Below are 144,179 nucleotides of genomic sequence, written 5' to 3'. Positions count from 1 at the left end.
GAATCAACTCAAAGAAGTTCCACTTAAAATGCAAATTGTTAGAGGAGTTTTGGACCAGAGGGTACAAGCTACTAGTGAAGATCAGACTTCTAGCAGCAAAGGATCGTGGACTCAAATGACAATAGGGGCACAGGCAATTGCTCTTCGAATACTTTTTGAGCTGGTTCGAGTCACCAAGAAGATGATGTAGTAGGAGAACCAGGCTATTCTCAACTTTCTAGAGTTTGTACCTGATTCCCCAGTTCTCCTGTATCCATTGCTTGCTACAGAGACTGAGCTGCCTAGGTTTTTTCTAGCTTTGTATCCTCAACATCCAGAACCAGTGGATCGGCTCACATACTATAACATCACTGATGATCTTCAGGATTGGTATGAGCGAGCCACTGTAGAATGGAAAACCTGGAAAACACTGATCAATGATTCTCTCCAACTAAATGATGTTTTGAAACTGCAAGGAGAAATGCAAAAGGTCAAGCTCTGTATGGGACAATGGAAGATCCTACTCAAAGGTCTCACCAAGATCACAAATCAGCTGCTTCAACTTACTGTGGAGTCCTCTAAGATCCCTGAAAAGGATATTACGTCTTGTTAAGAAATGAGACGTAGCTAAATAGATAATTGAGTAGATTCCTTAATGGAGAGAGACAGATTTACATACACGAGATTATAGAGTAGAGAGAGAGAGAGAGAGTACACATGATATACGTGGTTCACCCAATGTGGGCTACGTCCACGAGAAAGCAGCCACTCAATGGCTTTGGTACTTCAAAACAAGAAGTAGTTTACAAAGGGATTATACCCTTAATGGAGCTCCCGCCTTGCTTCACTCTCACCACCTCACACTCACCTTGTTGCATCAACTTCACACACTATGAAATGTGTGTAGAAATGGCCTCCTTTTATAGGCCAAAAGCGCCGCCCTCTCTTATGAGAGGCAGCCATATGTAGCCGTCCTTATGTGGGCTACGTCCACGAGAAAGCAGCCACTCAATGGCTTTGGTACTTCAAAACAAGAAGTAGTTTACAAAGGGATTATACCCTTAATGGAGCTCCCACCTTGCTTCACTCTCACCACCTCACACTCACCTTGTTGCATCAACTTCACACACTATGAAATGTGTGTAGAAATGGCCTCCTTTTATAGGCCAAAAGCGCCGCCCTCTCTTATGAGAGGCAGCCATATATAGCCGTCCTTATGTGAATAAGTCCAAATCGGACCCTCCAATCCACCCATGTGTGGCCGCTCTTGTGTAGACAAATCTGCTTTTGAATTCGGCCATCGGCCATTGACTTCCGACCACTGGCCACCGGCCAACCAACCGGTTGTTTTCCGACCACTTTTCGGCCGCCATCCGGTCGTAATATTCCGGCGAAAAAAGAATATTCCGACGAAGGAAAAAAAAAGTCGTGGGGGCTTCCTCCCCTGAGGCCCCTAAAGTTGCCCTTGATTCTTGGCCAGGCCGTGAAAATTTTGGTTTTTAGTGAGTGATTTTTCTTCACGCTATTAGCCTGCAAACAACAAGGAAAACAAGCGTCTCTATAGCTCTGCAGGAGTCACACCGTTGGAAAGAAACCCTGTATGACGGTAGAAAACACCAAAGTCGAACACCTGTGAAGGTGGGCGAGAAGTAGCTCTAACTCAAACCCTGGCTAAAATTTAAGAAAACCAAGACCATGAAGACGAAGCTTGTGTCGTGAGGATCTCCATAGAGCATCCATATGCTTGATTCTGATAACCGACAAGAAAGTTACAAGCTTTTGAAGATGGAAGGTCTCTGAAAAGCTTCAAAAAACAAGTCTCTGTAAGCAAAAAAGGATGTGCAGGAAAATACAGCTAAAATAATGGGGGCATTTTCCACTTTATTGAAGTGGAGTCTTCTTCCTTTTCTCCGCCGTCATCTTTCTCTCTCATTTCTCCTTTTAATTGGGCTATTTTTGGCCTTTTTTGGGAAAGGAAAGCTCCATGTCGGTGATTTTGACCAAGGGGGAGGTGGGGAAAGTGTCCAGGGGACCAAAAATTTTGTCCAGACGCCTCGCTAGGCTGGTGGGAACTCAAGATGGCGCCCCAAGCTCCCCAAAATGCCCACAAGCCCCCCTTGCAAGGCCTTGAGTGCATTCCTTTACCATTTGGTACACCATAGACTAGTCCTCCTCTAGTATATATACCCTCCACTTTCCCCTCAACCCCTCCACTTTCCTCTAGTATATATACCCTCCATTGCCATATGGCATGCTCTCCCCAACTTCCCCATCTTCCCCATGCCCAAACCTGAATTTTCTGTTTTGCCCCCAAACTGAGCCATTTTCTCGGAGGCGTAGCGGGTGACCCCGACCTCCAAATATAGCGCAGTAAAGCACGGCTTGGAACTTATTACCTCGACTAACTCCAGAACCTTTTAAACATGCCATTGCTAAAAAAAACCATCAAGTCGGCCCACTTGCTGTCTTTCCACGTGCATCCATCGCCACTTTTTAAGTGAAAAAACCTCCACTTCGAGTGCATGTAACTCACAATGTCGGAGTCCGATTTGCAAGCTATCAAGCACGACTAGAAATGCTCATTGAAAACTATTTTTTGAAAGCTTGACCAACCCAAAACTCAACCAACCGCTTGACCAAAACCATGCCTTTGTACAGGGTTTTTTTACACGGACACTCTCAAAGCTGAAAACACTATGCACATATATACATGAGGGTGGTTAGCAATTTTTTTTGGCATCATTTAAGGATTTTGTACTCATCCAAAAAATGCCTGACAACGCACGATGGCTTCTCCTCATAATGGGGTCCTTACAAATGTGCGCTTTTACCACAAAAAAATACAAGGGATAAATCAGGCTCCATACTTAACAATCTCCCACTTGGAGACTAATCTCCAAACCAAACCTGTGACTGTTTTCCATCCTGGATTCTTATCCTTGAATGCCGATTGAAGATGAGCAAAAGCTCAACTTCTCCTTGTTGACCACCTTTGTAAACATGTCTACAGGATTTTCACTTGTATGCACCTTTCCTAGCTTTAGCTGTCCCTCTTCCAAAAGAGTATGTATGAAGTTATATCTCACCTCAATGTGCTTTGTCCTTGAATGAAAGGCTGACTTCTTCACAAGATGGATAGCGCTTTATCTATCACTGTACAAGACACAATTGTCTTGTTTGAATCCAAGCTCTTCTAAGAATCTGTGAAGCCACATAATTTCTTTGCTTGCCTCCGTCATTGCTAAATACTCTGCTTCCATGGTAGAAAGTGAAACCACTTTCTGCAACTTTGAAGCCCAGCTTGTTGTTGTGCCTCCAACCGTGAACACATAGCCAGTAGTGCTCCTTCGAGTATCTTTGTCACTTGCCATATCTTCATCAGCATACCCTTCTAGAAAAATATCAGTTCCTCCAAAATACAAAGCATTTGTTGTTGTCCCTTTTAGATACCTAAGTATTCACTTCACAGCTTACCAATTCTCTTTACCTGGGTTTTCCGTGAACCTACTCACAACTCCCACTGCATGTGCAATGTCTGGCCTTGTCCAGACCATAGCATACATTAGAGAACCTACCGCTGCAGCATATGGAACTTTAGACATATAGGCTATCTCCTCTTGTGTCTTTGGACACATAACATTCGTTAGTTTAAAATGACCAGCCAAAGGTGTAGAAACTGGTTTTGCATTTTGCATTGCAAACCTTTCTAGTACCTTCTTGATGTAATCTTCTTGAGATAGCTTTATTGTCTTCTTCGTCCTGTCCCTTGATATTTTCATACCAAGTATCCTCTTTGCAACACCTAAATATTTCATTGAAAAAGATTTAGAAAGCTCCTCTTTTAGGTCTTTGATGTCCTGCGTGTTAGCACTTGAAATCAACATGTCATCAACATACAACATTAGGATGATGAATTTCGCATCTCCCAAATTCTTCGTGTAGACGCAGTGATCCGAGTTGCATCTTGTGAATCCATGATCCAACATCCATCGATCAAACTTCAAGTACCATTGTCTTGATTCTTGCTTTAAACCATACAAGCTCTTCTTTAATCTGCAAACCATTTTCTCCTTACCTTTTACTTCATACCCCTTTGGTTGAAGCATGTAGATTTCCTCCTCTAAGTCACCGTGAGGGAATGCCGTATTTACATCCATTTGCTCGAGATTTAGATCATGAGCAGCCACAAGGCTTAAGACAAGTCTAATTGAGTTCATTTTTACAACAGGAGAAAATATTTCATTGAATTCAATACCTTTCTTTTGAGAAAACCCTTCTACCACAAGCCTAGACTTGTACCTTTTCTTCCCACCTTCTTCTTCCTTCAACTTGTACACCCATTTGTTTTGAAGTGCCCGCTTACCTTTAGGCAACTCAACCAACTCCCATGTTTGGTTGTGATGTAGTGAGTCCATCTCCACTTGCATGCTCTTCGTCCATTCTTCTTTGGATTCATGTTGCATAGCTTCTTCGTATGATTCTGGCTCTCCAGAATATGAGATCAAGAGATGGTTAAAGGAAGCAACAAACCTTTCTGGAGGTCTACTTGCTCTTGTAGATCTTCGGGGAATAGGTTGAGGCTCCTCATTTGGTTGACGTTGTTGCACATTGTCACCGTTTGCAGTCCTTGAGTCTTCACCGTCCTCAAGCTCCATGTACTCATCACCTGTTTCTTTTATTTGTTTTCTTTCCAAGTAATCTTTGTACATATTTTTTTCGTTAAAAATTAAATCCCTACTCCTTAAGATTTACCATCTTCAGGATTCCATAGGCGATACCCAAAGTCACCTTCTCCATAGCCAATGAAGAAACACTTTTTGGACTTTGCATCTAGCTTTGATCTTAGGATTCTATCTATGTGCATGAAAGCCTCACACCCAAACACTTTGAGAAATGCATAATTCACCGGTTTAATTGTCCATGCCTCTTCTAGAACTCCCCCATCCAATGCCGTTGAGGGTGACCGATTGATTAAGTACACAGACGTACTTACAGCTTCCGCCCAAAGCTCAAGCGGTAGGCCTGCATGTAGCCGCATACTTCGTGCTCGCTCCATGATTGTCCTGTTCATCCTTTCCAAAATCCCATTTTGTTGAGGTGACCTTGGGGTTGTCCTTTGCCTCCGAATGCCATTGCTAGCACAAAAGCTTTCAAAAGATTGGCTGCAATATTCGCCTCCATTGTCGGATCTGAGGTATTTAACCTTGGTACCTGTTTCATTCTCCACAAAGGCTTTCCACCTTTGAAATATGGAAAATACATCGGATTTATTCTTCATGACATAAACCCATGTTTTTCTAGTCGCATCGTCTATGAATGTTACATAGTACAATGAGCCACCAAGTGATGGTGTACTTGCAGGACCCCAAACATCAGAATGAACCAACTCAAGTTTTTAATTTTTTCTTTCATTTCCTGATTTTTGAAATTTTACCCTCTTTTGTTTACCATAAACACAATCTTCACATAACTCTAAGTCCACTTCTTTCAAACCTGGTAGAAGCTTCTTTGTTTGAAGGATTTGCATTCCTTTGGCACTCATATGCCCAAGTCGGTAGTGCCACACCGCACTGTCAACTTCTGTAGTTGCTGCACAAGCTGAAGGTTGCGTGCTAACAGTACACAAGTAAAGTGTACCGACTTTTTCTCCCTTTGCAACCACCAAAGATCCCTTTGAGATCTTCCACCGTTTGTTTCCGAATGCAATGTTGTGACCTTCATCGTCCAATTGTCCTGTAGAGATCAAATTTTTGCGAAGAGAAGGAACATGCCTAACATCTTTAAGATTCCATTCATTTTCGTTAGCAGTTTTGACAAAAATTGTACCTTTGCCGACAATCTCACAAGCTTCATCATCTCCCAATTATACATACCCAAAATTACCTTTGGTGTAGTCTTGGAAATGTTGCTTGTGTGGTGTCCCATGGAATGAAGCCCCGGAATCTGCTATCCAAGAATTAAACACATTGTCTAATGAGAGAATTACAGCATCTTGCTCTACTTTACCTGCCACATTGGCCTCCGATGTTGGCTTGTTGTCTTGAGACTCAGTCTCATTCTTCTTCTTGGACCAGCAATCCTTCTTGACGTGGCCCTTCTTGCCACAGTTCCAACATTCAAGAACTGACTTTGTGCGTGACTTGCTCCGTCTTGAGCGATCACGACCCTTTTGGCTTTTGAACCTCTCCTGAGGCCTTCCTCTTGTTTCCATTGACAATGCAGCACTTGATGATTCTCCTGTGCTTCTCCTTCGTATATCCTCGCTTAGGAGAACACCCACAACATCATCAAACTTAAGAGTATTTGTACCAGAGATAGAATTACTTACAGCCATCACAAGGCTGTCCCAACTATCTGGTAGAGATGATAGTATAAGGAGATCTCGCACTTCGTCTCATCGAAATTGATTTTCATTGATCGAAGTTGACTTATGTTTGTGTTAAAGTCATTTAGGTGTTCTGCAACTGAACCATTCTTTGACATCTTTAGATTGAACAAGCGCTTCATAAGAAATACCTTATTGGATGCCGATGGTTTCTCCTAGAAGTCCTCAAGTGACTTCATCAAGTCCTCCGTGGTCTTCATCTCCAAAACATTGAAGGCCACCGTTGACGCCAAGCTTAACCGGATTGTTCCCAGTGCCTTTCGATCAAGTACAATCCATGCTTCATCTGCCATCGTTGCGGGATTCTTTGCAAGACCGCCTAGTGGAAAATAGAGGTCCTTCTGGTAGAGATAGTCTTCAATCTACATCTTCCAATGTTGGTAGTTTTTTTTTCTTCAATCTTGAGCTTCCCTTCCTCCGCCATAACTCCCACTCAATTCAAGGAATCCTTTCCTTGAGATAATTTATATACGAGCAAACCTTGCTTTGATACCAGTTGTTAAGAAATGAGATGTAGCTACATAGATAATTGAGTAGATTACTTAATGGAGAGAGACAGATTTACATACACGAGATTATAGAGTAGAGAGAGAGAGAGAGTACACATGATATACGTGGTTCACCCAATGTGGGCTACGTCCACGGGAAAGCAGCCACTCAATGGCTTTAGCACTTCAAAAGAAGAAGTAGTTTACAAAGGGGTTAAACCCTTGATAGAGCTCCCGCCTTGCTTCACTCTCACCACTTCACACTCACCTTGTTGCATCAACTTCACACACTATGAAATGAGTGTAGAAATGGCCTCCTTTTATAGGCCAAAAGGGCTGCCCTCTCTTATGAGAGGTAGCCATGTGTAGCCGCCCTTATGTGAATAAGTCCAAATCGGACCCTCCAATCCGCCCATGTGTGGACGCCCTTGTGTAGACAAATCTACTTTTGAATTCGGCCACCGGCCAAACCGGCCATTGACTTCCGACCACCGGCCAACCGACCGGTTGTTTTCCGACCACTTTTCGGCCGTCGTCTGGCCATAATATTCCGGCAAAAAAATAATATTCCGACGAAGGAAAAGAAAAAGTCTCAGGGACTTCTGCCCCCGAGACCGAGGCCCCTAAAGTTGCCCCTAATTCTTGGCCGGCGGGCCGTGAAAATTTTGGTTTCTAGTGAGTGATTTTCCTTCACGCACGATGGCTTCTCCTCATAATAGGGGCCTTAAAAATGTGCGCTTTTACCACAAAAATTACAATGGATAAATCAGGCTCCATACTTAACACGGCTAAACTAGGTTTGGGAACATAATATAGAGAAATGGTTGAGATCCTCTTTGAAGCTAAGATTAAAACAAATCAGCCTCTCCCAAAAGGATGGATCCACACAGCTTTGCATTGTCATAAATTGGCCAAATTCCATTTGACAAAGGGTAGACGCATGTTTTATGATCCTGACACCAAAACATATAATCCTCTCACGCCTTATGAATCGGAGATGTCTAGGGTATACAGAGTGCCCCAATCCACTAGAGTTCGGGAGGATCATAGGCCAGCTCATGAGAAACATTGGCCTACTCAAGAGGAACATAGGCCAACTCATGAGGAACATCGGCCTACTCAAGAGGAACATAGGCCAACTCATGAGGAACATCGGCCAACTCATGAGGAACATCGGCCAACTCAGCAAACAGACAAATGGGTTTAGGGTTTAGGGTTTGGGCCACAACCAAAAATCCAGATGGGTTCCTCAACACCAATTAGAATCAGGCGGGATTTTATTTTTTAGAAATTTTGGAGTTATACCAAAATTCAAGAAAGGAGGGAAGGATGTACAAGGCGAAGATAGCCCCAATAGGTGGGAACTGTCTCTAGGAAAGCCGAACAGTGGATCAGTCACACGTCAGTAATTACCATGGCAGTTACTACAATAACTTCTGGAAGGCTATAAATAGGACCCATTACACTGTAATCGAGCTTCTTACTTATTAGTTCTCTTGGATTTAGCTTTTAAGTGTTTTCAAGCTACAATCTCTTCACCTTTGACTTCACTTTGTAATCATTACTGTCTGCTGTAATCATTTGAGCTTCAATCCGTTACACCTTGTACTGGTTGTTCTTGAACTATGAATCTGAAATTGCAAACACTTTTCTAGTTGTCCAGTCTATCTCTCATTTCTGTATACTATTTCACTTCAAATAACTATTTCAGTCCAGTCTCCACTCTCTATTCCAGTTTCACTGACTGAACTGATGACTTACCAGCAGCTTTAAATTCTAACATTGGAATCAGCTATCTGAAGAGATCAAATCAACACCAACTTCTTTCGGCATAATCACCTCTCAAAACCGCTCCAAAAGTTGACTTTGCAATCTCTGTGATGATCCTTGATCACACTGTTTTTTAACCCATCAAACCAAATCTTGGCTCGTCCTCGCATCAACAACAACACCGTCTATAGATTTTTGTATCGGTCAACATATGCATCGATAGTAGCCATAACTCAAAACCTGCTAACCAATCCTCGAGATCTTCAACACCCGTAAATATAGGGCCAAAACCTGGCTCCACCATCTCTGTTAACTTCAAACTTGACCATCAAACACCTCAACCATCAGCCAACGTCTTTGTCGGCTAAAAAACACCGCCTATAACCGCAAATTGGATCATCAGATAGCTCCTCTGTTGGGGCACATGAAGATGGAGAGGGAGAAAGGTGAATAGACCCACCACGCAACACAATGCCTCACTATAGCCCAGGGTATACACAATGCCCCAATCCACTAGAGTTCACCTTCAAAACTCGACACTACCCGCAAGCAAACCACCGCTTGCACACAACCATACGCACACACGCCTTGCAATGCACTAGACAGACCCAATCAGTCTGCTTTGCTCAATTCACAGCCTTTTTTACTCACACAACCTCTCTCTATCTCTCTTTGCACGACAAAATTTGGGGGGGCACACACGCCAACACATGCCCGGAAACACACGCACACAAACGAAGAAGAGAAGGGGGAAGCGAGAATGATGCCAAGGAGACAGCAATGAATAGTCTTCTTGCATATACAACCATGTATAATCAACACACTGCCGGCACAATCCTCGGCAAAAAACAATGGCTCAAAAACCTACATAGACAAAAACTCCAATGGCCAAATGACTTACCAACAAAAGGCCCCAAAAAATTAACGTGTATCTTCTTTTATAGGGGTGTTTCTAGGAGACCTAATAAAAGAAAAACATGAGATCTCCTTTAGCTTGTGTAGTTCACTTTAGCTTCATTTAGCATCATTATCTTTGCATTGCTAGCACTTGGCATAGTCTACTTTTGGCAACCCTTGCATGGTGCACACCTCTTTGTCTGCCCAACTCGGCCCCCCGGCTTGGCCCTTGCATTATCCAGCCTCTTTCTCTCTCTCTCTCTCTCTCTCTCTCTCTCTCTCTCTCTCTCTCTCTCTCTCTCTCTCTCTCTCTTCCCTTGCTTTATTGGTGGGCTATGTCCCTTGGATGGCCCTTTAAACCTTTGAACTTGCCTTGGGACTGGCTCTCTCTCCCTTTTTTGCTTGCTCCACTGCTTACCACTGTGGGATCCTCCCCCTAGACGAGCAATAGCAACATCGCTATTGGGGGGGGGGGGGGGGCACCCTTGCCTTTAAAAGTTTTTGGCCCATATGGGCGCATGAACCGGATCCTGAGAGGCTTCCATGCCACATCACCACTAGTGCCACCAGCCACCCAAGCGGGTTCCACAACCTGTCACCCACCACCAATTCTGGCCAGCGCCACCGTCTCGTGCCAAAATGCCGCTGGGCCGCGTCCCCATCGCCACCAGCATAGCGCCCCAATGGGCTGCCATATCCATGCAACAAGAGAGCTCTCTCTCACGTTTCCACACCTCCAAATGGTCACGCTGTAGGTCATATACACTACCATCCCAGCTCTAATATGTGCTTGTGGGATTGTCCTAGGCCACGTGGCAGCCACCACTGGCTCCATGGCCTTCCCAAGCCTCATAAAATTCCCCCAAAGCTTCAAGAAAAACCATTTTTCTTCCCAACTTGCACTACTTGCCAAGGACTTCCCTCCAATCTGATTGCCAAGCCAAAAAACCTTGCCGCAATCTCACTATGCTGACTCCGATTTCATCTGACCTTGCCGCACTTCAAAATTCCCCGAGACCCCAAACCGAGACTGGAAAAATGAGAAAACCATCTGTGGCCAACTCCGAGCAAATGCACCCAATCTTTAGACTTCTATATCATTCCGCTTCGGGCACCGTTTGATGAGTAGTCACCTCTTGCTAAATCCATACACTACAATGAACCTTTGCAAACTCTGTCACAACCCAAAAAATGCCAGATGGTACGACTTCCCATGTGGTCAGGTGGGCACCAACCTAGCCCAAGGAAAAACTTCAACAGGCCATAAACTGCAATCCGTGGCTTCGATCTGCAATATGAAAAGACGGATAGGCTCCGTAAATTGAGCACTACGTACCTATACATTGACATCTACTTGGGCCACTTGTCCCCAATTGCCCTATACAGTAAGAATCCGCAACACACTGAACCTTCAACCTTCAATATCTTGGGCTCTCTAGCTCTGTTTCATAAGCCGCTGAGGCGGTCCGGGGCAGGCAACAAGAAGAGCAACCTCGAGACACCCTTCAAGGCTCCCGTGCTGCTCAATGGGGCTGGGGCACAACACAACACAAACCAAAACAACAAACCCACAGCCAAATCCCAACTACACAAGGGGCACCACCTAGTTTAAGAGCAAACTAGGACGCAAAAGAGGAGAATCGTTCGAGCAACCCACGAACAAGCAAGGAGGTTACACTAACCCTAACACCAATGGAACACTCTCGCACACTAAAACACGAGAGAGAGAGAGAGAGAGAGAGAGAGAGAGAGAGAGAGAGAGAGAGAGAGAGAGAGAGAGAGAGAGGGTGTACAACTTAGCTTCAACTTTATATTTTGCACAAAAAAGGAACTTAGAGCTTGCGAAATCAAGTGACGAGATTTGGTTATAGCATCACTATCACATTGTCTTAGGGTTATGGGAGCCCTCTCACCATCCACCCTCTTACAATGGTAGCCAAACAATAGCCAATGAATCACAAGCAACAAAACAACAACCTTCAATGAAACAAGTCACCTTATGAAGCTGAATGAGTTTGCCAAGCCAAATTGGAGGAGAAGCGTGAGCCTTTGGACATGAATTGCACCCAAAACTACCAATTCATTGATGTTGGGGTAGATACAACAATGGTAGTAAGAATATCTTCTATTCGCACTCACTCAAGCTAGCTCAAGCTTTTCTATGCACCAAGGTGATGGTGTATAGAAAGCTTACTCTCTCTTTACAACCAAGATAAAACTGGCGTGTGGTACGCTCAATCTAGTGTGCAATGGTATAGTGATCGTTTTTACAAGGAGGAATGGGTTATATTTATAGGTTTTAGAAGCCTTGATTAGGATTAAGCCTAATCAATTTTATTAGGAAAGATCAAGGATTATAAATTTTTATGAATTTCAAATGAGAATGGGGTCTCTCTTTTCTCTTGAGTCACATGGATGTGGGCTCAAGTAAGAGAATTATTGATGTGGTGAAAGGAGAGAAACCTCCATGGGAGTGAGTGAATTTGGTTTACTTGTGCGGTTGCCTACTCCATATGTTGATAGTGTGGGTGCATTTTTACAAGAGAAGTTAGTTGTTAGTGGTAATAATCACTAGAATTGTTAGTGATACATTTACAATGGATAGGATGAGTTGATTTGATGAAGGAAGAGGGGTGAATTAAAAGAGAATCATTGAGACGGTGAAGCTTTGAAGAAGCTTGAACTCACCCTTGTGTAGATTGTGGAAAAAATGACCGCTGGTCTTCTTCTTCTTCTTCGCTTCTTTACGCCGCCGCCACGGTTGACCACCACGATGAAAAGAGGATTTGTTGATGAAAAATCCTCAATTTGCAGAAGTTATCATGATTAAGATGCTGAATTTTAGATATTTTTAGGAGAGGTAAATGAAATTGTAACATAGAAGCAATAGAGAGAGACATGGAGAGGGTGTATGTATGTAGAGGTTCATAAAAGAACTATAGGGATGAGAGAGAAGGGTAATGGTGAAGAGGGTGGGAGAAGCCATGGAAATTGCAGGTTCAAGTGAGGGAAGGAGAGGGAGGGATGTGTAAGAGTGAGTAGGTGTGTGGAAGGGTGAGAGAAGACTAAGGGCTACTTGTGAGAAAAGTGGGCAGACTGGGGTCCACTCAAAAAATCATAGCTCACCGTTGGTAGCTCCAAAAATCATGAAACAATTTGAGGTGATTATTTAGAGCGTGAGCTACATTTTTTCTTTTGACCACCGCTCCAAATTCGGAGTGGAGATAGGTGCCAAAATTCTCACCAAAAAGCCTGTTTTTTATGCCTGCAAAAGTCTTTTAGTGGCCCCCTCTTTTGTTGAATTTGTACAATGCATCCAAGAGTGAGCCCCTCCTTTGTCATATTATAATACAAAGCATCCAAGTTGCCCTTGACCCATGCATGGAGGAGGATTATTGGTGAATAAAGAAATATATACATGGTGGGACTAGTGTATGGACTATTGATGGACTTTAGCTCAATGAGTACATGGTGTTAGAATAATAAGTAAAAATAATAATAAAAATATGGAGGAGTTATGGATATGGAAAAATATTGGAATCATATGATATGGTCCCTCCTTGAATTATTTTGGGTGAAAGAGGAAAAGGTATGCAAGTGAATAATGTAATAAAAGTAACCAATGAGTAGAAATCAATTTTTTGTTTTCACGAGGGTGAGGGTGAAAATGTGGGAGTGATTTGTATAAAGGAAAAATATGAGGTTAGAGTATGTACAATATTGACAAAAAATATAATTATGGTGTAAGAGAATGAAAGAAGGTGTACATAGGTTTAATAAAACACACACCTAAGTAGAATATTTAAATAAAATACCAAAATAATTATAAAAAATACCTATTTTTAGGCCATATATACAATGAAATATTTACACACAAAGAGGCCATAATATACTTTTATTTTTTTTATTTTTTTGGCTCAACTAGCGCAGTGACTAGCTAGCTGAGGGTTTTTAAGAAGATATGGGAAAAGCCCCCTAACTCACACACGCCTATGTACAGTGAAATGGTAGGGATAGCCATAGCGTTTGGGTGAATTTGGTAGGGTGGAGTAACTTACTATGGCAATTATGGAGAGCCGAAAAACGGCTATCATTAGCCCTCCCCCAAGATGATGGTATATTCATGTACCATCATAAAGCATCTTTTCCAAAGAGAGTACTTCAGAGTCCTTGACAAGATCTTCATTGTTTGGCCCCTCGGAATTTTGACTGGAGTTACATTGGTGCTTCATGTAACAATACTTACATGAGACAACGGCCTTTGGAGAGATCTTTGGTAGGTCCTTTGGTAGAAGGCGACTCAAATAGGGCTTCAAGGGATACCCGTTTACCTTCCTGGAGTGTTCTTTACCATTCAAGTCCATAAGCTGATAGTAACTTGAATTGAAAGCCTTCTTGACTATGTATGGCCCTTGCCATCTAGTTTCAAACTTGGCATCAAAACGATTGTCAAGTCGATTGTCATACCTTAGCACAAGCTCTCCTTCCTTGATGCCTTTGTCCTTCAGTTTCTTGTCGAGCTTTTCTTTCGCTTGTGTGGCTTTCCTCTTGTAGCACTCATATGCTGATTCTCTTTTCCACTCAAGCTCCACTAACGTAAGAAGTTGATCCATCCATACCTCTTGATCATCTTGTGCTGCTTTGCCATGAAGTCGCATTGTTGGAATGTTGAGCTCGATAGGCTGCAAAGCCTCTTGACCATAGACCAAGTGAAATGGTGTGAACTCCGTGGCTTCCCTATATGTGGTTCTATATGCCCACAAGGCACCATCCAAGAAGTCATCCCATAATTTTGTCTTGTTTTGCACCATCTTTCTAATGATTCCTGCAATGACACCATTAGCCCTCTCTACCAAACCATTTGATTGAGGATAGTAGGGTGTGCTATGCTGATGTAGAATGTGAAGCTCATTACAAACTTCTGTGAGCAAGCCCTTCCTAAATCTTGGACCATTATCAGAAACGATCTCCAAAGGTGTGCCAAATCTGCAACAAATGTGAGTGTACACAAACTTGCTAACTGTCCTCTCATTCACTTTTGCCACACTTTGAGCTTCCACCCACCTAGTCATATAGTCTATAGCCACTAGAATGTAGAGTTTACCTTTTTTTTTTCTAGGCAGAGGACCCATAACATCAATGCCCCACTTTTCAAAGGGTCCATTTGCAAGCACTATTTGCCTCGGGCCATGCACCAACCTTCTATTTCCATTTATCTGACAATTGTGACAGCTTTTACACCAATGTTGAACATCCACATGCAAGCTTGGCCAAACATACCCCGCAAGCAAAATCTTCTTCACAGTTGATTCTTGGGCAAAATGACCACCACATGCCTCTTCATGCAAACCTTTTAGAATGGATGGAATTTCCTCGATAGTTGGTACTCTTATGCACACTTGATCCTTCCCTCTTTGATAGAGGGAGCCTTCTAGGAAGAGATAGAAACTTGCCTTCTTCATGAGTCTCCTCTTCTGAGCCTTCGTGAAGTCTTGTGGAAACTCACCCTCCAAAATGTAGCCAATAATGGGAGCCAATGACTCCAATCCCTGGTATCTCGGTTGCTTGACAACTTCTGCCACCATGATGACCTGCACTTCTCTCTCAACACATGTAACTACTTGTTGTACAAGTAAATCGGCATCTTCATTTTGTTTCCTCGGAATATGATATAGTTGCACTTCTTCAAACTGATTAAACATCCTACGAATGGCATGAACTTTTGTCCTTAAGCTTTCATTCTTGCATGCCCAAATGCCTAAAATCTATTTAACAATGAGAAGTGCATCTCCCTTTACCATGAGACGTTTTATCCCTTGGCCAATGCACATCTTCAAACCATGAAGTAGTGTGTCGTATTCTACTTCATTGTTGCTAGTTGAACCTGGTAGATTGACCTTCTCTTTCATGACCACCTCTCCACTTGGGTTGAGAAACACTAGCCCTCCCCCTGCTTTCCTTGTGGCTCGTCGAAAAGCTCCATCAAAGAATAAGGTAAAAGCATTGGGAATACTTTTTGGTGGTGGCAATGGTAGGGTCTTTACTTGAGGCACCTTAATTTTCTTCTCATGTATCCTATAAGTGAGAATCCCTGCCAATTGTGCATGCACACTATCTTCTACCTTGAAAGAGTATTGGAACTCTTGAAACTCCATAATCCACTTTGAGATCCTAGTACTAAGATTCATTTGAGATGACACCCAAGGGAACAAATTTTCTGCAGTGAGAATTACAAAAGGTTTTGGTAGCAGGTAGGATCTAAACTTTCTCACCGCAAACATGAGAGAAAGCATCATGAGTTCTGCTTCTGTGTAGTCTCTCTCCAAAGCATTCATGACCCTACTAGCAAAGTAGATGGGTCGCATCCTTGTACTGTGGGGATCTTGTTGTAGCAACACAGCACCAATTGTTTCCCTTCCAACACTAGAGCTAACAAAGAATGTGTACTCCCAACAAGGAGGCATGAGTGTTGGTAGCTCTGACAAAATGACTTTAATGTTACAAAAATACTCTTCAAGCTCATCAGACCATGCAAATTCTACTTGTTGTGTCAACTTTTGCAAAGGATGAAGCAACTCCGAGGCTAAGTGAATGAAGCGTGACATATACTTCACCTTCTCAATGAAAGAGATGACCTCCTTAAGACTCTTCGGTGATGGGAGCTCAATAAGAGCCTTTGCCTTTGAAGGGTCCACCTCAATCCCTTTATAGGAAACCTTGTGACCGAGCAAGATCACTTCATCCTCATCTATGTGGCACTTGTCGGGGTTGAGTTGACCTCCCATGTCGTAGAGCTTCTTTAAACCTTCTTCTACCCTTTGTAGATGCAATGATTTTGAGCTATAAATGCAGAAATCATCAATGAACACCCTAATTGACTTTCCAAAGAATGCTTGAAACACCATGTTCATGAAACCTTGGAATGTTGCAGGAGCATTTGTCAGACCAAATGGCATGACTCTAAAAGCATAACAACCCCAAGGAGTGATAAAGGTTGTTTTCAATTGATCTTCCAATGCGATACCTATTTGAAAGTAGCCTGAGTAGCCATCACACATAGTGTACTTCTCATGACCAGCTACCTCATTTAGTATCTCATCCTGAAATGGGAGGGGAAAGTGATGTCTTTTTGTTGCCTCATTGAGTGGACTGTAATCCACACACACCCTCCACTTTCCGTTTTTCTTAGCAGTGACAACAACGGGAGAGACCCACTCTGAATTCTCCACTGGATAAATGAAACCTGCTTCTAGAAGCTTTCTTACCTCCTTGAGTAAAGCCTGCTCCTTGATGACTCCTAGCCTTCGTAGCTTCTGAGCCTTAGGTGTGGCCTCTGGCTTCAACTCAATTTTGTGTTGAACAGCATCTACTCCACGCACATCGGTGTATTCTTTAGCAAAAAGCCTAGGAAATTTCCTTAGCACACATTTGAACTCCTCTCTTTCATCCTTTGTAAGTGTTGTAGATAGCATACCTTCTAGCATTCTTTCATCTTCCACTTTTTGGTTCTCTTGGGAACCTACCTCCTCCAAACCTTGACAAGAGGTCTCTTGGTTGGTTGGTTTAAACCTTACCCCCATGACTTCGATGGAGGACTCCTCTTCAGTAATGCTGCCGCTACTTTCTTCTTCTGAAGTGTTATCGGTCCAACCTTCTTCCGTCTCACTTTGAGATGATTCTTCATGGAGCTCCTCTTGGCGTTGCTCCTTCATGTCAAAGACAACCTTCTTATGATTGTCGTTCCTGCAAATTAGCTTTCCACTCTCCCAATCCTGCAAAGCTCGCATTTTCATTAGCCATGGTCTCCCTAGGATAAATGGGTAACCATTTCCTTCGGTAGACATGACATAGAAATCCACTGCCTTCTTAATGCCAAAGGCCTCCACAAAAACATTTTTACAAATGCCTACGCACCTAGCCTTGCTATTGTTTGCCATCTTGACCTTAATTTCAGGTGTCTCATGGATGTGCATGCCTAGTTTTTGCATGAGTCCCTCTGTCATGATGCAAATTTGTGCACCCCCATCCACTAGACCTTTCCTAACCAATCTCCCTTTTATGTAACAATCTAGCACAGGTGTAATGTCCTCATTCATTTCAACTTGTGCAATTTTTACAACATGCACACTCTCTTTTACCTTTATCCTAGTGCTAACTGCCCTTGTTAAATCCCTCCTAACTTGTGGACATAATGCAAGAAATTGAGGCCATGAGATATCAGGACCCTTACCTCTCATGTCTTCCAACAGGTTGTATGGAGCCATTCCATGTCCAAGAGGAAAGTCTTGGAGGTTGATATGATGTCGAGTCCTCTCGGCTTCCTTGGTCTCCTTTGCCTTCTTTTCTCGTCCATGGTCACTTTGTGATGTAACTCCTTCTTTCTCCTTACCTTTCCCTCGGCCACGCTTAATGCCATTTTCTTCCATGTCAACCTCTCTTGAATTTGTCACCTCTACTACATGCATGTTTGGGTCTGGCAAAGGTGGAACTCCTTCCACTCCTTGTGGAGGTGGTCTTGATCCATTTGGACTTTGTATAAGCCGTGGTTGCTGACTAGTTCCTTCACCTGCATTCATCACTGGGTAATTCAAGTTAGGTCTCCCTGGCTCCCCACGGGGCCAAGGACAATTATACATCCCATGTCCAGACTCACCGCAATTCCAACATTGCAAGACTCTCCTAGGTCGTGGGTCTTGCTCTTCAGACTTCTTTGCTTGTCCCTTTGGACCTACGGCTTGTGCAAGGTGAATTGACAAGCTGCTTAAAGATTCATTTAACTTCTCAATCACTTCCTCCGTTACCTCAGGAAGCTCCTTAGATGTTGATGCTTGTGACTTACCTTTGGGGCTAAGACCTTCTATTGGAACCTCCCCCCTCAAGCACTTGAGTTTCCTATATTTCTCAGCAGCCCTAGTTTCAGCTGCATCAAAGGTAGCAGGTGCACCCGCCTCAACTTTTACCTTAAGGTCAGGAAAGAGTCCGGCTATGAACCTCTCCTTCTTTAGAAATTCTGCACCATCACCAGGGTTAGCAACATTTCATATCCATAGAGCCCAAAGACGTAGGAACTCTTGCTTGTACAAGTAGTAGTCATCTAAGTCTTTTTGCTTATGAGAAACAATGTCTTGCCATAATTTCTGAGTGTTTTGGGGATCAAAGAAGTATTTCTTGAAACGATTCAAAACTTCCGTGTAATTCCCTTTAACTTCCTCAGGCAAAGAGTCAAACCAAGTGCTAACATCTTTCCTAAGGACCACCTCAAACATTTCTACACGTTCTTGATCAGTTACTATCCTCTTGATACGGCAAGACATCTTGAAATTCGCTAGAAATAATTTTGCATCCTCTCCAGACTCTCCAAAGAAAAGAGGATATCCAGACATTTGGCGTTGGCTCTCCATTGAATTGATTTCAAAGTGACGCGTTTTTGTTTTTGCTTTCTTTAAAAGATTTACACAATAATATTTTCTAAATTGCAATCTATTCTACAACAAAATAAAGATATTCACATCAAATGACCTATGATAATCAATAAGAGGTAGAATGACAGGGTTTGGTGATGCGAGAATCTCTCCTACTCTTTGGGCACCAAACATGAATACCATACGTTGTTGAAAATGGATTTTTCTACTAATTGCAATGTTTACTCTAATGTGTGGAGTGAAATGAAAGGGAAAAACCTGTATTCCTGGGCCATTATCCATGGTCTATGCATGACCTAATTCTTAAAACAAAACAAAAATATAGACGTCCAAACTAAGGTTGTACCTAATGAGAGGCAAAATAAAAGGATTTACTGATGCATTTATCTCTACCAACCTAAGAGGACCTAAAATTCTACGAATTACTCGCTGAAATTGCAACTTAGTACTAACAATTATGTGTACCTTTTGCCTTGCAATGGGAATGAAGGGATCATACAAATTCTCGTGATTCATGCAAGCTACTTGATTATGCTAAAGGTTGAGCCTTCACAAAATATACACAAGCCTCTCCTCTGTGGGGGCACCAAAATTGAGGCGGTCCGGAGCGGGCAACAAGAAGAGGAACCTCTAGACACCCTTCAAGGCTCCCGTGCTGCTCAATGGGGCTGGGGCACAACACAACACAAACCAAAACAACAAACCCACAGCCAAATCCCAACTACACAAGGGGCACCACCTAGTTTAAGAGCGAACTAGGATGCAAAAGAGGAGAATCGTTAAGGCAACCCACAAACAAGCAAGGAATTTACACTAACCCTAACACCAATGGAACACTCTCACACACTAAAACACGAGAGAGAGAGAGAGAGAGAGAGAGCGAGATGGTGTACAACTTAGCTTCAACTTTATATTTTGCACAAAAAAGGAACTTAGAGCTTGCGGAATCAAGTGACGAGATTTGGTTATAGCATCACTAGCACATTGTCTTAGGGTTATGGGAGCCCTCTCACCATCCACCCTCTTACAATGGTAGCCAAACAATAGCCAATGAATCACAAGAAACAAAACAACAACCTTCAATGAAACAAGTCACCTTATGAAGCTGAATGAGTTTGCCAAGCCAAATTGGAGGAGAAGCGTGAGCCTTTGGACATGAATTGCACCCAAAACTACCAATTCATTGATGTTGGGGTAGATACAACAATGGTAGTAAGAATATCTTCTATTCGCACTCACTCAAGCTAGCTCAAGCTTTTCTATGCACCAAGGTGATGGTGTATAGAAAGCTTACTCTCTCTTTACAACCAAGATAGAACTGGCGTGTGGTACGCTCAATCTAGTGTGCAATGGTATAGTGATCGTTTTTACAAGGAGGAATGGGTTCTATTTATAGGTTTTAGAAGCCTTGATTAGGATTAAGCCTAATCAATTTTATTAGGAAAGATCAAGGATTATAAATTTTTATGAATTTCAAATGAGAATGGGGTCTCTCTTTTCTCTTGAGTCACATGGATGTGGGCTCAAGTAAGAGAATTATTGATGTGGTGAAAGGAGAGAAACTTCCATGGGAGTGAGTGAATTTGGTTTACTTGTGCGGTTGCCTACTCCATATGTTGATAGTGTGGGTGCATTTTTACAAGAGAAGTTAGTTGTTAGTGGTAATAATCACTAGAATTGTTAGTGATACATTTACAATGGGTAGGATGAGTTGATTTGATGAAGGAAGAGGGGTGAATTAAAAGAGAATCATTGAGATGGTGAAGCTTTAAAGAAGCTTGAACTCACCCTTGTGTAGATTGTGGAAAAAATGACCGCTGGTCTTCTTCTTCTTCTTCTCTTCTTTACGCCGCCGCCACGGTTGACCACCACGATGAAAAGAGGATTTGTTGATGAAAAATCCTCAATTTGCAGAAGTTATCATGGTTAAGATGCTGAATTTTAGATATTTTTAGGAGAGGTAAATGAAATTGTAACATAGAAGCAATAGAGAGAGACATGGAGAGGGTGTATGTATGTAGAGGTTCATAAAAGAACTATAGGGATGAGAGAGAAGGGTAATGGTGAAGAGGGTGGGAGAAGCCATGGAAATTGCAGGTTTGAGTGAGGGAAGGAGAGGGAGGGATGTGTAAGAGTGAGTAGGTGTGTGGAAGGGTGAGAGAAGACTAAGGGCTACTTGTGAGAAAAGTGGGCAGACTGGGGTCCACTCAAAAAATCATAGCTCACCGTTGGTAGCTCCAAAAATCATGAAAAAATTTGAGGTAATTATTTAGAGCGTGGGCTAAATTTTCACTTTTGATCACCGCTCCAAATTCGGAGTGGAGATAGGTGCCAAAATTCTCACCAAAAAGCCTATTTTTTATGCCTGCAAAAGTCTTTTAGTGGCCCCCTCCTTTGTTGAATTTGTACAATGCATCCAAGAGTGAGCCCCTCCTTTGTCATATTATAATAAAAAGCATCCAAGTTGCCCTTGACCCATGCATGGAGGAGGATTATTGGTGAATAAAGAAATATATACATGGTGGGACTAGTGTATGGACTATTCATGGACTTTAGCTCAATGAGCACATGGTGTTAGAATAATGAGTAAAAATAATAATAAAAATATGGAGGAGTTATGGATATGGAAAAATATTGGAATCATATGATATGGTCCCTCCTTGAATTATTTTGGGTGAAAGAGGAAAAGGTATGCAAGTGAATAATGTAATAAAAGTAACCAATGAGTAGAAATCAATTTTTTGTTTTCACGAGGGTGAGTGTGAAAATGTGGGAGTGATTTGTATAAAGGAAAAATATGAGGTTAGAGTATGTACAATATTGGCAAAAAATATAATTATGGTGTAAGAGAATGAAAGAAGGTGTACATAGGTTTAATAAAACACACACCTAAGTAGAATATTTAAATAAAATACCAAAATAATTATAAAAAATACCTATATTTAGGCCATATATACAATGAAATATTTACACACAAAGAGACCATAATATACTTTTATTTTTGCTATTTTTTTGGCTCAACTAGCCCAGTGACTAGCTAGCTGAGGGTTTTTAAGAAGATATGGGAAAAGCCCCCTAACTCACAACACGCCTATGTACAGGGAAATGGTAGGGATAGCCATAGCGTTTGGGTGAATTTGGTAGGGTGGAGTAACTTACTATGGCAATTATGGAGAGCCGAAAAACGGCTATCACCGTCTGGGCCTGCTCCTTCAGCACTGCAAGCTCTACGTTCTTGGATCCAAAGACTACACCTTGCACTTTCTTCATCTGGTCCCCAAATTAGCCCCTTTTGGAGACTTTCTTGGCTTATAAACCGTATCAGCTATACATTCCCGCTACTAACTGCCAACCCATGATCTTTCTAGCTGCTCCAACCCTTTGCCATGCTTGTGCTAGCCTGCACATATCTACCCATTCCATCTTCTATGGTCGACACACTTTGGCTGTACCATCATTGTCCACCCCCTAGTTGAGCATTCATGCTCAACGAAAAAAGAGCTTTATTCCATTTTTAACTACAAAACCTGGCACACACTATGAGAAAACCAAAACCATATTTACATAGTTTTATTGTCTCCTATTGCCAAACCTTCAAGTGGGTTACCCTACTCCCTGCATCACATAGCTTCGGCTTCGATCAAACACCTACCTTTGGTATCTTCCACCCATCTGTAATTGTTCACCATAGTGCCGTACCCTAGCACATAGACCATCATGTGTGTAGGCTGCCCATAGCCTACCTTTAGTACTCCACGCATCCCTCAGCAAACAAGCATCTACTCCATACCAAGCATCACCAAGTATATCACCATCCCAAAAAGTTGTACGTGACACCAAGCTTAAACACATGTCTGACCCTCCCTCCCAACCAAGTAAAGTGGAGGCCTCAACCATAGACTGTTGAATTGTCCACCGCATAGTTGTTTTTGCCATCATATTCATCATCCACCATAACTCACATACCAGCAATGGAATCAAAGTCACTGCCTGGTATTCTATGTTATCCACCATAGGACATGTATGCTGCATCAAAATCTCCACCATCTTTGGCGTCAAAACCTCCTCTTTGGCCACACACTCAATTCAAGCATCATCGAGCCTCTCCTCGTCAACCGGCCCTTCAAGGTCGATCATCACCACCTGCTCTTCAATCGCCTCTTCTACCGTTGCATCATGCTCCACCAAGGAAGGGAGAAACTTGTTCTTTCTTGCACCATCTTTGTCTTCCTCCATAGGCACGGCTGCTCTATCTCTCGTGACAAAGTTCTGTACCTATTGCACCACAATGGCATACTCCACCACCACTTTCATCAACATAGCCACTAGCATGGCACCACACACCACCTTTACCTACATACCATCATTTGTAGGCCTCGACTACTCCACTTGGTTTTCATCATGTACATCGGCTTGCTCTGTTCCCTGTTCTTCTTGCACATGGGCTACTAATATATCATCAAACACATAAGAGGGCAGCTTTACCTTTACCAGCTCAAGCTCGTCAGACTCCATCTCCTCGTCATAGGATGTGGACTCATCCGCTCTATTCTCCTCGCTTGTCTCAAAGCAACTCAAACTTGTATCTTCATCATCACCGGCACCATATACCGACTCCGTATCTGCATTTTTATATCCTTGCTGCTCCACAAAAGATTGACCATATTCATGACTTTGCTCTCTTTCTCCATCATCTTCTGAAACCTTGATATTTGCATCTCAATTGCAAGCTGCTACCTTTTCACAAGAATAGGCTTTAACTCTTTAATCCGCACTGGAAACTCCACCTTTGCTACCGTTTTTGCCTTCTAGTTCACTTTGACATGGAGCTTATCCTCGTTGACAAGCTTGTCAACCCTCGGCACATGTATATTAGGAACTAGAAACCTCCAAGGAACATAACCAACAGTAGGCCTTACCTCAACAAGCTCTGCACTTAGAACAATTGAAACCGTGTTTGGTGGTACCAAAGAACACTTTGCATGCTCCACAACAGGTACGTAATCTGCTGGCTTCAACACGCCCAACTCCAGTTTTTGCTTCACGTTTTTGCTATTCATCTTGGTCAGATAGACCATGTCTTCATAGCTATCCGCACCGTCTTCGACCTTTTCTCTAATCCTTGGATGCAAGCACTCTAACAGCTTCAACAACTTCAAATACTGGTTGATTTTTACCCCAGTAACACCTCTAAATGCTTCAAACTCCTTAAGGAAAATGGAGAAATCCTTACTTACATCTTGGAGTACCGCCTTTACCCTTGCACCAGCTTCTTTCTGTGTGATCACCACTTGAAAATGCTCCAGAAATTGACTTTGCAATCCCTGCCATGATCTTTGATCACTGTTTTTTAGCCCATCGAACCAAATCTTGGCTCGTCCTCGCATCAATAGTAGCATCGTCTGTAGCTTTTTTGTATCCGTCAACATATGCATCAACAACATCCATAACTCAAAATTTGCTAACCAATCCTTGGGATATTCAACGCCCGTAAATATGGGGCCAAAACCTGGCTCCACCATCTCTGTTAGCTTCAAACTAGACCATCAAACACCTCGACCATTAGACAACTGCTTTGTCGTCTAGAAAACACCACTTCCACCCGCAAATCGGAGAGCATCAGATAGTTCCTCCATGGGGGCACGAGAAGATGGAGAGGGGGAAAGGGGGACACACCCAGCACACAACACAATGCCTCACTATAGCCCAGGGTATACACAGCGCCCCAATCCACTAGAGCTCACCTTCAAAACTCGACACTACCCGCTAGAAAACCACCGCTTGCACACAATCCCAAGCACGCACCCCTTGCAATGCCCCAGACAGACCCAATCAATCTACTCTGCTCAATTCACAGCCTTCCGCACTCACACAAGTTCTCTCTCTCTATCTTTGGACAAAAAACTTTGGGGGGGCACACACGCCCGGAAACACACGCACACAAGCGGAGAAGAGAAGGGGGAATGACGCCAAGGAGACAACAATGAATGGTCTTTTTGCATATACAACCATGTCTATTCAACACACTGTCGGCACAAACCTCGGCAATAAAAAAAGCTCAAAAACCTACACAGGAAAAAAGCGCCAATGGCCAAAAGACTTACTAACAAAAGGCCCCAAAAAACTAACGTGTATCTTGTTTTATAAGGGTGTGTCTAAGAGACCTAAAAAAGAAAAAAATGAGATCTCCTTTGGCTCGTGCAGTTCACTTTAGCTTCATTTAGCATTATCTTTGCCTTGCTAGCACTTGGCATAGTCTACATTTGGCAACCTCTGCATGGTGCACACCTCTTTGTCCGCCCAACTCGATCGCCTGGCTTGGCCCTTGCATTATCCGGCCTTTTTCTCTCACTCTCTTCCCTTGCTTTAGTGGTGGGCTACGTCCCTTGGATGGCCCTTTAAACCTTTGAACTTGACTCGGAATGGCTCTCTCTCCCTTTTTTGCTTGCTCCACTGCTTACCGCCGTGGGATCCTCCCCTAGTCGAGCAATAGAGACATCGCTATTTGGGGTACCCTTGCCTTTAAATGATTTGGGCCCATGTGGGCGCGTTAATCGGTCCTTGACGAGCTTCCATGACACATCACCACCTGTGCCACCGGCCGCGCAGTGAGCGACACAACCTCTCGGCGCCACCTTGTCTGGCCAGCGCCACCGTCTCCTGCCAAAATGCCGTCGGCCTGCGCCCCCATCGCCACCAGCACAGCGCCTCAATGGGCTGCCATAACCACGCAACAAGAGATCTCTCTCTCACGTTTGCACACCTTTACATGGATACACTCTAGGTCATATACTCTGCCATCCCAGCTCTAATCCGTGCATATGGGATTGTCCTATGCCACATGGTAGCCACTTGCTCCATGGCCTTCCCAAGCCTCATAAAATCCCCCCCAAAGCTTCAAGAAAAACATTTTTTCTTCCCAACTTGCACTACTTGCGAGCCAAGGACTTCCTTCCCATCCGATTGTTTTTAAGCCGAAAAACTTGGTTGCAAGCTCATTGTGCTGACTCCAATTTCATCCGACCTTGTCGCACTTAAAAATTCCCCAAGACCCTGAACCGAGGCTACAAAAACCGAGAAAACCATCTGTGGCCAACTCCAAGCAAATGCACCCAATCTTAAGACTTCTATATCTTTTTGGTCCGGGCTCCGTTTGATGAGCAGTCAACTCTTGCTAACTGCATACAATACAAAGAACCTTGTTGAACTCTATCTCAACCCAAAAAATGCCAGATGCCATGACTTCTTATGTGGTCAGGTGGACACCAAGGTGGACACCAACCTAGCCCCCGACAAAACTTCAACGGGCCATAAACTGCAATCCGTGGCTCCGATTTGCAATATGAAAAGACGGGTAGGCTCCATAAATTGAGCACTATGTGCCTATAGACTAACATCTACTTGGGCCACCTGTCCCCAATTTCCCTATCCAGCAAAAATTTGCAACACACTAAACCCTCAACCTTAAATATCTTGGGCTCCATAGCTCTATTTGATGAGCCCTTAGGACCTGCTCCTTCAGCACTTCAAGCTGTACCCCAACACATAGACCATCATGTGTGTAGGATGCCCATAACCTACCTTTAGTGCTCCACGCATCCTTCAACAAACACACATCCACTCCATACCTAGTATTGTCAAGCATATGACAATCCAAAAAACATGTACTTGACAACAAGCTGGAACACATGTCTGACCCTCCCTCCCAGCCAGATAAAGTGGAGGCCTCAACCATAGACCACTGTATCTGCTGAATTGTCCACCACATAGCTGCTTCTGCCATCATATTCATCAACCATAACTCACATACCAGTAATGGAAGCAGAGCCACTACCTGGGATTCTCTATTATCCACCATAGGACATGTCTGTTGCATCGAAATCTCCGTCATCTTTGGCATCACAACCTCCTCTTTGGCCACACACTCAATTGCAGCATTATCAAGCCCCTCCTCGTCAACCGGCCCTTCAAGGTCGATCAGCACCACCCGCTCTTCAATCACCTCTTCTATCACTGCATCATGCTCCGCCAAGGAAGGGAGAAACTTGTTCTCTCTTGCACCATCTTCGTCTTCCTCCATAGGCATGGCTTCTCTATCTCTCCTGAAAAAGTTCCATATGTGTTGCACCACCATGGAATACTCCACTGCCACTTTCATAAGCATAGCCACTAGCATGTCACCACACACCACCTTTACTTACATACCATCATTTGTAGGCCTCGACAGCTCCACTTGATTTTCATCATGTGCATTGGCCTGATCTATTCCTTACTCTTCTTGCACATGGGCTACTATGATATCATCAAACACACAAGAGGGCAGTTTTATCTTTACCAGCTCAAACTCGTCAGACTCCGTCTCCTCGTCATACAATGTGGACTCATCCACTCTATTCTCCTTGCTTGTCTCAAAGCAACTCAAACTTGTATCTTCATCATCATTGGCACCATATACTGACTCCGTATATGCATCTTCATCTCCTTGCTGCTCCACAAAAGATTGACCATCTTCATGAATTTTCTCTCTTTCTCCATCAGCTTATGAACCCTCGATATCTATATCTTGATTGCATGCTGCTATTTTTTTATGCAAACTTTCCACAAGAACAGGCTTTACCTCTTTAATTCGCACTGGAAAATCCACCTCTGCTACCCTTTTTGCCTTTTGGTTCACTTCAACATGGAGCTTTTCCTCGTTGACAATCTCGTCCACCCTCGGCACATGTACATCAGCAACTAGAAACCTCCAAGGAACATAACCAACAGTAGGCCTTACCTCAAAAGGCTCTGCACTTCAAACAATTGAAACCACCTTTGGTCGTACCAAAGAACACTTCGCATGATCCACAACAGGTACGTAATCTGCCGGCTTCAACACGCCCAACTCCAGCTTTTGCTTCACTTTTTTTCTCTTCATCTTGGTCAGATAGACCATGTCTTCATAGCTATCCGCACCGTCTTCGACCTTGGATGCAAGCACTCTAACAGCTTAAACAACTTCAAATATTGGTTGATTTTTACCCGAGTAACAACCTCTAACTGCTTCCAACAAGCTTCAAACTGCTAAAAGAAAATGGACAAATCCTTACTTACATCTTGGCGTACCACCTTCAGCCTTCCACCGGCTTCTTCCGGTGTAATCACCTCTCGAAACCGCTCCAAAAATTGACTTTGCAATCTCTGCCACGATCCTCAACCACTTCTTTTTAACCCATCAAACCAAATCTTGGCGCATCCTTGCATCAACAACAGCGCTGTTTGTAGCTTTTTTGTATCCATCAACATATGCATCGATAGCAGCCATAACTCCAAATCTGCCAACCAATCCTCAGGATCTTCAATGCCTGTAAATATGGGGCCAAAACCTGGCTCCACCATCTGTGCTAGCTTCAAACTGGACCATCAAACACCTCAACCATCAGCCAACCGCAAATCTGCCAACCAATCCTCAGGATCTTCAATGCTCGTAAATATGGGGCCAAAACCTGGCTCCACCATCTCTGCTAGCTTCAAACTGGACCATCAAACACCTCGACCATCAGCCAACCGCTTTGTCGGCTTCCAACCGCAAATCGGAGCATAAGATAGCTCCTCCACGGGGGCACCAGAAGATCGAGAGGGAGAAAGGGGAAAACACCTTGCACACAACACTATGCCTAACTATAGCTCAGGGTATACACATCACCCCAATCCACTAGAGTTCACCTTCAAAACTTGACACTGCCTCCAAGCAAACTAGTGCTTGAACACAACCATACGCACACACGCCTTACAATGCACCAGACAAACCCAATCAATCGGCTATGCTCTGCTCAATTCACAGCCTTCTGCACTCACACACCCTCTCTCTATCTCCCTTTGCACAACAAACTTTGGAGGGGCACACACGCCAATGCATGCCCAAAAACGCACGCACACAAGCGGAGAAGAGAACGGGGAAGGGGGAATGATGCCAACGAGACAACAATGAATGGTCTTCTTGCATATACAACCATGTATAATCAACACACTGCTAGCACAAACCTCGACAAAAAAAATGGCTCAGAAACCTACACAGGCAAAAAAATCCAATGGCCAAAAGACTTACTAACAAAAGGCCCCAAAAAATTAACGTGCATCTCCTTTTATAGGGGTGTCTAGGTGACCTAAAAAAAGGAAAAAATGAGATCTCCTTTAGCTTGTGTAGTTCACTTTAGCTTCATTTAGCATTATCTTTGCATTGCTTACCACCGTGGGATCCTCCTCTAGACGAGCAATAGCGGCATCACTATTTGGGGGGGGGCACCCTTGCCTTCAAAATTTTTGGGCCCATTTGGGCGCGTGAATCAGCCCTTGGAGGGCTTCCATGCCATGTCACCACCTGTGCCACCGGCCACCCAGCAAGAGTCACAACCTGTCACCAGCGTCGTGTTTGGCCAGAATGCCACCGGGCCATGCCCTCATCGCCACCAGCGCAACGCCCCAATGGGCTGCCATATCCACGCAACAAGAGAGCTCTCTCTCATGTTTGCACACCTCCAAATGGTCATGCTGTAGGTCATATACTCTACTGTCGTAGCTCTAGTCCATGCATGTGGGATTGTCGTGTGCCACATGGCAGTTGGCTCCATGGCCTTCCCAAGTCTCATAAAATCCCCCCCAAAGCTTCAAGAAAAACCATTTTTCTTCCCAACTTGCACTACTTGCCAAGGACTTCCTGTCGATCCGATTGCTAAGCCGAAAACCCGACCGCAAGCTCACTATGCCGAATCCAATTTCATCTGACCTTGCCGCACTTCAAAATTCCCCGAGACCTTGAACCGAGGCTGCAAAAACCAAGAAAACCATCAATGGCCAACTCCGAGCAAATGCACCCAATCCTCAGGCTTCTAATCTTTTTGCCCCGAGCTCGGTTTGACGAGCAATCAACTCCTACTAACTCCATACACCGCAAAGCACTTTCTCAAACTCTGTCACAACAAAAAAAATGCCAGATGGCACGACTTCCCATGTGGTCAGGTGGACACCAACCTAGCCCTCGACAAAACTTGAATGGGCCATAAATTGCAATCCATGGCTCCGATTTGCAATATGAAAAGACAGGTAGGCTCCATAAATCAAGCGCTACGCGCCTATACACTAACATCCACTTGGGCCACTGTCCCCAACTGCCCTGTCCGGCAAGAATCTGCAACACATTGAACCTTCATCCTTCAGCAGCTCTGTTTGATGAGCCGTCTGGACCTGCTCCTTCAGCACTTAAGCTCTACATTCCTATATCCAAAGACTGCACCTCACACTTTCTTCATCTGCTCCCCAAATTAGCCCCTTATGGAGCTTTTTGGCATATAAACCGCATCAGCCATACATTCCCGCTTCTACCTTCTAGCCCATGATCTTTCTAGCTACTCCAACCTGTTGCAATTCTTTTGCTAGCCTGCACATACCTGCCCATGACATCTTCTATGGTCGACACAGTTTGGTTGTACCATTGATGTCACCAATGCATCAGAAAGGTACTCCTTGAGAACCAACACTTGATGTTTCCTGCATTACACATGTTCTCAAATGCATGATATTCTCTCTTTCCTGCTTCCAAATGATACATAGCACATTCATGCCACTTGTGATTGGACGGAACCTCAAGGACAATGTACTTAAAGCTCTCAAAAACTTCAAGTGTCTCATTGTTGTACAAAATACATGGCTTCTCCTTATGGGACTGGTTTTCACAAGCATAACCTTTGTTTTGGATTCATTTAGAATCATCCCACTCTGCAAGCACAACCTTAAGCTTTTGTGCATCTTTTAAAGTGTCTGCTATAAGCACTACATCATCCGCATACAACAAAAGCATGATTACTGTGTTGCAAATAGTGACCTCTTCAATGCCTTGAGTCTTGCATAAAGTCAAGTACCATTTGTTCCAATTGATCAATGTATAGACCAAAGAGATTTGGTGAAACCGAACATCCTTGTTTAACCCTAAGAGTGTTTACAAACTTTTTTGAAATTCCTCTTCCCATGCGCAATTGAAACATCACCTTCTCATAGATTTGGGAAACCGCAAGCAATAACTCACTTGGCACTTGGAGTTTTTCTATCCTTCTCCACAAATTGTTACATGAAATCATATCAAAGGCTTTCTTAAAGTCCACAAAACAACAATACAATCGCTTGCCTTTCAACTGACTTTCCTCCATGAGAACACGAAGAGTGACAAGATGATCAATGGTGCTATGTCATCGACGAAAACCCGCTTGTCCTTTTGCACACTTGTCATTCTCTTAATCCAAGAACTCAATTTCATCTTCATTATGCACCCAAACGACATTGACATAAGAGACACAATCATTATAGTCCAGTAGTTGTTTACATTCTTTACATCCCCTCCTTCATGCAAAGGCTTAACCCAATTAGTACTTCAAGCATAAGTGCAAGGTTGAACATATCACACATCCAATCATGGGGGTAAAATCTCCCGTCCATTTGATCATCTCCAGCGTGGTACCTTGAAGATCTCCCACTTTGCAAGTGGCCAACTTTTCAAGCCCACCACATACGTACTCAATAGTAAAAAAATAGGGCATACATGAGAGTGAACCATAAAATGCTATTTTTTTAGCATTTGGATGCTCATATAATTGCCTAAAATGTGTGTACATATCCACAAGACTCAAGTTAGCAAAATTATCAACCCACTTGCCCCTTAAGTTTCTCCAAAATCTTCCACATGCGCATGCCTTTTCTTTGACTTGAGAAAGTTGTTACTTTACTTACCATATTCTTCTCTTCTTTTGAATCAATGCCTTGTATGTGTGAAAATGAATTTGATAGTTGTATTTGTACATAGTTGTATCAAGATTTATGAAGGACTTTCAAGCATGTTGACATTCTTATCAAACCACCTTTTCCGTGATCTATCTTTGTTGATACCATGAAGATGCTTTATGGCAAATCATTCTTCAACACAAGAACAAATAATTTTCTTGAAAGCTTTCCAATTAGTTTCCAATGGTGTGTCATATTGAAGCTTTGTCATCCATAACTTTTGCTCAACCATTTCAATGTACATTGGTGCCTCTTTGAAATCCATACATAGTGATAACTTCTCTTCCCTTTGGCTGAAATGATCATGATTAGTGTCTTCTCCACATACAAAGTCAATACATAAGGTCCAATGGTTTGATTCTGGGGTCCATTGGCCAAACATAAAACTCTTTACGCGATACTTGATGGCTTCAGAGAGTAGCATATAGTGAATGACACTATCCTCATTATGTTTTCTACATGTAAATCCATTGGTTCCACTCCACCAAAATACACCATTGGCAATGAGCATACATGTGTTATTACACATGTGCAAAAGAAAATTTCCATAGTAATCCATCTCTTTCTCATCCATTTAAGAATGATCATACAAGTGAACTTCCTCCAACTCCCTTGAAATGTATGGCATATTAAATTGTTGAGTATTATGTTGTAATGTTTTTGTGCAAGCATTCATATCCCCAAATACAGTAACATCACCTTTGCCTTTGAAATAAGCAATGTCCTCTTCTAAATTAAAAAAACGGTTGATCTCTATCCATACAAGCATAAAAGGGGGATTCATGATGAGGAACATAGCATCGTGCTACAGAAATGGGTGCTTTTTTTGGTGTCATAATTTTCATCCATACATGCTTTCACAATTGATATAAAATCTTACAATCCTTTATTAACCATCATGCTAACCGTCCTTGCCCTCTTTGTTTCTTGAGATTCTTTGACCACATCAATGAATGTAAATTGTAATCCTCCAAGTCGTTAATCCTTTGTGTATCATGCTCCCAAGTGTCAACAAGAAGTACAACATTGGCTTTGCTTGTCAGTTCATCAATGCCAACCCCCACATTCCATGGGTACTCCCATTGCAGTTCCAAAAGCATATTTTCAATTGTGACTCGACCACATAGGTCGCACATCCTTATTTGCTCGAGGGACTTGCCTCATCCTTGGGTACATTTTCTTCATGAGATATCTCCTTGTTTTTCTTTTTTCTTTTTTTCCTTGTATGCCTTGCGATGCATATTTTGTTTCTTAATAGTGCAATCTTCACATACAAAACATTTTGTATCCCTCATATAGATCCAACTATATCAAGGATAATCTTTTGTTTGGTCTCATCCGATATAGTGCATACAATTGGCCGTCCTCCCGAGCGAGGATCTCCTTGCTTACCCACTCTATGTGCTCCATAGACCATAACTCCGGACATACCAAAGTGGGTTTTGAAGAAATATTCAATAGAAAAGAGAAGGAGGCATATCTAACTTCTCTTGGGGAATTCCATGAATACAATGTTCTTGGAACATCGCTCCCATTCCTTCAACTCCTTGTTTGTGCATACATTTTTCATGTCGCATACATCTTATCTCGTGGTGTCAGATTTCTCCTCTTTCAATACATGATCATGCTCTACTTTGCTCATGTGCTCCTTCAAAGCATTCAAGTCCACAAGAGAGCATCTACATTCCTTCACTTCCTCTTCAAGTTGCATCAAACGTATTGTTTGCATCTCAAGTGTCCTCTTGAGATGTCATTCTCAACCACAAGTACCCTTCGCATGCCGTTGTCTATTGCAAGTGCCCGTAAGTCCTTCCCTTATTTGTTTATGGTCTCTTGCAACGATACCAAGTATGCTATGATCATGGTTATGATGTCGTTGGTTCAGTGGTTGTGTTGCTATCTCCACACTTAAGAGATTTGGGATGATTTTACACAATGTTTGTGGACCTTGTTAAAGAATAAGAAGAACCCTTGCGAGTGCTAGAAGACATTGTATGTTAAATCAGGGAGATGAAAGTCAAATTTCTTGAACATATTCCCTAAAAAAATACTGCTATAGAAATGCCTTACATAAATCTGAATTTTTTTTGTCTTTACATCAATGTGTAGAGGGTGTTGTGCTCTTTGATTGAGGCTATAGATCACCCATATCGGAGTTCGGATGAAGAAGTTATGATCAAAACAGTAAAATGTTGTCTACTAGGTCAAAAAACAGCTGCAATATATATATATATATATATATATATATATATATATATATATATATATATATATATATATATATATATATATATATATAGATAGAGATAGAGATAGAGAGAGAGAGAGAGAGAGATACTTTTGTTGAGATGTAGAGAGAAAGAGAGAGAGAGAGACGAGACAAGAGACACACCATATACGCTCCCAAAGACTGATTCATATTGAGGACAAGATACAAATATATAGGTGAGACCAAGTTGAGTAGAGTGAGCCATATATAGCTCCAACACCCCCACTCAAACAAAGGTCTCTAGCTTTGGATGAAAAAACCCTTGGGGAGTTCAAGGGAAAAACCCAAGCCCCTATACAATGTGAAAATATGAACCAGCGATGATGATGTGAAAGTGAATTGTGCATCTATGTACAAATATTCAAGTGACTTTGTAATAGCAAAGAAGCTAATCTAGAAAGAGTGAGGTCGAAGCAACTCCAAGCTCCGAGCACAAGAGGATGAAACGTGACTCGTTGAGGCCTTTGGTCAAAATGTCTGCAATCATCTGGTCACTTCGACAGTGCTCAACCATAATGGTTCCTTTGCGTACTTCATACCTGACATAATGATAATGGACAGCAATGTGCTTTGACTTATTATGTTGAACATAGTCTTTTGCAAGACTAATAGCACTTTGGTTGTCACACCGCAAGGGTGTGCTAGAAAGAGGAGAGTGACCAATATCAACCAGCATTTGTCGAAGCCAAATCAACTCACGAGATGCAAGTGATGCCGCAACATATTCTGACTCAGTCATAGAAACTGCAAAACAACGTTGTTTCTTGCTAGTCCAAGAAACAAGACAACCATTTATAAAGAAGAAATTTCCACTAGTAGATCGCATAGATAAATGTGATCTTGCCCAGTCTGCATCTGTGTAACCCAAAAGAGAAAGAGATTGCATAGAATCCGATGTGAGTTGTCGTCGATAGACTAAACCAAAATCTATAGTGCCTTTCAAGTATTTCAACACACGCTTTGCAGCAGACCAATGCTTAAGAGAAGGACATGCAAGATGTTGTCCAAGATAATTAGCAGCAAACAAACTGAAGACATCCAATCAAGTTAGCATAAGGTTGATTTGTGACAAGTTGACCGCCATTGTCAGAAGTGTTCTTCGTAGAGCTCGCAAGACAAGGTGTGTTGGCTGAATGTACAGATTCCATACTAAATTTTTGAATAGTATCTGCAATAAACTTTGACTGTCGAAGGAATAAAATACCTTTTGTACGGTTCTGTTGGATTTGAATGCCAAGACACGAGTGAATCTCTCCAAGATCCACCATATCAAATGCAGAAGACAATAACTTTTTCACTTGTTGAAGAAATCCCAAATCATTGGAAACAAGGATGGTATCATCCACATAAAGAGCAAGAATCACAAAAATGCTACCTTAGTGTTTTATGTATAAGTTGGGGTCTGACGAGCAAGAGATGAATCCTTTAGAGGTGAGAAAAAGATCAAATTTTGTATACCAGGCTCGCGAAGCTTGTGTGAGACCATATAGTGCCTTATGGAGTTGAGCAACAAGGTCTTCTTTACCTGGAATAACAAACCCTTCTGGTTGTTCCATATAAATTTCCTCTTCCAAGTCACCATTAAGAAAAGAAGTTCGCACATCCATTTGATGAGCTTCTAAATCAAATTGAACAGCAAATGCCAATAAAACTCGAACACTTGTAATGCGAACAACTCGTGAAAAAGTCTCTTGATAATCAACAACAGCTACTTGGGAGTAACCTTTTGCAACTAAACGCGCCTTGAACTTGTCAAAAGATCCATCTGCTTTTACTTTTGTCTTATATACCCACTTACATTTAATAGCTGTACGACCAGGAGGTAATTCAGTTAGTATCCATGTACCTTTAGAGATAAGAGAATCGTACTCTGCTTCCCTAGCCTCTTTCCATTGATCATTTTGTGGTGAAGAGATAGCTTTATCATAAGTAATGGGATCTTCGGAAGTAGAAAAAGCATTATCAGCAATATCGTCATCATAAACATGACATGAGCCATGTTCAAAATCAATAGGCAGATCAACAAAAATATCAATATCATCATTGATAACATTCGGAATGGATGGTTGTGAAGAGGAAAGCTGCTCTATAGGAAGAGTTTCATCTTCTGAAAGAAATGGAAAAGCTTGAAGCAATGATTTAGTATCATCAGAATCATCCATGGACCATGAGCCTCCCATAAGCTGTTCGTTAAAAGTAGCATCACATTCACAATTACTTTCTTGGAGTAAGGGTCATAGAATTTGTAGCCTTTGGAAGTGTCAGAATATCCAATAAAAATAACTTTAAGACCAGGATCATCAAGCTTTGTTCGTGTTTCTTTGGGAACATGAATATAAGCAATACATCCAAAGGTTCGAAAATGAGATACAGAAGGAATGTCACCTGTCCATGCTGTGATGGGTATCTTACCAGAGGGTGCAGTAGTAGGAAGATGATTCTGAATAAATACTACTGTCAAAGTAGCTTCAACCCAAAAAACACGAGAAAAGCCAGAATGAATCAGCATACATCTTACAGCATTGAGAATAGTGCGATTCTTTCGTTCAGCAACACCGTTCTGTTGAGGCAAATATGGAATAGTGTGTTCATGATGAATTCCATTGTCAGCACAGTAACTCACAAACTCTCGAGAAACATATTCGCCTCCATTGTCACTACGAAGCTTCTTAAGGCGACGACCAGTTTGAAGTTCCGCAGCCTTGTGGAATTTTTTGAAAACAAATAAGGCTTTAGATTTTTGTCTAAGTAGAAATACAGTCGTATACCTTGAGAAATCATCAATAAAAGTAATGAAGTAGAGATATTGTGATCTCGAAGAAGGTAGATGTCTACATATATCAGTATGAATAAGATCCAATATGTCATGAGAATGAGTTGTATTTGAAAGAGGAAAGGGTTTGCGATTGTGTTTCCCAAGAGCACAAAATTCACAAATTCCCATATGAGGATGGGCTTTAAGATCCATTCCATGAACAAGATCACGACGTTGAAGATCAAGGAGTTTTGAGAAATCAGCATGAACAAAATGGTGATGCCATACTTTGCAATCATGATCACCTGGAGCAGTGACAACATTTGCTACAGCATCGTTGAGAGAGAGTTCAAACGAATTACCATTTCGAGGAGCAGTGGCTATAGTCTGTCCATCTTTCTCAATTCGGCATTTGGTATGATTAAATCCAGGAAACAGACCAAGATCAACAAGTCTAGCAACTGAAAGAAGATTACGTTGAAGATCTGGTACATGTAATACTCCTCGCAAAATTCGATTGGAAGAAGATAAGGTACCAAGATATAAGTCTCCAATACCCTTTACTTGACAAGTAGTATCATCAGCAAGATAAACAACACGTTGAACTGGCAGTGGATGATAGTTATGGAGCCACTTAGACTGATATGTCATATTTCCTGTAGCACCAAAATCGACAATAAAAAGTGATCCATCGCGTACATGAAGTATTCTGTCTGGAGCAACTGAACATAGGATGCAGCTTGTTTCTGGTACAATGTTGTTTCGATGTTCAATAGCATATGCTCTATTCCGATCTATGTCAAATCGACGCTTATAGCACATATGAGTGGGATGAACAGATCGTCCACAATATTCACAAGAAGAAGAAGAATAGTCTCTAGATAAACGTGGTTGTTTTGTGGTAATATTGTGTTCTTCATCATATTGACGTGCCCAACAACCATCTTCAGTATGGCCATTTCTGTTGCAGTAAGAACATTGCTTATTAGGAAATTTAGACGAGAGAAAATATTACCGCGACGGCCACCTCTGCGGTTTCCACGTTGAAATGGACGCCTTCGAGCATAAAAAGCCCGTTCCATCTGTTGTGACTCAGTCTCCTCGTGTGAAATCATAGCTGTATCATGACTAGCATTACGACGTTCTTGACGTTGAGAGTATTCAATTAAAGACATGCAGGCTTGGTCGAAATCAAGACCATCTTTATTAGAGAGAATAGTAACAATGTTATCATAAGAAGAGTCCTTCACCGTATCAAGGAGAAGTGTAATCAGTTGCTTTTGTGGAACAAGAGCACCGGCAGCAGCAAGTTGATTAATAATAGATTTGAAAGATTCAATATGTCCCGTCATGGCAGTACCAACTTCATATTGTAACTTGTTAAGCAACCCTCTCAAATAAAGTATTTCTGTGACAGATTTCTTCTGAAAGTTTGCAATAAGGTACTTCCATACGTCGTGGGAAGTAGGCAGTTCGTACATATCAAGCAAAAGGGAATCAATAAGAGCAGAAAGAATATACCGACGAGCTGATTTATCACGTCGTTGCCAATCCGTATAGGCAACACTCCAATCTTCAAATATAGGTCCTTCAGTGATAAGAACGTTATCATTATCCGTATCAACAGGCTGAGGCGGACAAACACGATTTCCAAGAACAACATCGGAGAGTTCATCGCCTTCAAGAATTAACAACATCTTTGCTTTCCAGCCTGGAAAACCTTGACCTTGGAAAGGAGGAACAGAACGTTGGCCAGAAGGAAAGCCGTTGACGAGAATATTCATAGCCATATCTTGTTGTTAGAAGACGTATAAGATAAGATCGCAGAATTTGCTCACCATATATGGTGAAGGCCGCAATTGAGAATGAGAGAGATATGAGAACTGCGTTCTGTCAACGATAAACGTAAGAAGGATGCTCAAGGAACTTCCAAAGATGTGATAGACGTCACCCAAAAAGGGCAGGGTAAAGGAGACGTTAATAATAAAAGAGTCCTCAAAATAGAGTGGTGTGAGACGCAAGATTGACGGCCACAATACGAATAGCAAAAAGCTAAATCTTCTCCAAAAAGTTAATGCCAAAATAAAAAAAACGATCGCGGATGCTTCACGAAGAAGTAGGACGAAGAAAGCTGCGTCAAGCTCAATTGCAGTAAAAACAGCATAACTTTCTGCTGCGAACTCCGATTGACGCAAACCTAGAACTCAAATCGAAGAGCTCGAGGAGACGAACAAGTTTTGGATAAAAAAAACCATTGCGCTTTTCTCGTTTCTCCAAATTTTGAGCAGAACAGCAAGAAAAATTGAGATGAAGTTCAGGGTGTCATCAACACGAAAACGTAATCAACGATTAGATTGATTAGCAATAAATGTCACACAAAACACTAATCATATTCTTCTTAACACAAAACAACCACAGTTAACAAGAATCAATGCTCAAAAATAAAATTTGTAGCAATTTTTGAATCTTACATGCAAATCGCATACACATACTGTTTTGTCACCATGAATTGAATCGGCGCATGATCGTTACTGCTCTGATACCATGTTGAGATGTAGAGAGAAAGAGAGAGAGAGACGAGACAAGAGACACACCATATACACTCCCAAAGACTGATTCATATTGAGGACAAGATACAAATATATAGGTGAGACCAAGTTGAGTAGAGTGAGACATATATAGCTCCAACAACTTTCACTGGCCTACAAAGCCCATCTTGGAACCTATAGCAAAAGCAAGAAATATTGCTCATATTTAGGTGCTCCCTACCAAAGCTAGAGCCATGGCAAACTATCGAGGTTGAGTGCCCTCTTTTCTCCTTGCAAGTGGTGTTTCATGTGCAAGGATAGGCCTCCATGGAAGCTCCTCATCTCCTGCTCACAAGGGTGTATGCATGCAAGTCCATGAAAAAAATTATCAACTCTCTCCTCTTCACAAGACTAAAACTTGATTTGATACTAGTGAGAGGCTAAGGGAAGACTAGGAACCAACTTTCTCCTCCAAGGCTACCTCTTCCTTGTGTCAAGCCCCTGTGCCATGTTCCCATTTGGCCATGCCTCCTCAAACATGAGAAGAGTGCCTTGTATATCAGCTTGTTATATGTATCTAAAGTTTTGGGAATTGCAAATTTTTATCTTTGGGCCACAAATGACACCTATAGATATGAACAAAAAGTGGATCAAAGATCCCATCATAAAAACAAAGCTAGAGCTTAAAAGCGACGGAGATGATGAGCGATATTGAGGATGACATGATTTATCTCTCTCTATCTCTGTATGGTTTTGTTTGGAATATAGGAAGGGTTTGAAGATCTCCCATCTTCTTGAACCTATGCATATATTAAAAAATGTAGGCCGCTCTTTGTGAAAACATCTTATTGGTTTAAAGGACACGGACACAATGCAAAATGACTTAAAAGAGAAAAATTACAAATGCAACTTGTGGCCCTATTTTGATGAAGAGACAAGTCAAAAAGAATATGCCCCTATACCATGGGTCCTTGCCTCTAAAGAGATCAACATGATTAATCATATAGTACAATCTATCCACACATCCATGGGATATGGTGCCTCATTGAAGACATACTCACTATGGAAAACACAAGCCATTTGAACCTAAAGACACATCATTGGAATAATTTAGCCAAGGTTACCCAGTCCTCTTTTATCATAATAAGTTGTTATTCCAGCCAAATGATTGCAATTTGATACATGTAGCATGTTTTCCTTCTTTTTACTGATAGTTTCTTAACCAATATCCAAGGAATGGATTCTTGGAGAGTGCATGTATTACCTTTTAGAGTATCTTCAACATATTGACAAAGCTGCTCTATGTAAATTGACAATAAATAAATATCTTCATTTCTAGATGAGGTGTTATGTGGCAAGGGCATTCCGCACAAGCTACATGATACTTGAATATTTTCACATTTGCTATTTACAAATCATAGTGTATGGTGAGATTTGTCCAAGAGTGCCAGAAAGTTTGCAACCCACAAAGAAGACAAAGAGGTGCAAAATCTACCAGAAGAAATGAACCTCCATCCATTCTTTCATGGCTATAACATATCAAAGAGAGAAGTTAAAATCTTTTAAAAATGTATATTTATGAAGTTTTTTGAATTTCTATATGAATGTATATTAAGAAGTTGTTTTAATTTCTAATATTATTGCTTAAATTTTATGTACTCAATTCTATACTTTTAGGTATCTATGTACAACAATATGTGGGTTGTGGACAACATCTTTGAGTCAGTAAAATTCTCGAGGGGGTCGCTATGTATAGATTGTGTATATCACGTGCGTTCAAGGACTATTTATAAAACTCCTTATTTGTGAATTTAATTTATAATTTTTTTCCCAACTCCATTTTAGGATACCCTTCTGTATGTGAAAATGTAGAAATAAATAAAATTTAAAAACACCTTTTGCTACACTCATGTGATAGTCACATAATTATTAAGTGATTACACCAAGACAAAATTGATCAAAGATGCATTACTCAAGATTCTTGCATCATCTTATCTTTTAGGTAGGAATCACGTGCATGTGTAAGAGGTATAACTTCCACCGATGGTGATGAGCTTGGCTATGTGGGCACCATAACTGGTATTTATGAATTGAACTTCTGTGTTTTCAAGTGGGTAATAAGAATTTATAGATATATAGAAATGTTTGACAATGTTAACTTTGAAGTTCCTTCTAAGATATTTTTGATACCGTATGATCAAATAGATTATATGGGAGATTGATTGGTTTTTTGCTGAGTATGAAGCGGCTAGATCCACAAAGAGACAAGAGACATCTATTTTATGGTTACTCAATTCCTCAAAATCATTGTATAGACAACACAAGACCCATATATTTTGTTGGCACATTGTGAGCAGCCTTTCTTCTACACCTCTCTAGATTCTCTTAGTCCATTGAGGCAAGTTGTGCATATCAATCCCCAAGGACGTCAGATATTTGACAGCACCAAATCAGCTTGGATATTAAAAGAGGTAAGACAAGATCACCTTCGCAAGAAAAACATGAATTCTATGAATTTCCATCCCCTTACAACACTAGCACATGATGATAGGGTTTTCATTAACATGATCATGAACACATGAGTATATTAATAACGTTAAGTGATCATATTTAAAATTACATGACCACGTTAAATATTCACATGGCTTCCCCTATAAAAATTGTCCAATTTGGTAAGCTCATTGGGGTTTTCTCATTTCTTGGAAGTCTCGGTTTAGGGTTCTTATAATTTCTTGGTTGACTCGTTGGGAAAAACACATATCCCACTAGTGAGGTTTTTATGGGCTATCAGGTCACCACCACTGATTGGTTTTTTTGTGATCATGTTAATTTTTATTATGTGAATATGATAATAAACATTGTGATCACAAGAAATTTCATGCGATCACATGAATATTAAATCCTTGCAATAATGAAGAATAGAGAGACATTGATACAATGGAAGATGAAGTGCAAAATCTTGCCTTAGATTTTGACATTGAGCAGAGCCTAAACCATCAATTGGTTTACCAAACACTTTCTCTCTCGATGCAGAGCTACCTATGAAAGAGCTTCAAGAAGTGATGGAGGACAATGAAGAGATCAAATTGATCATTGATCTCTTTCCAAGTTTGATTGAATCTTAAGAATAGAGTATCATAGAAGAGAATGAGAAATTTAATCCATTCATACAAATGAGAACTAGGATCCATTAGTAAAACAAAATTCCCTAATTCAAATGTTTTCATTGATCTATTTAAATGTTACTAACACCGGGTGGGCTAGGCCGGGACTTGTGTGGTGATAGCCTTGTATGGCTACTTTGGGTTTGAATCCTCATGGATTCAATTTTGTATTTTAGAATAGGTCTTCCCAATATCTTCATTAAGTATCAAGTAGCCAACCAAAATTATGCTTCTATAATGTTTCAAGCTCTTCAAGTGCTAAGTATCTATAGTTTTTATGATGTTATTAAAGAGTCTATAATTCTAATTGTCATATGGTTCTATGTTCCATTTTTTGTTCATGGGGTTGTAGATAATTATTTCTTGGGTATCTGTATTTTAACTTTCCATCATAGATCACATCATTTGACACATAGGGACCCCTCTTGTGCTTGATACCCACCTTTTATAGCTCTAGTAGTGTTTCTATCTACTTGGATTCTTTCTATCTTTTTATCCATACCTTGTATCAGATTCATCATGATGTGACCTTATGGTCTCATAAGTCAATATGGACTTTAAAATAGGTTAATATAACATTTAATTCCCTCCCTCTCTCTCTCTCTCTCTCTCTCTCTCTCTCTCTCTCTCTCTCTCTATATATATATATATATATATATATATATATATATATATAGAGAGAGAGAGAGAGAGAGAGAGAGAGAGAGAGAGAGAGGGGAGACATGGGAGATGCCTTGGGCGGACACTCACCATGGAGAGGACATCACCACACTCATACACCAATCAATGCAAGCCATCTTTGATGTTTGATAAACATATCCACCATTTTCTATCTGTTTTCTAAGATACATACCCACTTTTTGTATCTTTTTTATGAGATACATACCCACTTTTTGTATATGTACCTCTCACTCTCTTGATACCCACCTTTTATAGGTCTAGTAGTGTTTCTATTTAGTTGGTTTCTTTATTTGTTTTTTTACCATACCTTGTATCAAATTCACCCAGGACGTTCATAATGCCTTGTAGAAGACGTTATTATAGCATTTCATTTCATCTCTCTCTCTCTCTCTCTCTCTCTCTCTCTCTCTCTCTCTCTCTCTCTCTCTCTCTTTTTGCATGTATGTGTTGTGTGTGTGTGTGTGTGTGTGTGTGTGTATGTGTGTGTGTGTGTGTGTGTGTGTGTGTGTGTGTGTGTGTGTGGGTTGGGGGTGGGGGGTACCTTCTCTTGGATGATTTGTCAAAGAAGTCACAAGAGAAACATTTGGATCCCCACAACCCCTTTGCAATGTATTGTGAGCATACACACCCCAATCTAACTCATGTAAATGACACTAGCATGGAAGCCTTTGATGTAAGCTTCAACACCTATGGGAGTGACATGGAATCCCGTCCTCTTCACATTAAGATGAAGGCTCATATTGATGTGAGTTGGAAATACTCTTTGTAGATACAAAATGATCTTCTCCATGTGCCATTGCAAGAGCATGAACTCCATGGCTGTAATACAAAGTTAATAGTGTACGAGAGAAATTTGAATCTGTACAGCCAAAAAGAGATTAAACTTTATTTGAGTAAATTAGTGTAGAATTTTAATTGATATAAACTAACATATTAGGTCTCCCCAATTTTGAAAAAAAATAAATCCTTTCAAAACATCCTTTTTTTTTCAAAACTCATAATTGTGAGTGATTGTATTAAAAAGTCACCAAGAATTATACAGATTAGCCTCAAGCTCATGCCGAGCCTTGAGGGACAGTCAACTATATGAACCTAGTAATGCACTATTGTGAAAAGCCCAATCCTTAATACAACAGGGCTTGACTGGATGGCAAGGGTTTCCCTAAGACAATCCTTCGTGTTATGCCTTTTACCTATACATATATAAACTCCTTACTTTATTATACGAATTCTAGAGAGATGTTGCTATCAAATACCCGATAGTTCTTGGCCTTCCAGATATTCTTGAAGAAACAGTATCTGACAATTTGAGTACATATTAGAAGTGAAAAACTTTGAAACTATTTCCCACCAAGGCACAAATCCTTCTTAAAAAACCCTAACTTTCACGTTTTTTGAATCCATTTACACACCTTTCCTACCAAGCCACTAATAATTGGGCATTCCATGAAAAGGTGGGTGAGGTCTTTGCTAGCTAGTCTGCATCCTGAACACCTATTGAAAGTGATACCACATGACTGAATCTTTACTCCTATTGGCTGAGCCCCCCACAAGACCTTCCACAATTAACCATCATAAATTGAGGCCACTGTGGATTCCAAAAATTCTTCATGACCTCAATCCATCGAGCTTCCATCCATTGTTTCTTCCACTTCATGTTCAAAGCGGCAAACAAATCATCCTTGTGTATTAACACATGGTAAATACCCTTGGTACGAGGTTTTCAGAATTGGCTACTCATGGAACATTTCCAAACTTTCCACTCAAAAGAGGATTCACAGATCGACATCATAATGTTGTCCAAGCATTATACAACCCTGTTGACAAGAAGCTTGTACCATTAAGTTGAAAATGGGTAGCCACCTAGTCATAAGATTTCCAACACTTGCTATCTCCATCCCAGAAGTGGATCAATTAGTTGCTAGAGTCTTTATTATTCATCCTTCTAGAAATTTTACTCCACCAAGGGTTCACGGTAACACTAGAAACTTTAGACATCCAAGGGGACCAATGGGAGATGGAGTTCTCGAAGTATCTGGTTTATTCACCTTATTTCATTATTATTGTTGCCTTTCAAAAATCTTAAGGGCGTAAGTGAAGGGTGAGTTTAGGAAATGAAAAGACTTATGAATGTGGAGACTCAAAGGACTTTTTGTGTCCATATAAAGAGGTGGTCGACCTCACATTGGTGCATTTGTGTTTTCCTTCGGGCCTTTTTTCTATTTTGCATTTTCTTCTCTTTAAAGTGTCTTTGCACTATGTAGATAGGGAAAATTTTTTGAGAGCCATTAGGAATACCTTACATTAAGATAAAATAAATTTTAATTAATATAACACTAACACACTAAGTTTTTTCCTCTTGTTGTGAACACAAACAACAAGTATGATATGGTCCTAAAAAATAAGAGACATGTGGGATTCCATCAGGAGTTGTGGATCCACTTTTGATGTGAGATGCATGCTAGCTTCTTGGAGAAAGAGCATTAAAAGGGGTGCCACTCATTTTTTAAATCTAATTGCTTGTATATACCCCTTTGTATTACTGAGAAATTCCACAAAGTCCAAAGCCATTGTAATATTATTGATTTTCCAACGAGTCTAAAGGGGTTGAGGGCCTCCAAGTTTGTAATCATATGCAAATTTTAAGCTTTGTATTGAGCCTAAATAGCTAGGAATCCATTATTTGAACCTTGTCTAAGGTATAAAAGCCAAGTTTTGTAATTAAAAACATAAGTTTTTGGATAATTAAAGTAAGCGTTTGTTGCAGAAGCTCAATGTGAGTGTACTATTTTTTTTAATTCCTTGTGTTTCTATCGTACGGTGTTGCATTGCTATTCTGAGCATACCAATGCATTCGCAGGTGAAAGCTCTTCTATTTAACGTAAATTTCTTGTGAGATGAAAGTGTGTTTTTAGTTATGCTATCTATGATTTTTTTAACTTCGTACGCATAATACAAGCACCAAAACTAGTTTTTAACCTTAGGAATAGATAGAGCACGTGTAGAAGTAGCCGTAGAGTGCTTCGGGTGCAAAAATTGATGGACCTCAAATAGGTTAATTATCTTATGTGCGATTTTGTTCGAGTGTCAAAAATGACATTTTACACAAGAGCGTTAAGGATATTCTGCTCATACTAGGCATAAAGTTTCATTGCATTCGGAGACTCATAGCTATGACGAATCAACGAATCAAACTTGCAGTAAGGAAAGTAGCTTTTGATGTCTGGCACACATTTCAGATTGAGATATGTAGGAGTCACTTATACTTGGGTTTTCCAAGAGATTAGCTATCTCTTGTAGCCTCTACGCTTTACTTGGGTCAGCTACATTCCACGGATTGATAGTTTGTATGTTTGTGGCTCTTTCTTTGGTAGCATCAATATGGCGAGGTTTGGTAGTTAGTCGACAATGCAGTAATAGGTAGCATTTCCTTAGCAAAAAGTATGTTATTTTAAAATTTGAATCTTGTATTTGAGTACTTATATATATCACATTGAATGATGTAAACATTAAATACCTTACATAGTATGTTGTTCCTTTAAATTATATGAAATAAATTTTAATTAATATAACACTAACATATTACATTGTTTCCTCTTGTTGTGAACATAAACAACAATTCTTTCAAAAAGAAGAGACCTATATTCATAAGGAATTGTGGATGCACTTTTGATGTGAGATGCAATAATTGTAGGTAGCATCTTCTCAGGCAAAAGTATGTTATTTTACAATTTGAACCTTGTATTCAATTACTTATATATTCACATTGAATGATGTATACTTTATACCATTTTGTATTCAATAAATTAAATTATAAAGGAAAAAAAGGCTAGGGTAGTTGAGGTCGCATGGATAGACACAGTTTCATATCCAATTTTGTAATTATATGCTTAAATATTTTCGTATCAAAGTTTTTAGGAAGATGTGACACAAACTAATCCAAAACTTTGGATCTATTTCAGTACAGGCTAAAGATTACGATCATGGTCTTGAAAATAGTAGAGGTCAAGATGTCCATCTAAAAGGGATACATTAACCCTATAGAGTACACTTCCATTGACATGACCTTTTGATAGTATTATTTGTAACTTTGAGTTTTCTTTTTAAGATAACATAATATTTAATTGCCATTTGATTTAACCTAACTCTTATTAATGTAGTGATTCATGATGAGAGAGATCTTGAGTTTGTCACCAAAGAGGACAAGCAAGCTAAGAGGATAGACAAGGGGCATGCACATGCTGTATCATCACAACAAACACTCCTACATATTGAGAGTTCTTGATACTGATGTTTAGCTGATGGTGGCATTTTGTTGTATTTTAGATAGATCGATCATGTACACACATTGACATTGTGTGTATTCTTACATTGATCATTTATATTGATTCTACCTCAAAAAATCTAGTCTACTTGTATAATGTTAGTTTATATAAATTTTGATCCTTAATATTGAATTTGTCTCTATTGTTTTTGTCTATTTCCATAGTGTCAAGAAAAGAAAAAACTTACTATGATCATCCATACTTTTGATTTTGTTTTTGCACAAATTCACTATTTTTTTTTTATTGTAGTGTATGTAGAACACTTCCAAGTGTACATTAGGAAGAGGATGGGGTGTAGAAGGGACTCTTTATTTTTCATGAGCTTGTGGAGGTGATTAAAATTTTGACAAATAGGTGTACTCCCTATGTGCAAGAATGGTGGGTGTGTAAGAGATGTGTAAGAGTGGTCAAAGGATGCACTTTTTTCCCCAAAAAGGAGGTGGAAAGTTTTATGAGTTTCGGCCTTCCATAACTCCCACTTGTGATCTCCAATTTGAGCGGAGATTGTAGATCTGTAATCTACGCATCAAGATCTCTCCATAGATATGCTACGTGATATGGTTTTACCCGCTAGTTTTCAAATTCCATTTTGGAGGGAAACCTTGAATTCAAATAAACTAGCCGTTTTGCCTGTTTGAATTCAAAAGCTATCTTTTGATTGCTTTCTTAATACTGAAGGTCTGACTTCCTTAAACTGCCAAAAAAAGAGGCCCTCCTAGATCCCATTCTCTTCCTAATGCACTATCCATTTCAAATTCTATTTTTGAGTGTGATTTACATGTGTATGTATTAATGTGTAAATGACATGTGTGCATGTATGATTGTGTAGAATGTATAATGTGTGTATAATGCATGTAAGAGAGAGAGAAAAGGCTTGTGTGTGTGTGTGTTGGGGGGGGGGGGGGGGGGGGGGGGGGGGGGAGACAAAGACAGAGAGAGAGAGAGGGAAATAACTAAACAGTTGAGGAGCTCTCACATTTAAGAGATCCCCATTTTGACACCAAAGTAAAAAATGATCTAATGTCACTTAAGCGACATCTAAAAGCTCGTCATCTCTTTAAGAGATGCTTATAAAAAAATCAAAAGATAGCATGTCTCAACTGATGATGGATGTCACTAAAGAAACAATTATGTAGTGAAACCCATAGTGATGTAAGTTTTGCTGCTTAATTAACACTAGATTGGTAATAAGACACTTTTATGTCCTTGGACACTTTTATGTCCTCTTAATAACTCCCTGGACTTATTTCTTGAGATATCAAGGAGTCTCTAAAGCTTTGTATATCCACAAAGATAGTTATAACATGAAAAAACTTGGGTTTTTTTGGGCTATTAATTTGACCTTCAAAGTGTGGTATGAATGACATTATGAAATCTATTTTTGGCCGATTTTCATAAAACTGGCATTAGATCAACCTAAAACACCTCTTAACAAACTCTAAACATTTACATAGCTAGAATAGGTAGTTATAGAGTTTTTGTTTCTAAAAATGGAAATTATATGTTTTGGAAGCTATAGACCATTTATGAAAAGTTCTCTGTGTTGATTGGCTAATAAAATTCACATTTTGATGAATATTTTGGATGTGCTTTTGTAATCAAAGGGAGTTTTTGAGCATGTTTATGAAGTTCTCACTCTGTAACTCTTCTACCTTGAGTTTTGGGGAACCTAATACCCTAAATATCAAATAATCCAAAAGTGGGAATGATTTTAATTTTACCAAAATGGGACTCATTTTGAGTTAATACAATGTTGTCTTCAAATGGCTATATTTCACTCAACAAACATGGTACATTTTAATCTTAGGGCCAAATATATGTGTAGGATTCCAATTTGGCACCAACTTGATAGGTTTGTATACCATAAAGAAAACCACATAGTGGAAGCCCGTTTTTTCATTAGTGTCCATTTGCTAATAAAATTCATATTTTGATAGGTTTATATGCCATACAGAAGACCACATCATGGAAGCTAGTTTCCATTTTCTAATAAAGTTCACATGTTGATGAATATTTTGTAAGTGTCTTTGTAAGCGAAAGGCAAATTTGAGTGTGTTTATGGAGTTATCACTATGTTACTCTTCTTCGATGAGCTTTGGGGCACCTAATGCCCTAAAAAGTGAGAATGATTTTAACTTTACCAAAATCGGACTCATTTTGGGTTAATACTATGTTGTCTTCAAATGGCAAATAACCTAAAAGTGAGAACGATTTTAACTTTGTCAAAATTGGACTTATTTTGAGTTAATACTATATATTGTCTTCAAATGGCTACATTTCACTCAACAAACATGGTACATTTCAAGCTTATGTCCAAATATATGCATAGGACTACAATTTGGAACCAGCTTGATAGCTTTCTATGCCATACAAAAGACCACATCGTGGAAGCTAGTTTTTTCATTAATGTGCATTTACCAATAAAATTCACATTTTGATGAATATTTTGGAATTGTTTTGGTAATCAAGAGGAGATTTTGAGTGTGTCTATGGAGTTCTCATTAAGTAGCTCCTCTTCCTTGAATTTTGGGGCACCTAATACCTTAAATAGCAACAAACCAAAAGCAAGAATGATTTTAATAATTTTACCAAAGTTGGACTCATTCTAAGTTAACACTATTCTGTCTTCAAATGGATACGTTTTAGTCACCAAACAGGTTACATTTCAAGCTTGGGTGCAAATATATGCATATGATTTCAATTTAGCACCAACTTGATAGGTTTGTATGCCATAAAAAAGACCACATCGTGAAAGCTAATTTTTTCATTACTGTAGTTTTTGTACTTTGTAAGTGTGTTTCAAATTGTCTCATGGAGACATCTTTTGATGCTTTCAATGCTTGAACACAAAAGTAAATAACCAAAGTGTGTAAACTGGAAGCATTTATAACAGTAATGGTAGGTGTTTTCATAAAAACATCGATGATAGGTCAAAGTAATGTGAAAAATATGACATTTTTACATTTAAGTCTATGTTCAAAAGAAAATTCTTGGGTCTATAGCAGCTCAAAAGACTCTAGTCAATAGCTCATTGATGTTTACAAGGAGAATAGCATCATTATTTGGAGATTTTTCTACCTTGCATTGGTAAAATTGATCACTCCTTTGGCTTTGAGAGCTCCTCACGACCATAGATTCAAGAGAGTTTTTCTTAGTTTTTTCATATAAAGTGTGGTGTTAGCTTTAAGATCAACTAAGGACTTCTACAAACACATACATATGATATGAGAATTTGATTTTATTCCAAAACCCTGAAAGTACACCTTTAAGGTCTGTTAGGTTGCCAAACCAGTGATAAGTGACGCTTTTAAGTGTCCCTAACAACAAAGGCACCTAGTAGTGGTAATGTATGAAGGAAAAAAGGTTAGGAGTCATGAAGGTCTATTGAAGTGAAGAGGTGATCAAAGTTATGGAGAGTATGTCTAAATGCATGCCTACAATCATTGTACTTTAATATAAAATTATATTTCCTATTATACACACAAAAACACATAGGAACATAAATTCTTTATATATCCATTGTAGTGTCCATGATACACACAAAAACACAATTTCTTTATATGTTGGAAACTTAACAACAAGCCAAAAAAGGTGACGAGTCATGAAGGCTTGTTGAAGTTAAGGGCGGATGAGAGTTATGCAAAGTAGGTTATGAGTGCCTACAATCACATGTCATGTTTATTGTATTTCAATGTGCAATTATATTGTCATTTATACACACATATTCACAAATGTTGTATACGCTAAGAAGGGACTCTCTTAAATAACAAGGTGAAAGGTGTACATTGATAATTTGAAACAAATAAAATGAAAAGAACTATAATTTAAACAAGAAAATAAAGGGACCCATTAAAAAGTTGAAAGAAAATAATACGTCAATGCTTTCATAAGAAAAAATAAAATAAAATAAAGGGACCCATTAGAAAACGAAAAAAATAATACTTTACGAAATTGTTGATCCAAAAACCATAGAAAATAATTAAATAGTTTAATGAAATAGACCTTTATGAGGTCATTAAATGAAAAGACTTTTTCACATTTTAAATATTGAAGAAAAATTCATCCACCTAATACTTATCATCATGATAGGTTTAAAAAGATAATTTAATAAGAAAACAAGGTCCAATAAGCATAGGAAATATAAAAATAATTTAATAGAATGAACTTTAATGAGGTCCTTAAATGAAAGGAGACTTTCACAAATTAAAATATTAAAGAAAGTTTCATTGATTCAATACTTCACATCATGGTAGGTCCGACAAAATAATACTTTAATGCTTTCATAAGAAAAGTAGCATGTCTAAAATGCATAGAAAACAATAAAGCAATTTAATAAATTGCACTACAAGAGGTTCTTTATATTAGCGACACTAGTAATGCAACGCTCAAAAGTTAAAATTCACGGCTTCACTATGAGCATCACTATTTTCTCTGTTGCATAGAGACGCTTATAGCAACGCTCAAAGCGACGCCGACAGGGGTAAAAAATAAATCGAGAGCGCCAAAAAATCAGATCTTAGATTTGAGTTTCGGTGCTCTAGCAAAACAGGTAAACCCGCACCTGTCCCTCTCTCTCTCTCTCTTCCCCCCTCCCCCCCCCCCCCCCCCCCCCCCCCCCCCCCCCACACACACACACACACAAAAGGAGAAGAAGGAGAGCCATGTATGCTCCTTCCCTCTCCTCCCTCTCCTGTTCCCTTCCCCTCTTTCTCTCTCTCTCCCTCTCAATCTCACTCACACACACACACACACATTGTGTCTTTGAGAGAGAGAGAGAGAGAGAGAGAGAGAGAATGTACACACATGCATAAACAAAACCCATATACACACATTGAATGTACAAAAAATTACACACACATACATAAACAAAGAATACATACACAAACATTGAGTGAAGAAGAGAGAGAGAGAGAGAGAGAGAGAGAGAGAGAGAGAGATAAGAGGAAAAACCAAAGAGAAAGAGGGAGAGAGAGAGAGAGAGAGAGAGAGAGAGAGAAATTGAAAAAAGTAGAGAAAATATGATTAATGAAATGTTATATTAAGATTTAAGATTAAGTTAGATTTAAAATTAAATTTAAAATTAAGTTAGATTAAGATCTAAAATTAAGTTAGATTACATTTAACTTATATTTAAAATTTATGCTAAATTTAGAATTAGGCTAAACTTAAGGTTAGGTTAAGATTTAAATTCGGTTAGACTTAAGATTAGGTTAGATTACATTTAGGTTTAAGTTAGATATAAGACTAGATTAGATTTAGGTTTATGTTAAGTTTAAGATTAGATTAGATTTAGACTTATGCTAGATTTAATATTAGGGCAAGATTTAAGGTTAGCTAGGTTAGATTTAAGATTAGAATAGATTTAGATTTAGTCTTGATTTTAGGGCATGTCAATGAAGGGGGAGTTCCAGCTAAGCTCAAGATTTTGTCCAAAGAGCAAACACTAGGTACACAACGTAATGAACTGTCCTATCAAAATCTGACACCTATTAACTCGTCCACTAACCATATTCAATTAGCTCAGAATCACCATATGTTCAATTAGGTTAGATTTAAGATTAGATTTTGGATTTAGTTTTTATATTAAAGTCTACCTTTGGGATTACGAAAAAAAATTGGAGTTAAGCCAGCGGTGATCCCTCTCTTCCTCTCTACGGATACGACCTTAAGTTGGAAAGCTTTCAACGGCATATATTTAGGCTAGGTTAGATTTAAGATTAGATTAGATTTAGGTTTATGTTGAGTTTAAGATTAGATTAGATTTAGATTTATGTTAGATTTAAGATTATCTAGGTTAGATTTAAGAAAAGCTAGGTTAGATTTAAGATTAGATTAGATTTAAATTTAGGTTACATTTTAGGAAATGTCAATGAAGGGGGAGTTCTAGTTAAGCTCAAGGCTTTGCCCAAAGAGCAAACACTGGGTACACAACAATAAGTATATTCCCATTAGAATCTAACACCTATTAACTCACTCACTAACTATGTTCAATTAGCTCAGAATCACCATATGTTCAATTATGTTAGATTTAAGATTAGATTTTGGATTTAGTTTTTATATTAAATTCTATCTTCGGGATTACGAGAAAAATTTAGAGTTAAGAAAACGGTGATCCCTCTCTTCCTCTCTACGAATGAGACCTTAAGTTGGAAAGCTTTCAACGGCATGATACTTAGATTGGAGGCCAACATGTAATGTGCTAAGTAATTTCTCGAACAAGGATCTACAGTGAAGAGATGTTAAGATGCTGTGAATTGCTACAGCTAGATAAGAGGCAAAGGGGTTTTGTCCACTACATGCACTATCAAGTAGACGTGGGTGTGTAGATTTCTCGTACCCACAAATATAGGCATTGACCAATAAAGACGAGATTATAACCCGGAGGTTCCGATGCAGCATGTTTGCAAATTTGGCGAGTTTGATCCATCCATTATTATACGAGTTGTTGCCAATTATAACTCGTCACACTCTAATGTTGGCCAACAGGCAGCTATCTTGCAACCCAATAGACGTGTTCGTAGGCACTTTGGTCAAGTAGCATAAGTGAGGCCACAAGATGTAGCCTTTGACAACTCGAAAGATGATCATGCAGACCAAATTCCCAGCAAGGCTATGTTTGAGCCCGAGATCAATGAAATGATCGAGACGATCATGGATTCAGAAAGGCTTATCTAGGATGATATGAAAAGTGAAGCCGATACGCCATTGTATGATGGAGCATGTGTGTAGATTGAAGGCGCTCCTGGTACTTCTCAACTTGGAGGCAAAGTTTGGATGGAGTGACAGGTGATCTATTACAATGTGTTTACTTCAATAAAAAACTCTAGATGTATAATGATATGATAGATTACTTACACAAGTGTACCGCATTTTTTCACTGTGTAGATTGTTCAAAGAGCACATATTGCTAGGCTAATAATGTGATGCCAGTTTCTAGAGAGGAAGCAACAACGATCTTGCAAAACTTGGGAATGGATTACAATTGGATTTATGTTCTTTTTAGAACATTTCATGAAAACGCTCAAGGGATATGTGCGTTAGAAGGCACGTCCGGAGGGTAGCATGGCAGAAGGTTGGCTGGTATCAGAGTCCCTAGTTTAAATTGGAGAGTGGCTAGATAGATTTGATAAATCCAAAGACACGCTATGGAAAACCATAGATGATGAGCGCATTTATGGGATTGTCATGTGCAATCTCGATGTTGAGAAGAAGATGATAGAAGATCTACAGGCTAAAATCAACCGATTTTGCATGCTTCAAAATCCAATGATTCAAAAGTGGATTTCACAATACGAGGATGCAAAGCAAGAGCGACAAAGGGCACAAATTGAGTGGAGTCTGGGAAGACAACCGCCGATGCAGTATACGGCGGGTCTAGAGAGCCTACCAACATTCATGAGCTTAAGATGGTTGCACAACCAATTGAAAAGCGCACAAAAATGCGGTGAAGAAGTGACTAAGGAGGAGTGTGAGTACTCTCGGGGTTGTGTGACCAAGGTAAGTTTGCAATGCGACTTTCTAGATGTTTGAATGGCCACTCATAATCTTTGTTGGTTGTAGTATAATTCATACACAACAGCGTGGTGTAAAGGTTGACATTTTAGGGTGGAACGGATCGACAAAAAGTGTTTTACACAAGATTGTGGAATCATGGAAAAATTTCCACATTCTAGTCGACGACGGTCCTCTGACGCAGATCCTATGGTGGTGGCGGAACTCACTTACTTCGGCACGCTATAAGAGATTTTGAAGATCGACTATAGAGGATTTTTTGTGGACTTGTTTGACGTGCAATGGTTCAAGATAAACATGGAGGGTCGCAATGCTACTGTGCGCAGAGGAGGGTCTTGTTTCCTTAAGGTGGATTCAATTAAAAAATGGACTGACCTAAGAGACACTTTCGTACTACCCGAGTATTGTGAACAAGTAATTCTATAAATATTTAACATCTAATTTTAGAAGTTATGTGCCTGGAAGCATTCATGTAAGTTATGTGGCGCTGGCAGGTGATATTTCATCCTACAAAGTCTATATCAAACTGGCGGTACGTCATAGAGGTAGCCCCTCTACCATGTGCCAATCACAGCGGCATCAATGGAGAAGATCGGAGAGGATGCTCAGTCAGAAGCCATTGAGGTGGTGACAGAAAAGCATCAAGTTGCTACTCTCTATGGGGTGCATGCAAAGGATCTACAAAATGAAACGGAGGGCATTGCCTAAATGGAAAGCTATATATAGACATAGGGAGTTATGCTGATCTATGCGAGGATGAGAGAGAGACCTCTTAAATCCATAAACATTGTAGTTGAACAATTTTGCCCCGTTTTATAATATATATTGTATTCACGTGGCTTTTTGTCTATTCTTTTCTATATTCTATACTTGAGAGATTTAAATTGTGTTTAATCATCATTGCTTCCACTCCAAGCCAAAGGAGTTCTCAAAGGGGAGGCAGATCCATAAAGGAGTCCTCCCCCTTTATGAGTCCTCTCTCTCTCTCTCTCTCCCTATATATATATATATATATATATATATATATATATATATATAGATATAGATACACACATAGGAATCCCTCCCCCTATTATCTATAATATATATTATAACTTGTCCATGTTTTATTCTCCATTCAATATTAAGATTAAATGTTCGTGTGTTCAATGAAAGTATGGATGAGTTTGTTTCTTCTTTGTCACCCCAGTAGAGAAGGTGGTATGAGGAGCATCATCGCTCTGGATCACCATCATGTCATTCCACTCCTTCAGAATCTCCCTCTGTTTTGGAGCATTCAATGCACTCCAAAGCTTCGATGTTGATAAGACGATCTTCACACTCTTCTAGGCACCGACGCTCTAGTGGTGGTGACGACAGTTGCTGTGGGGATGCCGCCGCTGATGCCTCAACACCGCCTCGTGTTTGACAAGTCTCCTTACCTTCCCCTTCTTTGTCCGTCCCCACACCAGCCACGACATCACTATCTATGCCAGGTTTTGCACAGCTATGGGTTGTTTATGGCTTCACCCCACTAGCTACTCCTCTTGGAGCCACCCTAGTCGACACTCCGTGCTTTGGGTCCCAAACTCTAGTGGAGACACTTGATGTCCATACCCCCATTGAGATGCCACTAGAGACACCACTCAAGACTCCTGTCGAGACACCCAGGTTCATGCGTCACAGGCGAGAAGGCTTTCCGTACTCAGTCAACATCAACGGGCGGCATCATCTTGGATGAGGAAGGTAAGAAGGTGATCTCGCGCATGCGTAGTCTTCGCTCTCAGGTGTTTAACACTACATACTAAACACATGGAGTGAAGTGCCAAATGAATTAAAAGATAGAGTCATTAGCATGTTGCGTGACGAGTTTCCCATGTCAAGTCGGGATGAGCGCTTCAATGAAGACCTGATGAAGGTTCAAATGCGCGAATACTGTAAGCACAAGTGTTCTAAAGTAGAAAAAGCAATAAATCATGGGTGGAACAGACCAGATTGGCTGGCCAAAGAAGATTGGAAGAATGCAAAGCGAGCAGCGTGCAAGAATCTTAACAAGTGGAAGCAACAAAAGGAGGCAGCAAAAGCGCGAGTAGAGGTAGGGAGCTTGCACCACTTAGGGAGCGGCGGGTGGGCATCATTTGAGGAATTTTTTGTAAGTGTTTTTGCATTGCTCTTTAGGTTTGGTAGTTAATTCTATTTGTACTTTTAAGTTTTAACATAATGCATTATTTGTATGTTTTGAACTGTGCTCGATGAGACAGGACATGACCCCACATCGTACAAGCACGAATACGCAGGTAGAAAGGGCTTAAATGCCCTGATGGATTTTCAGTTCTCGCGGCGGCATGGTTAGTATTTCACTTTACACTTTTACATTTGTTGTATTTTAATGATAAGCTAAGAAGATAGATTGTTTTTTAATCATATGTTTATACTTACAAAAAGTCTTATTGTTTTTTTCTGCAGAATCCGACGTGATGAGACATCTGACTAGACGACGTCAGTCTAGCCGTAGCCAAATAGCATTAGTTTTCTTTTGTCATAGAATGTATAATGAGTTGACGTGTGTACGTCTTTTTGTAACTATTTAAAAACGATGTATTTTCTCAATAATGACAATTATGTTGTAACTATTACATTTGCAAAGCTTAACAATCAAAATAAAATTTTAATGCTTTTGTAAGAAAAGGTAGGTCAAACACTAGTCTTGTCCAGTGAGCCACTAAACTGGTTCATGCCAATTTTTAGTAATTTAAGGATAAGTTTTTCAAAGGACCACAAAAATTCACAAGAACTTGTTTTTTTGACATTCTCACAATTGTGAGTTGAGAAACTTTATATGAATACGATAAAAATACAGTTACCCTCAAGCATTGCATGTGCCTTGCAGGGGTCTAGGGTTCCATCAGAGACTTGTACACAGAAAGATACCTACCCAAAATGTTACTCCTACCCCCTTGATTGTTCTAAGCAGCTCAATGCATGCACCCATCCTTCATCTTTGCCAATATCCCTTCTTCTTGCTCCTACCAAGTGTATGAGCTCAGTGCCTAATCTCACAATATCATCAAAAGAGCTACATCCAATTTTTCCTCAAATACTTGAAGGTTCCTAGACTTCCATACCTGGTATAGGTAGCAAAATTTGATCATTTGAGTGAACACAAAAATGGCATGGCTTTGGGTACCACGCCCTCCCAAGATTGGGTCATCCGTAAAGAATCTAATCTTCCAAGTTCTTTGTACCCACTTGCACACCCTAGCGGCTAGTCCCTGCAAAGTAGGGCATTTTCCAAACAAATGAAGGGGGTATTTTGAGGCTGACCTACAATCAGAGAAAGTGTCAGAGCCAAACCCTCTAGCGTGCACCTTGATCCCAGTGGCCATGGCTCCCCACAACACCTTCCAAAAGAATACTTTTATGTAATCTAGCCCTTTAGTCTTCCAGATGGTGGTAACTCTCTTTTGCCAACGTTCTTCTGACCAGCTTTTCTTCTAGATTCTATTGAGTGAGGCAAACCAATCCTCTTTGTACACCAACACATTATAGGTACTCCAAGTCCTAGGAAGTGAGAACACTTTGTCTTTTGGTCAATGTCAAGCTCTCAATCTATTTTTGATCTACAAACAGATGGAACTTAGGATGCCAGCACTTCCAAGAGTCTACTAATCATAAGCCTTTCATATATCCCCAATTTATGTTGTATCGCTATGAGGTCCACATCCTTCAAGTAACAACTTTTATCATCCCAAAGATGCAAAAGTTTAGAGATTCCTTTGTTGTTCACCAGCCGTGTAGCTTCTCTCCAAAATGGTTCCAAGGAGCCCCTTCCAAGTTTGGAGATCCAAGGGGACCAATTCCGAGAGGAGTCCTTAAAGTATCTAAACTTCTCACCCCATTCAAGTGTTGAGGTTGCTTTGTTACACTGCTGTGCTAGTTCCCCTTTGCAGCCACCAAGCTTGAGGGATGTCCAACCAGGTGCTAAAATCTTATCCGGCATAGTGGCCATATTCCATATGCCCCCTTTTGAGGCAAGCTTTGCATTTTTTATCATATCCCAAGCCATAATAGCCCAATCCTTTTTTTGGTTTGTCAAAGAGAAAACAAGTTTGGCAGATGAAGCTTTGGCATGCACCATGGGGTCAATAATCTGGATTCTGTAATGATTCTTAGGTCTTGCTGCCCATTCCCATCTCCCCCATTGGCAAGTTTTGTGGATTTCATGTTTCTTTTTCATAAAAACCTCTTGATAGATAGCAATGGCGATACAAAGGAAATGTACGGTATTATGAAAGCATTAATCACCATGAGCTTTCTATGGAAGGGGAGGAGCACAAACTTCCATCTTCTCATTTTGTTGTTAGCTTTTGTCAAGAGCCATTTGAATCTCTAGTTATCTGTAAATCCCACCCCAAGTGGAGCACCAAGGTGTGAACACAGTACCCTTGCCTATAATCTCTCATGACCATCCCATGGGGTCGAAGGTGTCGCTTTTTGAGAGAGATATCAATCTGGATTTCTAAATACTGCACATGGAGCCAGAGGTGCAGGCAAAAGCTGAACAATCTCAAGGGATCTTCTTAGCGTTTCTCACTCAGCTTTGAGAAATAACAAAGAGTCATTTGCAAAGAACTTAGCAAGCAGTTGCTTTCCTCCGATGAAGGTTGTTCATCTCTAGTTGTTTTCCCCTCACAGGGGCTTTAAAAGTCTTGAAGAAAAAGTCATGATGTCCCAAAAATTGCATTGATTTCTTTGACATATGAAAGACACTTTAGAGAAAAAAGAATTAAAGAGTGTATCCATTCATAGGAGCTTGATCCCATGATGTGAAGTATTGGCTCAATAAACTTTTTTTTAGTATTTTTATTTACAAAGAGTCCCTTCATCTAAGGAGTTTATATTGACTCAATGACCTTTTTAAAAGTATTTTAATTTGCAAAGATTCCCTTCAATGTTTTTTGTTTTAGTCTGTCAATGTGTCTCTTTACTTTATTGTTTTTTTTTCTAACTTCAATTTGTTTTAGAATGGTAATGTGCATTGTGCACCTTTCACCTTGTTGTTCAAGCGGGGCGCTTGACAATATATAGACCATTTGTGATTATGTATGTATAACTGATAATACAATCTTACACTATAACACAACTGAAATTCCATGTGATTGTGGGCATTTATTTAAACTTAAATGAAAGAACTCTTTTACACATTAACACTAGGTTGGTAATGGGACACTTTTATGTCCTGTTAAATGACCATTTTCCTTGAATTATGTCAAGATTTTCAAAATGGATTTTGAGGTGCTATCTGTTTAGAAAGTTGTCTCATGAGATGAAAACAACTCGATATTTTTTTGGAATATCAATTCCATCTTTAACCTTGTCCTTGCACAACATTTCACAACCTAAACTGTGTGAAAAAACAGATCCTGTTTTTGGCTTTTTCAACTTTTTGCAACTATACCACTCTAGAATTCATGTTTGTGAGGTCTATAATGCTAGATAACTATCTTTAGTAGTCCTCAACATGTTCTGATGCTTCTAGGGAGAAATGAATGTTAAAGTTGTAAGTTATGACCAAATTACAAAAATTGTCAAATCCTATTTTTTAGCCAATTTTAGCTCTTCTATTATTTTTTTGGTGGCTTTCATGATATCCAAATGCAGTTTTGATTTTCTATGTCGCATATTGTAACATAAAGCTAATATTCCTTGAGTTTTGGGACACCTAATATCCTATTTTGCATAGTAGACAACGATGGTTGATTTTTTCAATTATAGAAGAAAACGAAACATTCTAGTATATCAAGTATAGCTTTTTCAATATTGTTAGTTTCTTGTGACAACTACATGCATTTTGTAGGTAGTAACCATATCTAGTCATAAGGATCAAATTTGGCTAGATATTGAATAGTTTCTATGGGATTCTACAACTCATAATGTTGAGCACAGTTTTTTCATGTTTGCTGTATTTAGCACTTCATCTTTGTCCCCAAGATTCCCCTTGGTAAGAGATGTATTATTCTTTTGACATCCTCCATGGATCCTTATGAACCTAAAGGACAATAGGGAACTAAGAAAACATGCATATATTATTTGTATTGAGTGTGGCTATAGAAACTTTGATGATAGGTTTGTAGAATGGTAAAAATTCAACTTTTTTGTACCTATTTCTTTTGGCAAAACAAAAAATAGTGAGTGAGAAGCAATCATATGATTTGATCACCAACCCATTGAAGTTAACTAGGGAATTTATCTCAAGTCCTACAAAAATCTCTAGCCTTATTTTTATGCAACAAAACGTAAGAAATGACTATTTTGATGAAAACGTACTGGTCCATCAACTTTGGAGGCTTGGTGTAACTAAAAGATGAGAAATTTTACAAGTTTCTTATTTTTTACATGTTTAGTAGGCCTTGAACTATAACCTCATGAAAGGATTTTACAAAATGAGTAAATCTACTATAGTTTTGGAGGTTTTTTTAAGAACCCTGAAAGGACACTTTTATGTCCTCTTAAGTTACCTAGTGTTAACATATGAAGAAAAAACTAATTGATAAGTAAATACTTCACATCATGTGAAAAAACTTTTATGAATGCACTTCTTAACATCTTGTTCTCTAGGCCCTTTTTGAGTTGGTGGAAACTAGTAAGTCTATGATATAAATGAGTTTACATAAACTACAAAGTTTCTCACCATGACTTGATGCATCTCTGTATGTGTAGTATCTCTCTCTCTCTCTCTCTCTCTCTCTCTCTCTCTCTCTCTCTCTCTCTCTCTCTCTCTATATATATATATATATATATATATATATATATATATTCTCTCTCTCTCTCTCTCTCTCTCTCTCTCTCTCTATATATATATATATATATATATATATAAACAAACACACACACACACACACATATATATATATAATATAAGTTTGGAGAAGCTATTTTTCCAATTAAAAGCACACCGTGGAAGATTTACCAAAAAGACTCTAGCCTGTCATTTTTCTTTCTCTCCCCTGAAAGATCCCTAAAATTCCTCTCTTCTTGTTATTCTCTCTCTCTCTCTCTCTCTCTCTCTCTCTCTCTCTCTCTCTTCCCCAATGATCTCTAGATTTATTATCACATCCTCCTCCTTCTCCTCTTCTTCTTCACCCCCCCCCCCCCCCCCCCCCCCCCTCTCTCTCTCTCTCTCTCTCTCTCTCATACCTAAAAGTCCTCTCTTATTCTTGTTGGTGTTGTTCTTTTTGGCCTTCTAATTGGTTTTAGTACACTATGGGTGAAGGTGGTTCAATTTTCATTGCTTGAAAAGTGTCCCAAGGGACCTTGAAATTCTTGTGAAAAGAAAGACATGATAGTGTTTTAAATATTTTTTTCCAAAGTTTCATTTACCTTTTTGGATTAAAAAGTCTATTCGTAGGTGTTTGACCCTACGATATGAGGTATTGATAAATATCCTTTCATTTTAAAACTTCAAAACAAATCATTTCATTATCTTGTTTTATTATGTTTATTAAATTTATATTTTCTTATGAAAAAAACATTAAAATATATTTTGTGTTTTAACTTTAGATTGTATTGTTTTTATTTTACTTCTTTCTCTTTTTATTTTATGTCAAAATGTTGATATGCAATGTGCACCTTTCACATTATTTAAGTGGGACTCTTTGTAATATATAAAGTACTTGTGATTATATATGTATAATAGATCATACAATTTTATATTAAAACACAACAAAAATGATTATGGGCACGTATTTATACTTACTCTCCTTCCTCTCCCCTTAACTTAGTAGGCCTTCACGCCTTGTCACCTTGTTCTTCTCTCATTCTCCTCATCTCCCTCCTCATAAACCTAGAATTCCTTTCTTATCCTTGTTGTTGTTGTTGTTTTGCGTCTTGTTGCCCTTCTTTTGATCTACTCAAAAATACATTAAAGAACAAGGGATTAAGGAGTGGATTCGTATAATTTTGGTCCCATGATATGAAGTATTGACTCAATGATATACTTTTGAGTATTTTAATTTTTGAGAGATTCCTTTTATTTAAGGACCTCATACACATCCATCTCCTAAATTTGTTTTAAATTTCTTTGCTTATTTGAACTAGCTTTTCTTATGAAAGCATTAAAATATTTTTTTGTTCTCGCTTGTCACTGGGTTCATTTATATTATTGTTGTCTTTCTAAAACAAGCCTTCAAGAAGAAAGATTAGTCATCTATTGACATTGATTGAAAGTTTAGTTGGTATTTTAATTTGTAAAAGACTCTTTTTATTTAAGTGACGTCCATTTCATATATTTCAACTGCCTTTTCTTATGAAAGCATTAAAATATTATTTTGGTTTGGTTTTTAAAATGGGTTCATTTATATTATTGTTGGCTTTCCAAAACAAACCTTAAAGGAGAAGGGTTAGTTATGTATTTGACATTGATTGAAATTTTAGTTTGTAAAAGACTCCTTGCATTTAAGTGATGTCCATTAATTCATCCAATTGTTTTAGAATGACATGTGACTCTTCCATCTCTTGTGCTCCACTTCAGTGGACCACCCTTCCTTTATCCGGAGAGATTATTATCCATAGAGACTTACCTTCAATCAGAGGTTCGAAATCAAGCACACTTCTTTAGAGCCTTGAAATTTTAGAGGAATGAAGACCTTATCCACTTGTTCATAAATGGGGAAGGAAATGCACTACATGGAAAAGATAAAATGGCTAAGTTGATGCCTGATCATTTATGGCAGACCATAGGCTAGCTTGAGACCTGCTCTTTGCAAGTGAATGAAGCCAAAAAAATCTTCTTGGAAGTGTCAACAAGGTGATCTCCCAATCAAAAGTCAACGTTCTTGAGAATGTTGTTCTCAAGGGCAAATTCTCTCTCATGCTATAAGAATTAGGCAAGGAGAAGTCGCCTCGATAGGATAGATTGAATATTGGGTTCTTCAAAAAAACTTGGGAGGATGTTAAGTCCCCAAATATTCATATGGCTAACCAAGCCCCACTCAAAGGAGCTCTGGATTCAAGCATAAAAAGGGGCCTCATAAAAATGTATCCCAAAGAAAATATGATGCTCTCAACTAAAACACTAATGGCCCATCACTATGATGTTAGTGCCATATGAACTTATTGCCAAAATTATCACCCATATGCTATCCCCTCTCCAAGACAAAGCCATTACCCCCCACCAACATGGAACTATCAAAGAAAGGAAGGTCAGTTTATGACAACAACCCTATAGTAATGGTTGGCATTGAGTATGCAACCTTTACCAAGCAAGAGTATATCCTTATCATGCTTGATCGTGACAAAGCCTATGTTTGGATCACATGGTCTTTCATATAAGGTGTCATGGAACTTCTTGGCTTGGGGTACGGATATGTTGGTTGGTACACACCCTTGTCATTGAAAGCCAATTTGAGCTCTTGTTTAATAATAGAATTGCATGCACATTCTAAGTCAAAAGATCAATCGAGCAAGGATTACCTCTATCCCCATTATTTTTATCCATCGATTCTCATCCTCAGGTTACAATGCTCAAAGTTACTGCTGCAAGAAGGGAGATCCAAGGGTTGACCTTTCTTGACAATTCCCAACTCCCAACAAAGCTCTACATGGATGAATCTTCTCTCTCCTTGAAAGCTAGCCCTTATATAATCAAGAAGGCTCTAGAGATTGTGCAATTCCCTAGCCTCAGGTTCAAAGTGCAATATTGAGAAATCAAGAGAGATCTCTCTTTCAAGAAATAATTCATTAAACCAATCTTTTTGGTTAAGAGAGATTGTGTCAAAAGGAAATATTCATGATGCCTGGAATCCCAACAAGGAGTCAATATAATGTACAAGAAAAGATTCCATTGGGTCTTAGATAGGTTAAGGTGCAAGATGCAATGGTTGAAGTATGTGTTGCTTCCCTTCCAAATCAGTTTACATTGATTAATTCATTTGTGCCTCCATATATTTCCTTCCTTACCTCAAGATGGCCAGATGCAGCAAGAAAGAATTCTTGAAACTAGTGAAAATAACATTGTTGAAAAACAACACCAAATATTTGATGCCCTGGAAGTGGGCCAAACGAGAGTTTGTCGCTAGGCGAGTGGAGCAAGGTGGTATCATGATACTTAACCCTGTTATCCGTGCAAAGGCCAAATGTGCCAAATTTGTGGTCTCAATTGCAAAGAAAGACCAAGCATGAGAAATTATGGAAAAGGACATGATTGAAAAGGTAAAGCTTTTGTCTCTAGGTGTCTAGTGGAAATTTATAGAGGTACACAACAAACTTATATCCCCTGAGTGGTCTAGCTTGAGATTATGTGGCACAATAGGCAAGATAGTACATAAGTGTACTAGAGAAACGGAGCCACTAGAATGGAAGAGATAATCAAATATTTTCAAAACTCCATACCATAGTGGTCCCTTGGCTCTCTAAAGCACAAAGTGAACTATTGAACCCATATTGAACCCATTTTTTTAGAGAAATTGCCAAAAAGGTAAATAACAAAGGACAATTACTAGCCCATTTTTGGGAAGACAAAAGCAAGAGCTAGAAATAAACAGACTAACTCGCAACCCACTTTCACCTAGATGGCACTAAAAGACTCCTAGTTAACAGAGGTATAAAAGGGCTAGACAATTGTTTGTGCATATCTATGAGTCTTGTCACAAGTGGAAAGCCTGGAAATGGACCAAAAGAAAACATTTTTATAAACCACAAAACCAAAGGTATCTACCACACTATAATGATCAAGAGTGATTGGTTGTTCCTCCTCAAAAAGTAGTGGATTAAGCAATGGACGAAATCAAGATGGGTGGTTGTACCAAATAACATCTAGAATTCACAATTGCTAGCTATTGATGAAGATCTTTTTGTGGAAGGTGCAATGGGGGGATTTCTCGATATGCATCAAGATTATCGCCAGAGGTATTGGCTCAGGTAGGTGCTCGGGGTGCAAAACATCTGGTGAGGACCCCTCTCACTTATTCGAGGAGTGCCAGACAACTAGAAGCCTGGTAGGAAAGATATGCAAATGGGTTCAAAGGACCTGGAAGATATGGTTTTATCAAGAACAATTTGTTCTTAAGAGGGAAGTTGATGAAGAGCCAAGCATTCCCAATTTGTACACAACTGCTAGATTCTGCTACTACAAGTTTAGAAGGCTAGGAAGCAATGGGTTTTTGAAAATGACCTCTCATGAGTAATGGCTCGCCTATGTCTCACGCTTTATAGCTTTTTGATGTATTGAGAGATACCTCAAGCTCTACATGAGCGTGACGCTACTTTGTAAATTTATTTATTGAGAATTTAATACATCCACTCACAATTGCGAGTTTTAAAACACGGAGAAGACTTCACGGCCTCAAGCTGCATCAATTTTCACTGTAATAAGTTGAGCGACTATTAGAACACATTTGACATGTTAATGGAGAGAGAGAGAGAGAGAGAGAGAGAGAGAGAGATGCACATGATTGCTAGCACATTTGTAAGGTTATTTGTCATATGTATGTGTGTGTGTGTGTAGATCAAATAGCATTTAATATTACATATACCAGAAGAAGCGAACATGCAGCAAAGGAGATTGAAACCCTCGTGCTTTTTAGCTTTGCCTGCACCCCCCCCCCCTTTGTGATGCGAGCTTCATCTGAAGCCCTTCATCTCCCACTCACCGGGGCGAGAGAAAATGGTTCCATGTACAAGGTAGACGGCCCCCGAGGCAACTTTAGTCCAAAAAAATGAGGGTCTGAAGCTTCATTGGAGTGGCACAAGAGCTACCACCACCCCCCGAAGCACCCGTGCAACATAGGCTTGTCCCTGCCTCACTCTCATCCCTTACAAGGAACTCTCGTGCTGGTTGTGAGTGTTACCACAAAGAAGCCTCCTATTATGAAATTCTTCTCAATAGGTTTATGCAGGCCATAGTGAATTTTCACATTGTTTAAACGACTTGAAATGTCAACAACCAAATTTATTGTGATGGTGACCATTGGACCTTGAGAGGTGCAAAAGGGAATTGCAAGAGGTGCAAAAAGGAATTGCAAGTTTTCTCTATCACTCCCCTATGCCCTTATGAAACAAAAAAAATGATATGTGGCCCTTTACTTATCTCTTGATGTACGTTTTCATGTATTCTCTCCCTTCCTCCCCATCCTCTCTTTATATCCCTTTCCTATATGATATGTGAAACTTTCTATCACATCTTGACCAATGGGACCGAATTTGCACCCACCTATCCTTAGTGACAAGAATGATGTGTGTCCCATCACAAGACACACTTCATCCTATCCCTTGTAACTCTCATCTTATCTCATCATTACATTACCTTCAAATAATTTTTTTGAAAACTTAAAACCAAAGGCATTGCAATGGGGATTGATTTTTGCCATTGTGTCTGCCCACCTCTTCCTTTGCCCCTTGGAAGCCTTTTGTCCTCTCTTACACAATCCCCACCTTCTTTTTGCCATTATGATTTTGATGTTTAGAAAGGTCCTTGAGAGGCTCTTTTATCCCTTTTAAGCACTTATGGTTAGCCCCTAGAAGACTACATCAAAAACCTCTAGCGCCATCTCCCCTACCCATGCCATTATCATCCATATCAAATTATATAAGGGTGCCCCATCTGCTAGATTTAGCCTTTTGGATTCCCTTTGTTATCAAGAACCCTTCAATACATGCAACTACATCCCTTGTCTTTCAAGGCGTATGACACACCAAAAAGAGGTGTTCACCATAATCTCTTCGACCAACACCCAAGTGCATAGGGCCCACACTTATAACTTTATTGAAAAGGTGTTCAACGAAGTTTGTTACCACACACGTGCCTCCCTCCTTTTACCTACACACTCAATAAAAAAACCCATATCTATTGTGTTCAAGATCCCCTTCACACATTCCATACGAAAATTGAAATTGGCTCATTGTATTAGCAACCCCATCTCAATGGCATGCCAGCAAGATGCTACCCTCTCTCACCATCTCTAAAACACACTATATGTTGGACTTCACAACACAATATCCGAAGCCTTTGGGTACACAACTTACATCCCCTTCAATGACTCACATATATTTAGTTGTTATGATCTACAGGTTTCTTTTGATGCTCCATATGATAAACACACCCCCATGGCTACACCTTATTTTCATCCCTTTTCTGTAAAGGGACATGCACACCCAACCTAGTTTGTGCTCACCCCCGGCCCCCCCCACCCAACCTAGTCAGCAGCATATGAGAGGCCATTTTTGAAGAGGTGTCGATTCTTGGTTCTCTAGACCTACTTCAAGTAGAAAAAACAAACAATTTGAATGAATATTAATAGAGATTTGTTCTTCATGCTCTTTCTTCTAGGATAAGATCTTTTCTAAAGAACCCAATCCTCTAGGTCTTTTGAATCCACTTGCATATTCTTCCAACCAGCCCTATTATGGGCAGCCCTTCAACAAATGAAGAATATCTTCACTAGTTGCTTTGCTTCTTGATCACCTATCTAGACGAAAGTCTTTGGCAATAATCTTAGTACTAGTCTAAATCTCCCCCCGGAGAACCTTTCATAGGAAAAATTTCATCGCTTAGGGCCATCAACGGTCCCAAATATTTCTTAAAATCATCTCCCACCTAAATTATAGACATTGGTTATTCCATTGTTTATTGACAGGAGAGAACCAATCTATTTCAAGGATCGAGTCATAGTAGATTTCTTTGGTTTGTGGTTAAGACAAGTTTTTGTTACTGGGCCACTTCCAAGATTTGCACTTGATTACGACCTTGCAAATTTACATCAAAGCATTGTCCAAATATTCAACAGATCTACTAATAAGTAGTCTCTTAGTTCTATTGAGAAGAAATTTGGAGGTTATTTGGCTAGCTTCTTTTTGTTTCTTACTGTTGTCATCCCAAAATTAGGCTAGATGTTGTAGTGTTTTGTTATTGATCTTTCTGGCTATTTCTCTCCAAAATGGATTTGACAATTCATTTACCACTTTAGAGAGCCACAAGACGACTCTGTGATAGAGTTTTGGAAATATCTGGTTACCTCTATCAACATATCCCTTGCCATAATGGCCCATGCCTAGTCTTGCTTTGCAATTGAGACCATAAATTTGGCATGCTAGGCCTCTTCACAAAATTTAGGGTTGAGGAATCCAATACCGCCTTGCTCCTTGGGCCTAGCAACAAACTCCCATTTGGCCCGTTGACAAGGCATTAAATATTTGGTGTTATTTTTTCACGGGATTTTTTTCAGTAGTTTCAAGAATTTCTTCTAGCCGTTTTTCACTATCTCTAGGAGTGGATCAGTGAAAGAAATATACAACAAATTAATCACATTCACCCTCCTCTAGAAGGGGATGCAAAACTTAGCAATTTCATAACTCCTATGAAGGACCATGCGATTTGGTCATATGATTTGTCAAGGTCAAGTTGTAGTAGGGTACATTCTTGATTGGTGAAGTTTACATACTCCATATCAACCATAGCCACCAAAATGTTTTCATAGATTGACCTACCTTTGATAAATCCATGTTGGTGAGGGGTGATAGCTTTATCAAGGAATGGAGAGATCCTAAGGGAGATTGATATGGCAACTATTTTATAAGATAACATCATCATTGTGATGGGTTGCTAGTGTTTCATTATCATTGTGATGGTTTGTTAGTGTTTCACTTAGGGGAAACACTTGCTTAGGAATAGGTTTAATAAGACCCCTTTTAATGTTTCATTATCATTGTGATGGTTTGTTAGTGTTTCACTTAGGGGAAACACACTTGCTTAGGAATAGGTTTAATAAGACCCCTTTTAATGTTTCTATCAAGCACTCATTCAATCAAGGCTTGGTTGGCCATGCATGTAATAAGAGCCTTCAAATCCTCCCAAAACTCTATGAAGAAATCAATCGTCAAACCATCCCATCTTGGGGACTTCTCTGTGCCTAATGAATGTAGTGCAAGTGATCATTAATCCATGATGAAGGACTTGTCGAGTAGGTTTGTTGAAGTACTTCTGACACTATTATTTTTCTTCATCCACTTCTCTAGACTAGGGCTTTGATTGACCTATGATATGGCTCAAGTGATCAAGAATCAAAGTAGCCATAATATCAAGGTCTTGTACAACATTATCCTTGATATCCATGAGTGATTGGATGTTTCCCCAAATCATTTTAACTTTGAGTGCCCTAATTTTTTTTTATTAATTGGCGGCTCAAGTTGCAAGTAGATTTCTCTAGATAATAATCTTGCCTCATCAAGCCAATGTTTAGCTAGGTCTACTTTATCTCTTGTGTCTTTCCTTCTCATTTTCTCAATTTTTTATCGTTCAATGGTTCTTCTTTGTGTTTTATTTTCTTTTTCAGGTCCTGTTGCATCTTCTTTAACCTTGGGCATGTTCTTTTATTTACTACATTTATACTCTGATCAAAGGCATACCAAGCTCTAGGATTGTCCGTTTTTACATCTTTACCAAGCTTATACAAAGAATTTTGGGGAAGAATTTTGAAGGGGGAGCCTTTGAACAGTTGTTCCCTGATGACTATATTCTTCTTTGACCCTTGGGGGTACTACCCTTCCCCCTTGGCTTTGTTGCATTTTATGCATATTGGCAGATGATATGAGAGGCTTTGTGAAGTTCCTGCCTTCATTTCAAATGTTCATGGTACCTAGTCAGATCGATGGGAGTAGTAACATCTATAAATCCAAGAAGCCATGTGGGCATATTGTAAGATTATGTAAGTAAAACTTGTTGTGCTATTCCATAAACTAGTTAACCACACCATCAATGCCCATTTCTTGCAAAGCCTCTGTCATTTTACTTCTTTAGAGCCTACCAATAAACTTGAGGAGCTTGTTTTGCCATCTCCCTTCTATACCATATTAAAGTCTCCTAAACCCTTCAATAGTGGTGTCTCTAAGATCCACCCCCAATTTGTATTTGTCCTTGGCATTGCATCAATCATAAATGTTGATAATGATTATTAACTATCCTACTGAATTAACCTTCACCCCAAGGGCTCTCGCAGATGCATGATTCAAGACCACCTTTGGCTTGACTTCCCTATCTAGAATGGTAAGGATGCCATTGTACTCATTAATTCCTTCACCTTATAACACTAGCTTCTTGCTAGATGTTTTCTTTCTACTACAAGAAGCATCTAGGTCATGATCTTGAATGGTCCAAAAGTTTACTTCCCCTAGATTCTCTTACCTCATTGCAAAAAATGGCATACATCTTGCGGGTTTACACCATCGTTGAGAAAGAGGTACGTTCTCTTCCACCTCAATAAATACTTCCTCAGTATTCTCTTTTAGGTTGTCTTCTTCAACTGACATGTTCTCAATCTTTTTTAAGCCCTTTATGTTATATGACTAGTGGATAATTATACCTTCCATCATTGAGAAAGAGGTATGTTCTCTTCCACCGCAAGAAATACTTCCTTAGTATCCTCTTTTTGGTTGCCTTATCCATTGACATTTTCTCAATCTTTGTTTGGGAGGCTTCCAATTTTTTTGTCATGAGGTTATCAAGATTGGCATCCGTCAACGCATCAAAAAGGTTATCATACAAAAAGTAAGATTTAAGTTTTTTTGGTGGGTTTTCTTAATATTTTCCAACGACCCCAGCTTGTGATTTGAATCGCTTGTAGGAGATGTTTGAGACATCTTTCCATCCTTCATCTCCCTTGCTGAATGAAGGTGGGAAAATTATCTTTTAAATCATCGGAATATGTGATTTTTATCAAGGGGAGGATGACAACTAGAAGCTTGTGGTGGCTTGGCATCTTGGGGTAGGCAAATCATCCCTATTGAGAAATGAATGTATTCTTCAACTGATCCTCAAGAAATAACCTAAAAACCATCTATGATGGAGTACCTCTCATGGCCGGCCACCTGTGTTTAAGGGCTAATAATTAAGAGGATTACTTTTTGACATATGTAAAAACCTTAGTCTATTTTGGTGACTTTCCATAGAAGAACATTCGGGAGCACAGATGGAGAGGAATAAACACACACACACACACACACACACACACACACACACACACACACACACACACACACACACACACGCATCCACACACATAGCTTGGAGGTGGAGAGCCAACACATTGTGCCCCCTTTCTACTTCTTATTTATCCAATTATGCACACAAGCACAATACACACTAGACTTAGTGTTAGTGGCTCACACAAGTGTATAGTTGTACACCTAGGGTCAGTAGCAGTTAGTGATGGACGGCCGGCCACATGGCCATTAAACCTAACATTCTCCCCCTTGATGGTGGACAATGTGGGAGATCATAATAATGAAAGAGAACCACTCTTCACCCAATGCCCACCAACTCACAATAGTGCTGAAATTGATGGCTCGAGAGACTCTTAGTGAGTGCATCCGTTGTGTTCTCTGACGTAGGAATCTTCAGTAAATCACGGCTCTTGTTTGCTATGCATTCACGAGACTGAAGTGATAACATACAACAATGTGTTTTGTTTTGGAATGAAACATTGTATTCTTAGCCAATGCATTATCACTTTGATTGTCACAATGAATAACTGGTGTACATTGCTCCAATCCAAGATCTTTCACTAGGCGAGCAAGCCAAATATCTTCTTTGCATGCCTCACTCAATGCAACATACTCTACCTCTGTGGTGGAAATGGATGTACAGTCTTGAAGAACTGATCCAAGAAATAAAAGAACCAAAAAATGTGTAAATCCAACCTGCTGTTGATTTACGATGACTGTCAACACAGCCTACATAATCATTGTCTACAAATCCTTAATGGATTACTCTCCACAACCATAGAATAATTGTCTATCTATTGTGACGCTCAAGTATCTGAGAATCAACTTGATAGCATCCCAATGCTTTTTACCAGGGTTAGACATAAGTTTGCTGACAACTCTTACTACATGTGCAATGTCATGTCTCGTAGCCACCATGGCATACATGAGACTACCACAAGTTGAAGCATAAGGAACCTTAGCCATTGCAGATTTTTTCTTAGCAGATTTGGGACAATCGTTCTTGCTAAGTTTCAAATATACACGCAATGGGGTACATTAGGTGAAATTTGGACTCACAAAGGGGCCCTTTACGCAGTTTGACTTTACCTCTCTGTACCAAAATGGGTGCATGGATAATTTTTTTCAAACAAACTCCAAAGTTGGCAGAGGTTTGACAATTAGAATTTCCTCTTCAAACTCTATCTACTGATACATAGCACTCCATGAGGTTCCTCATATTTTAGAAGATTCCTTTTTTATTTACTTAGATTCCGACAGAGTTGTCACATCATAGGTGAATCAAAAAAATAATCTTCTAAAATATGAGGAATCCCATGGCGTGCTATATATTAGTAGATAGAGATTGAAGAGGACATTCTAACTATCAAATATCCGCCAACTTTCAAGTTTGTTTGCAAAAACTTATCCATGTGCCCGTTTTGGTAGAGAGAGGTAAAGTCAAACTCCTTAAAGGGCCCCTTTGTGAGTCCATATTTCACCTAATGCTTAATGTCTTCCCCTTCAACATGTTGAAATGCTCAAGAACTTTATTTACATAATCCTTCCAAGATAAGTATAACAATCTCTTCTTACAATCTTGAGTAATGCGCATACCCAAAATGTGATTTGTATTTCCTAAATTTTTCATGTCAAACTGACTGTTCATCTTCATTTTGAGGTCATCAATGTCCTTCTTTGAATGACCAGCAATGAGCATGTCATCCACATAAAGAATAATCATAATTAGGTGTCCATTGTATTGTCTTTTCACATAAATACATGGATCCTCAGTACTGTGTTTATAGCCAGGGGAACGCATAAATGCATCAAACTTTTGATACCATTCTTTGAATGATTGCTTCAAGCCATAGAGACTTTTAGAAGCTTATAGACTAAATGTTCCTTGCCCTTTAACACAAACCCTTCAGGTTGCTGCATATAAATTTCCTCATCGAGATCTCCATGTAAGAAAGTTCTGATGACATACATTTTCTCAAGCTCCAAATATTCAATGGCACCAAGCAACATTCTTAATGTCGTCATCTTGACCACTGGAGAAAAGATTTCTTGGAAATCTATACCATATTCTTGCTTGAAATCGTTGGCCATAAATGGGCTTTGTAGTTCTCAACACTGGATGCAATCTTCTTCTTGTAAACCCTTTTACAAGCCAATGCTTTCCTACCTTTTGGAAATGGAACCAATTCCCAAGTTTTATTTTTTTGAATACTAGACAACTCCCTCTTCATAGCATGTTCCCACAAAACCTTATCGTTAGCTAGCATGACTTCTTTGTAACAAGAAGGATTACCAGTATCTATCAACAAAACAAAATCCACACCTGGAAAAAAACCATTTTGGCAGATGTGAGACTCTTTGAGATCTCCTAGATTGATTAGAACTCGTACCAGCCATTGTAGCAATCGACTCTAGATCTCTCTGTAAAGGAGGTGATACGTCAAAAAACGTCACTTTCCAAAACTCAACCTCTTTCACTTTATGTCTATGCCTCTTGGTCTCATTAAAGACAACATCACTGATACGGATTACTGATCAACTTTTTGGATCCCATAAACGATAACCAAATTGACCATCTATTCCATAGCCTATAAATATGCATTCCCTAAACTTAGGATCTAGCTTAGTACGCAACTACTTTGGTACATGTGCCATAAGCCTCATAACCGAATGTTCTGAGTTTATCATAAGACAATTTGTGTGCTTACCATAATTCCAACAATACACGAAATTGTAATGAGGCATGTGGTGATCTATTGATCAAATACACAGCAGCGTATAATGCTTCAGCACAAAACCTTGTGGTAGATTGTCTTGTGATAGCATAGACATTATCCTCTCTTGGATGGTCCTGTTCATTCATTTGGCAACACCATTTTGTGCAGGGGTATAAGGAGTTGTTAACTCACGCTTAATTCCTTTACTTGAACAAAAGTTTGTAAAGTATTTGGAGACATATTCTCAACCATTGTCTGATCTCAAAGCTTTCAACTTATATTCAAACTGATTTTCCACACTAGATAAGAATTTCTTGCAACAAGAAAATGGTATCATCCTTAGACTAAATGGCATAAACCCAAACATGTTGTGTTGCATCATCAATGAATGTGACAAAGTAGGACCCTCCACCATGTGATTTAGAAGGCATAGGCTCATATAAATCACTGTGCCCAAGCTCTAAGGGTTTTCTTTCTTTTTCAAAAGAATGTGTACGATGTGTCCGTGTTTGTTTTCCATATTGATAGTTCTCACAAAAAGGAAATCTAAAAACAATAAAGATGGTAAGTAGCCCAAACAAGAAAGTGTTTCCATTCCCTTCTTCGCGACATATGACCTAGCCGGCTATGCTAGAAAGCAACGGTTGGCAACTCAATTACAGAAAGAACACTATTTTTGTTAGATACATAAAGAGGATATAATGAACCAACTTTTGTACCATGGGCTATAACAAGATGACCTTTAGCAATGCGCCAAGGCTTCTAGTGAAAAGTGACTTTGTAACCCAAGTCATCAAGACGTCCAACTAAAATCAAATCGCATGTCAAGGCTAGAACATGACGCACATTATGGATGATAAACTTCATGTCATTAGCCATCACCATCGAAATATCACCTATGACCACAATTTCACAAGAGTAACTGCACTATCACACCAAGCCTATAACAGAGCCACTGGTTTCTGCATATGTAGTAAACCAATCTCTATGAGGTTTGACATGCAACGATGTTAGCAGCGGCGGCTAACACAAGCTACACCAATTATGCACCAAGTTGTGGATGTGCCATAGTGCACAATATATCCTTTTCATTGTATAGGGCTTAGGCTCATGTAGGAGTTCCAAAGTTGTATGAGTCTAGGCTAGAGATCTCAACTTTATCCCATAGTTGAAGGGTTTGAGGCCCAAAGATATAAAAGAGCCCTATGCTTGTTGAAAAGTCATTCTTGGGTGAGTTCTTCTCTTTGTAGAGTGGATGGTCATGGGATTTCCATGCCCATGTAGCTCTTGATTTCTAATAATCAATTACACTTCTTTCGCCACGATTCTATAGACTACTAGCACGTAGAAAACAGACATCGTTTGATACACTTACGACCACAAATAGCTCGTAGATGCGTCAGCGTGTGCGCTTCGTCTCGCGTGGAATGCTTGGCGTTGTTGTGTAGCTCTCCTCGAGCCTACAAAAATGGTACAGTCGGATCTCCAATGTGTTGGGTGAGCTGGACATAGCTAGAGGATAAAGCTCACGCTCACTCTCTTTCTCTCTCACACAGTAGATGGCAGCGCTAAGTTTTGATTACGATTAAAGTCTCCTTTTACAAAATGACCTAGGTACCTTATATACTAAGGCTACCTTAGGTTTAACCAAAAATGGGGTTGAAAGGGTCAAATGGCTTTGTATTTACAATCTGGAAGTGCCATTGCACCCTGGCTTCTGAAACTAGAATAACTACTCATTACAAATGACGTTTATAGCCATAATCCGCAGCATTTCATAACTCGCAAAAGATAAGACTTTGGTACGAAACTTGAGTTATGTTGTGTTGTTGACCCAGCGGTCAACACTCCCCCCTTCTGCATTCATTTCATCCCCGACATGACCTGATTGTAGATGGCGATGTGGTCTTTGTTGTCGTTTTGGCTTCATCTGTTGCACTGCTTGTAACTTTGTCGAACCACAACATGAACTATGATCCATTAGAGAGGACATCTATCATCATAACCATTCATCTTTTGAGATCCTCTGATTACTTTTATGTCTGTTCTTCTTCATTGGGGACTTCTTTGTTCCTGTGCAATCATGTTGTTAGTGTTGTCTGCAGCTTTGTCATTGTAGGCCATTCTTCGACTCGCCATTGAGGAGAAGTATGCTATGATCTAAAATTGGTGCTCCAATTCATTTGTCAATTGATTTGAGTAGCATTTCCTTATTGTTGATGTAGAAGGAATATGTACAAGAGGATGGTGATAGGTGTCTTTAGATTAGGGTCTAAAACCTGGATGACCAAAGGGAAAAAACCCGGTGGGAAAAAAAATTCCTTTGGTATATGCTCTTATTGGAGTTGAGCAGTTGAACATGAAGTACATGTTCATGAAAGGTGAGTGCTTGGGTGAAACACAGAAAGAGTGCCTGATGCAAGTTTCGATTATGGGACACTCTATATGCATATGAGAAATTTGTCACCAAAAGCATGCAATGTGAAAGAAGGAGATGATGGCTGTTTCGAGGAATAAATGTAGCACATGTGACATCAAAAGATGTCTCAATATCTTCCACCTTTCCAAGAAGGGTTGTCGATGTAGAAGTTTCTCCACTCGTATCTCACTGTGCTCAGTACGTGAGTGTCTTTTGGACCTTCTCCTTCACTTCACCAGACTTAAGTACTTAGACTTCGACTCTTTTTCTCACCTATAGCAGCATGAGCGACACAACGTAAATATGCTCAACTCTTCCAGCTTGAGTAGTACCTAGAATAGCTAAGATTCTTAGACCACAGAGAATATTACTTGAAGCTTTGGGACTAACACCTCACTCATTTTGTGTCTTAGCTACTCGACTCTGACTTTTATGACTTGTCGGTTGCCTGTTGACACTGCTTTGTGACAAGTTCTTCGGCTGTTGTAGTGGCTGCTGAGACATACTTCGTGAAGTTTCATCTCTTCCCTGTACCTTCTTCTCTTTGTAGTGCTCAGGCCTCTCGTCAGTCTTTTCTTCATGTGGATTATGGATTTTTTTTTCTTAATAATAAACAAAGAAAATCTTAAAAAAACTTAACAAAAGAAAAATCATTCAAATAGAAATCTAAATGCTATGTACACTATACACATGTCCCTAGGGGCTCATATATGGATTTTGTCCCCATACTCCTCTGTAACACTACTATGAGGGAATATACTCTAAATTTCGTCAAAAAATGATCACAATAAAATGCAAAAATTCAATGCCTCTCACAAAACATTGCCCTCTAATAGTCATAATGTTAGGTCTGCATTTAGAATGCCTCCCCCCTTCCTATTTGGAGTCATCCTTTACGACAGGGTATCGCAAAGGGTATGTGTTGTGCTTGGGCAATTAAAAGTTGTGCCTATGCAGGTTTTGTAATGTAGCCCTATTATGCATACACAGTCAATGCATGGAAAAGATTTATGTTGTGCAAGATGTGGGTATAAGCAATTTTCTTATTGGCATTTGTTGGCAAGGCTTCCTATTCTAAGCAATGTAATGGTCTTTGAAGCTCCTGTATCGTTGCTTGATTGAAGCGACTTGCTCTCTTCTAACTGTACTACAATCGTAGGAAGAATTGTAAGAATTCAAGCGGCAATGCACTGACATCAGTTTTGTTGTTCTTCTTTGGGACCCATTTCTTTGCGATTATTGGCTGTTTTGCTGCAGGCTCTCGCTTGGGAACCCATACTTGCCCGTGCTTCCTTTGTGTTTGAAGAGACTTCTTTGGGATCCACCTTTTTGTTGTGTGAGTCGATAGTGGTCTTTGCTTCAGCCTGTTACGTATGGAGCCTGATTTACCCTTGTAATTTTTTGTGGTAAAAGCGCAAATTTGTAAGGCCCCCATTATGACGAGAAGCCATCTTGCGTGAAGGAAAATCACTCACCGGAAACCAAAATTTTCACGGACAAGAATCACCGGAATATTCTTTTTTGCCGGAATTTTATGGCCGGACGGAGGCCGGCAAGTGGTCGGAAAACAACCGTTCGGTTGGCCTGTGGCCGGTAGTCAATGGTCGATGGATGGTGGTCGGAAGTCAATGGCCGGTGGCCGGTGGCCGGTGGCCCAATTCAAAAGCGGACTTGTCTTCTCAAGGGTGGCCACACATGGGCGGATTGGAGGGTCCGATTTGGACTTATTCACACAAGGGCAGCTACACATGGCTGCCTCTCATAAGAGAGGACAGCCCTTTTGGCCTATAAAAGAAGGCCATTTCTACACACATTTCATAGTGTGAAGTTGATGCAACAAGGTGAGTGTGAGGTGGTGAGAATGAAGCAAGGCAGGAGCTCTATCAAGGGTTTAACCCCTTTGTAAACTACTTCTTCTTTTGAAGTGATAAAGCCATTGAGTGGCTTCTTTCCCGTGGATGTAGCCCACATTGGGTGAACCACGTATATCGTGTGTACTCTCTCTCTCTCTCTCTACTCTATAATCTCTTGTGTGTGAAATCTATCTCTCTCCATTAAGTAATCTGCTCAATTATCTATTTAGCTACGTCTTATTTCCTAACAACTGGTATCAGAGCAAGGTTTGCTCATAGCTAAATTATCTCAAGGAAAGGATTCCTTGAATTGAGTGGGAGTTATGGCGGAGGAAGGGAAGCTCAAGATTGAGAAGTTCAACGGCAATAACTACCAACATTGGAAGATGGAGATTGAAGAATATCTCTACCAGAAGGATCTCTATTTGCCACTAGGCGGTCTTGCGAAGAAGCCCGCAACAATGGCAGATGAAGCATGGATTGTCCTTGATCGAAAGGCACTGGGAACAATCCGGTTAAGCTTAGCGTCAACGGTGGCCTTCAATGTTTCGGAGATGAAGACCATGGAGGACTTAATGAAGTCACTTGATGACTTCTACGAGAAACCATCGGCATCCAATAAGGTATTTCTTATGAAGCGCTTGTTCAATCTAAAGATGGCAGAGAATGGTTCAGTTGCAGAACACCTAAATGACTTTAACACAAACATAAGTCAACTTAAATCAATTTCAATGACGAAGTGCGAGCTCTCCTTATACTATCATCTCTACCGGATAGTTGGGACAGCCTTGTGATGGCTGTAAGTAATTCTATTTCTGGCACAAATACTCTTAAGTTTGATGATGTTGTGGGTGTTCTCCTAAGCGAGGAAATACGAAGGAGAAGCACAAGAGAATCATCAAGTGCTGCACTGTCAGTGGAAACAAGAGGAAGGCCTAAGGAGAGGTTCAAAAACCAAAAGGGTTCATTCTTGAATGTTGGAACTGCGGCAAGAAGGGCCACGTCAAGAAGGATTGCTGGTCCAAGAAGAAGAAGGAGACAGAGTCTCAAGACAACAAGCCAACATCGGAGGTCAATGTGGCAGGTAAAGTAGAGCAAGATGCTCTAATTCTCTCATTAGACAATGTGTCTAATTCCCGGATAGTAGATTCTGGGGCTTCATTCCATGCGACACCACACAAGCAACATTTCCAAGACTACACCAAAGGTAATTTTGGGTATGTATACTTGGGAGATGATGAAGCTTGTGAGATTGTTGGCAAAGGTACAGTTTCTGTCAAAACTGCTAACGGAAATGAATGGAAGCTTAAAGATGTTAGGCATGTTCCTTCTCTTCACAAAAATTTAATCTCTACAGGACAGTTGGACGATGAAGGTCACAACATTGCATTCGGAAACAAACGGTGGAAGATCTCAAAGGGATCTTTGGTGGTTGCCAAGGGACAAAAGGTTGGTACACTTTACTTGTGTACTGCTAGCACGCAACCTTCAGCTTGTGCAGCAACTACAGAAGTTGACAGTGCGGCGTGGCACTACCGACTTGGGCATATGAGTGCCAAAGGAATGCAAATCCTTCAAACAAAGAAGCTTCTACCAGGTTTGAAAGAAGTGGACTTAGAGTTCTGTGAAGATTGTGTTTATGGTAAACAATAGAGGGTAAAATTTCAAAAATCAGGAAATGAAAGAAAAAATAAAAAACTTGAGTTGGTTCATTCTGATGTTTGGGGTCCTGCAAGTACACCATCACTTGGTGGCTCATTGTACTATGTAACATTCATAGACGATGCAACTAGAAAAACATGGGTTATGTCATGAAGAATAAATCCGATGTATTTTCCATATTTCAAAGGTGGAAATCCTTTGTGGAGAATGAAACAGGTACCAAGGTTAAATGCCTCAGATCCGACAATGGAGGCGAATATTGCAGCCAAGCTTTTGAAAGCTTTTGTGCTAGCCATGGCATTCGGAGGCAAAGGACAACCCCAAGGACACCTCAACAAAATGGTATTTCGGAAAGGACGAACAGGACAATCATGGAGCGAGCACGAAGCATGCGGCTACATGTAGGCCTACCGCTTGAGCTTTGGGCGGAAGCTGTAAGTACGTCTGTGTACTTAATCAAGCGGTCACCCTCAACGGCATTGGATGGGGGAGTTCTAGAAGAGGCATGGACACGTAAACCGGTGAATTATGAATTTCTCAAAGTGTTTGGTTGTGAGGCTTTCATGCACATAGATAGAAGCCTAAGATCAAAGCTAGATGCAAAGTCTAAAAAGTGTTTCTTCATTGGCTATGGAGAAGGTGACTTTGGGTATCGCCTATGGAATCCTGAAGATGGTAAAATCTTAAGGAGTAGGGATGTAATTTTTAACGAACAAAATATGTACAAAGATTACTTGGAAAGAAATCAAACAAAAGAAACAGGTGATGGGTACATGGAGCTTGAGGATGGGGAAGACTCAAGGACTGCAAACGGTGACAATGTGCAACAACGTCAACCAAATGAGGAGCCTCAACCTATTCCCCGAAGATCTACAAGAGCAAGTAGACCTCCAGAAAGGTTTGTTCCTTCCTTCAACCATCTCTTGATCTCAGATTCTGGAGAGCCGGAATCATACGAAGAAGCTATGCAACATGAATCCAAAAAAGAATGGACCAAGAGCATGCAAGTGGAGATGGACTCACTACATCGCAACCAAACATGGGAATCGGTTGAGTTGCCTAAAGGTAAGCGGGCACTTCAAAACAAATGGGTGTACAAGGTGAAGAAAGAAGAAGGTGGGAAGAAAAGGTACAAGTCTAGGCTTGTGGTAAAAGGGTTTTCTCAAAAGAAAGGTATTGACTTCAATGAGATATTTTCGCTTGTTGTTAAAATGAACTCAATTAGGCTTGTCTTAAGCCTTGTGGCTGCTCATGATCTAAATCTCGAGCAAATGGATGTAAATACGGCATTCCCTCACGGTGACTTAGAGGAGGAAATCTACATGCTTCAACCAAAGGGGTATGAAGTAAAAGGTAAGGAGAAAATGGTTTGCAGATTAAAGAAGAGCTTGTATGGTTTAAAGCAAGCATCTAGACAATGGTACTTGAAGTTTGATCGATGGATGTTGGATCATGGATTCAGAAGATGCAACTCGGATCACTGCGTCTACACGAAGAATTTGGGAGATGGGAAATTCATCATCCTAATGTTGTATGTTGATGACATGCTGATTGCAAGTGCTAACATGCAGGACATCAAAGACCTAAAAGAGGAGCTGTCTAAATCTTTTTCAATGAAAGATTTAGGTGCTGCAAAGAGGATACTTAGTATGAAAATATCAAGGGATAGGACGAAGAATACAATAAAGCTATCTCAAGAAGATTACATCAAGAAGGTACTAGAAAGGTTTTCAATGCAAAATGGAAAACCAGTTTCTACACCTTTGGCTGGTCATTTTAAACTAACGAAGGATATGTGTCCAAAGACACAAGAGGAGATAGCCTATATGTCTAAAGTTCCATATGCTGCAGCGGTAGGTTCTCTAATGTATGGTATGGTCTAGACAAGGCCAGACATTGCACATGCAGTGGGAGTTGTGAGTAGGTTCATGGACAACCCAGGTAAAGAGCATTGGAAAGCTGTGAAGTGGATACTCAGGTATCGAGGAATTGATATTTTTCTAGAAGGGTATGCTGATGCAGATATGGTAGGTGACAAAGATACTCGAAGGAGCACTACTGGCTATGTGTTCACGGTTGGAGGCACAACAGTAATTTGGGCTTCAAAGCTGCAGAAAGTGGTTTCACTTTCTATCACAGAAGCAGAGTATGTAGCAATGGCTGAGGCAAGCAAAGAAATTCTGTGGCTTCACAGATTCTTAGAAGAGCTTGGATTCAAACAAGACAATTGTGTCTTGTACAGTGATAGCCAAAGCGCTATCCATCTTGCGAAGAACTCAACCTTTCATTCAAGGACAAAGCACATTGAGGTGAGATATCACTTCATACGCACTCTTTTGGAAGAGGGACAGCTAAGCTAGGAAAGGTGCATACAAGTGAAAATCCTACAGACATGTTTACAAAGGTGGTCAACAAGGAGAAGTTGAGCTTTTGCTCATCTTCAATCGGCATTCAAGGATAAGAAGCGAGAATCGAAAGCAGTCACAGGTTTGGTTTGGAGATCAGTCTCCAAGTGGGAGATTGTTAAGTATGGAGCCTGATTTACCCTTGTAATTTTTTGTGGTAAAAGCGCACATTTGTAAGGCCCCCATTATGAGGAGAAGCCATCGTGCGTGAAGGAAAATCACTCACCGGAAACCAAAATTTTCACGGACAAGAATCACCGTAATATTCTTTTTCGCCGGAATATTATGGCCGGACGAAGGCCGGAAAGTGGTCGGAAAACAACCGGTCGGTTGGCCGGTTGTCAATGGCCGATGGCCAGTGGTCGGAAGTCAATGGCCGGTGGCCGGTGGTCGGAAGTCAATGGACGGTGGCCGAGTTCAAAAGCGGACTTGTCTTCTCAAGGGTGGCCACACATGGGCAGATTGGAGGGTCCGATTTGGACTTATTCACACAAGGGGTGCTACACATGGCTGCCTCTCATAAGAGAGGGCAGCCCTTTTGGCCTATAAAAGAAGGCCATTTCTACATACATTTCATAATGTGAAGTTGATGCAACAAGGTGAGTGTGAGGTGGTGAGAGTGAAGCAAGGCGAGAGCTCTATCAAGGGTTTAACCCCTTTGTAAACTACTTCTTCTTTTGAAGTGCTAAAGCCATTGAGTGGATGCTTTCCCATGGATGTAGCCCACATTGGGTGAACCACGTATATCGTGTGTACTCTCTCTCTCTCTCTACTCTATAATCTCTTGTGTGTGAAATCTATCTCTCTCCATTAAGTAATCTGCTCAATTATCTATTTAGCTACGTCTTATTTCCTAACACAGCCCTTGTACGCTTGGTTGGGGACGGGATTTAGGCTTTGAAAGTTGATATTGTGGTTGTTTTGGAATCCAAATGAATTCCTAACTTCTGTACTTGAAATCCTCCAAGATGAATGCTACCAAAACAACTTTTGTCAAATAAATCTGAACCCAAATCTGCCAAGTAGTCAATTTGATCACCAACTTTCTTTACAATAAAAACCTCTTGAAAGTTAGACTGAACATTTTTATTTTTACCCACATCAAAAATTTAGATACTTTAAAGCCAGAGTTTTGATCCTCAACAACTTTTGTAACTTCCAACATACGAGTTCGACATTCCACTGACTCCTGCTCTACATTCACATCTTCAATCAACTTTGTTGCCTTCCCACACATTCCTTTCCGAGCTCTTTATCATCTTCAACATGTTTATCTTGAACCTCAAATAATAGATTGGTCCTCTGCATCATCCCTTCCTTCCTTGCTGCCTCCACTTGCATTTCCAATTCTTCAACCCTTGCCTTTAACTTAACATTCTTTGCCTTGATTGTATGCTATCCTGCAACCTCAAACCATGCTATGTATTTGTCGATGGGCATTGCCAAATTCTCTTGAAACAGTCCAATATCCTGGTTCCAAAGCTCTTTACTGTATTCAAACACCTCCTTCAATTTGATCTGATTTTTATACACTCTTGGATCCCAATCGAATACATCAATGAGCTTTTGCAACAAGTGCTCAAGATTCTCCTAGAATCTATCATCTATGTTTACACTGACTTTGACAACTTTTGGATTAACTTCAGATCCTAGATTCAAATCTTGCAAATCATCCTCTTTCACTCATGAAACCCTCTCCATCAACTTATGATACAAGAACTCAGCTCTAATGATTGTCTCTTTTGGTGTAATATCCCCTTCTAAAAATTTACCCACAAGAAAGAGTAAATTTACCCATGATGCCCCGTCATGAACACCGTGATCGCAGTGTATAATGTGCTTGCGCAAGAACAATTGTTCCTTCCTAGACTGTGATAACCCTATTTGACTTATACTCTAACAAACCTAAGAATTCTGCCTTCCTAGACTGTGACAACCCTATTTGACTTATACTCTGACAAACCTAACAATTCTGCCTTTTGCACATCATTACTTAGAGTATTCATACATTTCCAAATGAACATTGTTGCACTTGAGTCATACTCAGAACAAGGAATACATAGAGAATGAGACAAAGAGAAGTCAGACAATCCAACAAACTGCATCTGACATTCAAAATCTCACCATGGGTACATAGTAAATCTGCCCAGCACCATCACACTACATAACTAAATCACCCTCCTCTCATGAAAGACCAAAACAACCTTCTACTTCTCAAGATGTGAAAAGTGTTAGGTTTAATGGCCATGTGTCCGGTTGCCGATCACTAACTACTACTGACCCTAAGTGTACAGCTATACACTTGTGTGAGCCACTAACACACTGTCTAGTGTGTATTGTGCTTGTGTGCATAATTGGATAAAGAAGAAGAAAGGGGGCATAGTGTGTTGGCTCTCCCCCTCCAATCTGTGTGTGTGTGTGTGTGTGTGTGTGTGTGTGTGTGTGTGTGTTCCTCTCCATGTGTGCTCCCAGCTCTTCTCTTACATCTGGTATCAGAGCAAGTTTGTTGGCGGTGAGACCCTCTTGTTGAGAGATTTTGGGGGGCTTTTTTTCCTCAAGGTTGGAGTGCTTCTTTATTTGTAATTTCAACTTGCTTTTGGAGCTTGTATTGCATACATCAGATGCAAAAAACCTAGGACATTGCAGGAGATTAGTGTGCTTGCAGGGGGTTATGTATTTGAGTGGGGTTATGCATTTCGAACAAAATTTTAGTTTTGTAATTTTGTCCGCAAGGGTTACCAAAAATAGCGCTCTGCAACTTTCTGCCTCTCGCCACGTGCATCTGCTGATTCCTCACCATTTGTGATATATTTTTGAAATTTCACATATAGTAGGTTGTAGGCAGTAGACAACAGCATGTTTCTTGCAGATCTACATTCTATAAGTGTTTTGCCTCTTGTATGAGGGCTTCCATAGCTCCTTCATTTGAGCTATATCCCTACTCTTTACAAGTTGCAAGTTCTTTTGCAAATTTGAGAGCTTGCATGCTCTATTGATGTATGCCATTATGGTTGAGTAGCATGGCTCTTTCGTGAGCACCTACAGGTTATAGTCTACAACTTTATACATATTATAGGTTATTGACAGCATGACCTTTTTTATGCGTCACTTATGATGTGATCGAGATTGAGAGCTCTTGTGCATGCACTATTGGAAGTTTCCTTCAGTCGAGGTGATAAGTACTATAGTGCAGGTGACAGTTGACACATACTAGTTTCTTCATTGTCAGAGATTTGACATGGGATGCCATTCCGAGTGATGTTATCCCAGATTTGAGATTTTCTATGCATTGCATACACTCCTGAGAGAGTGATTTGTTGGCAAGTGGGAGTCACTTGCAATTGTATGCATATGCTTTTGGTGCCTGTTTGAGCGCCTTGTCAGATCTTGTAAGTTATTTGTGAATACTGCCTTTGTACACCCTCTGTGGAGCCACTTTTGGCTTATACGATAGTCTCGACCATTTCTAAGACTTGGTCCAAAAGATAGTCATTTCTGAGACTTGGCTATATGTTTGTTTCATATCCTACATTGACTCGGGTCATGGTGAGGTTTTCTTGAGATAGGGTATTCTCAAATGTGGAGATACCTTTGATGATACAGGTAGCTGGAGTTACCCCTACGTGACCTCGCCATAGGACATGTGTAGAGTGGGATAGGTGCTCTTGATGCCAAGCTTGCGGTCTATTGTCATTGTGATAGTTTATGTGCCTCAATTGCTCTCTATATTGTATGGCTTGTGAGTGGCATTGCACTCTTTATGCACTTTGATTGACATATTGGTCATTTTGTCTCTTATATTTTGGTTGATATAGTCCAAATATAAAGGAGGCTCTACCAACATTTTCCCATAATATTTTGGACTTGTCATAATGTCTACTACCAAGGAGCGTGATATCTATGACATAAAGAAGTTTGATGGTACTAATTTTCAGCTTTGGAAAAACCAAATTCAAGATGTGCTTGTCCAAAAGAAACAGAAATTGCCTATTATCTATGAGTAACAAATTGAATCCATGAACATGACTCTGTTTCAGTGAGAAGATCTTGATGAGCTATGCAGATCTACCATTGGACTGCACCTTGCCAAGTGAGTATACTTCTTAGACTTTAGTGTTAGAATGTGATACTACGTATGCTTTATGGCAAAAGTTATGCAACAATTATGAAAAAGATACGGCTAGTAAAAAATAAGGTTTTCATGATGCAAAAACTCTTTAACCTTTGCATGAAGGAGTCAGCCAATGTTGCTAGTCATATCAATGACTTTGACTCTTTGTTTGCCCAGATTCGTGCACAACATCTTAACATTTATGATGAGATGAAAGCAATCTTCTTACTTTGTTTGTTCCTGCCACCATCATGGGATATCTTTTGCACAGTGTTGACCGCTGGGTCAACAACACAACAAAACTCAAGTTTCGTTCCAAAGTCTTATCTTTTGCGAGTTATGAAATGCTGCGTACTATGGCTATAAACGTCATTTGTAATAAGTAGTTATTCTAGTTTCCGAAGTCGGGGTGCAATGGCACTTCCAGATTGTAAATACAAATCCATTTGACCCTTTCAACCCCATTTTTTGTTAAACCTAAAGTAGCCTTAGTATATAAGGTACCTAGGTCATTTTGTAAAAGGAGACTTTAATCATAATCAAAACTTAGCGCTGCGGTCTACTGTGTGTGAGAGAGAAAGAGAGTGAGCGTGAGATTTATCCTCTAGCTACACCGGCTCGCCCAACACATTGGAGATCCGCCTGCACCATTGCTGTAGGCTCGAGGAGAGCTACGCGACAACGCCAAGCATTCCACGCGAGACGAAGCGCACACGCCGACGCATCTAAGAGCTATTTGTGGCCGTAAGTGTATCAAACGATGTCTGTTTTCTGCACTAGTAGTCTATAGAATCGTGGCGACATAAGAAACACATAGGTACTCATAAATTTTAGTTTCGGGCACTTTCAAAATTCTGCTCTGTCATCCTACGCATTTTCCGTAGATGGGTTTAGAGTGAGGGTTTTGAGTGTAGAAGCTTAGCGACAGGTGTATCCTAGTGAGGGGATGGTGTTCCTTAAGTTCCGTACGAATCTGGCATGATTAGGTGAGTTACCTTCCGTATGTGTGTATGTGGCTAGGTGGTGTAGTTGAGAGCATTGAGGTTCTTGATTGTGGTTTAGTTGGCCTTCCAAAGTGTTGTATGTGTAGGATGGTCTCAACCTGACAAGCTAAAGAGATTTCCTCCGTGTGCCTATCGTGTCATCTGTGTCCTCGATTGGCATTATGTTGATCTAGGTAGTGTTTGCATGCACTTCATGGGTATGTGAGTCGCTCCCGCAACATTGGCGCCGTTGCCGGGGACACAAGGACCTAAGTAGGTTTCCTACTAACACTCATGTGATGGTTGCTTGATTTAGTTTCGGCTAAAGAAATCGTTTTTCTTAATTGGATCCGGAAGAGGATATTCCGTGATCAAGTGGATAGCCAGAAATCATGTGTCTTGCCGAGGGTCTACGACTAGATAGGTTTAGTTAGGATCTGTGGATTAGAGTAGTTGTTGGTGGTCGAGTAATTTGTGAGGTGATAAAAGCGTTTACTAGTCCGTGTGTGGCAGTGAAGCATTTTTCTACTCATAGATGCAAAACCCCAAACGATTTGTACGAGTAGCTTTATGTAAGTGATCCGATTCTGATCTAGAGCTATTCAGCACTGAATTATTTGCTAAAGTACTTGATTGCAATTGAAATCACGGAAAAGTGTGCTTTTGAGGGTAAAAATGCATTAAACAAGCTTTTGTGGATATTTTTGTATGACTGACTGATGCTGTGCATATAAAAGAGCATTTGCAAGGGTTTTGTGAAGAAAACCTGCAAGTCTCTAAACATAGATATCCTACGCGTAGGATGTCTCAAGGGGGTTCTGGAGACAAAATTTGAAAATTCTGACTGCACCAGTGTGTTCAGAAGGGGGGGTTTGCCCTAAGTATACATTGAAACTAGAGTTTTGACACCCAAAAGTCCAAAGACGGAGTGTCAAAAACGCGAAAACAAGAAACTTAAGATTCGGAGCACAATTTTGCATAAAAACAGGTAGGAATGCTTGAAAAGTAGTGCTCAAGACTTGGGGATGCCTGTGGATGAATTCTGCCAAAAATTTCATCTGTAGACATCCTACGCGTAGGATGTCTAGAGAGTGATTCTGGAAGCAAAAATCAAGTTTTGACATCATACCCATATTCTGCATGTTGTGTTGGACACACACACCAAATCTCATGGCATTTGGACATATAGACTAAGAGTTAAGGGGATGTTACTCTTTCAGAGAAATATTTTCCCAAAAGTGGTGATTCTGAGCAATTTTGACATCCAAAATTTGTTCTGATCACATATTCTTGTTATATGCATCAAGAAGCACCTTGGGTAGAAACATAATTCCATTTTGAGAAAAAAAAAAATCCTACACGTAGGATGTCTACAGGGTGATCTGGTGGAAATTTTGAAATTCTGAGTTGACCAGTGTGTTCAGAAGGTAGGTTTTACCCTATTTTCACCTGGAAAGTGGAAATTTGACCAAATTTTGACACATTAAATCCAAAAGACGAGAATTGCCAGACATCCTACCCAAATTGTGTCCAAGGTCTAATGTTGTATTGAGTGCATGTGATAAATTTCATCTCATTTGGGTCAGTGAAAGGAAGATTGAACAGACTTCAGCATTTTGACTGAAAAAGGCTAGAACAGCTAGTTTTGGGGTCTTTTGACATCCAAATTAAAATCTAAGCATAGCATTGGGTTGCTGCATCAAGGGGAAGCTGTGGCTCAAGTTTGGGGAAATTCTAAGCACTTAGACATCCTACGCATAGGATGTATTCACCATGATTTAGCACTCCAAATCAATTTATGAGCATACCACAGTGATCAACACCGTAAGGAGAGTCTGTGGTTCAAATTTGGGACAATTCTGAGCAGTTAGACATCCTACGCGTAGGATATCTAAGGCATGATTTAGAAACCAAAATTTCACTGTGGACATAGCAAGGTGTTGTATAGCCTTAGACAAGCCTCCTAGTCAATTTTGGTCCAATTTGGAGTTGATTTGACTTGGGAATTCATCAGAACAGACATCAGGCTTTTGGAACAGATTCTTGATCATTTCACCAACCTATAGGTGTCAGAATCAAAAAGTAAAAATAACTGTGAGCTAAGCACATCAAGGGGAAGCTACAGTGCAAGTTTGAGCTGAAACAGAGCAAAAAGACATCCTACGCGTAGGATGTCTCCAGGGTCATAAAGTGGTCAAAATTCTACTTTGGCCATATAGGGAGGTTCTAAGTGTCTCAAGGATTCCAGAAATTTTTGCAAATGTGAATTTGGACCTTGTTTGGCCTATTTACCAAGCAAAGACAAGAATTATCAGACATCCTACTCTTGGAGTGCACTAGAAGCTTATGCAACCCAAATCTTGACCTATTGGCATCCAAATTCAATTTTGAGCATACCATTGGGTTGCTGAGCAGTAGGAGAATCTTGAGATCAAGTTTGGACAAAATCTGAGCAGTTAGACATCCTACGCGTAGTATGTCTTCAACTTGATTTAGGACTCCAAACCAATTTATGAGCACACCACTGTGATCAACACATCAAGGAGAAGCTGGGGTGAACATTTCAAGTCATTCTGAGCAGGAAGACATCCTACGCGTAGGATGTATCAAGGCCATTTTTAGGTCCAAATGAAATTCTGAGCATACCATTGTGTTGCTAGACTCAAGGGGAGTCTCTTGACCAAATTTTGTTAAATTCTGAGCATATAGACATCCTACGCGTAGGATGTCTCTAGGCCAGTTTTAGGATCCAACTGTTCACAGTGTCATAGAGATCCCAAATCTTTTTTCAAAATTGAATTTGGACTCATTTTGACCAGTCTAAACTGCATTTCACTATTTTGGCCATAACTGTCACAAATGGTATTGGATCGGAAAAGTTTTTATATCGAAACGTAGCCTGAGAGCGGCTCTACATATCTTAGAGCAAAACTTGAACTGGATGCATGCCTATGGAAACCATTTAGTTCTATTTTGGAAAAAACGTCATTTGAGGCCTCAAAATACATCCGCAAGTTAGGGGTGTCTGAAAGCGACAATTTCCGAGAATTGTGACGGAACAATTGCGGTTTTGGACATAGTTTCGACTTTTCCCTAACCAAAGAACTTGAACACAGTGGACTAAGTCTACTTGAACCAAGAAAAAGCTCTTAACCCCAGAAATCATGTCTACCCTAGATTCAAACGCAACTTACACAAGCTTGGAGATCCCGACGATAGAGGAATATCCTCCCACAATGGATCTTCCAAACTTGCAATTGATAAAGATCCATCTTGTTGAGAGAGTTTGGATGATTGGTCATGAGATTGAAGGACTATATAGATACATTGACGACAATGAGGTCAATCTTTATAGGTGCTCAGATCCATACCTAGAAGAGATAACGTATTACAAGCTCTTATATGTCTACACATACGTAGTCGACTGTCAATGGAGATCTATAGTTGTCAACAAGTATGGACGAGAATACAGAGTTGTAGAAATAACAAATCCACAGACTGTACTAGAAAGAGGTGGATATTTGGTCAATGAAGGACCACAAATGCCTCCACCAAACACGAGAATTCCTATAGGAATTCCAAGAATAGAGCCACCAGGATTCCCTTTAAGAGAGATAACGAGAGAAGGATTGGGAGAGTCTCTGGTTAGACTTGTAGACAATCGACGAGTTAGACCATCCCAAGTCCAGAAATGGGTAAACAAAAATACTCCGGAGATAAAGATCCGAGAGATCACGTAATGACTTTTAGAAGATTGATTAGAGCAGAGGAAGTTTCAAATTTTGCGACACAGTTTGCGGGATTTGGATTGACTCTAGAAGATGATGCAGCTACATGGTTCGACTCGGTGGAAAAATGGGATTTTGAGACCCTAGATGAGCTGTTTGAGGAGTTTATTGAAGAATTCTTGCCAAAAGGCATTGCTCACAACACGGTCTCGCAAATCCATAGATTCAAACGAAAGAGAATGAATCAGTACGCAAAGCATCATTACGGCTCAAGAGATATGTTAAGCTCTGTCCGAGAGCGGAATTACCTACGCAAGCACGACTGATGCTGATCTTTATCCAGGGAATGAGACATGCGGGCCTTCAGAAGGATCTGCATATGATAAGGAGGATGACGCTAAACGAGTTGATCAAAGAAGCTCTTTATCTAGTGGATAATTGTGAGGCATACAAAGAAAAGGACTTAAAGAGTCAAGGAGATGACACATCCTCTGATCATAGTGTTTCACAGACTAATGAGTCCATTGCGAAGCCAATGGCACCTATTGATCAAGAAAAGCTTATCAACGACTTGGTCAAGAGGTTGATTCCTCTTGTAAGGTATGATTCGGGAGAGCCGAAGTGGTGTGAAATTGAGAGAAAATGGACGAACCATACGGGGGAAGAGTGCTATTATAGCATGGAAAATGCCAGGGAGAGGTATGTACAACCTGTTCCCGAAGCACCTACTCCACCTAGATACATTACGGGCAATGCGCCAGGACCAGTAGGAGTTTTAAGGCCACAGCTAGAATGCAGGTAGACATGAGATACATGCCAATGATGGAAGCATCGAATAAACCAACGCCAGTACCAGCTACAATGTGGTATAGCAACTAAAGTGAGTACTACCCTTCGGAGCAACAAAATGTGAGAGAAACACATGGAGTGGTGAGGCCGGTACAACCTCCACCTCTTGGGTTTCAATTGAGAGAAAGAAGTTATGAAATGGACGAAAGGACATTGTGATTCATTGCAAATAGCGGCTTATCTAGGTCAAAGCTTGCTTATTTCCAAGAGGAAATGCTAAAAGAATCTCCTCAACCAGAGACAGATTGTCACAAAAGTCGTGACAACCACTTGGTCAAACATTGTCCTCATACGGAGATCACTGAAGTAAATGCCTATTGTCTTGAGTGTGGCATCACTCACTTGATCCCCGAATACCTGAAAACCCAAACCAAATCAGGAAAATCACGACAAATGTATTAGGGATTGTTCAACTACCTAGTAGCTCAGAAAATGAAAATGTCGTACCAGTTCAAGTGGTTACGAGAGCACAAGCTCAAAGGAAAGCTGATGAGAATCCAGAGACAAAGAACACGGAAAGTGACACGAGTCCAAAGACAGATGATGGACCAAAGACAGACGCACCTAGTCAGAAAACCAAGAGCAAACGAAATAGTTGGAAATCTAGAAAGACTAGGATGAAAGCACGCAGGGAACGAGAGCAAAACTCCCTAGCTGAGGAGCTTACCGAAGCTGAGGATAAGATAAAAAAACATGAGGAAAAGGAGGCACCTTCTCTTACACAGATGGTTAAACCTCTAGAAGAACCATCCACGGATGAGACACCGAGAAGTGCTAGTTCACGAGGATCTGTGTTGGCAGAGAAGGTTAATGAGACATTAGATGCCCTCTTGAAAGCCTATGATCTGAGGCTCAAAAACAACCAAACCCAAGAACACCGGTGGATGATATATCCCTATGAGGAACTAGAAAAGCAAAGGTTTGAAATGTGCCAAAAAATGATTCAAACAGCCCAAGCTTTACTAGAACCACTAGTTGCAAAACCTGAGGATGTGATCCGTGTCATGCCTACACAAGTAATCCCACCAAACCACGCACTAAAAGAGCCAGATTCTAGTCATGATTCTAGTCATGAGCACATACCAAACCTCAAAGACCCAGCATTAGAACCAAGGATAGCACTGAATACCACGGATAACTCTTCCGAGGGATTTCACCAAGCTATACCTGAGGATTGTAAAGAGATAGACGGTCTTGAAAAATTGTGGAAACAAGTCAGAGAGGCCAATGAAGCCGATAACCTAAGAAGACGAGTAGACAAGACTGGTGATGAACGAGGAGTGTTTCTACCACCAATAGAGGAATTTGAGACTGGATCTCAAATGAATCTAGATGTGCGATCGTATTGGGGCGACAAAAGATCTATACAATCTATGGATAGTCAACCCCATTCACTAAGAACACTATCGTCCTACATGGGAGAGTACGAGACCAATTTAGATGTGGTTGCAGTCCCATCACAGAGACTGTCTCCCAAAAAGGCCATCAATTCAAAAGGGCTAGTAGATATTCTATCTACCCCAGTCACCTGTACAATAATGTTAGCCGAGTTGCTTAGAATAAGACCAAACATGTGGGCTAATGTGGGTAAATGTCTAGAGAAATTTGGTGTAAAAACCCCAATTACTCAAATCAAGGAAGGCATCAAAGAGCTTGAAATGCCTCAACTAAATACTAGGCCAGTGCCATTAAACAAGGTAGGAAAGTATTACGAGGGAGAAGATGGAAACACCGCCCTTCCTGTGGAATTCAATAATGTAAAAACCATGACAATCCTTGACAGTGGAGTTGGTGTGGCCATTGCAACCAAAGAGGTTTGGAAAAAATGGGGAAAACCTGCCTTGATATCCACACAAATGACCCTGCAGCTTGCAGACGGACACAAGGAAAAGCCCCTAGGGCTGCTAGAAAAAGTACTTTTTACTTCTTGTGGCATTGAATATGAACACACTTTTGCGGTTGTTGACTTTGGCAAGAAGAACAACTATGAAATCATTCTGGGAAGACCATTCATGCGATAATTGAAAATAGTCCAAGATTGGGGTTATGACCATATATACCTGAGACATATGGAGACCATAACAAAGATAAGCTTGAGGGACCATAGCTATAGGGATGTGACGAGAACACCGGTTGAGGAGTTTGATTCCGCCACAGTAGGCAGGATCAGAACTTCCAGCTTGGTTAGGTAAGCCTAAAGAACTGTGGATGTGTGGAGCTTCACAATGTGGTAGCTTGAAACGTGAGGAATGTATCCTAGAGCGGGTTATAGAGGATAGGGACTATATCCCAGAACCATTTCTTGAAGAAGAGTTAGAGCCTTTTGGATTGGAACACATCTTGGCTACTATGGACGTGTGTGCCGTGGAGGATGCTCCCACAACAAAGTTTTGTGATGAAAATGGCTATGATGTCGTTCCTTATTTTGTAGTGAGTGTAATCCAGGCAAACGAAGAGAACCAGACATCAACAAGCTCTCGAAATAAGGATCAAACAAAGAAATGTGGAGAATAAAAAAAAAAGAAGACGACTAGTTCTATGACTCTGTAGAACACTTCGAGCTTGAAGAAGATCAACGACCCGGGAATCAATGTCATCGCTACACGAATAACGTGCATCAAAAGTGGATTCCAAAGTCCTCGGTGAAAACACAACCACCACAAGCATCCTCATACATGGCTCCTAATAAGGATGCAAAGACTCAGCTAGGAGGAATACGACCGGAGCAACGAGCTACCGATGCTCTAATCAATGGGCTAGAAAAGTCCTCCAAGAAACTACCACCCACGAGAAACCCACTTGTACTTTCCACTACCAGCCAAAAATCAAGGGAAAGTACAAGAAGTCAACCTTGCTGAGGATAGTAGCAATAGTGATGAATCTTACGACATCCCCTATCATCAACTAATGCCATCACTATCACCAACCCCTTCAGCAACAACCATGACAGGTCAAAAGAACAAGAAAACAAGTCAAAGCCAAAAAGCTCGACAAATCTAGATACCAAAAATCCAGATCGGCCAAAAATAGATATGGATCAAGAAGACAAATATCTCTAATGACAAATCACAAGATCCAACACCAAAACAAAAATAAGAAAAGCGTGCACGAACGGGGAAGAATATCACAAATTCGCAAGCTTTCACAACTCTGGTTTGGGCTCCAAAGAAGTTGATTCAAGCACAAAATTTGAAGGATATGAAGCAATTTTTACAAGTCCAATTATGTCAAAACAAGTGTGAAGGATCAACTTGGATTCAAGGAGGAAGTATGAGCCGAAAATTTTTAGTGTTCTGGAAGTGTTGTCTGATTTGATAGTCAAGTTTCTTTCATTTAGCTTGACAAGGGAGTATGGTCCGATTTTCAAAATGTGGAGGAAGAATATTTTCAATGACAAGGTAGGAAGTCAGATAAGTAAAAAGTCAGCAGTGCGGCAGATCGAGCAAAAATTAGTGGAGGATTATGTTGCAGATGGAAAGTCAGAGGATTTGCAAAATTTCAAAGAGGAGGATGTTCTTATGGCATTTATGATAATTTTGTTTTATCTTTGCAAGATTATTTTTCTATCTAGTTTACGGATCAAAGGGATTGTGGGTCCAAAGTCAGCCTTTGGCTCAAGCCACCAAGCTGTACCAGGTGTTTAAAGGCTGAGGGTTACTTTTTGACATATGTATGAACCTTAGTCTATTTTGGTGACTTCTCACATCTTGATAAGTACAAGGTCATTTTGGTCTTTCATGAGAGGAGGATGATTCAGTTATGTAGCGTGATGGTGTTGGGCGGATTTACTGTGTATCCATGGTGGAATTTTGAATGTATTGTCTGTCTTCTTCTTTGTCTCATTCTCTGTGTATTCCTTGTTCTGAGTATGAATCAAGTGTAGAAATGTTCATTAGAAATGTATGAGTACTCGAACTAATGTTGTGCAAAAGGCAAACTTCTTAGGTTTGTTAGAGTGAAGGTTAGATAGGGTTGTCAGAGTCTAGGAAGGAAAAATTGTTCTTGCTCGAGCGTGTTATACAACCTAATTCAAGATCTCATCCCAAAACGAAAAGGGATAATGGTTTCTGAATTCAATGGCTTATAGTCAACACACACCCGTCATTTTTCATTCTTCTTAGGAATAATATCCACTAGGGAAACCCACTTTGACTCATTCACGAGCTATGTAATACCTGCATCTAACATTTAGTTGATCTCCTGTCAAAGGGATTCCTTTTGAATCTCCCCCAATCTCCTTAGATTCTCCGCTTTTGGCTTGTACACATCCTTGAGGACTATCTTGTGCTCAACACACTTTGCTCCTTGCAAATCCTTATATTCCATCGTAAGTAGATTTGAAAAGGAGGCACACAAGTGGACATAGCCTTCTCTCTCATGCTTGGTCAAATATTTGCTCAATATATTGGCTACCTCTTCCACACCTATGCCATGAACTTTGCGGTTGCACTTCCTCTTTTGCACAAGATTCCTCTACTATGACACCAAACAAATTGGCATCAATCTTTAGCATATCATCCTTAATTTCCTCCTCCTCTGTATTTGTATAGCCTTCATCATAGGCCATGTCTTTTTCATACTCATAGATCATCATATCATCTTTGTCTCTTGCCACCATAGGATGGAAACGGCTCTCTTTGGTCTTTAGGTCTAGCACCACCTATCTCCCTCTCTCTTTATCGGGCAAGGTGAACACCCTCCTTTTCCAATCTTGTGTAGCACCTACTGCAAGTATCCATGGCCTACCCAAGATGATAGGGTATGCAATATCATCTGCTTTCATCACAAAGAAATTGATTTGGATCTCAAAGACCATCACCTTTATTCTAACATCTTGAGCCATGCTCAAACACCTAGCTTTAGCATGTCTAGTCAGTCTCATGTGCACACTTGATTTGGCTATTGCTTTAACACGTGTTTCCCTCACTTCAACCTCGATCATGGTGCAAACATATGCTCCACCATCTATATAGGCATGAACCTACATCCTCTTTTTAGTGAGAGAATCCACAAGAAGAAGAGCATCAACCAAACTACCCACCCTTAATGCCATGTTCTGCACTGCATGCATGTTGCCCTTAGCTCTTGGTAGACTTGTTCTCATACTCATAGACCATTGTCTCTTCAATTTAGGATTCAAAGCCAAAAACTGACCAAAAGTTATATTAGATTTTTGGCCCTGCACATCACTTACTAGTTCATACTCGAGGTAGCCGCATCTAAGCTGGAAGCCTGCTTGCTTGATCTTGTGATGCCTTCTCTTCTTGCTAATTTTTAGATACTCTCTATACTTGTGCACTTTCTCTTTGCCTTTACAAGCTCTAGTCTCCTGCTTAGTCTCCATTCCCTTTCAGCTCTTGACCTTTTATTGGCGAAAACCTTGACATCATGCTTATCCACCCCAACGATGTTCACCCTAGGGACTTTATCGCCATCCGAAGGACATGGCTGCACTGGATTCTCGATTGCTTGCTCTCTTAGGCCATTAAATTATACTTCGACTCTTCCTCTACCAAAAAAAGGGTTCATATCACCTCTTTCTCTCAGCGGATGAGGGAAATCCGGTGCATAATGTCCTTTTTCTCTATAATTATATCACCTACCAGGCAACAGCCTTGCCCTACCCTTTGCTCCTCTTGGCTGTCCTCTTTCCATCACACTTGGCCACAACTCTTGCATTTGCTCAAACAAATCCTAAACGGTTTGTAACCATTTCTGCATCACAATTTCTACACACCGGTTCCATGGTTATTATCCCTTAGACCCTATGGTTGGGTATGAATTACTTCTTCATAGCCCAACATGCCCTACTCAATCTTCTTTTTTATTTTCTTTCTCTTTTCCTTTTCAATCGCCACTCCACCATTATAATTGTTCGGGCTTTCAAAGTCCACCTTTTCCCTTACTTTAGGATGTAGGCACGCCAAGAATTTGTCAAGTTTGAAGTAGTCACCATTAGCTAGATGCATGGTTGCCGCTAACTTTGCCCGACAAGATTCAAAATGATCCAAAAACAAACTGAATTCTTCACTTACATCTTGTTTGAGCACCTTCAATTTAGTATCCATCTCAATTGGGGATGCCTCTTTGCAAAAATCATGTGGGAAATGTGCCCATAGAGCTGGCCAAGCATGCCTTGGCTCACCTTCCAATGCTTCGTACCACACTTTTGTTTTACCTCGTTTGGCATATGTAGTGAGTTGTGACAGCACATACAACTCAAAATCCTCAATGCACTTGTCTCGACTCTCTTCACCTGTGAAAATTGGACCATAACTCCGAGATGCCATCTCCACCAATGCAAAAATATGTGTCTTCTAGTTTAACTCGGAGCAATCAATGTGCTCCTCTCTGGGGGGCCCACAAGATGGAAATGGGGAAGGGAATACTCACCCAGAATACAAAAAATGTATGCCTCTCTATAGCCCAAGGTAAACACAACACCCCTAACCACCAGTTTTCACCTTCAAAACGAGAACAACTCACTTGCACAACACCCATATCAACATACCAACACACGCTCGCACTTATTAAAAATCTCCAGCTCATACCACACACCTAAACTCTCTCTCTCTCTCTCTCTCTCTCTCTCTCTCTCACACACACACACACACACACACACACACACACACACACACACACACTCTGCACGCACACACTTCCGTTCGGTGTTACACCCAACCTCACCAACATTGAAAACACTAGGCAAGGCAGAAGAGAAAAAAGAAAAGAGGAGGAGCGGTGAGTCGAGATCAAGAAGGGGGATAATGGTGAGCTTCTTCTTGCAAAATCTTACAGAGCCACCATGGCTTGCACATAGAAATCCTTTCTCTTCACTTGTTCAAAAACTTCCTTGGCAAAAGCCCTTTAAAACTCTTAAAAAAACCCTCTTATAGGGAGCTCTACTTTCAAAAAAAAAGTGGGGTTTTTTTTCTTGTGCATCTCAAGGAGCTTTCTTTTTTTAATCGGGGCCCCCTTTCACATATTTGGCATTTATTTTAGTACATTTGATAGGGTGCCAACATCCGAACACTCTCTCTCACTTCATTGCATGAGAATCACCCTCTTGAGCTCTTGGGGGATGTCACGGCGTGGTGAAAACCCCTTTGGGTGCCTTTCCCTTCAATAAAACAATTGGCCCTATTTGTGGGCATTGTGGGAACGACCCTGCCACATCAACATTGGATGGCACCGTATGAAGGCCTACACCGCCATTGAACACCAGCATAGAGCCACCGTTTCCAAACAAAATTGCCACCAAGCGCCTTGCATGGCCACTAGCTTGCACACAGTGCTCGAGCGAGGATGCCATGGCTACAGGAGTAAGGGAGCATTCTTTCACTCTCTCCCAAGTGATACACCCCATAATGGGTCAGGGTTTTGAGTATATACCTTGATCTAGTGTATTGCATACATGCATGTTGGTTTATTAGATACCCACGTGGTGTGCTCACAATGCTTCACTCCTCCAAGGGGCTTAGAGCTCTTATAAAATACATCAAAAAACTCTTTTTCTCCCCAACTTCAACCTCTTGTCTATTCTTGCCCTTGAGTCCGACACTTGGGCCACAACATCTCATTGAAGGTTACCATCCCGCTTTCCAAATTGGGAAAAATCCCTTGCATTTTGACTTCACCGAGGACGCAAACCAAGGTGACAAAAATGGGAAAAAACATATGTCACCACACCACCTACAAATGCCCTCAACTTCGATCTGGCATATCTCCTCCACCGCAACTTTCATTGATGCAATGTCAATCTTCACTAACTTCATGAGATGGATACCACCCCCTAGAATCCTATCAAGGCCCAAAAAGCACCAGATGGTGCACCTCCCAATGCAGCCAACTTGGCACATACCCAACCCTTCTCTCTAGAGCTCTGATTTAAGATCCAACAAAACTAGAATGCTCCACAAATCAAGCTCCTCAACCATATCCATTTACCTCATCTTTGGCCATCCTTCCATGTCTTCCTTGTCCATCAAGGATTTGCAAAACTCTCTAGATTCAGGCTAGTATACTTCCACATCAAGGCTCCGTTTGAGGAGCCATCTAGACCGGTTTCTACAGCATCTTGGACACTACATTTTAGGGCACTAGCACAACACTTCGGAAATTTGGAATTTCCATCTTAATTGGCCCCTTTCGGATCACTTTTGGCCTAATGGACTGCCTTAGACATACATTTTCATTGGCCTTTGCCTACCCAAGGTCCTCACACTTGCTTAAGCACTTGGTCCTACACCTGTAGGCACCCATAGCCCTGTATAGGATGCTTTATAGCTTGGACCAACTTTTTTGTACCACCATTACCAAAAGGTAAAAGGAAAATTGGATGTAAATGGGTTTACAAAGTAAAGCATAATGTTGATGGTAGTGTTAGTCGATACGAGGCTAGGCTTGTAGCCAAAGTTTATGCACATACTTATGGAGTCTTACAAGATGGCGAGCGAGTTTTTAAAAAATGAGCGTGTATGTGCCAACGGTTTTTAAAAAATCAAGTCTTAATGAGAATCTCAGGTGATGCTGTTTTAGAAGCAAATGCAAATGACAAGGCTTGCAGAGTTTGTCTATAGAAATTTGAGGGGGTGGGGGTGGGGGGGCTAGTTGCGAGCAGGTTGACCATTATTGCAATAAGGGTAGGAATATTTTTTTAAAGGTGAGGGGAATCTTAAGGTGCACCTCATCTGTTTGGATATTCAACCACTAAATCCAAGCCAATGTCTATACTTTTACTCTCATCAACATGATTATCAAAATCATCAAATTTGGTCACAGACACACTAAACTGATTTGATCAATGCAGAGAGATTATGGCTAAAATAAGCCCTTCCCCATCTTTGATAACCACTGCACTTTGCACTATGCACAATGAGAGTGTGTGTGAGTGTGTGTGGGAGAGTATACTCCCTAAGCAACCCCCTAGCTTGCTTTGTTCCACCCCCCCTTGTAGCTCATGCTTGAAGCTCATTGGACCCCTCCAAGCCCAGCCAATCACAAGCAGGAGGCATTACAAGAAACAAAGGTAGCCTTGGGACAAGTGTCCCCCTTTCCTCTTTGAGAGAGAGGACTTGATAAATGCAAAGATAATTAATTAAATCTCCTAAATTATCATTGGACCTCTTGGGTGGCCAACCAATAGGCTTTAGGCACACCATGAGGGCAACATGACGAGGAGCTTGACAAGTGACCCCTTTTCTTTCTTTGTACTAGGCATGCCTTGTGTGAGTGTGTGTGTGTGTGTGTGTGTGTGTGTGTGTGTGTGTGTTCTCTCATCCCCCCTCATGTAGGGCTCACCCCCGCCTTGTAGCGATTGACATTGACCTTTTTCACATCTCAATCCACTCAACTTGTGCTTGGTTCCCATCACAAGCTTGGCCCTTAAGCCCCTCAAACTTGGGCCGGGTTTCCACCTCAAACACAACCCTAGCATCTCAAGCATGACAAGCACCTCAAGCATCCCAATCATCAAGCACCTCAAGCATCTCAATCATCAAGCAACTTCGTCATCAAGCACGACAAGCACCTCACGCTTGGGTAGGGTTCCCACCTCAAGCACAACCCTAGCTTATCTAAGGTCAAAGGACTTTTACACTCATTATTGGAGGTCTTCAACGAAGCTAACCCTAAGGTCTTATGCTCCATTGGTTAGCCTTGCTCTTTGATAGACCATCTCTCATTTGGGCCCCTTTACCATTGGCCTTGTGTTGAGATAGATCTATAAGCACATGTCTATATCTTTAACCCTTGTTCCCATTTATTCTCCCACATTAAATAATCAATTTAAGATGAGAAAATCATTTGGGTTGGTTAGATATTAGTTTTTATGACATTACCTCTCTCTTGAAATCATAGCCGTCCTCGAATATGAGGTAGAAGAGATAAAGCCTTACTCATTAGTCAATCTTACTTAGCGGGTAGAGGATCCCTTTTCACCTTACGGCATCTTTCCAAGATGGATGACTAGTCCATTTGGTGCTTGGGAGACATAGTTGCCGCAAGCGTGTCTGCTCTTTAGTCCATTTCATTCTCCCAAAGTAGAGTGACAAATTCTACTTGGTGTTTGATACGTCATCATCACAAATAGGATTCTAAGCATGCATACTATTTAAATTTGTGCAGAATCAAAAATAGAACTAGTCTTATAAGAAAAAAACATGGGTTATTTAAAAGAAATTTGTACATTTTCTTACTGTAATGTAGCATTGTAAGAATTGACAAGGTTCATACTATCCTTAAGTTGTATTCCTTGCATCCATCTAGCATCTTCAAAAGGATAATTTTTGAACTTAATAAGATACCAATGGATAATCTTACCATGTCATAGTACCTTGTCTCCATGTTGAAGGATAGCTTCGGGTTGTAGCACCTCTTCTTGGTCTTCAACTTTTTGCAATTGTTGAGATATGGATATAGCCTCCTTAATCTTTTGAAAATATTCTTGTAGGTCACGGCTATACTCATCGGCGGAGAAGATCTTCCCATGTACTTTAAGCAGCAAGGGACTTTTAGGTCTTCCCTCAATGATCTCAAAAGGTGTTTTCCTGTAGAACTATGTACAGTATTATTGTAGGTGTACTCTACAAGAGGTAATTACTTTTCCCATTGTGAGCATTGATGTACTTCGGTAACATAAGTCTTGAGTAGATCGAGTATCGTAAGATTGGCTATCTCATTCTCGCCATCCATTTGTGGGTGATAGTCCAAAGATAAATTCAATCTTGTTCCTAGATTTTCAAAGAGACCTTTCCAAAAATTACTGGTCATTCTAGGATCTCTATCTGACACGATGGATTTTGGTAATCCATGGTGTTTGAAAATATGAGATATGAAGAGAGTTTCCATTTAGTGTGCCTTTCCAAAAATTAGTGGTCATTCTAGGATCTCTATCTGACACGATGGGTTTTGGTAATCCATGGTGTTTGAAAGTATGAGATATGAAGAGAGTTGCCATTTGGTGTTCCTTGATAGTCTTTTTGATGGGAATAAAGTATGCTTGCTTGTTAAACCTATCGACTATTGTACATATTCTCGTATTCCGATGGATAGACTTGGGTAATCCAAAGATGAAATCTATGGATATACTCTCCCATGGTGAATTTGGGATAGGCAATGGCTGGAGTAATCTGGGTTGCTTCCCTCTATCATATTTGGTCTTTTGGCATACTACACATTTTGAAACATACTCTTGTATGTCCACTTTCATGGTAGGCCAATAGAAATACGTCTCTACTCCTCAAAGAGTAGGTTGAATTCCCCTATGCCCCGCATAGGGAGGAGCATGGGATTCATACATAACTTTCTCATGAAGGGAATGGGTGTCACATAGCCTATTGTCGTGGAGAAGATAACCATCTTGCAAGGTGAATGCTTCCTCTTTCTTCCCCAAAGCAAGGGCTGACATTATGCCTCTAAAATAAAGGTCAGTAGCATACTCATCTATCATAGAGGATAGATCATTGTAAGTAGCTATAGACACCGCATTAACTTTTGGTCGTGGTGAAAGTGCATCGGACACTTGATTGTGCTTACCAGCAATGTGAGCAATATGGAAATTAAATTGCGATAGAAAATTTGCCCACCTCATTTGTTTGTCGGAGAGCTTGGTTTGCGTCATGAAATACTTGAGACTTTGGTGGTCGGTTTATAGAATAAATGGAGTCCCCAATAGGTAGTGCTCCCATGTGTCTAGGGCATGTAGACCAGCTAAAAGCTCTTTCTCATAAATGCCCAAGACTCGTTCATCCGTATTGAGCCTTCGGCTTTCATATGCTATGGAATTCCCTTCTTGAAGAGAAACTGCTCCAAGGAAATCACCACAAGCATCACATTGGACCTCAAATGGGAGATCCAGAAGCATGAGGACTGGTTGGGAGGTAAGCTTCTCCTTGAGCTTATCAAAAGCATTTTTCTCCAAGCAGTCCACACATACTTAACGTTATTCTTAGTTAAGTCATTAGTGGTCCTGTTTTTTGAGAGAATTTTGCTATGAAGCGTCTATAGTATGCGCTTATACCAATAAAGCTTCTTAGCCCATGTAGATTCCTTGGATTAGGCCATGCTTTTATTACCTCTAATTTTGATGGATCCATATGGATACCATCTTGAGAGATAATATGACCTAGGTATTGAATCTCTTGAAGGAAAAATTTGCTTTTTTTTTTTGGTTGAGAAAAATCTTGTTCTTCCTCAATGCTTGAGAAAAATCACTTGGAGATCTCGCTTATGTTCCTCCACATACTTGGAGTAGATGATGATATCATCAAAGAACACTCCAGTGAATTTGTGGTAAGGTCTCAAATTTTCTCCATTAGACAATTGAATATAGCTAGTGCATTAGTCAAGCCAAAAGGCATGACTAGATATTCATAAAGACCAAACGTTGTGCAAAACGCGGTCTTTAGGATATCTTCATCGACTATCCTTACTTGATGATAGCCACTCTTAAGGGAAATCCTATTGAAGTAGGTAGATTCTTGTAGCTTATAAAATATATCTTCTACCCGAGGCATGGGAAATTTGTTTCTGTTAGTGATATGGTATAATGCTCATAGTCCACACACATATGATATGTACCATCTTTCTTTTGCACTAAAAGGATTGGAGAACAGAAGGGAGAGGAACTAGGCCTTACCATCCCTTTGTCTACCAATTCTTGTACTTTACTTATGATCTCTTCTTGTTGAGCTTGTGAGACTCGATAAGGAGGCTTGTTAGGCGGTGAGCTTCCTGGAAGGAGCTCAATGTGATGGTCATTATCCCCTCGTTTTGGAGGTAAGTCCGTAGGGATATCATCGATGAGCACATCTTGGAATCCTTTTAGAAAATTAGACAAGCCGAACTCTTCTTGATTCCTACCATTTACATTTGATGAACATTAGGATCTTTTAGAGACTCTTTGACAAACATCATGTACGCAGAAACTGAGCTCTTCATTGATTTATCAAAAGCAGGAAAATTTACAAGTGGAATGGTGCAACCACGCTCACTAGAATTTATATACATGTTCTTTTCCATGTACGTGAAGTAGATTCTCCTTTCAGGGAACTTCATATTGGCAGCCATGTGATCAAACCATGGTACCCCTAGGATAGCATTCTCATGTTGGAGAGGAAAGATGAAAAATTTTTCTTTGTCGACATAGATTTGGACATGAAGACTCAACTTCCCAATCAAGGGAGTAACGGAGGCTTGTTGTCCCTTGAAAGTTGTGTCAACAACTATTACCATATCTCCCATCTTAAAAGCTTGAATGCCTAACTTGGTGGCCAACTCCGTTATGAAGTTGTGAGTAGAGCCAAGGTCAAACAAGATGAAGGCATCATGCTCTCTTAACTTTCCCCAAGCATAGGAAAGTTATGATCCTTTGCAATAAACATCCTCTTTTGGAGCTTCGATGGTGGAAGCCCTAGGAGTCTCATTGCGAGCATTCTTTTTGGGGCAATAATGATAACCATGTCCTTGCTCCCCACCCTTGAATCACTTATGGTCCTTGCAAAAATATTCAAGATCTTCAGGAGAGAGTTTGTTTTAACCTTTGTAAACTCCGTTCTCCTTCGACCGATTGGTGTTGTTGTTGGAAGTGCCTTGGGAAAAATTTTGAGCATTGGTTTTTCCCTTTGCATCATTTTTATCTTTTTTTTCCATGGGCTTGACATTCCATCTAACCCCTTGATGAAAATTGATGCATGAAGCAACCATGGTGTGATGGTTTACTTCGCTAATAGAACTAGGCCGTTGAGAGTTGATGTATTCAGCCATCTCATCAGGTAATCCCGCACAGAATTGTTGCCTTGCTCGGCAAAGTTTATATTTTGAAAGACTGTAGCCTTGAGATGTAAATCCAAAAACTTGTCTACATACTTGTGGATAGACTCATGAGAGAGAAGCTTCAAGCTACACCATTTAGTAAGAACTTTGTCCTTTGCATCGCTTGCAAGGAATTGCTTCATGATGGAAACTCATAGAGTTTTCCATGTCTTTGGGACTTCGCCATTTCCACAAAGGCTATCCCACGATTGACAAGATGATTTTTGAAAGTGCATAGCTACATGGTGTAGCTTAGAGGACTCTGTGAAGCCCTCGTCTCCAAAGGCCACATCAAATTGCTTGATGAAGGCCAACACTTTGTCGGTAGCACCAAAGGTGCCATCATAGTTGAGAAAAGAGATACTCTTTCCTCCCTCCTTGAACTTCTTTAACTTTTGTGACCTTTACCATGTAGGGTATGATTTGCGATGTCCTCCCCTCTTGTATTCTCTAGGAGAATAGCCATAGCTTTTGTTAGAAGAGGAGGAAGGTGAAGAAGAAGAAGGATAAGAGGGTGACCTCTCTCTTGCCCTTTTTTTCCTTTGTTTCCTCTCTTCCCATTTGACGTGACTGTGTGTTGATCTTTTCCTCTTGGGAGGAGTGGGCGATCGTCTAGACCTCCGTCTTCATGGAGCCACATCTTCAAAGGAACTTAAACTTTCATTGCTTTCTTGCTCTTTGGATTCCTCCTCTCATATGGGAGAGAGTCTTCTTTTGGGGGTCTCTTCAAGAGGGCTCCTAAGCTCTCTCTCCTCTTGGAGAGGAAGGGAAATCCCATAAGCACGAAGTTTTTGAAGTAACTTTGGCTTGCAAATAATGGTTGCCCATAGCTTGCCGCAACCTAGTTACGAGATACTTTACAAACATGGGGGCATCATCATTAGCACCTTCATGTGCAAAATCAAAGCTATCAATGTTCATTCTAATCTCTTGGTTATTGTCAGCCATGTTAACAAAATTTATGTATGTACTTGGTGTATGCTTTGGCAATTAAAAATAAGTATCTGCACCCACGGCTTGAAGTAGTTAATTACAGAGAGTAGTGGAGTAAGTTTAACATAGCAGAGTTGCCCAGGGCTAGTTCTTGTCGGACTTCTTATGGCTCAATAATGGTAAAGCCATAGTCAATTCTAAAAAGACTCCATTATTAAGTACAAAGCTCCCGAGGTGTGCACCATATCTCACATAGTGGGCTCAACAAAACCGATAATAGATCCCAATTCCACTTACCCTAATATAATTAACAACATCAACCATTTATAGGCTACTTAAGGACCTCTCTTCTTAAGCAAGAAAAGAGAAACCAAATGCTCTGATACCAATGTAATGGAATTGGCCTATTAACTTGAGAGTAGCGAAAATTAATGAAAGTACTTTTGAGAGATTAATTTGTGAGCGTAGCGGGTGAACATAATTGAAGATATGAACATAGACATAGCAATTACTTAACTTGGCATGAATATTACTTTTGTAAGAGAGAGAATTTAGAGAACATGACAATATTTGAGGACCGGATTTATGTGGAGCTAGTCCCCACTCCAATAGGAATTTGTATTATGATTTCTCCCATTAAGAGAGAGGTGTTACAATCTTTGTGTGCCTTGTGACCTAGGTGATGCAATGAGTATGGAAAGATTCATGCATCACAAGCATAACATAAACTTTGAAGAAAGCTTTAACTATCCCAAGCCTCAGTCCCAATACCTCGAACACCTTTGAAGGTGGAGAGAGCTAGCAGGGAATGAGGGTAGGGAAGAGGAAGAAGAAACATTTCATAGCACAAATAATTAGTTCCTCACTTATCATCACTCTTCTTCCTAGCATACATAATAGCATAGTAATGAAGCTGGAGAAGATGGAAATCTTAAGCATTGAAGCATGGCTCTTGGTTGGATTTTCACTCCATACCCAAGACTGTTGGTGTAGGCTCTCAACCTCTACTTTCTTGGATAAAGAGAGGGAGCTCTTGCACTTTTCACTATGCACAATGAGAGTGTGTGTGGGAGAGTATACCCCCTAAGCAACCCCCTAGCTTTCTTAGGTCGAACCCTCCTTGTAGCTCATGCTTGAAGCTCATTGGACACCTCCACGCCTAGACAATCACAAGCAGGAGGCATTACAAGCAACAAGGGTAGAATTGGGAAAAGTGTCCCCCTTTCCCCTTTGAGAGAGAGGACTTGATAAATGCAAAAACTTGGGTGGCCAACCAATAGGCTTCAGGCACACCATGAGGGAAACATGAGGAGGAACTTGACTAGTGTCCCCTTTTCTTTCTTTGTACTAGGCATGCCTTGTGTGAGTGTGAGTGTGTGTGTGTGTGTGTGTGTGTGTTCTCTCTCATCCCCCCTCATGTAGGACTCTCCCCCTCCTTGTAGGGATTGACATTGACCTTTTGCACACCTCAATCCGCTCAACTTGGGCGTGGTTCCCACCACAAGCTTGGGCCAGGTTCCCACCTCAAGTACAACCCTAGCATCTCAAGCATGACAAGCACCTCAAGCATCCCAATCATCAAGCACCTCAAGCATCTCAATCATCAAGCACCTCAAGAACCTTAGTCATCAAGCATGAAAAGTACCTCAAGCACCTCAAGCTTGGGCCGGCAGGCTCCCACCTCAAGCACAACCCTAGCTTATCTAAAGTCAAAGGACTTCTACACTCATTATTGGAGGTCTTCAATGAAGCTAACACTCAGGTCTTATGTTCCATTGGTTAGCCTTGCTCTTTGATAGACCATATCTAATTTGGGCTCCTTTACCATTGGCCCCGTGTTTAGATAGATCTATAAGCACATGTCTATATCTTAACCCTTGTTCCTGTTTATTCTCCCACATTAAATGATCAGTTTAAATTGAGAAAATTATTTGGGTTGGTTAGATATTAGATTTTATGACACTATAACACCTTCCTTGCCTTCTTCTAGGCCATACCCACCAGCACTCTTAGACCCTCCTACAATAAGGATCTAATTATGTCACTAACTCCTTCATTCAAATGGTGATTTTGATTAGAGGTTTCATCTCCTTTGTGCTTAAAAAGGCTGGATGGCTCATGCCCTGGTGTTGTTATCTCTCAACTCAAAACTATGTTTTATCATCAAGTCTTGCATGTAAAGCAGCTAGTTGGATGTCTATAGCCATGACATCATTATCTCTTAGATCACAACTACATTTTGTCATCAAGTACTCTATGCTCTCAATCTCTCCCTCTCCCCCCTTCGAACCCTCAATCTGCTCATCAATCAGTAAGACCACAAGACCCTCAATTGTTGTCTTGTGTAGGCCATATGTGGAGGTAATGCCATATGCACATGGTCTTGCCAAAAGCACTACCTAGGGATCTTGGCACAGGTCTTGAATCCAAGCCACATACACACCCAAGGATTTCCCAAAGAGAGAGAGAGAGAGAGAGAGAGAGAGAGAGAGAGAGAGAGGGAAAGAAGAAGAAGAAGGTTGTTTTAACATCGTAGGAAACTATCCCAAGAAACCTTACAGATCTATCTGACAAAGAGAGAGAGAGAGAGAGAGAGAGAGAGAGAGAGAGAGAGAGAGAGAGAGAAAGAGAGAGAAAGAGGCTCGTAAATTTCCTGCAGGTATGTATATTAAAGTGCCAGTGCCACATGAAAATGGATCTAAACACATTTTCTTCCAGTAAGAAGTGAGAGGATATATCCATATTCCATTGATGAAAACATATTTTAGAAATCTTAGACACAAAAAACTAATCAAAGCTATGTAATGTGTACCTCTGAAGGTTTAAAATATATATTTATATATATTGGCTTTAATAGGACTTCCTATGACCTTCTTGAAACTATTCCAAACTCGTTCGTGCTGGCATGGATTGGTTCCAACATGGGGGGTGAGCCATTGTCATTGACGATGATTCAGTCGTTGCTGCTCTCCAAAGCCTACGTAACAAACTCAAATTCTAATTTTAGCATCTTCTATTGATAGACAATTAATCTTCTTATGAAAAGCTACAATGTTGTTTATCTTTGGAGAAATCTAATTTCACAATCGGGCGTATTTTGGGATTTTTTGAAAATTTGAATAGCATTTTGGAAATTTATGACAAAATAGTGGGGGTATTTTGAAAATTTTTGAAATTTCAGGGGTATTTTGGTAATTTCCATTACTTAGAGGGTATTTTGATCAATTTTCCAAAATATAAGTAGGCATGAGAGAAAGTTGCCCGAACCAGTCCGCATCGGCACGGACTAGTTTCGAGAGGTTTGAACGGCTGTTTCCAAAATATAAGTGGGCATGAGAGAAAATTCCTCCAACCATTCCACGTTGACACGGATTGGTTTTGAGTGGTTTCAACAGTTGTGGTCAGTAGTGAAGCCAAGCTCAAGATAGGCATGGGATTCAAAGCTAGTGTATCTAGCTGCACGTGACCTTCACAGAGTAGAGAGGAGACCAACCGAGCTGATGATTTGAGCGCGACTGAGTTGCGATGGTCTCAACGATGCCAAGATGATCCAAGCATGCAAATAAACGTGGATTTCTTGGGAAAGCAAGCAAGAAGCAGGGTGCCAGGAGACTAGAGGTGCGTTTCATGGACAACTACAAGAAGCCATGGTCACTTGGACTCAAATTGTCTCACCTTGATGACCTGGCAGAGACTATGTCACATCTTGCCACCCACGGTTTGTCTCAAAAACTTCATCATTGTCCACTTGCATCCCTGCCTGCATGTCTACATCAACGTTTGCTCTCGTCTTTTTCCCTTCCTCCTCTTTTCCCTCCACTCGTGAGCTCAATCAAAATCACTTCCCTACCCCATGTCGTCCACATCACCCCTCACCTTCATGATGCACTTTTTGAAGACAAGGATACCATGATGGTTGAGCTCAGCATTCTAGTAAATTTAATATTCCTTCACAAGTGTGACCTTTCCATGTTTAGTGTCATTCATTTTGTCTTACATCAAGCCACAATCATGAAGCTTCACGTATCTTGTCTTCGTTTGTGAAGAAGGCATGTCTTAACCTCCGTTATTCTCTTTGATTATAGCAGTTTGGCTCTCTTTGGTTGACACAAGTTGCAGGTCTTTCATCCATTGGTTTTTCCTTTTGGTATAGTCTTGCCTGCTCCTTTGCCTACTCGAATGTTGTTTGGCATTATAATATCAATGGCATGTGTGCAACCGTGCCCTGTATTTGAGATATAGGATGAGATGTATGTGCATATGGTCCAACTTGACATCTACACAAGATGTATGTGCAGATAATATTTGTGTTGAAAGCAAGGTTGAGTTGTATAATTTAAATGCATCATAAATTGTTTATTTATTTGCAATGTGCTCGTAATTGAAACAGAGATAGAGAGAGTACACACAAAGATAGATAGTAGTTGGTTATGATTGATTGCTTCAAGTTACATAGGGGTGATTTAAATAGAATGCAAGAAGGTATGATTGAAAGGGGTGTTCACATCTTTTGATATCACGAGGTATGAGGCTAGATAAAAAAAAAATATTCCAACATCGGTGGAGAAAAAGTAGGTAGCACCAGCCCTCATTTGATCACGTTGAAGATCGCTAATAATTTAGCAATGAAAGCCACCTTCTTCACCAGGTCAAGAGACATGGCAATCAATGTTAGGGGTGGTCCAACCATCCACCAAAATAGTGGCTGCTTGCAAGTGTGTGGCTCTTTAGCCGACCCTATGGGAATATCAATCTATATTGAAGGTCTGCTCAGAGTCCTTTTTGGCAAGACTATGGGAAGACACTCTTACCTGTATATCAGTTGAATGGAGGTTCCATTTAAACACAAACAACAAACCCGGTGTTTTTTCCAATTGATTTTATGTCCACATCATTTTTTTTCCATAGCTAGTCAATACAACTCACAGTGGTGCGTGTGGGAATATGTCCACTTGGCTGTATGACCCTTTATTTTTGCGTTGACCTTCTCATGGGCGGGGTTTTTCATTGGCCTATGAGAAGGTTCTCTAAGATCAATGAGATCAAGAAATTTAAGTTAGGCGAGATGAAGAGACTGGGTGAGAGATGGAGGAATGTGTAGACACAAAGAAAGATGGGAGAGAAGCTTTTAGAGATTGGGGACCATTGCTTTTGATATTCCACCACAATGTGGTAACTCAAGCATGTATAGTATGGAACAAAAATTTGATGGGCTTAGCTCTTCTACAAACACTCCCTTGGGAGAAGAAGAATTTTTTGGTTTTCTTGATACAGTTACTCTACGAGTCTAACAGGCATCAAGTGCAGTAAATCCTAGAAACTCCTCAAAAAAGAAAAGGGTATTACATCTCAGTCTTGATCCAATATTAAAACTCAAGTGTAAGAGTTGATATCCCTACTTGGATAGTGTTCTTTTCCCTCATCAATTTGGGTGTTTGCCAATAGTCTCATGTTTCCAAGATGTCTACAATGGGCCATGGAAGTGAGGTGGACCTGGTTAACATTATACGATTTGGAGGAAACGTGCAAGACCTATGGGTGCATCTTTAACATGTGCATCGAGTGGAAGGATGGCCAACTAAGTGAACTTATGTTTATGATCCTTACATTTGAGAGATTTTAACTTTGGCTATATGTGAGTTTACAATGGAGAATAGACATGCTAAGATTCAGTTTTTGAATATGCTTAGCAAGATAGCCATAGATTTTCTAGGTACCAAGTGGCCTCATATACTTCCTGGAAGTTTTTTAGTACTAAATTCTTTTGGTGTTTTTGACGCATTTACAATTAACTCATTTATATGTACTTGTGTGGCGTGGATTATGTTAGGAGCTCTAGTAAGGAGGTTTAAGTCTTTAAGGCCTCTGCTGCATTGTGGTAATTTTATATGTACGGCCCGTCATGTTGAGGTGCTAGTCGAATCCAACATGCCATGATTATTTTCTTCAATATATCAATTCTTCAAAGAATGCTTCTCATTTTTGCTTGGAAATTGGCTTTGCTCAGTTTTCTTTGCTCGTTGATTGGAAAGCCTCATACTTATAGAATTGATTGTGAGGATACATTCAGCCCCATAGCCAAGATGGCTACCATTTGTGTGCTTATTGCAATGTCTACCGCATTAAAATGGGAGTTGATGAAAATGGATGTAAAGAATGCATTTTTGGATGGAGACTTGGAGAAAGCTATGTATATGGAGCAACCACAGGGCTATGCAAATATGAGGCTACATGACCTTGTATGCAGGTTAAAGGAAGCATTGTATGGTATGAAGGAAGCACCTAGATCTTGGTATGAGAGGATTGTAGCATTCCTTAGTTCATTGGTCTTTGAGATGTTTGACACACATCATTCATTGTATGTGTAGAAGAATGAGACAAGGATTTGTGGTGATATGCATTTATGTGGGTGATTTGATATTGGAGGTGATAATCTAGCTGAAGTAGAGGGTGTACAAGCTCTACTTATGCCAAAATTTGGGTTAAAATACTTGGGAGACTTGAGGTATTTCTTGGGCATTGAAATTATTTGCACATAAGAGGGTGTATGGTTGTCACAAAGGCAATATGCTTTGGATATGTTGAAAAAGTATGATATGGCTGATTGTAATCCAATTACAATGCCCTTAGATCAGAATTTGAAGTTAAGGAATGTTGTAGGTCAAGTGCTTGAGAATTATACCATGTGCAAAAAGATTGTGGGCAGCTTGATCTACTTGACTATCTCACGTCCAAACTTGAGCTACACAGTTGGATTGGCGAGTCACTTTATGCAGACTACCAAGAAACCACACTCAGATGTGGTGAGGTGCACTTTGTGCTATGTGAGTGCTACTTTAAATTATGCACTCTTTTATAGGACTAATGTGGAGTTGCATCTCTGTGGCTACACAGATGCGGATTGGGTTGGCAATACATACTATCACAGGTCTTCCAACAGATTCATGTTCTCACTTGGGAGTGTTGCAATCACATGGAGTAGCAAGAAGTAACTTATGGTTTCTCTTTCAAGTATAAAGGTAGAGTACAAGGGTATTGCAGTGGCAACATGTAAGGTAGCATGGCTGGGATTGTTACTTCATGATGTTTGAGTACAATTATAGAGGCCAGTTGTTATCTATTGTGACAACCTCCACAACATACAATTGGAACAAAATCTAGTGTTTCATTATAGGAAAAACCACATTGAGGTGCACCACCACTTAATCAAAGAGAGACTCTTAGTAGGAAACATCAACCTTGAGTACGTGGTGACAGATAAGCAGGTTGTAGATATCACAAAGACCCTTGGAGCAGAGAATCTACATCAATTTTGAGCCATGCTTGGAATACGAGAGATGGTGTTGAGCTTGAGGGAGAGTGTTGATATGTCAAGCTTAACCTATATGACTCTTGGATTACTACCACCAATAGTCATCTTCACTTGTGCACCTTGGTGGATACGCATATCTTTGCCAGTGGATACTACAATTGTACTACATTGAGCTAATCTACCTACCAGAGTGATGGCACATTTATCTACTCATCTCACTCATTAGAGGTTTACACTAGACCATTGTTTCCCTTTTATGTTGTATTTTCCCTTATGTTTTGTAGACCTCTTCTCTTGAGATAGTGAAGAATAAGAAGTACAATCTTTTGCCTCCATCTGTGTGTGTGTGTGTGTGTTTGCAAGAGCTCAAGCTCTCTCCTTCTCTATCTCTTGATAGACAACGCGGCAGCAATGGCAAGTAACAAAAAAAGAATGTGATTTTCTATTTCATGCCAATTGGAAAAGGCTTCTATGTGGTAGGATGTGATTCTATGCAAACTGTTCAAGAGTTGGTTATGAGAGGAGGCATATGGGGAGGTCCTCATTTTTTAATGTCTTGGATGCCCGAATTTTTTCCAAAGAAAGAGTTTATGGACTAGTGCCTAGTGTGGGTCACGCTCAAGGGCTATCCTCTCTATGTTCAAGGCTATGTTGATTCCATCGCTGCCTTCTTGGGCATGGTGTTGTTCATTCCAACATTGCAGTGGGTGAGGTTGGGCCTGAACATAAAGGTATGCATATTGTGGAATATGAGAAAACCTATCACCAAGTACTTAGATTTGAACATGGGTAGTTCTAGCATATATCCACAAGAATTAGTGTTTGCCTTCTTTTTGAATGGTTGTTACAAGTCCTACAGAATTGGGAACTATGCTAGGGATTGCCCTGAGGTGGAAATTTTCTCCATTTTGGCCCTTCGTACAACTTGGAGGAGGGTCACAAGAAAGGTCAAGCCTTCAACACGTGTCACTAGGACCAGTGAATAGGATGGGAAAGGGGAATCAGTTGTGCCAATTGGACCTTCAAGTGAGATAAAGAAAGAGACTAAGAGGCCAATGGAGTAGCTGCTCTCAGTTGTACGCTCCAAAAACCAAAATTTTTTGATAATTATAAGTGTCCATTTTCCACTTTACAAAATGAGTTCTATACCTAGGGCTTGCTTGGCTAGTAGAAGACTTTACAAGGTTGAGACTCATTTATAAATTATACAACTCAGATGTAGCATAGACAGACTCAAGGTGATCTAAATAAAATCAGTGTCTCTCATATAATTACAAAGCTCTCCAAAAAATAATTCATCGTCAATATTTTGGGGCTCAAAGTGAAGAGGTCAACTTGAAGGGCGCCTGTCTACGCCCATCTAGTCTAGCTACCAGCATTCGCCCCTTCCTAGTTTTTGCACATCCTTGTGCAAAATTTCTTGGTCTGCATCTGGATTACCTTCCTATTGCCCTGTAATCCAGTGTGCGCTTCTCTAGTGTTTGGGTGAGTAAGTTGAACTTCTTAGCCCTTGCTTGGATTTTTGCCTTTGTTGCTAATTCTCTAAAATGATTATTACATAATGTGCTTTGATAGGCTACTCGGAAGCGGACACGCAGATTCTTGGCCATGGGGTTGAAAATTGAAGAGGAAATTTCAAACAACCTATCATGAATGCCTCCTCAAATGTCTGCATGTAGTGAGAGGGGAAAAACTTGACTTGGGCGTACATTCCCATGATCATGTTGCTGCTTGGAATCTTTTTCTCTAGATTCTAGCACAAGCCAAGGGTGTTCCACCAACTCAATGTCTTCAAATGTTGTCATGCAGGTTATGATCATTTTTGCAATATTCACCGGCATCTGGCATGCCAAATCCGGGACATTTTTCATCTGTGTGATGACCCCTTGTAAGTTGTTCACCATATACTTTTTTGAGGGTGGGAAGTTATCTACTAGCTTGGTGAGAAAAGGATAATTTATCACTACTAGATGTTTGCTTAGCCATGTGTAGAAGTTATCCCAGGATTGTTGTTTATTGATAGGATAGAAATTAGATCCTAATATTTTGTGGTGCATTTTTGTAATAGGTCTCATCATGCAAGCGTCGAACCATTTCTTCCACCACAGGGGTTGATTTTCAAGAATTTCCAATACTTGCTCTGCTATCCCAAAAACAGCTCTGTAATCCCCCTGGTGGTTTGGCTCAAGATTTGACATCATCTTCCACTTCCACAAGAGAGATTCTTGCTTCATAAGTGAAAAATAAATCATTTCATGGCCATGGTTCTTAACGACTTCATATGGCATCAAAAGTGTGGTTGATTCTAGCACTTTAAGCTCATATTTCATATAAGCTCTGAGCGATGGATCCCGCACTTTTGAAATCCATCATTGTATCTCATCCCTTGCATTTGTTGTGTATTCTGGGCTTTCAAAATCATGTAGCCCACCCTCTATAGTAGAGCTTGGAAGATCTACAAGTGGAAAGTCTACTGTGTGATCTTTGCCCGTTGTTGCAGGTGGTGGAACATCCACTACTAATGCTTGAGATGGATGGAACTGATGGTCACGTCCTTCCTTTGCAGCTCAATGGAATGTGCTACTGTTTTGGTGGCCAACTATTTGTGTAATTTTGCCAACTACTCTTTAATCTTCCTTATTTCTTCATCTTTTTGGCTTTGAATGGCCCAATGTTGTGCATTAACCGGTCATATCTTTCTTGGGCCATTCTTCTTTGAGAGATTTCAACTCTTGATTTGTTGATGTTAGGAGTTGATGAATTAGAAATGGGGGCTAGTGTGTCTTGCATTGCCAAAAGTTGTGTCAGGGTGATTTTGACTCCATCGTAAGACTCCCCCAGCTTTACACTCTTTTGGCATTCTCTTTTGAATTCCTCTTCCAACCGTTGTTGATCAACTTGTAGTTGGGTATTCACCTCGTTGAAATTTTGAGCCTCTTTGTAATAGTAGGTAGCATTCTATTTTTCCTTGTTTAGCTCAGCCTATAGCTTTAATTGCATTCCTTGAAGCTCTTCAACTTTGTGTTGTAGCCCTTGATTTGCTACTTTTGCTTTTGTAGCTTCAGCTTTGGTCTCTTCCAAATCCAATTCTTTGAGGTTACTAATAGCTCTTTGACATTGGAATTGCAGCTTGATATGTTCTAGGTGTTCATCAATGTCAAAAGAGTGGATAAGCTTACTTCCATCCTCAATAATTGATTTTGTGCAAGGAGATACTGGTCTTATTTCTGATGTATTTGGTCTACTGGAGGTTTTTGCTTCTAGATCTTTAACCTTTGGAATTTCTCTCATCTTCTCTTGCTCTTTATTTTTATTTGTTGGGAAAATCGGTTTCATCTTTTTTTATTCTTTCACTTTTTCCTTATCTTTAACAATTGGTTGCACCCGGGCAATTGCTCAAGATTTGTGAAGGAGTACGAGCGGAAGTGCGACGTGAGAGATAGTGCGAGAAGAAGAGCATGACGATATGGTGAACTCGCTCTACTGTAATGTGTAGAGCATAGTGAGTTCTTCTTAGGTTTTAACAAAAGAATATGTGTACATACCTGGCGGCCCGCCCACTTACCTGGGTGACCACATCGGGCTTTATACCCCAACAACCTCCCACTTAAAGTCCAATGTGGTACTTTAAGTGTGAGAGAAGCTACTATACAAGCTAATATACAAGATATGTAGAGAAGTGATGTACTACCCTACACCTAACTGCTTGCGAAAATGCGCAAAGCTCTTTGAAGGAAGTCCTTTTGTAAGTAGATCAGCAGGATTTTCTGTGGTGTGAACTTTGACAAGGTGAAGTTGCTTATCCTCGAGCATTTCCCTGATGAAATGATACTTCACATCCACATGCTTTGTCTTTGAGTGATAAACTGGATTGCGAGCCAATTGTATAGCACTTTGACTATCACAATATACCACATGCATCTCTTATTTGATTCCCAAATCTGTTACTAGTCGATTAAGCCAAATTGATTCTTTGCATGCCTCTGATGCTGCAACATATTCAGCCTCTGTAGTAGACTGAGTAACACAATCTTGTAATCTAGAACGCCATGATACTGCTCCACTAGCCAATGTAAATACATACCCTGACGTAGACCTTCGGTTTTCTAAATCACCTGCATAATCTGAGTCTGTAAAACCCTTTACACTTAGCTCATGACTCCCATAGCATATAAGCATACTCTTTGTAGCTTTGAGGTATTTCAATATTCCTTTCACTGCCTCCCAATGTTTCTTGCCTGGGTTTGACATGTATCGACTTACTACTCCCACTGCAAATGCAATGTCTGGGCGAGTATAAATCATTGCATACATCAAACTACCCACTACAGACGCATATGGAATCTTATCCATTTCAGCCTTTTCTTCCTCAGACACAGGACAATCTTGTTTGCTAAGTTTCACATATGGTGGCAATGGAACACTCAGTGCCTTTCCCTTCTCCATATTGAAACATTGCAAAACCTTGTCAATATACTCTGATTGAGATAACCAAATCAACTTCTTTGATCTGTCTCTCTCAATGCGCATACCAAGTATATGACTTGCCTCACCCATGTCTTTCATGTCAAACAATTTTGCCATCTTTGAATTCAAAGCTGAAATTTCTTCCAAGTGCTTGCCAGCAATCAACATGTTATCCACATACAAAATAAGGATCAGCCAACTACCATCCTTAGCCTTCTTTGTATGTAGACAATGATCGAACCACTACGTTTGTAGCCTTGAGAAAGCATAAACTTGTGGAATTTATAGTACCATGCCCTCGGTGATTGTTTTAAGCCATAAAGACTCTTTAACAATTGGCATACCCAATCTTCCTTGCCTTTCTCAACAAACCCTTCTAGCTGCTGCATGTAAATTTCCACATCTAAATCACCATGCAAGAACGTTGTCTTGACATCCATTTGGTGCAACACCAAATCTAATATGGCAACCAATGCAAGAAAGCATCTCAATGTAGTCATCTTGACCACCGGAGAGAAGACTTCATCAAAGTCAATGCCTTGTTCTTGCTTAAAGACCTTGGCAACAAGCCTTGCTTTGTACTTTGGCTGACTATCATGAGCGGTGATCTTATACCTGTAAACCCATTTACAAGGTAGAGCCTTTTTGCCCCGTGGTAATTTAACTAGCTTCCATGTCTGGTTTTTATGCAGATCTGTCATCTCTGACTGCATGGCCAATTGCCAATTCCCGGAGTCCTTCATTTGCACTGCTTCCTTGTAACATGAAGGCTCATTGCAATCAGTCAACATGACATAGTTCATAGATGGAACAAACCTATCAGGAGGTCACGTGACACGTCCATATCTACGCACAATAGGTGGCTCAGGCTCATCCACAACCTGTGGTTCCACTCTATCCTGTCCTTGCTCCTCTTGAGCCCTGACATTTTGTCTTGCACGTGTAGGTCCATCTTCTTGGAAGACAACTCTTCTAATCTCCTCAACCCTCTCTGGTTTAGAATGATATTTGGATTCATTAAAGTGAACATCATTGTTGCGGACAACCTTTCTGGATTCGGGATCCCAAAGTCTGTACCCCATCTCACCAGAATTACCATAGCCTAGAAAGATGCACTTTCTACTCTTTGGCTCAAGTTTGTTCCTAAATTCCTTTGGAACGTGAGTATATGCCTCACAGCCAAAGACTCTGAGATGCTTGTATGAGGGCATTTTGCCTGACCATACCATCTCTGGCACTGAATCCTTCTGCAAAACCTTTCTAGGAGATCTATTTACAAGATGAACATCTGTTGATACAGCTTCAGCCCAAAACCCATTTGGCAGTTGTGCATTAGACAACATACTTCTGACCTTCTCTTGTATGGTCCTATTCATCCTCTCAGCAACACCATTTTGAGGAGGATTGTAAGGAGCAGTAAGTTCATGTTTTATACCTTTTGACTCACAAAAGTCCTGAAAGGCCTTTGAAACATACTCTCCAACATTGTCAGTGCGTAAGCATTTAAGCTTCTTGCCACTCTGATTCTCCACAAGTGTCGCAAACATTTTGAAAACACTAAACGCTTCATCCTTGTGCTTGAGAAAGTAAACCCATACTTTCCTCGAGTAATCATCTATAAATGTCATAAAGTAAGAAGCTCCCCCTAGAGATAGGTTAGGCATAGGTCCACACAAATCACTATGAACAAGTGCCAACTGTGTATCTCTTCTACTGCTTCTATGCTTATGTGGCTGCTGTGTTTGCTTACCATATAGACAATGTTCACAGAATTCAAAATCATTAAATGAAAATCCAGGCAAATAACCAGAACGAGAGAAGATTTCCATTCCCTTCTTGGACATATGTCCTAACCGGCTATGCCACAAAGAAACGTTTGGCTGCTCGGTTACATTGATTACATTTTTAGAGACATTTGATACATAAATCATGTAAAGTCCTCCAGACTTTACTCCATGTGCTACTGTCATAGAACCCTTGGATATCTTCCACATGTTCTGTCCAAAAGTGGTGACGTAGCCAGCATCATCAAGTAAACCTATGCTGATCAAGCTCTTTGTAATTGCGGGAACATGTCTCACATTCTTCAGCGTGAAAGAAGAGCCATTCTGAAACTTCAATTGAACATCTCCAACACCTAAGATCTCACATGTCTGCCCATTGCCTAGCCGAACATGATCTTTAGTGGTCACATAAGAGGTAAACCACTCCTTGTTTGCAGACACATGAAGTGATGCCCCTAAGTCTATAATCCAGTCACTCAGTGCATCTCCATCAGATGTTGTAAGAAGAGCTGAGTCCATTGTATTCTTCAAGAAGTAGATGTATCCTGACACTAGACTGTCATCCTCTGCAACAGTGTGTCACATTTATTTCTTGAATCTTCACTGAGGACTTGTTCTTCTCACCATGGTCTTCAGCTTTCTCTTTGCCTTTTTCTGCTTTCCATTCTCTGCAGTCTCTTTTCATGTGACCCTTCTTGCCACAATGGTAGCATTCTATGTCACTCTTGCCTTTAGCACCGCGGGACTTGCTACGAGACTGATTCCTCTTTCCACCTTTGTACTTTTCTTTGGTCCTTCCCCTGACAACTAAGGCTATCTCTTTGCCTTTGTCCATTGTCTTTCTATTGGTTTCTTCAGTAAGCATACTTCCTTCTACACCTGCTATGTTCAAACCATCTAGAGGTGCAGAATTACTCAAAGCTGTGCGAAAAGTGTCCCAACTTTCCGGCAATGTGATCAACGGGAACATAGCTCTAACAGGTTCATCAAACTTGACACCTTGAGCTGACAACTGATTGTAGATTGTTTTGAATTCATTCAGATGATTGGACATAGGTGTCCCTTCTTTCATCTTCAAGTCAACAAGCTTCTTAAGCCAGTATACCTGTGAAGCTGCACTCTGCTTCTCATAAAGATCACTCAGCTTTAACCATGCTTGATAAGCCGACATCTCGTCTGCTACATTGAAGTAAACGCTTTCTGCCAAAGTCAGCATAATGGTAGAAAGTGCCAATTCATCCATTTCGCTCCATTCATCTTCGTCCATATCTTCTGGTTTTATCCCCTTGAGCTTTATAGGTTTTATCTGCTTCTTTTGTACCAACATGTGCAAAATTTGCTTCTTCCACAATGGGAAATTGGTTCCATCTAGCTTCTTGATATTGTAAAGAGCAGTGTCCTGTGATCCAGCCATAGCTATGCTTCATAGTAGTTTACTTTCCTGGGAAAAATTCGGCAGAGTTTACACTGTAAACTGACCTCTAAACCAATATCAACCTGTCAAATGAACCAAGAAAGCTTCAGATTCTTCAGAAATTTTGGCAGAGTCTCCTTTGTAAAATGGCCCTGGTGTACTCAAAAAATAGACCAGAAAACAGCTCAAAAAATACTGTCTCTCTGACACTGTAAACTGCGGGTAAACCTGTCCTACACCTGTAATGTCTCTCACTGTCCTGTCACTGTCCTGTAAGCATAGACTGCGACAATGCCTCAACGGCAGTAAAGCAAAGATGCAATCCCAACTGTCTAACTCACAGTCAATACATCCTAGCTGCGTATCTAAGGGTGCTCGAGGGATCTCTCCAAGACCTGTATCACCGAAAGGATCTCAACATTCGACAATCCCCCAGCTCAATAAAACCTCACTCGACCCTCAACAAAGGCTGCAGTAAATCTGACAGTACATAGACTTCCCACAAAGTCATACATCCACAAATTTCCCACTGCATGCTGTAACCGTTGCGGCGGTTGTTTGCTGCGTGACTCACAGCCAGCAAACCCTCAACAAACATACATCATCTCTGACAATACATCCCATGTGGAAGTACCTACAATGTCAGGATGAAATCTGGAATATCAAGCAGCAAACACAAGCTACCTGATGAACTAGTGGATGTCGCCTACAGTTTGTGTGTAGATGCGCCCGTGTCGTATGTGACAGGCCTCCAAGAACTGTGAGCCGTCCTTCGATGTGTAGACAGCCACAAATCAACACTCTGAGAGTGTCGATATCCTCAGCACCTGCAGTCGTAGGCCGAAAACCCCAAATTTGCAGAGTCGGATTTGCACCCGTCGAGACCACGTAGTCGAAAATGGCCTGCGCACACCTGTGTCAAAGCCGAACGGTAACCGAGATGACCTCAGAATGAAATTCTGAGCACACCAAGGCCTTCGGGCGCTTCCACGAGATTTTGGGGCCGTGTCTTCGCCTGTCGAATTTCAATCCAATCTGAGTTGGTGACTCTAGCCTCCTGGAGTGCTGCCCCGAGCCTCGATCTGAGCTCTGATACGAGTTGAAGGAGTACGAGCGGAAGTGCGACGCGAGAGAGAGTGCGAGAAGAAGAGCACGACTATATGGTGAACTTGCTCTACTGTAATGTGTAGAGCATAATGAGTTCTTATTAGGTTTTAACAAAAGAATATGTGTACATACCTGGCGGCCCGCCCACTTACCTGGGCGACCACATTGGGCTTTATACCCCAACAATTTGTCTCTTTCTTTTATGCCTTGTCAGTGGATTATTGAGCAAGAGGAGGGGTGGTTGTCTAGGTGGAGAGGGGTGGCACATTAATAGTGTGAATTTCTAAAGGTTTCACACTAGTCTCCTCCCTTGGTTGTTCTTCTTCACCCTTGTCCTTGTTCTGAGACAGAGAGGAGTCATCTGATGATTCAAGATCATTGATTTTGTATCTCTCTTGTGCTCTTTGTGTATATTTACACTTAAGCTCATTGTGGATGCATTGTCGCATGGTGCCAGCAAGCTCCACATTAGCCGTGGCTATCCTTCTTTTGTACGCTTTATCTTTTTTAACATTTTAGCCTTTTTTTCTCCAGTGGTTTATCTTGATGATCATTTGCATCTATTTCTAGCTTTTTATTCTCCTCCTACTTTCTTTCATAGTTCCTCACTTTGCGTCTTGAGCTTCTTCCATGGATCTTTGCATCTGAGAGATAGGGATGTGTTCTCTTTGTTGTTCTAATGACTTTCATTTGACCCGCACTTGATGAGAGTGTACTCTTACTCCTCTTTGTTTTCTTTTTCATCCTCAGAGGTCTGATATTATGAAGGCATGTCTCTATTTTTTTATTTGATTTCCCCACTGAGCTTGATATCTGATTTTGTTTCTTCACTACCAAATGTATTTTTTTAAGAGCCTGACCTCCTATTGATTTCTTAGGTGCTTGAGCTACTGAGGGTTCCACAACTCGTCTAACTACATGATACTGACTACATGCTTTGACTTGTGTAGGACGTCAAGCTATGACTCAGCTAGTGGAAACATATCTATCATCCCAAGTGCTTGATAGGCCATTCTAGTTTGCATTGGCCCTCCATCATGTATGTCTTGTTCCTTTTCCTGCTTTTGAGATTGGCTTTGACTAGATTTTCCATTATACAAGTTCCAGGGTTGCATCGAGCCATTCTTTGCTCAGAGAGCCCAATGATCATCAATACTACAATGTGCAAGTTTGGCTCAGTATACCTTGGCAACTTTTGGACCTTAAGATGCTAGGATTTGAGTTGCAGTGGCAACTCCGTCTCTGAGTACACCAAGTCCTTGTAAGTAAACTTGTGTGCTTGCTACTTGAAGAATGCTTTGTCATTATCTGCATCTTTGGTCTTGAGCAACAAGTTATGATTGCTCAGAGGTAAATGTAGTTCTTGATTGATCATGTTGGAGGTGATCCATACTTTCACTGCTTCACCATCTTTGTTTGTCGAGGTAGCCTCTCCATTGTATTGAATGGAGGACATGAGATTATGTACTCTCTAAAACTTTGTCCCCCATAGATGTTGATGGAAGAAAGTATCAATCCAAGAAATTTGGATCCTTTGATGACTACGTGTTGCTCATGCAAGGTCCATAATTCTCTTGGAAAGATGGTGGTCTTTCAAAAGTAGTATTTTGCACCACTTATTCTTGCAAACTGAGAATGGGGGGTCATGGATCGTAATCCATGTTCCACCTTCTTTTGGTAACTCGAAAAGCTCAGCTTGATTTTGCTCAATAAATGGAGTCTTTTAGTGTGGTGAAAAAATCATTGAAATTGGACTTCATTTGCCCTCCCAAAAGTCTCATGACAGTTTAGGGATGTCCCATCTTTTATTTGATTGATTGATTCATTTTTTCTTTTTTCTTTTTTGCACATTTGACCATACATGACTATTTATGCACTTATAGCAGAATACCTATGAATTTTTGGTGTGGTTTAAGTGTCGTAGGTGTTTGTAGTAGGCAAATTTGGGCAAGGATCTCTAGGTCAAAAATCTCTCTCTCTCTTTGACCGTGACTAACTACAATGAGGTATAATTTGCCCATTTTTGTCTATGTGTGTTGGACTTACCGCGAGTACAATGTGCATACTTATATTACTTATCCACATTTGTCATGTTGCTGGGGGTCCCATCGTTGCATAGCTCCAATGACCAACAAAATTATCAATCCCGAGGGATGAGCTACTTGGATTGGGCATGGAAACACTCACACAATTAGTGAGCTAATCATGGCAACACAAATGGTTGACTCTATGAGGTGAGCTTCTTGGCCTATGGAGGAGCTAAGCCACAATGAAGGACAATCTCCACATCCACCTCTATTCACCTCTAATCAACCCAATCACACCCACTAACGATTGCAAGACGCACACAACACTAATCCTATCATGCAACACACTAATCATGAGCACACACACATAGATCTATCGAGGACCACACTCCAATCAAACCTACGTGCATACACAAGCAAAAGAGAGCAATCACACAAGATTAGAGAGGGATTAACCACTAATTAGTTATGATCTAGCTAATCTAAGCGTCATAGGCAATCATAAGAAGCATGAAAGAGGCATAGTGAAAGAGAATCAAGCATTGATTAGTGTTAATCAAGATACATGAGCAAGGAGAAGGTCAAGGACTCCATAGCCACACAACTCAAGAGCTCTCACCAAAGAGTGCTCTCAACCAATGAGCTCAAGAACCCTAATTTCTTTTACACACTTTCTTATATACATAGGGTAAAAATATGCAATGTTCGGGTGCTCAAGGCCTTTAGGGCTCCACCATTTACTAAATCTGCTACCTAGGCACACTAACTGACATGTTATTTACAGCTTGGAACTCCCATTGAGCTCGTAACACATTAAAATATTACAATGGCTTGAAATAAATTGGGAATTTACAATACGTGACCATTTTGGAAAAATGTGGAAAATGTGTAACTCCAATCTCTATTGCTTCTTTGTATTCATCCTTGATGTGCATCTGTACGTCTTAGGTCTTTAGCATCTCCTGCTACTGACATTGACTCAGTTGACATCCCCCCTTCCAATTTTAGTGTTCGTCCTCGGGCACTATTGAAAAGTGCCCATGGCAGCTGTGGAAGGTTTTTGATTGGTTTTTGATGGGCTGATCGTCTTTATTTTGTGGTTGAATTTGTTGATGAGGTTCAATTTTTTCGTTGAATTTGTTGATGAGGTTCAATTTGCTACAGCATCTTCATTGGTCCGAATATGTCTGATGTGAGAGATGATGTTACATTTGTCCATTGTAATAGCATAATGATGAGGCTCTTGTTTATTTATGAAAAGTATGTACAAGGGAAGTAGAATGATGAGGTTCTAAAATTAGGGTCTAATACCTGGATGACCAAAGGAAAAAAACCCAGTGGAAAAAAAGTGCCTTTGGGATAGGCGCATTATTGGAGTACTTATTATCATGGGAAATATTAATGAAGTACTCGAGGGATTATTTGCTAATAGATATGGAATTAAAAAGGCAGCAAATATGTCAGGGTAACATGATGGAACATTGGTTTGCCTGTTGTAGTCCATTCAAGGTGCATGGGTGGAAGCAAAAAAGAGTATCTAATGCATGTATCCAATAGTGGGACATCTTATTTATGCAAACACACAAATGCATGGGAAACAATATGCTGTGCAAGAAGGATTTTTGACAGGTTCTTCAGAAAGATGATGTAGCTATAAAAGCATATGACATGGATTTGCAAGCTGGCACCCCTTTAAGAATGGTTTTTGTTGTCGAGGATATGTGCTCTCATCTTACTGTGCACTGTGCGTGAGTGTTGGACTCTACGACACTCCACCATTTGTAAGTTAATAGACTTTGACTCTTATGCTCATCCCATCCAACATGAGCAATATGACATAGATGTGCTAGACTCTTCCAGCTTGAGCATAAGCCTAATAAATATAACTCTTAGCATAGAGTTTAATATGACTTGAAGCTTTGAGACTAATATTTTGCTCATTCTATGGCTCAGTAGCCCGACTCTGACTATGCCAAAGAGTGTTTTTTGCACCCTGGCAACTTGACTTTTACGTTCTTGTGCTTACTACAAACATTTCTTCAGGTAAAAGTAAGCTTGAATCCTCAAAAAGAGGATTAGTGAAGGACCAAGTTGGCATTGAAGTTTTCTTTTGCCATACTTGTTTTATCATCTTCAAATCTACATTCGCATTGGTTGGATTGTACTTCTTTGACTGTGAAGACTCCATTATCTGTTTGATTCTCCAATTAGGCCTGTTGTAAGAAGTCTTTGATTTTGTTGTAGGCCTTTGGCTTTTGACTAGGAGCATTGGAAGACTTAGGAATCTAAATCTCCTGATGACCTTTGTATCTCCATTGTTGACTTTGCCTTGCTCTAGTTCTTGTTGAGTTCTTGAGATCTTCATGCAGGTCTAGTGTAGTTGTAATCTTTGTATATCCTATGTAGAATCCTTGTCCAAGAGGAACATTATTTAAGATCCATCTTTGTTCTGTATCCTCTTGAGAGTTGTGGTAGACTTTAGTATCTTTCAATGTTATTGTGTTGTATACCTTCTTCTTAGGTATCCTAGGATATTGTCGAGGTTGATACTTAATGGGCCTTCTTTCTTGGGAGGATCTTGATATTACTTCATATGCTCTAACCTGCGGTTTTTTGGTACCCATATCTGGTTGTTACCTCTATAGTACTCCTGCTCTTTTTTGCTCCATTGTGATGCTATCCATCCCATGTGTTTGTTTTTCTATGTGATTTCCTGTTTTTAATCCAAACCAGATCATTGACTTTAACTAAACTGCTTGGAACAAACACTTGCTTTACTTTCCTTTTCTTTCTTGAGTACTTTGGTTGATATATCTTTGCTTTTCTGGGTGTCTCCTTAGAGGTTTCAGTTGGATCAGCAATTGACTTGAAATTTTGAAAGCCTGACTTGCTAGAAGTATCTCATCCATGAGTGTTCTTTGATGTAGAGGCATATGATGTCACACCTTTTGTGCTAATCGGTGGAGGGTCCGCTCCTTACCTTTGTCTGTAAGATTTTTCTTTGATTCTTGTGACTTTTGCAACTCTGAATCTAGCATTAACGGTAACTATACCTGCTGCTTGATATCTCTTGGAAAAGAGAGTATTAGCATTTTATCTTCTTTGTAGGCCTTGTGTTGATCTAACCATTGATGTCCAAGGATGACCTCTGCATGCATGTCCTTTGAAGGCTTCACCTAAAACTTTACCTGCTCTTCATAATTTTGGATGCTAAGGGTAGCAACCATTTCTTTTTTACTTGTAGCCTGACCCATGATTTCTCTGTTACCTAGCTTGTCCTGAGTAATCTCTAGAATGCTCTGGATGTTATCTCCAACCATATTTCAGCTTGCTTATTTATCCAGTAGAGAATTGTATCTGACACTTCCTCCTTTTGTATTGCTGAGAACTACAGCTATTCTCATTGCTGGTTCTATTGAAGATCTTTGTCTTGCTTTTGCCATGGTCTCATCTTGATCTAGTTGTGTCTCTATGGAGGGTGACTTGAGACTCTGTTTTCCAATCCGACTTACATCGGTTGATTCAACTGCTGGTAATGTTTGGATCTTTGGACTTCCTATTGCTTCTTGGTTGATTGCAACCTTGTTCTTCTTAACTTCTGGCTTTGGTGGCATTCTCTGCTCAATGGCTATTGTGGTTTCCCTTTGCTCTGTTTGATCTACACTTATTGATGTCTAGTCTGCTTTAAGCTCTTCTAGAGTTTTGATTGATGGAGATGAATCATCTTCAATAAGATGTGCTTTGATATAAGTCTCCATTTTAATTGTGCTTGAGGACTTTGTGTTGTCGTCCGCGGGTGACTAGTCTTGGTCTTCATTCTTGGTTCTCTGAAGATTACTTCGTCATTGAATTTTGTATCTCTAACATCTTCTGGGACATTGTCATTCCCAATATGATGTCATTTGGCATATCTTTTGCTTTGATCACGTGAAATTGAGCTATGATGATGTGTGGACTTACTTCAATGGTGGTGGAGATGATTCCCCAGCATTCTACTCGTTTGTTTTTCGATATGCTTACAAATTTAAGAGCATCTTCCAGCTGTGGTTGGCCACATCTTTTCCAAGTGCAAAAAGACATCAGGTTCTTATCTAGCTGAAAATCTAGCTTTACTTTGCTTGAGATCTTTCTTCGTTTTCACCAACAATGTTGCACTTGATTGTCTCACGATTTCTTTCTTTATCGACTACCTTTGTTGTGGCAGTATCATTTGATTGAACTTTATCTTTATTTTCTTTGCTTTGACCATTTTCTTCAATTGATGTTGACTCCATTGGCTGTAATATTGCACTTTCTTTTTGCAAATGATGAGCTTTATCTGGCTGCATTTGGGTAACCCTTGATCTTAATAGATCCACTGTACTTTTTGGCAGAATCTTTCTCTCCGGAGGAGATTTTGGTGGTGACCTTCGTGTAGCTTTTTGGACTTTAGCTCCCATTGATTTTGCCTTTTCTTTTACTTGTTTTGGCAGCTTGAGGCTTTGCATCATCTTCATATAGTCTTTGACTTTAGTTTTACCATCCATAGGGATTTGTACAAGGTTATGATCTTGTTGATATTCATTACCATGTGCATCTACATATGCATATGTGAGCTTGGTCACATGTAACGGTTTGAACACTATTGGATTTGTCATTTTTTTACTTTGACTTGTGGAGATCAGCTGAAACTTTTTTCCTTGATGATCTTCATAGAAGCATTTATCCATAGAATCTGATGGAATCTGGGTCAATTGGAAATTTTCAACAACCATATGATCTTTCAATGGTTTTTTCTTTGAAGGGGTCTGTTGGCTAGAGTCTCTAGGGCTTGTAATTGGCATTACAGTTCCTGGTACATAAGCTGAGCTGGATGGATTTATAGCTCTCCCCTTCCTAGGGTGATCACTATAACCTGCTTCATTGTAAGAGTTCAAAATTGTTTGGCTCTGGTTTAGTCTCCCCCTTTGGGATTGTGAAGGCACACTTTGGGTAGCACTGTTGATGTTTGGCATCTGTAACCCTTCTGCATAGTTTCCTATCTATCTCTATGAAACATGACAAATTGTTCCCCAAGTCAATTTGTAGATAGCTTTATCTTTGCCCTGATATTGTCTATCCCATGGGTCTCCTATGATATGAGCTTCTCTGGTTTCAGGACCCAAGGCATCATAGATGCTAGACTCTCGTCTATATCTACGATTGTTTTGGTCAAAGTATATGTTCGTTTGGTCACAACATCAAAGTTTGATTTTTGATGGAGGAGAGTTTGGCTCTAAACAGATTTATGGATTCACTCGAGTAATATCCTTCAGCTCTAGAGAGGATGGGCTATAATAGATTCTTTCCTATGAAATGAACCATCCTTTCTGATCTATCACTAGAAGCACTTCTATGAGTTGGTATGTGGGCGGTTCAAACACTAGTTGATCCTTTTTGTACAGTTTCCCTTTTTGGTCTACATAGTGTGCATATGAATTATGTGTACCATACAATGCTAGCATCATTCTGTTTTATGTGTCCCTTAGACTCATGAATGATTGCACACTTGTGGCAGTGGATGCAAAATCATTTGCAAACCTAACAGTCTTTTCAACATTTTGTGATATATGGATTGCTTGACCAAATTCATGCAAGAATTTGTTGTTCAAAGAATCAATTTTAATCTTTTCAGGTGTATGTGCATCTTTATGTTGATTTTGAATTTGCAGTGTTTTTATTGGTGCTTCTAATGGTAATGGAGAATCATCCGATTGCATTAAAAGTGACGAGTTAAATGCACTTACATCTAGATTCTCATTTCCAATTTGCTATGTGCTTTGCTTGGCAGTTGATATGTCCCTGTTGTTTGGTTTTCTTGAACAATCTTCAAAAAAATGTCCACCTTTTCGTCCACAATCTGAGCAATACACCATGACTTGTGGTATTTCAACTCGCTCTGTCATGTCAAGCTCTTGAGGAGCTTCTGTTTCTGTGCTTGCCAATTTGTCTGCATCTTCTTTCATAACATTGAGCATCAAGCTGTAGATTGCTCCATCTAGACCTTTGTTTCATCGTTGACTTGGTTCTCCAATTAGATTATCTTCTATTGGTTGATCTATTGGATCTTGCAATTCTAGTTCTTGACTATAGATCTAACCATTGTAGTCCATGTACAATGACCCTGATTGCATATGCATTAAATCGATGCTTTACGGGCTTGTGCAGATTTCTAGATAAACACTTGGGTTGATTTTTTACACTTCTATCTGCACTTCATCTTTGATCTTGCAATACCTGGCTCCACTAAAGTCTGTAAACATCTGGGAATTATCTGAATCTAGCTTTACTCTGATCAATAGGCTCTTGGCTTCTTTATTTCTCATAGGATAGCTATGGCCTTTTGAATTTGTGTACAAAACTTTATCCCCATTGTAGCCGTATAGCTGTAAAATCTACTCTATTGTAGTTGTACTTGTGCTACCAGTGCTACTGGCTGGCTTTGCTATACTTGAATTATCATCTCAATTTGAGTCCATGTCGACTGGTTTTGCAAAAACTGTCTCCTAGAAAATTTTGGTATTGATTAGCAGAATTTCTCCTGCTCAGTTTTAACTGCTTTAGCCCAAAGCACTTTTGGAGTTGACTGCTCTTAGACTCACAAGAGTTGATTAATTCTAGCTTGATAGTGTCAGAATTGATTGCAACCTTTTAAAACGATGAAAATCAGGGCTCTGAATAGCCTAATGTGCAATCCACTGTGATTTGTGCTTTGTTCATCCGATTAGAAGCTAATTTGAACGCTTGATTTTGACAACTTTAAAAACTTTCTGTCGCTCACGGCTTTGAGTTGACTGTTTTCTCGCTTTTTTTCATCTGATCTGATTTGTTTTTGCACAATTTGCTCGGTTTGCTGCTCTTCTGGCTTTTTCGCGGTTTGTTCAGTGTGACTCTTTGGCTCTGCTTTTTTTTTTTGCTTTTCTGCCTCTTTTTGGCTTTTTTGTAACTTTTAGCCACTTTCTTTTTATTTTTATTATTTTTTTGTAAAATTTTGAATTTTCTAACGGTTTTAGTATTTTTATGTTTTTTTTGGAAAACTTTTGATTTTTAATGAATTTTTTTTGTGAATTTTCTAAAATTTTCTATGAATTTTAGAATTTCTATGGAATGTTTAAAGATTTTATGAATTTTTTATGATTTATTGGGTTTTTTAGATCAATTTTTGTTTTTTTGTGAATTTTTTGAGTTTTTTACTATTTTGATGAATTTTTTATTTTTTAAAATTTTTTGTGTTTTTGTGAATTATCAGATCAATTTTTTATTGTTTATTGAATTTTCTACGAGGTTTTAATTTCTTTCTGTGAATTTTTTATGAGTTTCCTATTTTTGTGATTTTTAAAATCCCTTTTTTTGTCCCCAAAGAGTTGGTCTAACGGTAAGGCTTTGGCCTCTCAACCTACGGGTTGTGGGTTCAAATCCCCTGTTGGGTCACACTCTAGAGGGACACCTTGTCCTCATTTGGTGTTCACGTTGCTAGGGCTCTTGCCCTTGGACACTGGAGTGCATCCTCCTCCTGGGGTGGGTCACCCGAGGAGGAGGTTCCTAGCTGGTTGCTACGAGTTCTCTCCGTCGTTCCCAGCATGTGGTGCATCAATTAGGTGGCCATGGTGATGCCTACGCATGGCTCTTGCCCGATGGTACGCGGCCCTTGCCCGACCATGTAACATGGCTAATATTTGGAAGGGATAAGCACCTCCCCCTGTGGGCCCTCTGGTGTGTCGAAAAAAAAAAATCCCTTTTTTTTAATTTTTAATGGATTTTAGTCTTTTTTTAAAAAATTCATTGTTTTTATGCCCTTTTTTATTTTTTAAAGAAAATTTGGATAATTTTTTTAACTTTGTGTAAAATTGGATTTTCAAAAATTTTTATTGTTTATAAATTGTTTTTGTGATTTTATTGTTTATGTATTATATGTATAATTTTTTTAAAAATATATATATAATTAAATAATACAAAATAAATTATAAAATAAAATAAATTACCACCTGCTTATATGTGGCAGCATGTGGATCGGGGGTTGAATGCGCTGACTGCGGACCTGCGGCTCAAGCTATGGAAGCGCAGTACGAGACGAGGAAAGAAACGTTGTGTGGGTCCTGTCATGCACAACATAGAAAGGTTGACGGCAGGGTGACGTGGCAGCTCCAAGGAGAGAGAGAAGAGAGAGATGGACAACGGCCTGGTCTGACGCGCAAGGCTCACCTGCGGGGAACGGCGTGAAAGGTGGGGTTGCAGCAACCTGTTGCATAGCAGAGTGGGACGAGAGAGTGAGAGAGCGCGAAATATGGACGTTGACAGTGCGTGTTGGAGAGGGAGAGGGAGTGAGATTGGCGGTTGTGTGTGTGTGTGTGTGTTGCTGTGTTACCAGTGCCATAAGGCAGGGTTGTGTGTGTGTGTTGACAATAAGACAAGGGAAAACAAAAGGAGTAGGAGAGAGAAAAAGGGAGTGGAGATAATCGCGATTCAGGAGAGAGAGTGAGAAGGGGTTAGAGAGATAAGGTTAATAATCGCTTTGGGGAGGGGGTGGGCAGGAGAGAGAGAGAGAGAGAGAGAGAGAGAGAGAGTTGGAGTGTGTATGGGGTGAGTTCATGCGGAGTGAGACGAGAGCGATCGGCCGAGGGAAAAGAAGAAGACTATTTTAACGTCGTAGGAAACTGTCCCAAGAGATCGTAAAGATCTATCCGCGACAAAGAATTTTTATGCGCCGCAACGTACAGTGTCAACGTTCGAAATCTGGGTTTTTAATTATTCATTCGTCCAAAAATAGGCCGCAAATTACCCAAAAATCCAAAAAATCGCTAGAAAGGTCCAAAAATTTCCCGAAAAAATCCAAGAATCTTAGAAAATCATCAACAATCACAATCAAACACTTTTCACACGCAAAAGCACACCAAAAATAGTAGTTTTTATCGAAAATACCAAATTCGACAAAATCATCAACACGATCCCCGAAAATAGTACGACGCTCAAAATTTGACGAACAGAAGCCCAAATGTGCATGAAATCAAACCGTAAACACACATTCAAAATAGCTCGTAAAGATCGCAAAATATCAATTTTTAATGGAATTAAGCAAAAATTAGTAAAAAAAGTATGAAAAATTACAAAAATTATCCGAAAAATACCCTATTTTTTTTCAAAATTCTCTACACATAGGGGATTAGTGCAACCAATTAAAATCACAATAATCACATCAGTTCAATTCCAAATAATTTGATCAATAAAATCCAAAGTAGATAATTAAATAGGCAAAATTAGTGATAAAATATTTAGGTCAAAATTTTACGCAATTGAAGTATGTAAATCCCTGTTTTGAGCTCAAAATGCAGCAAAAAACCATTACACACATCAAATATGCAATCAAAAGTTGAATTAATCATGCACATTAAGCACTTTTTAGGCACACACACACTAATAAAATTACCAATCTTTAGGTGCGCACACAAAAAAGTTAATCTTGTCAAAATTGCAATGTGATTTCACAAATCATTAGTTGGACATGACCACAACACAAATCAATCATCAGAATTGAAAAATCATTAAGCACACATTGATTTTTAAGTGCACAAATTTGAAAATTTTTGGCATTACAGCAGCATGAAAACGAACAATCCAAAAATTTCATAGCATCATAGCATCAACCTTGCACGAATGACTGACTATATGAGGTGAGCTTCTTAGCCTATGGAGGAGTTAAGCCACAATGAAGGGCAATCTACACATCCACTTCTCTTCACCTCTAATCAACCCAATCACACACACTAACGATTGCAAGATGCACACAACACTAATCCTATCATGCAACACACTAATCATGAGCACACACACATAGATCTATCGAGCACCACACTCCAATCAAACCTACATACACACACAAGCAAAAGAGGGATCTAAGCATCATAGGCAATCATAAGAAGCATGAGAGAGACATAGTGAAAGAGAATTATGCATTAATTAGTGTTAATCAAGTCACATGAGCAAGGAGAAGCTCAAGGACTTTATAGCCACACCTCAAGAGCTCTCACCAAAGAGTGCTCTCAACAAATGATTTTGAGAACCCTAATTTCTTTTACACACTGCTTTATATACCTAGGGTAAAATTTTGCAATGTCCGAGCGCCCAAGGCCTTTAGGGCTCCACCATTTACTGAATCTGCTACCTAGGCACACTAACTGACCTGTCTTTATAGCTTGGAACTCCCATTGAGCCCGTAACACATTAAAATATTACAATGGCTTGAAATAAATCGAGAATTTACAATACATCACCATTTTGGGAAGATGTGGAAAATGTGTAACTCCAATCCTCGATGTGCATCCATACGTCTTCGGTCTTTAGCAGCTCCTATTACTGACGTTGACTCAGTTAACACATGTCATACCACTTGCGGCTCAGACAGCTCATCATTTGGACACTTGGTCATTAACTGCCCTTGATTTCTTGTCGTTGTTTATTAAATTTCTTGAACTTTTTGTCATTGTTTATTAAATTTTTATCATTATTACGTTAAAAAGGAAATAAAATTACTAAAAACTATTATTAATAAATCAATTTTTTTTCCAAAATCATTCCTCACACTCATATGTATATGCTCTCACTCTAGGCATCTCACTCGTCAAAATTTGCTAATATGGCTTAGTTGTATGCCTGATAGGAGAAAAGTTCTTCTAAAAGGCTACAAAAATAAATAAATTAAGCAACAAAACACACTTTATATATTGTATACATAATCTCTCAACATCTTGCAACCTAATATCTTGCAATATGATGCTCCAGCTATTGTGGCTACTATTACTCCCCCCCCTTCCCATTCCGAGTCACCTAGAAAAAGGGCTATGCAATGTGGATAGGCAAAAACAACGTGTCCATGCAAGGCCGAGAAATATGGCTCTATCATACTTATGGAAAAGATGCATGGGGTAACACAGTGTTGTGCAAGATGTGGGTACTGAACCAATTGGTCAGTGGATTTTGTTGACGAGGTTTCATCCCTTCTACGTTTTTTGAACATAAGTTGTTGAAGATGAATTTCCCTCTCTTGAATGCTTGGTTTGGTGATTATCTCTTGTGTTTCCACTAGCTAATTTGGCTAGACTTTAGGGGTCCATTTCAAGCTTGTTTTGGGAGACTGTGATAGGGTTTGGCCGTTTGATGGTTTCTGTCTCCATTCCCATTTTGTTGTTTTTGGCTCCTTTGGCTTGTCTAAGCTAGCTTTTGGAATTCATTTGTGTTTTTCTAAGCCTATTGAAACATGAAGTTTTCCCATCGGCATGGCTTAGGATCTGATATTATGTCAATCAAGAAGTTGGAGTGTGGGCGAGGGAAAAGATTGATTAGCAATAAATGTTTTGGGTACCCATATCTTTTGTGGCTTTGTTACCATGAATTACTTATGCATCCAAAATTTTGTAACCCTTTTTTGTGAGTACTTGTAGGTAATTATCTTCGAAATGAGAACAATTTTCTCTTATGTTTGTCATTTGATTGTTGTTGTGTATCCCATATGTGATCTATTTGTGAGAGGGATGTAACATAAGGCATATCCTTGAGATAGTAATGCAATGTGTCATCTAACCAATCTAGAACTACCTTGACAGTACGTAGCCATGAAACTCCCAAAAAAAAATTCTCCTTGAGATATGTGTCTACCATGATGTGGAACCGATGTGGGTAGTGGTTATCATCTATGCTAATCCAGACATTGGCTTGTCCCAAACTAACCACCATGGTTTCTCTATTAGCCTCTTTTAGTTCAATCTAAGTCATTTCAAACATGTGCTCTGATAGTTTGAGGTAGGTTAAATATTGCATAGCATTGACAAGCGCTCCAGTATCCACCAATGCTCTTTTTGCTATGTCATCAGCTACTTGTACCTCGATTCAAACATCCATTCCACCTAGCCAACTTTGCTCTACCTAAACTGCTGTAATAGGAGGTGATGATTGATGTTGTTTCTTGAACTTTAAATCCACAACCGTGTTAGGTATGGAGCCTGATTCACCCCTTGTAATTTTTTGTATTAAAAACACGAATTTGTAAGGCCCCTGTTATGAGGAGAAGCCATCGTGCGTGAACTAAAATCACTCGCCAAAAACCAAATTTTTCATGGCTGGCTTCGTCGCAATATTATGGCCAGACAATAGCCAAAAAATGGTCGAAAAATGACCGGTCGGTTGGCCGGTCGGCCAGTGGGTGGCCGGTGGCCGAATTCAATGGCCAGTCGCCAATTTCAAAGGAGGACTTGTCTTCTCAAGGGCAGCCACACATGGGCAGATTGGAGGGTCTGATTTGGACTTATCTACACAGGGGTTGCTACACATGGCTATCTCTCATGAGAGAGGGCATCCCTTTTGGCCTATAAAAGGAGGCCTCTTCTACACACAAAAATGGGTTGTCAAGCATTATGGTGCTTTGTGAAGTTGATGTGAGGTGATGAGAGGGAAGCATGGTGGGAGCTCCAAAGGGTATAATCCCTTTGTAATCTTATTTTGAAGTACTAAATCCATTGAGTGGCTTCTTTCCCGTGGATGTAGCCCACATTGGGTGAACCACGTATATTGTGTGTACTCTCTCTCTCTCTCTCTCTCTCTCTCTCTCTCTCTCTCTCTCTCTCTCTCTCTAATCTATAATCTCTTCTGTGTGAAAATTATCTCTCTCCATTATGTAATCGACTCAATTATCTACTAAACAACCAACATTGGAAGATGCAGATTGAAGACTATCTCTACCAGAAGGACCTCTATTTGCCACTAGGTGTTCTTGCAAAGAAGCCCGCAATGACGGCAGATGAAGAATGTATTGTCCTTGACCGAAAGGTATTGGGAACAATCCGGTTAAGCTTGGAATCAACGGTGGCCTTCAACGTTTCAGAGATGAAGACCATGGAGGACTTGATGAAGACCATGGAGGACATGATGAAGTCACTTGACGACTTCTATGACAAACCATCGGCATCCAATAAGGTATTTCTCATGAAGCGCTTGTTCAATCTAAAGATTTCAAAAAATGGTTCAATTGCAAAGCGCCTAAATGACTTTAACAAAAAAATAATTCAACTTCAAAATCGGTGAAAATCAATTTTGATGAAGAAGTGTGAGCTCTCCTTATACTATCGTCTCTACCGGATACTTGGGACAGCCTTGTGATGGCTGTAAGTAACTCTATCTCTGGCACAAATACTCTAAAGTTTAATGATGTTGTGGGTGTTCTCCTAAGCGAGGAAATGCGAAGGAGAAGCACAGGAGAATCATCAAGTACTGCACTGTCAGTAGAAACAAGAGGAAGGCCTAAGGAGAGGTTCAAAAACCAAAAGGGTCGTGATCACTCAAGGCGGAGCAAGTCACGCACAAAGTCAGTTCTTAAATTTTGAAAATGTGGAAAGAAGGGCCATGTCAAGAAGAATTGTTGGTCAAAGAAGAAGAAGGATTCGGAGCCTCAAGACAACAAGCCAACATCAGAGGCCAATGTGGCAGGTAAAGTAGAGCAAGATGCTCTAATTCTCTCATTTGACATTGTGTCTAATTCTTGTATAATAAATTTCGGGGCTTTATTCCATTCGACACCACACTAGAAACATTTCCAAGATTATACCAAAGGTAATTTTGGGTATCTATACTTGGGAGATGATGAAGCTTGTGAAAATATTGGTAAAGCTACAGTTTGTGCCAAAACTGCTAACAGAAATGAATGGAAGCTTAAAGATGTTGGGCATTCTCCTTCTCTTTGCAACTATTTGATCTCTATAGGATAATTGGACGATGAAGGTCACAACATTGCATTCGGAAACAAAAGGTGGAAGATCTCAAAGGGATATTTGGTGGTTTCCAAGGGAGAAAATGTCGGTACACTTTACTTGTGTACTATTAGCACTCAATCTTCAACTTGTGCAATAGCTACGGAAGTCGACAGTGTGGTGTGGCACTATCGGCTTGGGTATATGAGTGCAAAAGGAATGCAAATCCTTTAAACAAAGAAGCTTCTACTAGGTTTGAAAGAAGTGGACTTAGAGTTCAATATGAATATTGTGTTATGGAAAACAAAAGAGGGTAAAATTTAAAAAATGAGGAAATGAAAGAAAAAAGAAAAAATTTGATTTGGTTCATTCTAATGTTTGGGGTCTTGCAAGTACACCATCACTTGGTGGGTCATTGTACTATGTAACATTTATAGATGATGCGACTAGGAAAACATGGGCTTATGTAATGAAGAATAAATTTGATGTGTTTTCCATATTTCAAAGATGGAAAGCCTTGTGGAGAATGAAACAAGAACTAAAATTAAATGCCTCAGATCCAACAATGGAGGTAAATATTGCAACCAAGCTTTTGAAATATTTTGTGCTAGCATTGGAATTTGGAGGCAAAAGACAACCCCAAGGAAACCTCAACAAAATGGAATTTTGGAAAGGATAAACAGGACAATCATGGAGCGAGCATGAAGCATGCGTCTACATGCAGTCCTACTGCTTGAACTTTGGGCGGAAGTAGTTAGTACGCCTGTGTACTTAATCACTGATCACCCTCAACGGCATTGGATGGGGGAATTCCAGAGGAGGCATGGACAGGTAAACTGGTGAACTATTCATTTTTCAAAGTGTTTGGGTGCGAGGCTTTCATGCACATAGATAGAAGCCTAAGGTTAAAGATAGATGAAAAGGTAAAAAGTGTTTCTTCATTGGCTATGGAGAATGTGAATTTGGGTATCACCTATGGAATCCTGAAGATGGTAAAATCTTTAGGAGTAGGGATGTAATTTTTAACGAACAAAATATGTACAAAGATTACCTGGAAAGAAAACAAACAAAAGAATGAGGTGATGAGCACATGGAGCCTGAGCACAGTGAAGACTCAAGGAGTGCAAACAGTGACAATGTACAACAATGTTAACAAAATGAGAATCCTCAACCTATTCCACGAAGATCTACAAGAGCAAGTAGACTTCTAGAAAGGTTTATTCCTTCCTTCAACCATCTCTTGATCTTAGATTCTGGAGAGTCGGAATCATACAAAGAAGCTTTGCAACATGAATCCAAAGAAGAATGGATAAAGATCATGCAAGTGGAGATGGACTCATTACATTTCAACCAAAAATGGGAGTTGGTTGAGTTGCCTAAAAGTAACGGGAACTTCAAAACAAATGGGTGTACAAGTTGAAGGAAGAAGAATATGGGAAGAAAAGGTACAAGTTTAGGCTTGTGGTAAAAGGGTTCTCTCAAAAGAAAGGTATTGACTTCAATGAAATATTTTCCCCTGTTGTAAAAATAAACTCAATTAGGGTTTTCTTAAGTCTTGTGGTTACTCATGATCTAAATCTTGAGCAAATGGATGTAAATACGGCATTCCCTCATGGTGACCGCTAGAGGAGGAAATTTACATGCTTCAACCAAAGAGGTATGAAGTAAAAGGTAAGGAGACAATGGTTTGCATATTAAAGAAGAGCTTGTATGGTTTAAAGCAAGCATCAAGACAATGGTACTTGAAGTTCGATCAATGGATGCTTGATCATGGATTCAAAAGGTGCAACTTAGATCATTGTGTCTACACAAAGAATTTGGGAGATGGGAAGTTCATCATCCTAATGTTGTATGTTGATGACATGCTGATTGCAAGTGCTAACATGCAGGACATCAAAGACCTAAAAGAAGAGTTTTCTAAATCTTTTTCAATGAAATATTTAGGTGTTGCAAAGAGGATACTTGGTATGAAGATATCAAGGGAAAGGATGAAGAAGAGAATAAAACTATCTCAAGAGGATTACATCAAGAAAGTACTAGAAAGGTTTGCAATGAAAAATGCAAAAACGGTTTCTACACCTTTGGTTGGTCACTTTAAACTAACCAAGGGTATGTGTCCAAAGACACAAGAGGAGATAGCCTATATGTCTAAAGTTCCATATGCTGCAATGGTAGGTTCTCTTATGTATGCTATGGTCTGAACAAGGCCTGACATTGCACATGCAGTGGGAGTTGTAAGTAGGTTCATGGATAACCCAGGTAAAGAGCACTGGCAAGCTTTGAAGTGGATACTTAGGTATCTCAAAGGGACAACAACAAATGCTTTGTATTTTGGAGGAGCTGATATTTTTCTTCAAGGGTATGCTGATGTAGATATGGCGGGTGACAAAGATACTCAAAGGAGCACTATTGGCCATGTCTTCACAGTTGGGTAGTAAGTTGGGCTTCAAAGCCATAGAAAGCAGTCTCACTTTCTACCACGGAAACAGAGTATGTAGCAATGACGAAGGCAAGCAAAGAAACTATGTGGCTTCACAGATTCTTAGAAGAGCTTGGATTCAAACAAGACAATTGTGTCTTGTACAGTGATAGCCAAAGCGCTATCCATCTTTTAAAGAACTCAATCTTTCATTCAAGGACAAAGCACATTGAGGTGAGATACCACTTTATATATACGTACTCTTTTGGAATAGGGACAGCTAAAGCTAGGAAAGGTGCGTACAAGTGAAAAGTTGAGCTTTTGCTCATCTTCAATTGGCATTCAAGAATAAGAAGGCAAGATGGAAAGCAGTCACAGGTTTGGTGTGAAGATCAGTCTCCAAGTGGGAGATTGTTAAGTATGGAGCCTGATTTACCCCTTGTAATTTTTTGTATTAAGGTCCCCATTATGAGGAGAAGCCATAGTGCATGAACCAAAATCACTCGCCGAAAACCAAAATCACTCGACGAAAACAAAAAATTTCTCATCGGAATTATGCCAGACGAAGGCCAGAAAGTGGTCAAAAACGATCGGTCGGTTGATCGGTTGGCCGGTGGCCGGTAGTCAATGGCCGGTGGTTGGAAGTCAATGGCCGGTGGCCGATTTCAAAGGATGACTTGTCTTCTCAAGGGCGGCCACACATGGTCCAATTGGAGGGTCCGATTTGGACTTGTCTACACAAGGGTAGCTATACATGGCTGTCTCTCATGAGAGAGGGTAGCCCTTTTGGCCTATAAAAGGAGGCCTCTTCTACACACAAAAACAGATTGTGAAGCATTATGGTGCATTGTGAACTTGATGTGAGGTGATGAGAGTGAAGCAAGACGGGAGCTCCAAAGGGGTATAATCCCTTTTTAATCTAATTCTTATTTTAAAGTACTAAAGCCATTGAGTGGCTGCTTTCCCGTGGACGTAGCCCACATTGGGTGAACCACATATATCGTGTGTACTCTCTCTCTCTCTACTCTACTCTATAATCTCTTGTGTGTGAAAATTATCTCTCTCTATTAAGTAATCTACTCAATTGTCTACTTAGATACGTCATATTTCCTAACAAACCGAGCTTCCTCATATGATTAATCTTTCATCTCTTGAGCCTTCTGCTACCGTTCCTTAGCTAAATATATCTTCTCTAGCATTTCAGTCTAGGTCACTAGATTCTTGCACAAGGAGTATCGCTTTTGTGATTTTGTCAATCGAAAAGTTTCCTCCTTCTCGACTGGCTTGCACTTGTTCAAGTATCAAAAGATACTAGTGCTCTACTACGTAAATTCTCAAATTGTCATCTATCCCTCTTCAATAAAGGTGATTTTCCATGATAACATAGTTTTCCCTTGTTGGATTGAGCGTAGTGTGGCTCTGCTTAAGTTTGCTGGCAAAACTACTTACTCCAAATACTCCACAATGTATTTTTCCCACTTGGGTGCTTTTGTTATCCAGAACAGTGTAACATGCTGGATTGGCTTCCGGATTGCACAAGAATCACATGAACTAATAGAGTCGTGGATAATATTTTGCATGTAAGGCCAATACACCCCAAGTAGCATCAGTCTCTAGTATGTTTTCGTTTTGGCATTGTGAATTCTCGTAATTTGTACATGAGCTTGCTTTAGATACATTTCTTTCTCGAATGCCTTGATGCATAACCTAAGTATGCCGTTGTTTTCTTGCTTATATAACTATTTGGCTATTAGCACTAAGGAGTGAGATTGTTCAATGATTGATGGTTGTCATTCAATTTGTGGAGAACCAATGGTGAGAAATGGTATAACATGTTTGCTCCACCTTGGTACCATTAATATTGAAGAGATAAAAGGTAGGAAAATCATCCTCAATCCATAAAGGTTCTTCCCCATGCATCAATCATAATAAATGGTCTACCCTCTGATGTGTAGTTCCTTTCTTGACCACCACGGTGAAACCAAATTTCAACAATATTGGTGAAACATTCAACTGTGCAACTTGTATTGCATAGTTAAAATAATGCCTAATGATCCACAAAGAATATGAACTTGTTTGCAGGAAGGTAATGTATGAATTTTTCTCACTGAATAGATCATTCCCAAGCCTTCTCTTTCTGTGGTTCTGTAATTCTGCTCTTCACTGTTGAGCTGTCTATTAGATTAACAGATTGGAAAATCCATTTTGTTCTCTCAAAGTTGAGCATAAGCCAATATATCTACATGGACGTGGAAAAAAATCTTATTTTGATCAGGAGCTTTCAAAAATGGAGTAGAAATAAGTATTTTCTTTAATTGTTGAAACACTCCCTCACTTTCTTTCCATTCAAACTTAGTGATGAGTGCATAGAGAGGTTTTGCAATGATCACGTACATGTAAATAAATATTCTATAATAGCCACAATGGCCCATAAAAGCTTGTACCTCTCTAAATTTGGTGGGTATTTGAA

The sequence above is a fragment of the Adiantum capillus-veneris genome, chromosome 13 (genome assembly GCF_014529385.1).
Source record: "Adiantum capillus-veneris isolate H3 chromosome 13, ASM1452938v2, whole genome shotgun sequence".
NCBI classification, from domain to species: domain Eukaryota; kingdom Viridiplantae; phylum Streptophyta; class Polypodiopsida; order Polypodiales; family Pteridaceae; genus Adiantum; species Adiantum capillus-veneris.
The sequence above is the reverse complement of the archived record's forward strand: the minus strand, read 5'-3'. Positions refer to the sequence as shown.